The sequence below is a fragment of the Ambystoma mexicanum genome, chromosome 7q (genome assembly GCF_040938575.1).
Source record: "Ambystoma mexicanum isolate Mex_15411 chromosome 7q, UKY_AmexF1_1, whole genome shotgun sequence".
Taxonomy (NCBI): Eukaryota; Metazoa; Chordata; class Amphibia; order Caudata; family Ambystomatidae; genus Ambystoma; species Ambystoma mexicanum.
This window is the reverse complement of record NC_090941.1, coordinates 956,701,673-956,845,851: the sequence shown is the minus strand read 5'-3', so window position 1 is coordinate 956,845,851 and position 144,179 is coordinate 956,701,673. Positions and strand designations below refer to the sequence as shown.

Below are 144,179 nucleotides of genomic sequence, written 5' to 3'. Positions count from 1 at the left end.
CAGGCCTAATAATGGTTTTGTTTCTCTCTGCTTGTGTCTTCAAATGTGAAACTAGATTCCAAAGCCCATGTTGTCATGGGGATTTGGGCCTGGCTGAGTTCAAAGAGGAGGGTTTTCCCTTACATATACAAAGAATAGAAGGCTCTGAGATCAAATTCACAGTGTGGGCAAGATAAAGGTATTTTTCCTCTCATGTTTTATGACCCGAGGCCACTTAGGCCGCCATAAACCTTGAATTAGTTGCAATTAGCTCTTGGAATGTGCCAGCTAATCCCAACATAGGACCCCTCTTGACATCACAGCCAGGAACAGACACATGGCAGGGTTGCGGCCAGGTTTGAGGAGTGAGTTGACTTCCTGTTGTGTAAAAGGGGGAGAAATGGGTTTCATCATCTAAAATAAATAATAATTACCCCACACTAGTCATGGTAGGATTTCTGAAAAGCTGTCAGTGACCCGCTTCTCACCACCTAAACATCATGTTTGTGGGCCCAGCATATCAAAAGTTATTGATACAAAATGTAATGTGGCTTCCGTGTGAATGTGAGAACCATATAAATGTGATAAAACATGTGAGATATGATTCATATGCCGCTTGCCAAGGGACATATTTTTAACTGATATAATTATTGAGTAAATGCAGAAAAACTGTATCTTTGCACCAGAATGTCGCACAGACACCTGACGAAGCTGATGTGATTCACCGAAAAATATAGTGTTAAAAAATTCTGGCATATGTGTCAAAATATGGAGATTAAGGTCACTTGTCATGCAGTGAGATTTCTATGTCCCTGAACCAGCCCCCTGTCAGATGAAGATGATGGAGTGGTCTCCTCCCCTAGCCAGTCCAAAACACTCCTACATTTTCTGAACCTATCAGCACACAGATGGGAGTGGACTCCACCAATCCCTTCTGTGAGAACTCTGACACATCCGTGATGTCACTTGCCCTATAACTAGGTAACTCCACCTCAAATCAGGACTCGTGTCACTAACCCCAGAGGTGATCTACATGTCAAAAATCTGGAGAAACATCCAAGCAGTGAGGCCTAACCTTGCAGAGGAACCAGGAGACCTAGTAACTGCCTTGGGACCCCTTGGAGGAAAGAGGCAATCCTTGGCTGACCCCATTGGCTGTCCTTGCGGTGGTGCTCTGATGCTCCCTAATGTCCAGTCCAGCCCTCTGCTGTAACTAGCGATAACCCCAGGCCTACATACATAAGCCCTTTATTCTTGTAGCATTGCATTCCATATTCCCCCATTGCAAAACCCCAATTGCCAGTGCATTGTAGTCATCTCGCGTTTGAAGAATCCTATGTACTCCCGTGTATTTCAGTCATCTCCCCCTTGAAGAATCTCTTGTTTGCCTGTGTATGTTAGCAAATACCCATTGAAAACTTCCTAATATTTCTGTGTAAATCGTTAGAGTATTTCTGTAAGCAAATCAATTTCCTCCTTTATTTCACAGGATTTGTATGGTGGGAATTTCAAATCCACCATCTCATCCCAGTGCGTTGTGAATTGGCATAGTTATAACTTGATGCCCAAAGGAATTAATCCCATTGTGATCTGAGAAACAATGTTGTCCCTGTGTTTAAATTTTGCACTGCCAAACGAATTTCCATTTGCCACTGTAATTTCTCTTTGCATCTGTTATCCTAACCCCATAACCGATTTTCCTTTTGTGAGCTAACCCCTTTCCCAGAGCCTATCTGTCATTTGCAGCCTCAGTAAAAACAAATCCATTTGCATTTTCTTTTCCATTGAAATTGAGCTTAAAATCCTCAAAAAAGATTTTCCCCTTCTGTTCCTCTTTCCCTATAGTGAGGTCAAAACGAATTTGCATTTGCATTCCCTTTCCATTGCCCATGTGTTGCATATCCTAAAACCGATTTTCTCCTGGTGTGCTGGCTGGTATTCCCTAAAAGCTCTGCCTGTCTTTCTAAACATAAGCAAGCACGTTCTCTGTTTTCTATCTCTTGCCCATAGCAGTTGTGAGAAATAATTAAAAACCCAATTCTTCCCTTGTGCTCTGAAAAATGGATTTTCCCCTTCTTTGCTGGCTCCCCATCTTGTTTCTGTGGGCACCACACCAAAACCAATTTCCCCCAGTATTCTTACTCCCGGCCACTGCCTTCCATTCAAAGGAATCAAGTCCAATTAATGTTTGGGGGTTGATTGTTGCAGGGGGAGTGATTAACGTGTGTGTGCTATCATTGTGTGCTAAATTGTACTACTGTTTTGCCATTAAAAAAAGGAAGTAATTGTGACAGTATATCTTGACCTAGTTGTTTTATAGAGGTCATTGCATTTTGTGTTGCCACAACATTGGTGGCTGGTGTAATTGGTTGATTCACATTTGACAATAAATAATACATCAATAAATATCTTATTGATACACACAAGTCTGGTTCCTAGTCCATTGTGACCCGAGGTGTTTGTGAGGGTTGGGTGTGAGTCGGGTTAGAGACCTTCTTAAAAAAAGACTGCAAGGTAAACGAGTTAGATCCCTGACTTGCCTCTTCCGTTTGATATATTGCGACAAATTGGGGGCTCATGCCATGATTGATAAAAGCGTGTTCACCCGTGACAGAGCAGAATAGCCTTTGAAGGTATTGTGACATTTAGTGGATAGAAAGCTGGGTTGCATTGTGAAGGCGCCATCCAAAATTGCACCCAGAGTTCTGGGCTGTGTGTGTAAATAAAATATTGTGAATACAAATTGCAGAAACAGGGTTGAGATATTGTCCTTGCATAGAAATGAACATGGGTAGGAAGCACCTTCTATCCAAATTATTCATTAATGGTGAATGGGCAGAACAAGAACATGAAGCATGGCTATCTAGAATGATGCAAGACGGCACCTCTATAAATATGGATGTGTGGCAGGATAATGGCCTGTTACATCAAGCCCTGACAGATTTTTATATGATGCAGACCACCAGAGATTAGCACATTAAAATGCCCCCCCAGCTCACTGCATATATGTACTTCCATATGATGATCATGGAAGATCATGGAAGAAAGATACCAGAAGAGTGTAGCCTCTGTAAAAAAACAATCTGAGCTTTTGGATCTAGCACAGAGAGTGTTGAAGCAAGTGGAGGAGAAAGTGCAGCAGGGTCAAAATGCTGAATACAAATTAGAAAAAATGATTCAGCAGCTAACACATGAGTTGGTGGCACAGCAGAAAACGAATTTATAGAAAGAGTCCCAATTTGCTGCAAGAAGGGGTTGAGAACCCAAGAGAGAGTCAATTAAATGTGAGTCAACAAGTGGTCCACAATAGAGCTTGCTTGGAGGATATGTGCGCATTTCAAAATCAGATTAAGCAATTGAAAGAGGAGAATAACCAATGGATCATAAAGGTAGTCCATTCCCAAGCAGAATTTGACCAGGATCGCCAGAATTTGAGCGCTATGAAATGACAGAGAGATCACCTCAGCAAACAGAATAGCAAATTGAGTGAGGAGAAAAGTGCCCTGTGTCAGGAAGTGTGCCAGTTAAAGAAAGACCTGGAGAAAAGCGAGTCATGTTTCCAGGAACTGACTGACATGAGGTTAGAAAATGAAAAATTAATGGGACATGTGAGTCAAACAGAATTGGATCTAGAGCATACAACACAGACCAAAAGTGTGCAAAGTGAGGAGATTAGACTCCTGCAAAAGAAGAGGTCTAAGTATTCACAGATAATACAAGATTCACAGAAAGAAAATGAGGTCCTTTGTGAGGGGAAACAAGGGACTCCATGGCCAAGTAATGGCACAAAGCAAGGTAACAGCAGCTACTCAAGCCCTGGTAGCAGAACTCAAAGTGCAGGCCTCTATATACCACCAAGAGATAGGGGCTGAGAAAGATAAATCAGAGAGGTTAGAGAAGGAACTTGCTAGATTTAATCAGGCCTTGAGGAACCCCAAACAGTTAGGGTATGGAAGGGCAACCCCTGACAACGGTGGTATGTCCTCTTTACCAGGGGCCTCAAGCCAACTCACTACATTATATGTACAGGGTACTGCTAACTTCATGTCTACCAATTTACAAGAACAGGGAAATATGAGGAAGCTAGCAGGCCTAGTATAACTGAGCCGGAAGGCCAGTCCCTGTCAAATATTGATGGATGTTCATCTTTATTTAGGTTTAAAAATATCTTAGTAAATACATCTGACCAGGAGGGCTCCTATGTTGAGAAGATCAGGGAGTTAGACTGGCAGAAACACAGGTTACAAAGGGACCATCTGGTCCACTTTGCAGATGCAGATAAAGAAGACACAGAGTTCAGGCCTCAAAAGAGCACCTTGAAAACCACCACACATTCAGTGAGGTGGGGGGAGGGGTTCTCCACCACACCCGGAAGAAGGGAGGAGCAAGATGAGTACTCCCCTGTGCGAAAGGGGTAGTCCAAGGGAAATGACCCAGACAGCCAAACAAAAGAGAACTCTGGTAAAAGACCCAATTATGCAAATAAAAGCCATCAGAAGCTTTATGACTCCCCACCACAAAAATGCAGAGTACTCAGTATGGGAGCATCTGGAGCTGTCTGACCAGATGATGACATCATTTAGCATTAACAATGATCACAATTTAATGGAATTATCAAGTGGACATTCTCCCCGTAATACACCAGCTTCTTTGCTGGGCTGGAGGATCAAAATCATTCAAGATGGTATACCTATAAGGCACCCATCTTGAAACACTTCTCTGCACACAGGAACCCTCAGGAGGCTCGCAAGCTGGCCTACAACCTGCAGTGCAGAGAGGATCAGGCACCTAGAGAGTTTGTGCAGGAATTAAAGCAGCATTTGCCGAGACCTCTAGACGGGTGAGCACCAATAGTAAGGAGATTATTAATACGTATTTTCACACCCTCTCTAAGCATATTATGACCCAATTGGTAAGGGACTTCCATGACTAAAGGACCCAGATCTATGAGGTCCAAAAGCATGTTCAAAACAAAAATACTCACAAAAATCCTAAACCTTCCAACAGCCCCACTGCTGCCAAGGTGGCAGAGGTGAAGAATACCCCCATTTTGGACTTAGAAATGGGGGGCCTAAAAATACTCCTCCCTCTTATAAGCTAAATGGGAGGCAGAGGAGACCCTCTGAACAATCGCAAGCAGGTGGTAGCCAGGTAGAGTATCCAACAAATGCGTCACCTGACTCTGACACCTACATTAGCCTGAGGTACTAAGGTAACAGACCCATCTTGGGGTATGTATGGACTCACCCGGCACAAGGGGGGGGTCCAATCAGTTAAGTACGGACCCAGGAAAGATCCCTCTAACCTTCCCACAAAACATCCCATAAATCTTCCCTCAAAGCTTCCCTCAGGAGAGAAGAAATGTTCCATCCTCCAACTTAAGTTTCTTCCCCAGGTACCCGCCAAACCCCAACCTTCAGAACAATCCTCCTCTCTCCTCCCGCTTTCAGGACTCTACACCCCCAAATCAGGGAGAAGGGAGACCAAGGATGGAGGGCTACCAGGGAAACCCTCAATACCCAAGCTACTCCAGGAGAAGGGACAGGTACCCTTCCCGAGAGCAGCAAAGATATGACTCCAGACCCCCATAACAACCGGAGAGGATGTCGCAACTGGAGTGCCAGGTGCAAAGTCTGACCCAAGACATGGGTCGCATATACAGGGCTCAGCAGAACCCTCAAATGGACATAGCTGCCCATAACAACTCAAACAAAGGGTCTGGCAACCCAGAGCAATGATTGGGAGAGAACCCCTACAACCAACAGGTTCCAGAAGCAGAGGCCCTGGGGGAAGGGAGATGCAAAGCCTTAGAGGAAACTTCCTTCCTTACCTGAGAAAAACCACTAGAAACCTCTGAACCTGAACCCAAATCTCCTACCCCCGAAATGCTGCAACCTAGGGAACAGAGGGTAAGTAGGAGAAACCCAGGGACAAGGAAAATCCATTGTGTGGAGGACGTCTATGTAATCAAGTATGAAGGCGAAGAATCCCTGGAGGATTCAGGGAAGAAAATCTTCTCTTTCAGGGATGGGGGGATTCCTTCCAAGTAAAAATGGGTCCCAAAAGATTCTAACTTAGACTGGGTAAGTATGGTGACTGACCTAGAACCACCAACTCTAGACCCCAAAAATGTCACCTAGAGAACTCTGAAACCAATGAGGGATCCTCCCCCCAAACTGATTCAAATGACTGTATCCAGGAAAAGGGGGACAACAGAAAATCAGGGGAAAAAGGGGATTCCACAGTCCCACAAATATCTGGGTGCCAAGTTTTTTTTACAGATTCCCGGACTCCGACACAGAAAACCGGCCAAGATCACCCAGTGTCAGAGTTCAAAATAAAGAAATTAACTGAGAGGTTGGCACAAAATGCACATTTCCTTTGCCCCCTTTAAGAGACAGAAGGCAGATTTTATGCCTCCATCAAAGTCCAGATCCAAGGTGCATTTTCAGCACTGGTGGATGCAGGTTCCCAAGCCACCCTTCTGTCCAAAAAGGCAGTTGATCAAATTAATTCAGGAAGGGGGGAGAGTCACAACTTCCCCTCAGACCTCTTCCTGGACAACTCCAAAACTGACATAGGGTGAAACACCCGAAGATAGTCGTCACTCCAGAGGGCACCCTAGTCTCCTGCGGAATGAGCTCCTCGGGAGGTTGTCACCCCTGATCGACTGAACACAGACTAACCGGCCAATAAAACTGAGACAAAGCAAAAACTACATAAGTCTAAATGGCACATGCCACATGGTGGAGCAGCGATCTGACAAAATCGAATTCCACTTTAGGACATCACTGGCATCTCAGTAGGAGAGCAAACCGCTAATGGGAACCCTTCCCCATTTTTGAAAATCAAAATTCCTCCCAGTTTTAAGTGGCATTCCACATTGGAAGGAAATACCCTGAAATTTTATACCAATCCACAATTTGAAGAAACCCCAAATCCCCTGAAAAAACATGATGAAAAACCAGCTCAGAGTTTTGCTGACATCCAGAAAAAGGGTGAACAGCTGTTTTTCCCCCCATTTAGGTAAATGAGGGGGGGAGCCTGTTCTCGCCAGAATATGTCTGAATAATGGAAAAAGATTCATCAGCGAAGAGTTATTCAGGAAACTCCAAAATGATCAGACCATTCCCACATTTAAGTTGATTGATATGTGGGAAATGGGCCTGGAAACTCCAAATTGCAAACATCACCTGCCTAACAGTGAGTGCTAGAAATGTCTATAGGTGACAAAAGCATAGATCATAATTGCTCAGTTGTGAGAGTGTCCCCCTCACTTAGGGAGTGACAATCTCAATCAATTCACAATTAATTTGGACCTAATTAATTACAAAGTCTGGTCCCGACTGGGGGGTAACCCCATGGGCTTTGAAAACCTTGAGAACGCATTTTGGTCAGCTCAATTGCTGCCATAGGCAGGTGAAGTTCAAACTGGAGAAGAGGTCACCATCCCAGGACTGGTAAGACAGTTCACTATTCCCCTAAATATAAAGCGAGGACAGATCCTCCAAAACCTGTACGCGTATATACATTTAAATTATCACCTCTAACAGCAAGGCTTGTATTTGAACCTGACTCCACTAGTTGACCTAGAACACGAAACCATTCCAATATTGGTGGATAACAGCGACCCTAGGAGTATTACTCTGGAGGCAGACACCTTTATTGGAATGGCGGTTGATGCCCAACATTTCTACATTGACTTAGGGAATGAGATCATCGGACAAATTCCAAATGGCTGTTACCTCTGTGATGACGACATAAAAGATTTTCACCCGGCAAGGGGGGAATTTCTTGGTGTACTCTTCCTGCCCTTACGTGGGTGAAGAGGTAACCTGCGACATCAGGAAGGATGAGGTGGTATTTCAAGTCAACTGTGACTGCCTCCCCTCCTTGAAACCTCATGTCCAGGCCAACACCATAACAAGAGATCTCTCCATGCAACTGGAGGATACTGCGGAAATTGCAAAACCTGGGGTATTTCCAGACTTCAGGCAGATGGTTGAGGAATGAATCAACCTTGAGGATGCCTGTGAGACCAAGGAGCAAAAGCAGAAGCTGAAACAGGTGTTTCTGGATTTTTAAGAGATTTTTGCCATGGACTCGAACGACTGTGGTCGCACCGAGATACATTCCACCTCCATACCAACTGACCGTGGGATGGCTCCCGTAACCGTGGAGCAATATCGATTGCCCCTCGCGTATATAGAGTCATTCACAGAGATTATATAGAACTTAGAATCTCCTGGGATACTTTGTCCAGTCCATAGTACCTTTAATAACCCAGTGCTGGGGATACGAAAACCCATTGGCCAATGGAGACTTTGCGCAGACCTTAGGGAGTTAAACAAACGGGTCGACGTGTCCCAATGACCTCTTCCCTACATTGATCAGGGACTGGCCCAGAACCAAGGGTCAAAGGTGTATACCGCCATTGACCTGACTAAAGGTTACTGGACAGTACCCATGATTGGGGAAGATCAATACAAGCTGGCCTTTAACTTCGGAGGGCAGCATTGCACGTGGACCCGAACCCGGTTTGGCTATATAAACTCCGGCAACAAATTTAACATCTTTCTGCATAAGGCCATGCCTGATTTGGGAGAAAGGGGAAACCTGTTCTATGTAGATGATATTTTAATTAAAAGCTCAACTGTGGAGGAACACATAGCTGAAATCCAATACATTCTGACCCTGTTGAAGGAAGCCGGAGGGAAACTGTCCTTCCAGAAGGCACAGTGGTGTAAGACCCGCGTGAACTAGGGCATGAAATCACCCCTGAGAGTCTCAGTCCTCAGGTGAAAAAGGTGGAAGCCTTACTAAAATTAAAAGACCCCATGACTCTGCGTGAACTAAGAAGCCTTCTTGGACTTACTAATTATAGTAGAAAGCTCATAGAGGACTAGGCAGAGATCACGAGAACATTGGTCCATTTACTAAAGGCCATAGTCAAGTGGGAGTGGGGTCCAGAGCAAACCGAGGCAGTAGAACAGCTCAAGAGAAGCCTTTCACAAGCGCCTCGTTTGGACCTCATCAAAAACAAGCAATTCTTCTTGGAGACGTAGTTCTCAAATTCTTGCTTAACAGCAGTATTGTACCAGAAGCATGACAAGGTCAACAAAATCATCTTGTATGCGAGTAAAACTTTCTCCTCTGTAGAGGAACAATTCAATGATCGTGAAAAGGCACTCCTGGCAAAGGTGTGGGCATTGAAGAATTACCGCACGTTCATCTAGAGAGAGCAAATCATTGTCGAGACTCCTCAACAGCTCTTGCAATGCCTCCAAAGTGACCGAAACCGGGCAGGGAATGTGAGTAATTCTAGAATTACTTCCTGGATTCTGTCCAAGCAAGGCTTACCTGTGGAGGTCAGATATGGCCAAAACAAGAAGAGTCGACATTGCGCAAGGTTTGGTTGACTTGCATGACTGTGCTCAAGAAAACTGTCTCAAGGACGAAAGTCTTAAAATCCAAGACAACATGGAGGCGTACCTGACTTCCCTGCACAATGTCTATGAGGAAGACATGTGTCAGGAGATACCCACAGTTTATTTAGATGGGTGCTCCTACCATGTTGATAACAACGGGGAAAAAGGACTGGTGGCTGGTGTTGGGAATGCCTGGGTGAATGACGCCACGGAGCCCTCCACTGGGTACAAGATCGGTCCCCGAAGTAGTCAGGTGGGAGAGTTGATGGCGGTACATCAAGACATCCTCACTGCCATGCAACACCAACTCCGGCAACTAGTCATAATCACTGATTCAGATTATGTCAGGAATGGGTTCGTGGACCCCCTGATACATTGAAAAAACCGAGGCATGCTGTGTGCAAATAACAAACCACTCTACCAGCCCTCTTCCCGGCAGCCCCTACGCAAAGGGCGGCTCCATCAGAGGCGGCCCCAGCTTGTGTCTGCAGGTGTCAGCAGGGGAAGTCAGTGACCAGCTGTCCCTCCCTGCAGCTAGTTGTGAAGGTGTAGTGGCCCGTGTTAGGCCATGACCCTCCTCCACCCACAATCCTGTCCTAATAATTAACTCTCAAACTTAGGTGTTTATCCCCTGTTTGAAATTGAATTGTGTGAGTATTTAAAATTGCATAGTGAAACCTAGGCCTTTTCCCCACTATTCAGGACTCCCAAATTTAGGTGTGTTTCTCCCCTGTTTGAAATTACATTGTGTGATTATTTAAAATTGCATTGTGAAACCTGGGCCTTTTCCCCACTATTCAGGATTCTCAAAATTAGGTGTGCTTTCTCCTGTTTGGAATTGCATTGTGTAAGTACTCAAATCTTAGTGCCAGTTATCTTGATCATTGTCAACTTTCTCTTCTGTTCTGGCTGGCTCGTCTGCTTGCTCTTTGCCCTGTGTCCTTTCCTAGTGTTCTCCCCTTCTCACTCCCTTCCTCTTCTTTCTCTGCTCTCCCTACCTACTTCATGGTGCTCTCTGTCTCTCCCATCCTTTCCAACTGCTCCTCTATCAACTATCCTGCTCTACTCACTAAATCTGGTAGGAGGAAATGTAAAAAGGACATCCTGGTCTCCAACCCAGGCCTCCCTATCACTGACACCTATACCAGTGCCTCCTCCAGGCAAACTTTCACCAACATCCTCTTTGTTGTTCATTCACCAGACCTATGGACTCTTCATAGGGTCTCTCTGCTCTCTCCTTTCTCTTCCTCTCCCATTAATGGTGGCACCCGGTGGGAGGCCCTCCTGGCCTCCTTGCACTCCTCTAAGGTCATCATTAATGTTTAAGTGAATGGCACCATCTTGGTCCAAAGCCCTCAGGCCAACGTTCTCCTCTTCAATAGACGCTTCCCACGTTGCATCTATTTGCTTTCTTCTCCCGCTTTCCCCACTGCCCCATCCACACCTTCCACGCCTGCTCCCTCCTCCTTGGCTACCTTATCCACTCCTCCTTCCCTTTCTGCCCCCTCTTGGGCTCCCTCTACACCTCTGCAGGGCGTACCTCTGATTTCTACCCCTCCCCGGAAGTCTTTCAAGGAAGGCAACCTTCTCCCTATTGCCACTCTCAACTCTCGCTCAGCTGTCAAACACTCCTCTGACATCTGCCGCCTTATGGAGGAACTTGACCTTGATGTCCTCGGTCTCACCGAGACATGGTTCACGGCCAGCTCTGTCACAAGCTTTGACACTCTCCTCCCCGACGGTTACAAGATTCTCACCGCGCCCAGGTCCAACTGTTCCGGAGGGGGAGTAGCCCAGATGTTCCCCAAGTGGATACCTGCCTCTGTCATTACTATGCAGGCCTACTCCTCTTTTGAATGCCTCGTCTGCAGGCTCTATCCCTCTCCTAGCCATTCCCTTACTGTGGCTACTATCTATTGGCCACCTGGTCAGATCTCCTCCTTCCTCTCTGAGTGGCAGGACCTCTCCTCTTCCCGCCTGGTCTCGACCACTCAACTTGTCCTTCTTGGAGACTTCAACATCCACCTGGATGCTCTCTGTCCTTCCTCTGGACTCTTCCGCGACCTTTGCAACTCTCTCACTCACAATTCTCCCCTCTGGTCCGACTCACTCTGCAGGGAACACTCTGGATGCTCTGATCTCCTCAGATCTTCCCCTTTCTATCCCCCTCACCACTCCTCTCTCCTGGAGTGATCACTTTCTCCTTTCCTTCCATCTCATCCTCTCTACCCCTCAGGCCAATCCAATTCCCGCCTGCTCCCCACCTTCTCGGTCATCCGACCCATGAAGCGCGTGTCAGTGGAGGCTTTCACTGCCACTTTCTCACCCCTCCCTCCCCCTTTGGCTGACTCACACCCTGACACAGCCCTTTCCATGCTCCACTCTGCTATATCTGATACTCTCAATGTTCTTGCCCTTGTCATGAGGATCCGCCTGAAACCCAAAGCCAAGTCAACTCTTGGTACGACTCAGACCTTGTCAACCTTAAACGCTAGCGCAGGGTGACTGAGAGGAAATGGCGTACTTCTGGTACATCCTTTAATAAAATGGCCTGCCGTCTGCAATAGTGGCTCACTGTCCTCACCAAGAAAAGAGCCCACATCCAAGCCCGCGTCTCTGCGGCTTCCAACAACTTGGCTGAACTCTTTAAAATCTGCAAGGAACTGGCCAATCCTGCCACAGTCTCTGCCTCCCCTCTCTTTTCCCAGGCCCTCTGCACGGCTCTTGCTTCCCATTTCATCTCTAAAACTCAGGACATCCTGTCCTCTCTCTCCTCCTCTACCCTTCCTCCCTCTACTCCCTGCTCTTCCTCTGGTCCTTCTTCGGCCACCTCACCCCCCTCCTTCTCTGCCTTTCCCCTGTTCTCCTCTGAGGAGGTTTCCAGAAAAGTCTGATCTATGAAAGTCTTGTCAAAACAGGTTCACCGCTGCTCCTCCAAAACCATCAAGGACCACATTGACTCCCTGGCTCCTGCCCTGGCCAACTTCTTCAACCACTCCTTCACCACAGGAGTCTTCCCCTCTCCCTGAAGTACTCTCTTGTGCACTCTCTTCTCAAGAAACCCTCTGCCGACCCGTCTTGCCCAGCCAACTACCGTCCAATCTCCATCACTCCTTTCCTGGGCAGACTCCTGGAAAAGCTGGCCATCTCCCAGCTTAATCTTCACACTGAATCTGTTGGTTGTCTCCATGACCATCAGTCTGGCTTCTGAGCTGTCAGAAGCATGGAAACTGCTCTCCTGAGCATCCGTGAAGACCTGCTCTCCAACATTGACCCCTCATCGTACTTGATCTACCTTCTGCCTTTGATACGGTCAACCATGCCATCCTGCTCAATTGTCTCTGTGATAACCTGTGCATCACCAGTCAGGCCCTGGCGTGGCTGACTTCTTTCCCCTCCGACAAACCCTCCCAGGCCAACTGGGCTCCTTCCTCTCCTCTATCCCTGGCTGTTTAACCAATACCTGGCACGTATTGCCCACCGCATTCCAGCACTCTGTCACAACTTCCAGTGCTATGCAGATGGCACTCCGCTCATTTTCAGGCTACCCTCAGCCACCTCTTCTTCCTCTCTCATCTCTGACTGTCCACCATCCAGGAGTGGTGCGCTGCCAATGATCTCTGCCTTAATGCCAGTAAGACTGAGATTCTCATCATCGTCACAATCATCCTCCTTTCCTGTCTCTCTCTGGCCGGCCTCTCTTGGCCCTGTTCCTGCGCCCACCTGTGAGGCCAGAAACCTTGGGGTTATCTTTGACTCCAGACTCTCCTTCTCTCCTCACATCTCTGACATCCCTAAGAAGTCACACTACAAGCTCCAGCTCCTCAGAGATATTCTTCTTTTCCTCTCCTTCCCCCATAAGCTCACTGTCTCCAGAGCTCTGGTTCTCTCTAGGCTGGACTACTGCAACAGCTTCTTTCTAAATCTGCCTGCCTCTACTCTCCCCCCTCTACAACTTATTCAGAACAGGACTTGTTCTTGGCCTAAAACCCAGGGATCGTATCTCTCCAGGACTGAAATCCCTGCACTGGCTCCCAGTGGCTGAGGGGATTAAGTTCAAAACCATCTGCATTGTTCACAAGGCCTTCTGGGACCTGGGGCCTCAATACCTTCAACTCTCTCTTCCTAAATATCTTCCTTCTTGAGCTCTTTGCTCATCCGCCTCCAACTCCCTCGGGGTCAGTCGCTTCCCAAGCAACGAGTTGGCAGTAGATCTTTCTCTTCGGGTGGGGCCACTCTCTGGAACAGCCTCCCTGCCTCACTTGTGTATAGGCGCCTTATAAATGCCATATCATATCATACCATGGGAACTTAATACAAGCCATTGATGTTCTGGTCAGCTCTAATGAGATGACCATCGACTGGAAAAATATCAAAGTTCACTCCATAATAGAGGGACCAGACAAAACCGGAAATGACTTGGCTGACCAGTTGGCCAAAACCAGAGCCATCCACAGGGTTCTCGTATAGATCGAGTCCCTCTTGGGGGAAATCCAGGTCGCTGCTGTCACCAGGTGCCAAACACTTACCCAAAATTAACTCTCAACTGCGCAGTGGAGTAAGGAAACCCTAGATGCTGATTTGAATATGGCACAAAAAGGGGATCCGATTATTGGGAAATGTTATGTACACATTAAAGACCCCGTGAATTTTACTCTGACCAAATCTGATTACATTGGGAAAGAGGACCTCTGGGTGTTGATGAAGTTTTCCAAAATGTTCCCAATCCAAGACGGTTTGTTGATACGGAGATCCATCTCTGGATGTGACTAGTGGGTGGTACCTACCTCATTCCGAAGCCTGATGTTAAGTCATGCCTATGACGCGGCCATAGCCGGTCCACAGGGTTTTCATACAACTTTGGAAATCTTGCGAGAGGTCGCATACTGGCCACACACGGGTCAGAACCTCAACCAATACTTGAAGGGGTGTCTTGTGTGTGTGAAATTTCAGCCAAGTTCCCTCACACACAGAGCTCCCCTACAGAAAAGGGGGATGACACTGCCTTGGTCAGATTTGCAAGTAGATTTCATCGGGCCTGTGATTCGCTCCTCTAGAGGAAACAAGTACATGTTAACCGTGACATGCTTGTTTACCAAGTGGGTGGAATGTTCCCGGCCCCAAATTGCAAGGCAGAAACAGCAGCTGCCCTGATGATCAACCACATCCTCTCGCGTTTCTGTCTTCCCCAACAGATTTAGTCAGACCGAGGAAGTCCCTTTACCAGCAAGGTGATGAAAAAGATGTGGGAGATACTCGGGGTAAAGAGAAAACTCAATATTGCCTACTGCCTTGCCTCTAGTGGGGAAGTTGAGATGTACAATATAATGATTGTGAGCGTCCTAAAGAAGTTTGTGGCAGACTCTGGGCCTAGTTGGGACATCCGACTACCACTTGTCTTGATGGCCATCAGGTCTACACCATCTTCTGCAACAATAATGTCTCCATTCGAGCTAAGGACTGGACGAAAAAGGGTGCTACCGCAGCATCTCCTCTACAGAACTCAAGAGCAGACCTGATCAACATGTCCACGACGCATGAATACATTGAGAATATGCAAAAACACCTTCAGCATGCTTTTGCGTACGCCCAGCGAAATCTGGAAAAGTTGGCAAAGGGGATGAAAACCCACTACGATTTAAAGACCACTAAGAAAGAGTACCAAGTAGGAGGCAGGGTCTTCTTGTACAATTTTCAAAGGAACCAGACCAAAGAGCGGAAGTTCCTTCCCTCCTGGTGTGGCGCATTTGAAATTGTGGATACAATCTCACCTGTCATCTATGAGATCTGCATTGCTAAAGGAGAACAGACGGAAGAGAAATGGGTTCAATTCAATCAGTTGAAGTGTTGTCACCCCCGGCAGAACTTGCGACTGATTGAAGAACCGAGTGAGGGTAGAGCCCAGGAATCCTCCGAAGAGTAAAGGTAAAGAGTTGGAACCTGGATGAAGAAAATCATATATTTAAAGGGAGTAGTACAATTATTATTATTTTGAAACGGTTATGAAGGATTAAAATGTAAGAAGAAAAGTTTGAAATGTAAATCTGCTATGTGTCTCTTGTTCTTTTGTTGTCCATTTTCACGTCCCTACCTGGGAAAATGGTATTGTATGAAATACTTAATCTCTCCATTCTTCTTGGCAGATAAAATAACTCCTTACCTCTACAGGCCAAAGGGGAGCCGCCGGAACAGGAGAGGTCCAGGAAACACCCTAATGAAAAAAAATCTGAAAGAGTGGGGGACCGCCCAGAGCACCACTCCATCAGGACCAGGAGAAGAGCAGACGTGCTCTGAAGGAGAGTCTTGGAACAAACCCAGGAGCAGACATGCTCCCTAAAAGATCCCTGGGACGAACCCAGGCAATACAAAATGAACATGCCACTATCTCATAGCTCTTCTATCTGCATACACTCAACAAGGAGCTCAGAGAGGGGATTATATGGGGTGAAATGAGCCCTTGAAGTCAAAGAAAAGGCCGGTCAAAGTAAAAGGCCTGCTCCGGAATAATGTGGAAAATGATGCTATGAAATCAAAGTGATTTCCCCAAAGTAAAAGGCCTGCTCCGGAATAATGTGGAAAATGATGCTATGAAATCAAAGTGAGAAGGAGTGAAATTGAGCCTCAAAAAGTCATATCATTTAAAAATGCCAACTGCCTGGCATAAGAGAAAGACATGAGACAAGGGTTGCCAACATTTTGGAGAGCTGAAATAACAGTCTCAGAAACCGCAGTCCACAGAACCCTCAATGGGATGTCAGCATTGTGTGCTGCAGTTGCAGTGGAGCAGATTGTTTTCTGTCATGAACATTAAATAAAATGAATCATTCAATGTTTTCCCATTAAACTAAAGTACTGCTCATCAAAATGTGTGCAAGAGTTTTAAAATATGAACTCAGTGTTACGCTCACCTGGTATCCACGGGGACGCCACCCAGCTGCGGGGACTCTAATGCCCTTCTCAGCCGCTCCCTGGTATAATCAGTGGGGAGGTTCTGCCTGGAAAACAGGTGGGCAATGTTCAAGACTGGGCAACTGGGGTAAGAGCCTCCCAACACCCTGTATGCCCACAGCCCCTCCCCGGACCTTTCCTCACCTTGTTATGGATTTTGGCGTGCTCTCCATCCTGCCTTCTTAGCAGGGGCGCGTTGTCCTTTGTGGCCGAGTGCGATCTAGTTACTTCACTGATGCTGCCCTTTAGAGTCTTTCAGGTAGGTCTTATTACTGTTATACTGTAAGCCATTCTTCAATAATTTCTTTTCTCTCTCCTTAGGTGCGCGGAGGTTTGCCAAGGAACATTGGCTGAATTTGGACTCACCGGCAGGTGATGGTGTTTTGAGAGCGCCTTAATGCGGTACGTAGGCGCTATGCGCAGCGTTATGATGTCTTGCCTTTGCTAACCTGTTGTCTTTTGTTCCCGTAGGTTGCAGTGCTCACCCGGAGCCGGAGCAAGAAGCCCCAAGGCGGTGCTGGTCGATGGGCGACTTGAGAGGTAAGCTGCCGGCACAATTGTAAATGTCTAATATCTTGTTTCTCTCGTTTTGCAGATCTGACGGTCCAGGAGGCTCGCTGTTCCTTGGATGCTGTTTGCAGGAGCAGAGGGCAGCTAGCAGTGGAATCACAGGTAGGCTGCTGCTAATAACGATGTCCCTTTTGTTTTTCAGGTGCTGTTCTTCCGAGGTTCGCAGATGCTGCTGAACACGATGAGTGTCACGTTGTAGGATTGCAAAGTAACGTGAAGCGTGTTCTCCCAGTCGGGTGTGGTTTAAATAGCATCAAGAAAGTAGTCCAGGTAAAATAGTCCCTAGGCTACCACACTCAAAACACTATACCGCATAGCTTGGTTCCAAGGAGCCAAGCTATGTGGATGCCTCCATGTTGACTGACATTGAAATAAAGTAGTTCCCAAGCACAAGTCTTCATTAACTATGAGCCTGGTGCCAAAGGCACAGGGACTGGCCCCAAGAGGGCCTAGGCAAAGGATGCCTAAGCTTGTTGGGGCCCCGAGCCGAGAACCCTCCTGGCCCATGGGCCTGCCGCAGGGGTTTCAGGAAGTGGGTCATGACACTCAGTTTCTGTCCATCATGAGCCATCACAGAGGAACAACAGTGTACAGACTCCATTAGGTGATGCTGAACTGCAGTAGCAAAAGGCCTTTGCACGGCTGAAACTAACAATGACATTTCGATTTTTGCCTCTAAAGTGACACTATGCCCAGCCAGATGTGCACTAAATCTTCTAAAAATGTAATGCTGTTGCCCTTCTTTAACCACTTTGTGGAAGGAACTACTTTGCAAGGGTTCTACATGTTAAAATTCTGTGCATTTCCAAGAGTTCATTTTAAAGTGAAATGGAGTTAAAAGGCCACGTTGGCTAAGTGGGGGCAGGCCTAATCTTGGTTTTGTTTCTCCCTGATTGTGCCTTCAAATGTGAAACTAGATTCCACAGCCCATGTTGTCATGGGGATTTGGGCTTGGTTCACTTCAAACAGGAGGGATTTCCCTTAAAAATAGAAAGAATAGAAGGCTCTGAGATCAAACTCATGGTGTGGGCAAGATAAAGTTAATTCTGCTCTCCAGTTGTATGACAGGCCACTTAGGCTGCAATAAACCTTGCCTTAGCTGGCAATTAGCTCTTGGAATGTGCCAACTAATCTCAACACAGGACCCCTCTTGATGTCACAGCCAGGAACAGGCAAATGGCAACGGTGGGGGACATGTTTCAGGAGTTGTGCAAAAGGGGGAGAAATGGGTTTCGTTGTGTAAAATCAATAATATCTACCCCCACACTAGTCATGGTAGGATTTCTAATAATCTGTCAGCGAGCCGCTTCTCACCAACTAAAAACGATTTTTGTGGGCACAACAGATCAAATGTTATTGATTAAAAAACATAATGTGGCCTCTGTATGACTGAGAACCATAACAATTTGATAAAACATGTGAGATATGATTCATATGCTACCTGCCAAGGGACATAATTTTAACTAATATAAGTATCGAGTAAATGCAGAAAAATTGTGTCTTTGCACCAGTATAACACACAGACACCTGACCACGCTTATGTGATTCACCGAAAAATATAGTGTTAAAAAATGCCATAATATGTGTCAAAATATGGAGATTAAGGGCAGTTGTCATGCAGTGAGATTTTTATGTGCCTAAACCAGACCAAGCCTCCTGTCAGAGGAAGATGATGAAATGGTATCCTCCCCTAGCCAGTCCCAAACACTCCTACATTTTCTGAACCTATCAGCACACAGATTGGAGTGGACTAGTGACACTCCACCAATCCTTTCTGCGAGAACTCTGACACATCAGTGAGGTCACTTGCCCTATAACTAGGTAACTTTACCTCAAATCAGGATTCTTGCCACTAACCTCAGAGGTGATCTACATGCCACAAATCTGGAGAAACATCCAAGCAGCGAGGTCTAATTTTGAAGAGGAACCAGGAGCCCTAGTAGCTGCCTTGGGACCCCTTGGAGGAAAGAGGAAATCCTTTGCTGACCACATTGGCTGTCCCAGCACTGGTGCTGTGACGCTCAATGTTGTTCAGTCCAGCCCTCTCCTGTAAGTAGTAATAACCCCAGCCCTAAATTGCATAAACCCTTTATTCTTGTAGCATTGCATTCAATATTTCCCTCATTGAAAATTCCCCATTGCAAAACCGCAATTGCCAGTGCATTTTAATCATCTCCCCATTGGTTCAGCACCTGGATGCCCTAGGGCTTTGGCGCTTTATAAGAAAAATGAACATAACATAACATTGAAGAATCCTGTGTTTGCCCGTGTATTTCAGTCATCTCCCCATTGAAGAATCTCTTGTTTGCCTGTGTATGTTAGCAAATCCCCATTGAAAAACCCATATTTGTCTGTGTAAATCCTTAGTGTATTTTTGTAAGTAATTCAATTAATTTCCCCATTTATTTCACGGGATTTGTATGGTGGGATTTCAAAACCCACCATCTCATCCCAGTGCCTTGTGAATTGGTATAGTTACAAAGTGTTGCCCAAAGGAATTAATCCCATTGTGATCTAAGAAACAAATTTGTCGCTGTGTTTATATTGAGCACTGCTAAACGAATTTCCATTTGCCACTGTAATTTCTCTATGCATCTGTTATCCTAACCCAAAACTGGTTTTCCTTTTGTGAGCTAACCCCTTTCCCAAAGCCTACCTGTCATTTGCAGCCTCAGTAAAAACGAATTCCATTTGCATTTTCCTTTCCATAGAAACTGAGCTTAGCATCCCAAAAAATGATTTTCCCCTTCTGTTCCTGTTTTCCTATTTTGTGGTCAAAACTAATTTCCATTTGCATTCCCTTTCCATTGCCCTTGTGTTGCATATCCTAAAACTGTTCTCCTGGTGTGCTGGCTAGTTATCCCCTAAAAGCTCTGCCTGTCTTTCTAAACATAAGCAAGCAAGTTCTCTGTTTTCTATCTCTTTTTCATAGCAGTTGTGAAAAATAATAAAAACCCCATTCTTCCCTTGTGCTCTAAAAAATGTATTGCCCCTTCTTTGCTGGCTCCCCATCTTGTTTCTGTGGGCACCATACCAAAACAGATTCCCCCCCCCTCCATTCTTACTCCCTGCCACTGCCTTCTATTCAAAGGAATCAATTTCAATTGATGTTTTGGGGTTGATTGTTGCAGTGGGAGTGCTTAACACGTGTGCTATCATTGTGTGGTAAATTGTTCTTCTTATGTTTTGCCATTAAAAAAGGAAGTAATTGTGACAGTATATCTTAACCTGGTCGTTTTATAGCGGTCACTGCATTTTGTGTTGCCACAACATTGGTGGCTGTTCAAATTGGTTGATTCTCATTTAACATTTAATAATAAATTAATAAATATCGTATTGATACACACCAGTCTGGTTCCTAGTTCTTTGTGATACAGGGTGTTTGTGGGGGTTGGGTGTGATACGAGTTGGAGGCCTTCTTAAAAAAAGAATCTGAGGTAAAAGTTAAAGTGTTTTTATTGTGCGCCACATTCATTGTAGGGGAAGGAGATCCCTGACTTGCTTGTGCCGTGTAATATATCGTGACAGATGTTGGCTTCTCACTTAGATTCCATTTTAAGAGTAGTGTAGACTAGTCTCTCGATCTGTATTTGATACAGTGTTCGTACATGTTATTTTTAACTAACTTCTTTTTTTAAACATATTGGGCCTCATTATAAGGCTGGCGCTCCCGTAATGAAGGGGGCGCCGATTACGAGCTTCCCATCGTGGGACCCGGATCGCACACCTGGTAAAACCAGGCGTGCTTTCCAGGTTCCGCGAGGGGAAGAGGGAGGCAATAATGGGCCAGATGTAATCTGCCCATTATTACCTCCCTCCCCATTTAGCCCTATGCGGGCTCAAATGGGAATGGGGATGGGTTCCTGCAAGGAGGAATTACCGGGTCCTCCTATGTCGGAATAACCCGGTAAGCCCCCATTGCAGGAACCCAGTAATGGAGGTAGTAATGGAGCTTATAGCTCCATGGCTACCTCCATTCCCCTCATTACGACCCTGCCGCTCCCGTAATGAAGGGTGCTGGTATGGGATCGGCACCCTTCATTACGGGAGCGCCTACTACGAGGTTCCCTTTGCGGGACCCAGAATAGAAGTCTGGTAAAACCAGACGTCCTTTCCGGGTCCCGCGAGGGGAAGAGGGAGCTAATAACGGGCCATTTGTAATGTGACCGTTATTACCTCCCTCCCCATTCCCATTGAGCCCTATGGGGGCTCAAATGGGAATGGGGATGGGTTCCTGCAAGGAGGAATTACCGGGTCCTCCAATGTCGGAATGACCCGGTAATTCCTCATTGCAGGAACCCGGTATTGAAGCCCGGTATGGAGGCAGCCATGGCGCTAATAGCACCATGGCTACCTCCATACTCGTAATGAGGCACATAATCTGTTTTTACTTCAATTCACCTTTTAGGTGTTGCTGGCTGTTAGCTCCAGATTGGTAGCTTTTTTACTTGGATGTCAGAATGCAATATTTGTCATGTCTTAATGAGGTGTGTTTAGTTCACTCCATTTAGCTAGTTGCAATATGAAATAGTTGCATTTTTTTCATTCACAAATTCACCTATTTGATGTAGTTGGCTGTTAGCAGCAGATTATTTACTTAAAGCATTTAACGGAATAATCTGTCATGTTTTCACCTGTGAAGTGAACAATCTACGGTCTTTTAAATGGCTATTAATTATTCCGACAGCTTGTTGATTTTGGATGCTGCAGCAAAAAAAGCAGCACTGGCATTTTTAAATGGCTTTTGTTGTAAAATCAATTTCATAGGTTTAGGCTCTATTTTCAAGTTTACAATTTTGGGTGTGAATTACAAAAAAGTTTTGATTTTTGATCAAGTATGGACTTTCCAATGTACAGCACCTATTTATTGACATTTGTAATATTGGCTGACACACACTGTACTTTTTGCCCTGATGTGAGACCCGTTGTGTCATTGAGTGACATCTGCTTGATGTATTTTTTTGTTTTCTATCACCAATATACCCACGTGTACCTCTGCACTCTCTACATAGTGTGGTACTAGAGTGAAACCATTGTGGTCATTTTCAGAAATACAAGTCTACATTTAAATAGATATATCCAAACTAATTCTGATGATTTTGTTATCAAAACATCTTCATCATGCAGAATTACAATATAATTGAGGGAAGAGTAATTTAAGATATATGTTGATAGTATACATACTCTGGCTTCCCAAGCTAGAGTCAAGAATTTTGCAATCATTGTTGGTTGTACCGAGCGCTGCGCCTTTGCCTCTGGAGTTAAGACTCCAGTCACTTATGTCTCTATGGAAAATGGCTATTTGCAAGTTCTGGGCAGACAAAGTATAATGGGGGTTGGACAGACTCACTCCTGTATAGCCCGCAGGCCCATAGTGAGCGCTTAAAGATAAGTGTAAGTTTCAGGGACTTAGAAAGTACGTAAGTAGTCACTGCCATGATATTAATTTATTTTGCTCTGGTGAATCTAAAATACCTCTATTCCTGAGCATCTTGGGCCACAATTCACATATATTGGACAGCGTGACATCATTGTCTAGGTTGAAGGAAATTAGAAAATATGTTACGTATTCTCATCAGGGCCTCTTTAGTGACTGCCCAGGGAAATATCTAATCACGCTTCTCCTCCCTGCTTTCATACAGGTTCGGGAGGATAGCTCAGGGGCAACGTGCTCGCCTTGGAAGCAAGACGACATGGAGCAACGCAGGTTCAATCCCCGGGTCCGTGCTTAGAAACCTCTGGGTATTAAGCACGTTATAAATAACCTATCATATCATACATTTTATTTCATATTTGGGGTTTCATTTGCTTCACATGCTGGCCAATACAGGAGCCTGGAGGGACATAAGAAGACAAGATCGCATTTGCCATATTTGTGGGACTAAAGTTGAAACAGTATTACACGTGTTGACAGAATGCATGGCCCTTAGGGTCCTCTATGAAAAAGGGTATGCAAAATGTACAAGTTATGGGTCAGATCAGTTCTGGAGCACTTTTTATGGGGTGGAGCCACATGTCATCACAGCTTCTGCTTTTCATATCTGGCTTAAAGGAATGGTGCTGTTAGAAATATTATTGTGCCTATGGCTCGGCCATGTGTTTTTAACCATACGTTGATCAATCGTGCAAACATTTCCTATGCACCTTACCAGAGTTGTTGTCTTCTGTACACAATTGAAATCTGGCAGCAGGGCGCGGCCATCTTGTGATAATCCTATCAATTGACGCATCGCCCTGGGTGACCTGCCATTGCGGCACTAAATCATATCCCCGGACCCTGAGCCTGACATCACTAGACGCATACCGCCCATTTCACAACGCCAAAGCACGTCTCGTGTCAACATTCTCTGCGCTTCAGCTAATGACGTGTTGCCATGGAAATGGCAGGACGCCTCTTTCCTCAATAAGTATAAACAGACGGTTTCACAACACACATCAGATTTTCTATTCCATTCCTCTCACTGTATTTTTTTGAGTATTTTGTGACTTGTTTCTGTGCTCTGGTCAGCTACCTTCGTTGCTTGTAGCCCGTGCAAACAGATACCAGTACCATGGCTATGAATTATTTTCGTTTGTTTACCACACGATGGCAACAATAATGCCCTACCAGTACGAGCCTGAGTATTCCGAGAAGGAATTACTGGAAAGAGAAAGATGCGGAAATGATGGGGCTTCGGACGACAGTTGAGAGGACGATTCAACAGATCAAGAGCCTGAGCCTAGTCGCATGGGCGGCGTCTCCATCTGGTGTACCTGCAATCGGTGCGCGCTAATGCCAACCGAGGTGGATAACTGCTGCTGCCGAGAAAACTCTGGATGCTTGTCCTACATATCGCAGGACGAGCCTCGGCCCCAATGCCTTACCGAGTTGCCAGACTTCAGGGCAGCCTGCCTCACACGGTCCGTGTTGAGGATTTTGATGGGGCTAATGCACGAACTTCGCGCAACAGTTCACCTCGTAATCCAAGTAACGAGTAAGTATACTATGGTTGTGATGTCAGGTAGGCCACTACCATTTCATGGTTATCTCCTATATTGTCGTAACTTCAATATATCATTGTCATATCAATTTAGTCTTGCAATTCTCTAGTAATAGTCGTATAAAAGTCGTTTAATATTGTGTAGTGTCTAGGTAGCATTTGTCCTGGCAAAAATGCCATTGGATACAAGAATTGTCATTGACAAATAAGGTTTAATACACTTATCTTGGTCATATAAAAACAGTTTGTATCTTTCTCTTTCACAGGTGGTACAGGCTCGTGGCCTATCATTCTTTTACATAGTGGCTTCATGGGAGGCTTGGAACCGCGTTCAACGAGTAATACCCGCCTGTGTCGTTGGTGCCATTAGAGAAACTTTCCCCATTGACAGCGGTCACTACATGGGATTTTCCCTCACTGTCCTGCAACCGGAGCTTTACAATGTGTAGTAGTTTTGTGTCATCAAAATAAGAAACAAAATAAAACACAACATATTTTTTATCAATGGTTGTTTCAGTTTTTCAGTGACTCAAGTGTGTCTCCATTCAGCAGTGTTCTGGTGCCTTGTCTGCACGCCCCAGGCCCATCCATCCCCCCTCCATTATCAAAGGCAGTTGGCACTAGTGGATGTGCACTGCCAAGGGGTGCTGTCAGGGGCGCGAACGGTCAATGTGCCAAACACCATGTACACTTCAAAGGAATCTTTCGTGCAGGGGTCATTGTTTACATGCCCTCCTCAGAGCCCGTGTCTCCAGGCAGGCTCCCCTTGAAGCAGGCTGTGCCCCTGCAATCCACATAAGTGTGTCTCCATTCAGCAGTGTTCCGGTGCCTTATCTGCACGCCCCAGGCCCATCCATCCCCCCTCCATTAACAAAGGCAGTTGGCACCAGTGGATGTGCGCTGCCAAGGGGTGCTGTCAGGGGCATGAACGGCCAAGGTGCCAAACACCATATACACTTCAAAGGTATCTTTCGGACAGGGGTCATTGTTCACATGCCCTCCTCAGACCTATGTCTCCAGGCAAGCTCCCCTTGAAGCAGGCCATGCCCCTGCAATCCACATAAGTGTGTCTCCATTCAGCAGTGTTCCGGTGCCTTATCTGCACGCCCCAGGCCCATCCATCCCCCCTCCATTAACAAAGGCAGTTGGCACCAGTGGATGTGCGCTGCCAAGGGGTGCTGTCAGGGGCGCAAACAGCCAAGGTGCCAAACACCATGTACACTTCAAAGGTATCTTTCGCACAGGGGTCATTGTTCACATGCCCTCCTCAGACCCCTTGCCTCCAGGCAGGCTCCCCTTGAAGCAGGCCGCGCCCCTGCAATCCACATAATACCACAACATATACACGTCACTCATTCAAATACACACCCCTTTTTGTAATTCTTTATAAATCACTTGATATTTATCATGAGAACTTCTTTGAGCACTGCAAGTCAACTCGTGAACGTGCTAGCCGAGAACCGCGGTGACCGATGCTAATCTACTCGTCGTCGTGCTATCTGTGAACTTCTGTGACCGCTGCGAGTCAACTCGTCAGTGTGCTACCTGTGAACATCTCCCTGTTCTCCTGCCACTAACTACTCTGCTTGCTGAATCTAACTGTTTGTTGGTCAAGGTAAGGGCATGTATCCTAATCATATCTCCTTCATCTGTAAATTTCTATTTATTTCGAACTAACGTACTCAGTATTGCTATGTTCATTCCTCTCATTGCTATTGACTTGAGTTTCATTTGTTATGTTATCGATATATCAATTTTCATCATTGTCAATTGGCATCGAATTGCATCCTTCGCGGACAGTGTCTATAATATAAGCATGTTTCCTTTTCATGCACGATAGTACATTCAAGGGACAAGTAACATTTTCTGAATTTTGTCACATCAATAAATTGTTTATGAAAGTTATCCTATAATACAGCCACCCACGCTGCACTGGTTTTGCTGTGGTGACCAAAACAAAGCTTGCATTGAAGAATGTATGGTCTAATTCCTTCTTTCTCACATTCTTTTTTACAAAGTAAATTTTGAATAATTACCTTTTTTTTGTAGAATTTACAACAATGCCTGCATGTTCGATTTTCGGTTGCCCTTCGAAGACCCATGACAAATCTGAAGGCACTTCAATGCATGTATTCCCTAAAACTGTAGATCAAATTAGAGAATGGGTCAGGTATTGTGGATATGCACCGGCAGAGCTTGAAAGTAGAGTCAAAAAAGTCTTGGAGGACAAGAGGGGTGATCGATACTGCATCTGCAGTCTGCACTTTACCCCGAATATGTACGACACATCCTTGTACACAAAGAACAATCAACTGAGAACGACTCAAAAATTGCTCCCAAACGCTATTCCGACTTTATTCATTCACATGCCGCCACAGGTGAGTCACGCTTCCGGATTTAGCTTTAGGCCTTGCGGTAGTGTGCAGGTAACCAAATGGATTGATTGGTATATTAGGTGTAAATGTCACATATAATACTTTCGATATTTATATGATTGTATAGCTTTTTAAATAAAGACCATTTTGCTAAACATCAGTCCTTGTTTTTAGAACCCTCATAGAAAATTGATTTAAGGGGCACAGATAACTATGCTATATTATGCATTTACATAAGAATAATCTTCTCGTATTCAGTCTCCTTACATGCCAATTTTTAATGTTAGCATTTCTAAATCAAATAATACTTTCCCTCTACAACTCTGTGACTATCCACTGAATATGAAGCAACAAGATTCAACATCCATGTCTTGCCTGGAGTCATCAACCACTTCGAGCGCGTATCAGGTAATCTTACTTAGCTATTCTGTTCCAGACTTGTTTTATGCATAGAATTTGAGATAATGTGATCATATTTACGTATTGTGTCATTACTTTACACAATGTTTAATTTGTGGTTTGCTATTGATATGTACCTTTGACCGCGTCCCAATGTGTGTGTTCAATTTCCAATATTTTCATCCTTATTAATGCAAGTACTGTGTTTCAGGGAGATGCTGAAGTGTCCACTACAATTACAACATCCTTTGTAGTTGATCCAGAGCCAGAGGTATGGGTCTTGACAGTTCCATCGAATGAGATAATCTGATCATATTTACATATCGTGTAATTCTTTTACACAATGTTTCTTGTGGTTTGCTATTTATATGTACCTTTGTCATCGTCCCAAAGTGTGTGTTCAATTTCCAATATGTTCATCCTTATTAATGCAAGTACTGTGTTTCAGGGAGATGCTGAAGCGTCCACTACAATTACATCATCCCTTGTAGTCGATCCAGAGCCAGAGGTATGCGTACTGACAGTACCCTCTAATGAAAGAAAGACAGTCTAATTTTATTTGTAATACAAATGACTTATTTTAAATGGATACTCTTTTCTAGGGATGTATACAAGATCCGTATATTGAACGGAGGCACGTGGATCCGAGTCGGTGCACCAGCTTGCTGTTGGTGATGTTAGAGTAAAGAAGGTTTCAACGAAAAGAAAGAAAAATAAGGTTATTTATAAACAGTTTCTATTTTTAGCGATTGTTTTGTGCTGAGGCCTTCATTATATGCTTTTTTAAATGTAAATTGTACGATACTGTATGTTGGATTTACATTGAACATCCTTTTTCCTATCTGTCCTGTAGTTGCCCGATGGAGTACAGACTATGCAGACACAAACAGTGACACAAATAAGAGATGCTGCTTGACAAACTGTTTTCACCATGGAGGAACTATTAATTGAGGCGCGGCGCGTTCAGACTCAAGATCCCTTTGTCCGATGGCCAGAAAATGAATTTAATGTGACCGGCGAATCCAGCAAAGTGTTTTTGGACCATTGCTACAATTCGACTGCTCCACCAGATGAAGATGAAACTGAATGCATTGAAGATACTTTTGAATTAGTCGAAGAGCACTTGACACAATCAACACCCGCAAGAAAATGCCACCCAAAAAGCAGTCGACATTGATGTTTTCGCCTATTCACAGTCAAGTAACAGATGTTGAAATGTTAAAGACTCCAATCAAGCAGTCCCACTAAGTCAGTGCCTTGTCTGGGATTGCTCAAGGGAAGCCCTTATTTATATATTTTTATGTCCAGTTTGTGTACTCTGGATGACAACCCTTATATAACACCCCTCTCTTAGAATCCCCCTGACCCCACTGAGCCAAGAAGTAAGTTTGTTTTGCAGATTTAAAAGGTTTATTTGAGAATTAAACAATATATATATGTATATTGCACTTTTATAATAAATTAATAATTGATATCACACTTGTGAATATGAGCAGTAATCAGCAATAGGTAATCCTACAATAGCACAGTTCTGGTGACTTATGACTAGGAACAGGGAAATAAGGTATCAGAGAATGCTTTATGGTTTCAAGGAAATGCAAAGATGAATAAAAGGCAGTACAGAAATAAACTTGATATGATTTCAGCAAAAGATAATGTGATCACTTTTTCTTTGACAATTCACTCCCCCCTATGCAATGTAAGGAGATGGAAGTAACACACACAATTCTCAGGAATACACACAAATGCAATACAAAGTTCCAGTTCCCCCCAGCGAGTTTAGAGGAAAACAGGTATGATTTTAAACACAGGCAAAATCCTTTTAAATGTGGTGGCAATGAAGTGAAAAATATACTCAAATTGCTTTTAATTCCCTATAGGAAGTTCAGGGTGAGTGAGAGATACTTTAAATCAGTTCAAGCCAGCCCTATCAATGATTCAGGGATGGTTATCAAGTTGAAAACAGAATTCCGTGACGGAAGCAAAAGATAAATGTTTTTACACATGGCTGGAATGAAGCAAAATGTCAAATCGCTGCAATTTAGTCACGTGCATCGAGCGCAATTACGAAGGAAGTATAAGGAGTAGCAAGTCGGTTTAGAGCTTGTTGGAAAGCTTAGAATCTCAGCTTCAAAATAAAAGTAAATCTCGCTTTTATCACAAACAGTTCAAGAGATACGGACGATTTTGTGGAGGTAGATTTTCAGAAATTACATTTTAAAGTTTCAGAATGACAGATGACAGTTTTGCAGCTTTGAATCAAAAGAAGGGACACGATTTCTATGATGCATTTCTCAATAGGTTAAAAGAGTTTAAATTAGATTATATTAAACTAAGAGATTGGGTTTTGCACAGTTCTGTCTGAGTACTCACACTATATTTTGGACAGGAGTGCGACTTCGTCATGGATCGGGTCATGATTGGCTGGACTTCTCTCGCCACTGGGTACTGGTTCTCTGGTTCTGCTCTCAGCACTGCACAGTTCTGGTCTCCCTGGATCTCTGGTCTCTCTGGATCTCTGGTCTCTCTGGAGATTGATGGATTTGAAGTCTGGAGTCTCCCGGCAAAGCGTCCCGCAAGAAAGTGGAAAGTGAATGTCCCTACCTGTCCTGCACAGTCTCCTTTTATATGTTTAGAAAGTGGGTGGGTCGGCTCATTCTGCATGCCCAACCCTCTCAAGTTATCATTGGCCAGTTCCTCCTCTCTCCCTTGATTGGGGGAACTGGGTTGTGAGTCAGAGTGATGAGGTAGGTTTATGGTCAGAGGATCCCCCCCCTTGTCAAATTGCACACAAATCTATTTCTGATCCAAATACATATTTCCCAGATACACAAGTGGTTGACATTACATGTACATATTACAGATTACTTATGGTACATTCTGTTCCAACTCTGATGTTTCTCAGAGCTTGCATTCAAAAATGACAACTTATTTTCGTTTTTAGTTAGTTTACCAATATCGGACGTTTACCAAAAATGGCACACATGTACACCGCCTTTCTACACATAGTCCAGTAAATTTTCATTTTTCTAGCATGAACCCCGTGTCTGCAATCTCCATAATTCATGGGGTTTTGCCTCAGAACATGGTACAGAGTTCTAACACCTCTTAAAATGTGCACAGAAAATTCACAAGAATGATGATGTTATATATATAATTTTTACAAGTCCGCACTATGAATTATCCATCTTTTTAAAATTATGCTCTGGCCCCAAAGGGGTGTGGTTTTCCAAAGCACATGGTGGAATTTCTGGTTTATCCACTTCCCCCAAGCTCAGCTTGCTCACAGATGCAGTGCCCCTCCCCGTTTCCTTCCAAGAGGAAGCCATTTACGACCCCCCTAATTTAACATTTGCCTGGGCCAAGGACAGTGCTTTGTTTTGTTTCCCTCCAGTCCTAGGTGCTCCTCCCCTGATTCAATCAGGGAGGTGACATCTCCTTTTGGTGGGGGCAGCAGAATGCAGCCAGGCCTGGGAAGAGTGGCTGAGCAAGTTTCAACTCCTGTCGGGGGTAGTTGCCGGGCAGAATTCACTCTCTTCAAGCCAGGCTTCAGCTAAATGTCACTTTGGTTCCCAGTTTTCTACATTCAAACCAAACATGCAATTTTTACACATGCAGCTAGAATGCTGATTGTAAGTTCAAAACTATGACATTTAACAGTTGCAAACTATGTGACACTCAACAGTAGGTCACTCATTTATTTTAAACATTTAGATTTTTGTGGCTTTCAGTCCAATTTAACTTAGGCTGCTGACATCCACAGCTCAGCCAGTTTTGTTATAAACATTGTTTTGGGCTCTTTCTCTTTCCAGATTTTGTATGCACACAAGACTACATTCTGCCAAATGTCTGCTGGTGTTCATTGAGATTTTAGAATATCTTGCAATGTTTAAAATAGGCATTTTTAGCTTGCATTTCAGAGAAACAAAGGTGATTTCAACGCGCTTTTTTTAGCCAACAGGCCCTGCTGTTTTTCATTGGGCACCACCTTTTACCCATGGCGCTTCTGGTCCCTCACGCTCACACTGGTGGGTGGCAGGTCAGGCGACCATTTTGTTGTGCGCAAAGACTTCCCGGTTCTCCAGGATTGTGGCGCAAATGTGGGCTTTTCCGCCCTCTTGGATTTCCTAAACCCACAGCACCAAATGTTGCAGCATAATAGTCCAAATGTGGGTCATGACACCCAACAGAAATGACAGAGACTGAAGCATCAACACAATTGACCGACAAACTAGACAAAGATCTCAACTATAGTCCAGTTTGGCTGATATGTCCACAACGGTTCAGTCCAAAACAACATTAATGCAGGATGACAGTCTAATAAAGGAGGCCAAATACATAGTATTCGACAGCAGCTTGATGGAGATTATAAAGATGCTGAAATGTGTGCAATCAGTGAGCGGGGAAGTATGTGGGAAACCATTGGTGAATGCGACTCGTCTAACACAAGGCAGTAACCTCAAAATATATGCCAGCTGTGAAATGTTACATAAAACATTTTCATGGTCCGCTCAACCGATGCTGGGGAAACTGCCAGCTGGCAATCTTTTGTGTGCAGCAGCTTTACTTTTCAGTGGCTCTAGTTTCAGGAAGTTATCCAGTTTCTGTCAGTTTGTGGGACTCATTTCATTTCTAAAATGCAGTACTACAAATATCAACGTGATTATCTATTCCCTGCCATTCATGAAGCTTGGAAAATTGAACAATTTTCTATTCAAAGTACATTCTCCGACAAACAGTTCAGGCTAGTCGGCGATGGACAGTGTGACAGCCCCGGATTTTCTGCAAAGTACTGCACATACCACTTTCAGGACATGGAAAGTAAAAGAATTGTGAGTTTGGTGGTTGTGCAGGTGTCTGAATGTAAATCCTCAGTGGCCATGGAGAAACTTGGTTTTATAAAAATCACTGGAAGATCTACAATCGAGGGGAATGCAAATCGACCTCATAGCCATGGACAGACACATTTCAATAGCCAAGACAACGAGAGAGCAGTTTCCAAATATTAAACATCAATTTGATGTATGGCATGTTGCCAAAACAATCAATAAAAAAATCTCGGCTGCAGGGAAAAAAAAAAGGTTTGGAAAGTATTTCACAGTGGTCCCAGTCTTTCCGCAACCATCTTTGGTGGAGCTCCAAAACTTGTGATGGGTCTGTGGAAATTCTACTGGAAAAATGGCAGTCACTAATATACCTCTGTTCACACGTTCACCACTGGACAGAAAACCAACATTTCCACCAATGTGAACATGGCCCTTTGTCCCCGGAGCAGGCACGGAAGAAGTGGTTGATTCCATCTTCACCTCCACACAAAGCCCTTGAGAAGATTGTTTTTGATAAAACTCTATCAAGAGATCCGAAGGGACTCACAGAAATCTGTCACACAGGGGATTTGGAGGTGTTCCACAATATGTGCCTAAAGTACAGGGCAAAGAGATTGCATTTCAGCATCAGAGGGATGAAATATAGGACATTACTAGTGGTATTAGCGCATAACGAGAATGTTGGACGTGAACAATCTAGGACTGGAGGAAACTTAGGGATGCTTCGCTAAACTATGGCCTTTACGCAAAGAAGCAAAGAATGGGTGGTCAAACCAGTATATGAGGAGTGAGCAGCAGAGTGAGGTTGCAGACAGCGGCAGACCGGAGTCTTTCTGCTTTTTCTCCACTTTTTTCCCAGCGTGCCTGTCTACAAAGGGGCCTCCCACCCGCGGAGCGGCCGCGGAGTGAGCAGCAGAGTGAGGTTGCAGACAGCGGCAGACCGGAGTCTTTCTGCTGTTTCTCCACTTTTTTCCCAGCGTGCCTGTCTACAAAGGGGCCTCCCACCCACGGAGCGGCCGCGGAGTGAGCAGCAGAGTGAGGTTGCAGACAGCGGCAGACCGGAGTCTTTCTGCTGTTTCTCCACTTTTTTCCCAGCGTGCCTGTCTACAAAGGGGCCTCCCACCCGCGGAGCGGCCGCGGAGTGAGCAGCAGAGTGAGGTTGCAGACAGCGGCAGACCGGAGTCTTTCTGCTGTTTCTCCACTTTTTTACCAGCGTGCCTGTCTACAAAGGGGCCTCCCACCCGCGGAGCGGCCGCGGAGTGAGCAGCAGAGTGAGGTTGCAGACAGCGGCAGACCGGAGTCTTTCTGCTGTTTCTCCACTTTTTTACCAGCGTGCCTGTCTACAAAGGGGCCTCCCACCCGCGGAGCGGCCGCGGAGTGAGCAGCAGAGTGAGGTTGCAGACAGCGGCAGACCGGAGTCTTTCTGCTGTTTCTCCACTTTTTTACCAGCGTGCCTGTCTACAAAGGGGCCTCCCACCCGCGGAGCGGCCGCGGAGTGAGCAGCAGAGTGAGGTTGCAGACAGCGGCAGACCGGAGTCTTTCTGCTGTTTCTCCACTTTTTTACCAGCGTGCCTGTCTACAAAGGGGCCTCCCACCCGCGGAGCGGCCGCGGAGTGAGCAGCAGAGTGAGGTTGCAGACAGCGGCAGACCGCGGTCTGAGCGTGGACTAAGGGAAAAGCCACCGACATGGATATATATTCGTGTACAGGTGAGCCTGAGAGGACTACTCCTGCAATGCACCGTGTGAACGAACAGCCCGCTACAAGGGCGGAGCTACCTCAACCAGGTACGGCACCCCTTACCTATCACATGTGGGGAGCGGAGGGTCCCGCTGACTTTTCAGCCCTTCCAGCTGCCCGTCCGCTCTCTCCGCCTCTCATGCTGGAAAAGTCCCCCCTCCACGAAACCTGTTTTCCCGTTACCCTACCTACTCCCCTTATCCCTCCCCCGCCTTCCCCTCCCCTTACCTGTTCGATTTTGGAGGTGGAGACTGTAACAAATCAGCGGGTACTCAGGCCTTTGAAGGAGATTTGTCCGGGAAGAGGACCCCCTCGGAAGCGTGGAGAGAAGAGCACTGCTCTCAAGCGGGTGCCGAAGCGCACTATTTCGTCTGATCAAGCCGAGCCTTCTGAGACACCTAAACTCAAGACCGCGAGACTCCTGCTGGACACTCCCTGCAACGAAGTGTCCTGCCGCATACTGGAAATGGACCAAGGCAGGCCTTCGCTCTTGATGGACCTGAGAGACAATTCGCTAGCAGAGACTCAGCGGGGAAGAATTATAGTACCACCGATGTTGCCCCCTGGAGATGCACGTGTGTGCCAAGAGGGGGAGGAGAACCAGATTGCCAGAAATCGCATAGCTTGCGATCCATTGCTTACTGCTGAAGTGAATTGCAACACCCCCAAGAGAGAAAAAGATCAATCTGAGGCACATGTGGGACAACGTCCAAGGACGGTAGCGACCACCGACGATGAGTCTTCAGAACATCTAAACATCAAGGACAGTGACCAAGACGCCACGCCTAAGCTGTTGGGGCCTGCAATGAGAATTTTATGTGCTGCGCAAATTCATACTGCATCAGCACTAGAAAATCAAGAGTGCCATGCAAAGGAACCCTGGCTGATGATATCCGGGGCCAATGATAAATCTGGAGAAGCATCCAATTGTAAAATTGCCCATCGAAATCCGGCGGTTTTTGATCACTCAGAGGATGGAAGTACTGAGGATATCGAAACCGCTGTGGAACCGGGCACTGTAACTAAGACCCTGGTAAAACCGACCGTCGCATATTTCCAAATGAAAACCCAATCGAAAAAGAAACAAGAAAAAACGGGAACGGATAACGAGAGTCTGGATATTACATCCTTAACGACGATCTGCAAACCGCACCGTTATAATCATAACAAAGTGAGAAGCAGAACGACCCCAAGACCGAAAGCTCTATCAAAAAAGAAACTAGGGCCAAAAGCCGGTCCCATCAAAGGCTGCATAGTGGCAGCCATGAATGACTTTTTTAGAACGAAATTGGAGCCAAATCTAAATCAAGGTCATGAGCTGTCAGACAATGAAATTCTTGAGAGTCTGGGTGAAGCAGAAATAAATATATCAAGATCTGAGTGCCTTATAACAGAGGCCACTGCGAGTCCAGACTTAATGATCAGTCTATCAGATAAAGCACAAGGAGGGTCCTCTACTCCTCTAAGATGGCATTATTCTAACAATCACAAGAAGAGGACTGAACTTAGTGAGTCAACGGGAAAGACCACTGAAATAAGTTCCCAAGCTTCACTGGAGGCTGAACTAAGGACAGAAAAGGAGAGAATTGAAGAAGAGATCTTGACCCTAGAGCCCAATACATACTTACATGAAACTACAATTACAGAAGGTAGCTCTACCAAAGAACCACGAGATATGGACACAAAAAGTGCTAAGAACAAGAGCCCACAAGCAGACGAGAAGCTAGTGATGGACGTCGGAGCAGTGTTGCTTCCAGTCGAACAAGGCCCAATCGTTTCCCCAAAGGAACATGAGATCAACAGGGAAAAAACAAACCTACTGCATCGCGCACGATCCGTGACGCGGTGTTCTAAGGAAACTCAACGGTCTCCTTCACTAAACCTCGTGCAGCAAAATATGGACCAATCAACATTAATGTCGTCAGTGACGATAGCAATGGCACCATTCACAAAGATGTACGAGACTATAAACGACACGCTTCGGGACCAGATGTATATGCTTTCAGCAATGCAATCTAAACTGCAATACTTGGAAGGTTACATAATGGGGACCCAAAACCCTGAAATGGAAAGAATCACGCAAAAAAAAGGACAGGTTGCAACCTGCAGCTGCGTTATTGCCTATGGATTCCATCCTCCAGCTGAGGAATCAGAGAACAAACAATCACAAAATCCCAATACGGATCAGATAGCCCCCGTTATCAGACAGGACGAAACGGTTGGGCCATTGGCTCACGACGATAGAATCACCAACATCCCCAACATCGAACAAGGCGAAGAGCCACTGGACGCTATTATTGCTATTCTTGATGAAGGAGAGAATCACATGGTGACGGAAAACGAAGCAGTCACGATGGGGGCAAATCAAGAAACAGCTAATCCCTTTTCCTACATCCAGACCGGGGAAAAACTGGGGAACCCCAGTAAAGATAACATTGCAAAGCCAAAGAACTTTACATTTGGAATATTCTCGCAACAAAAATCAATTGTCAATCAAACTTCGAAGAAGGATGGGAACAGATCAACCACTTCTTTGGTCTCTCAAATACCTCTGAAGCAGTCAAAGGTTGTCGCTAGGAAAAATGGTCTTGCAAAGAGAGCAGCGAAGAAAACAGTTACTCGAACTACTGAGGAGAGTGAAAAGCGATCTAACCGCGCAAAGGAAAAAGAACCAGCCCTTATGGTTTTGGAGCAATCGGACGGGAGTATTGCTACTGGGGATGAGACAGGATCCGAAAATTATCCAACAAAATCGTCAAAGAGAAAGATACACAGAGCGATCATGGACTCTCCCAAAAATGAACCGCCGCATAAGGTCTTTATGTACGAAATTCCCGATTCTCCAATAGAAGTAACAGTGAAAACTCAAAGACTGCAAAAAGTTGACTCTATATCCACCCGGAGCTCAAGGCCTAACATCCAGAAAGAACAAAGACCAATCGAGAGACGTAGACACGACACAAACATATGGAAGGAAAACAAAACCCGGTCTATCCCGGCTTACACTCGAAGCCAGGTGGATATAGGAGAGCGGAAAAAGGCTCGTAAATCTAGCCTTGATAACAAAAAAAAGACCTCAGATTCTTACCTCCAATATATCACTGAGGTGAACCAGAAAAAAAAAGGAGAAAGCACATTAGAACAAGACCAAGAACGGAAAAAAGCAGCAAAGCAAATCCTAACCGCCCATATGTTAAGACTGAAAAACATCAACTCAAAGCAAGAGGATATAACTATGAACAGATCAAATATTCTAAAAATTCTGACTCAAATCACAAGTTTGAAGCAGATTGAAAATAAAGACCTGTGGATAGTAGAACCAAGCACCATCGGGAGAACTGACTATTCTTATATACACCTCTACTCGGAAAATACTAAACGATACATACTGAGAGAATCCGAAAATCTATTTTCCATGGGATTTGAACTAACGGATCCCAAACAGGTCAACGTAAAAAAGGACTTATCTACGCGAACTGAAAGAGTCAAGAGAAACACAAAGGTCACCCCGCAAATGAGCACTAGATACATCAGCAAAATGCCTCACGCACAACCTGGTCGGACGAATCGAAGTCCACCCAATCTAAGAAATGGAGTGGATAATCAGAAAGAGAGAAAAAGACCTGAGATAACTCCTCAAAAAGACATGCATCGGGAAAAAAACACCCATCGAAACAAACGACCCCTACATTCCAACTGTAACAACTGGTCTCCCAACAACGATGATAGGCTAAGTTCAAACGAAGTGGAATCTTGGACATGGCACAGAACCGAAGCTTCAAACCATAAAAATCACTAGCAACAATTGAGAAGAATGAAGACCTCTATGTGCTCGGGAAAGCCAAAAGAACGAAAAACACAAACTCCATCGCCACATCCATTAAGATTTGGCAGTTGGAATACGAGAGGCTTTGCACACTTAACAAGAGAAACCGATGTTAATCTGGGAATTTTCGAGGTGCAGAAGCAATAAATTCCATCAACACAGGCACGATGGGAAAATATTGCAATAAAAAAAAACACAAAAGGCAGGGATTGAGAGCTTTGAAACTGTGATGTTATTGCCTGGGAATTTATAACTTTAAAAGGCTATTCAAGCTCGCTATAAGTTATTGGTTACATGCACTAAGCAAGAGGCATTTATTGCATCGAATTAGGCCATAATCAAAGCTCTGGTGAGTAATATCAGTCTAGGTTTTTGGTCTACAATTAAATCCACCATTCAGGGGACGGCTAGGCTGATAAGCTGTGAGATATCAGAAGCCACTTGAGTGGTCTACTTGAGTGAAAAGTTTGCATGTCCGGTGGGGGAGGATGAATCCATCTTTAAACTGGGCCTTAAGGGTTGGGGCTCGGGACCCTGGGGGGAGGACGATACTCGGTGGGCCATTGGGAAAGCAAAAGCATCCAGAGCCCTGTGGCTGGATGGGATTCCTCCAATGCTCTTAAAGCAAGATCCAGAAGTCTGAGTGACCCCCCTCCAGACACTTTTTTAGAACATTTTCCAAACAGGCTCTTGACAGCAATCAATTATCATACCCATTTTAAACAGGGTCATAGAGCTGACCCAAGAAATGATATGCCCATTGCCCTACTAGATGCTTCATGTAAAATATTTGCCTTGCTAATATTGAGAGATCTCTTATATCAGGTTAAATCTTTAAATATTCTTTCCAGGTAACAAGTGGAGTTTTGGCTAGGAATGGGGACCTCCCTCAACGTTACAATAATTTCCCATCTATCTGCAGCGGTAAAAAGGGGGAGCTCTGTGCACATGGCTTCCATCGACACGTCCAGTGCCTTCGACACTGTCATCCGGCCTACCCTATCGAACAAAATACTGCAGGGTAATGTGCCTAGGGAAATGGTTGAGATCTTGGCCTTATTACATAGTGATTTCTCCCTTAAAGTAAGATTGACCAGGGAGGGGGTCACCTCTGCACCTGCCAGAACCTTTGTGGGGCTCAGACAGGGCTGTCTGGTGGCGGCCACTCTCTTTAATTTATGAATGGCAGATTTGGCTTTGTGTGGGGGCGTGCGTCACTAACCCAGTAAAAATGGACTCACTTGTCTTGGACTGGCTAGCCTTTGCTGACGACATTGTCTTATTTTATAAGACACCCGTTGGGTTATTCAGGAAGTTGACGCTTTTCCACCAGTATGCTGTTTCCAATAATCTAAAGATAAATGAGGGTAAATCTTTTTACTATTAGTAAGCGCCTTATCTCTTTTACTTGGAAGGTGGGTGTGACCGCCTTGGAAAGGGTGTCCTCCATGAGGTATCTTGGATACAATGCAACCAAAGCCCAATCCTTGGGAGCTTGGCAGTCCCTTTTCAGGGGTGGTTTCTCTCCTCTTTTAGCTAAAAAGAGGAGTGTATACACTCAATTATGCCGATATTCTCTCACGCTTCTCATCAGGTTCTACTTACAGAAGATCGAGCCAACAATCCTCTATTGTAGTTTTTGACCTGGGGGTACCCTTAAATATCCTACGGGGCAAGTTATGGAAAAAGACCTTGGGGTAAATAATCGGTGCCAAACTCAGTGATGAGGCACAAACTAGATCTTTCTTCCTTAGCTGCTAGGGCAGTGTGGAAAAAGCTGGTGGTACGCACAAAATCGGTAAACCTGCCTGCCAATTCCATATATCAATGTTTAGGGGAAAAATTGATTCTTCAGTCGGCAACCACAATGGATGAGTTTAAGCAGAATATGGTCTGCATCTTACACCGGATTGTGCCTCAATCGATGAACTAAGGGCTACTCCACAGCTGGTCAAGAAGAAAATGTTTGACGCTGATTGGGCCGAAAAGTCTGACTTGCTCACTACCTACTCCTTCTATACGGAATATGCAAAGTTTGGGGGGAAAGAATGGAGACATTGATGTATGTGTCGTTGTTTCCATGCCCTAACATTTGTGGTATCTACATGTGTTTTCGTTTAAACCAATGTTCTACTATAGAGAGGAGGAGCAAGTGGGATGAGTCGGTATTGAGTGCCAACTGTAAATTTTGTCAGGAGAAAACCGAAGAAACCTTAAAAGACATTGGGCCTCATTATAAGTAAGGGGGTTAGGCATCAACGGCGCTTGTATCGCTACCGGCACCGTTGCTACCGTACTGCCATACAACGAGTTGTGCTCGCGGGTCGCACTCTGCCTGCCAGGTCCTAACTGGCTGGCAGTGCGGCACCCGCGAGCACAACTCGTGGATGCACTGGCACAGTTATAAACGGTGCAGGTGCATCCGAGCTCCCCAATCCCATTCAGCCCTACGGGACCAAATGGGGATGTGGAGTCCCTGATTACCAGCAACCGTGAATGGGCAAAGCCCAGGTCCGCCGAACTCGGCATGACCGGGTAATTGCTAATTCGCGGGTGCTGGTAAAATCACAGGTCTGGCAGCAGCCGTGCCCGTTTTACAGGCACGGCTACCGCCAAACCCATAATGAGCCCAATTGTTTTACAATGTGCTGCTTTTGAGGATGCTAGATGCCGCTATTTAGGGGCCTTCAATTTGTCTGAAATTTGGATTAGATTGATGTGAGGAAATGGGGTTGCATTGATATTAGCTTTGTATGCGTTTTTACGTGTTGTCTTAAAGAAATTGGATGAATTTTAAACATACTAAAAATGTGATCATGTTGTTTTACTCTGTAAATTGTTGCTTTCTTGTGAAAGGCTTGTTGTTGCAAGCAATAACACAATAAAACAAAATTAAACAAATAAGCAAACGACCAGCCGAACCCATCCCTTGGTCAAACACATTGTATTTTTATAAGGAATTGCAAAAAGTCATACGATTAACAACTAGTTTTTAAAATATAACATCTCAGAAACAGTATCTCTACCTGCTGAGCTATCCTGGTAGCCTTCTATTGTAGAGCGTGTTTATGGATCCCTCAATGTATTAAAAATCCCTGCATTACCAACAGTATTTTGGGTGCACCACTGACATGAAAGTGATTTAAAGTGGAATTGAAGAACAGTGTGGAGTTTGGAAACAAGCCACGTGAAAGAAATTACATTGTTTGTAAACTATTATTTTGACCATTTTCTTTGAGCAGAGTTGAACTGCTAGCTCCGCCCCGTCGAAACTCCTCCCCCTCTTCCAAACTCCGCCCCCACCCCGGCCCTTGTAGGTTCCCCTTTACATTTTTTCCGTTTCCACCACTGTGTACAGGAGAAACACTGCACTACTTGGACTGCTTACACTTGCAGATCAACACTTTTGGACCCATGTACCAGTGAAGCGTTTTAATCTCACGTTGACGATCATTGCAGGCAGAGGGGTTGGCCCAGTTAAAACGTGGTTACTATTTTGAAGCCTCCTGGAAAGTTGATGAGAGAGACTAATTATGCAGTTTGGGCAATCTGGGATACAACAAACAAAACATGTTTTCGGTGATTTTCCCGGCTTGAATTCATTGGACCTTTCACAGTGTAAGCAGTGTTGTGTGCGGGTTCTGGCCCTTTAACAAACGCAAGCAGGGAACTGCAGCAGCCTTCAGCTGTGCTGTGCAGATGTGGCTGGCAGATGCGGACTTTCCTCGGATTTCCAAGTCTGGGGGGCGGTACCTTGGCAGGAAGCCGCGTGAGGCTGGCAGCGCTGCTCTTTGGAGACGCTCCCTGGAAGGATGCAGCAGGCAGTGGAGGAGTGAGGCGCAGGCGGGGCCCAGACAGAGCGGTGAGCAGTGCTGGGAATGAGGAGCAGGGGGAGGGACTGAGCCGGCCAGGGACTGGAGAAGAAGCTGCCAGTGACCACGAGGAGAGAGAGAGTGTGTGAGAGAGAGAGGGCGTGAGGAGGAGGAGGAGAACCCGGCACAAAGAGGCCAGGTGTGGAGGTGCCCCAGGCGGTGAGGCTCGCAGTGACCCCGGGAAGCTCCCACCACCGCCAGAGCCTGGAGAAGCATGCTAGAGAGCTTTCGGGGATCTGCTCTGGGACTGGACGGGCAGCCTGGCTCTCGACGATCGGAGGGGCTGCGGATAACTCTTCCTAGAGTAGGTAAGGCAGGCTGCCTGCGCGCGAGCAACCGGTGCGGCTGCCTGGAGAACCCCCCCCCGCCCCCCCCACACTCTCCCAGCTCCACACAGTTACCCCTTCCGTGCGCACCCACATTAGCTCATCGCACACCAACTTTCCTCTAACCAGCTGTCCACCCCTCCACACACACGTTGCAGACCCAACTCTTCTTCCCACAGTCCACCCCCCCTCCCCCCCACACACGTTGCAGACCCAACTCTTCTTCCCACAACCCTCCCCCCAACATTCCCTACCCAAGTCTCTGCCTCGCCTCTTAGTCCACCCCAGCCTCCGACTGGGGCATAACATTGTCTCGGGCACCAATTAAAACGTGGCCCACCATTGCAAAAGTCAGTTCATTCCTTTTGTGACCGAATGCTTCAATAGTACCCAAGGGGGAGTTTTTTTTAATAAAATGTAATGCAAAGTCTGTAATGTAAATAATATGTATTCAGCAACACTGGTCAAAACTACTAGGCACATAGTGAAGTAACTCATCAAACCGGCCAAAAGAAAGTGGCCCTCTTTGACCCCCGAAAAGGGCCCATGCTAGCATTTTGCGTGTTTGGTTCGGCCATTTCCCTATAGGCCAGTCCAAGCCTGGTCCACCCAAACTCTGGGTGTCCTTTTCTTTACCTCCTTTCTCTGTTCACCTCTGCTGTGCTGCCCCGTGTTACCCACAGTAACTTCTCCCCGTGCACGCATCTTACGGCTGCACACAGTACTGGCCCGTCACCAGTATCTTCTCACTCTGCCCATCCCAGCACTGCGGGGTTGCCCCTTCCCCCTGCCACAATTCCAACCTGCTCGGAGCTCCAGTCCCAAGTCCTTTGCTCCCCTCTGCTGTCCCCTTTCCGATGCGTACTCCATCTCTACGCGAATCAGCTCTGCTGTCAAATCCCCTTACCCGTCACCAGTACCCCTACCAGTGGCGCGGCCAGTAGTGTTTGCCCTGCAACCACCGCTGCTGTCTAACGCATGTGCGCAGTTCCGTTCGGTTTTCGGCATTGACTTCAATCTTCCTCCGGTGCAAACCCGTCATGACGCGTACCGTGGTGCCCATTTAGTTATTGAGATTGGCACCTCCTTATTCCAAGGCAGCTGTGCCTCTTTCAGTGGTCGATGACCCGGCCCCTGCGCAACAGCGACCCCTATTGGTAGCGTACCGCCTATGCTGCATCGCCGCTCTCCAACTAGTTCCGAGCATGGGAGCCAAATTTTGATGTTCGCTATCTGCCCCCTCCCTGAATATGACCAAGGGGCCATGCGAATCAAGAAAGCCCCAACCCTCCCAAGGCTGAAATAGTGCATTTTAGGAAGCGAGGTTGGGGGGCGGGAGGGGCAACAGAATCTAGAGGCAGCACTGAGCAAGTCTGATAACCAGCTCTGCTGCCTTTGCAGCTTTCTGGGGGGGGGGCACCTGTTGCTCAGCATTCAAAGAATTCATAGGAAGCGAGGCTCAGAATCACTGCATTGCCAACAGTGCAGTTCATATACAAGTGTTCAAAGCCAATAGTTTCTTCCCCAGCAGCACCGACACTGCACACAGTAAGAAACTAAAAACCGCAGACATCTCTACAGGTCACAGTGAGGTTCCTGCCCCTCTTGCTACCGAACTAGAGGGGCAGTTGGCCCCCTTTTACCCTGTACCTATGGTTCCGAGGGCCTCGTCTGCTGCCAGTAATCCTGCTGAACTTCTTGTGCAAACCCCGAGCCCCCTTGGTGTCCCCCGCGGAAGGACGTAGTGGGGAGAACGCGGTATGCGTTGCACCACGAGCAGATTTTTGGCACTGCACGCGACCAGCGAGCCAGGCAGGGCATAGATTGCCTCGTTTGGTAACTTATATAGGAGCCGGTGAAGGTTTAGGAACATTTGGCGGTTAAACTTTTTAGAATGTTTGTGTTTGTTTATTTTGGACATTTGTTCAGCGCACCACACCCGGGGGCATCTGGGCACTGGTTACATGCAAAGCGGTTACAGGCAAGGAAATCCAATGGGCACTTTGATTACATTGTGGACATTAGTTCATTACATTGACATTGGTAGCGTTAGTTACGGTAATGGTTGCAGGAGATGGTAAAGTTAAGTGGTGTATATATTTTGTCTACCACGACATATCTAGCTTGAGTTAAGTTAGATTTGGAGGTCTTGTGAAAACAGCCAGGATTTTAACGCCTTTGCGAAAAGACCAATAGGAAGCATCAGATCGTAAGGCTAGTGGGAGAGTGTTCCATCGCTTGGGAGCAATCACCGGGAAGCTGCTTCCCCCTGCCTTCTGCCGCTTGTATCTGGGGATGACCAGTGAGTGGGAGTTGGTGTCAAGGGTAGGTCTGGTGGACTGGGCCTTAGTGATTTTCCTGGACAAGTAGGTAGGTGCGGTGTTGGAAATAAATGTGCGGGTCAGTGCTAATGTTTTGATTATGATGCGTTCTCGGACCGGGAGCAAGTGTAGGCGACGTCTGGCTGTGGAGATGTGGGATTTTTTGGAAATGTACAGAGCTGCTCTTACGGCGTTATTTTGAATAATCTGCAGTTTTGCTATATATTACAGGTATTAGGACCTGCAGAAAGGGAATTGCAGTAGTCGATCCTGGATAGAATGGGGGCTCTGGCGAAGGTCTGCAGGCGTCGATTAGTTTAGCAGTGTATGCTGCTGCTGATGTGATGGAGTTAACCTGCCTGGTTAAAGAAAGAGTGGAGGCGTATTCCACATTAAAAGTGACATCACAGCCAACACTTGTTTCGACCTATGCATTTCTTTTTCAAGGCTGATGCTTAATGAAAATAAAACATGCATTATATAACAGAAATTTCAAATATATCATATATTTTGGGAGCGCACGTTGAGGAGGATATTAATTGGCGCGTCATAACTGTTTCTGGCAGTTGGATCTCGCCACACATGTCAAACCTGTGCTGGCCAACTAACAACCACTTTTTGCAAATCTTAAATTGTGAGACGGAGCTGCTCAAGCCTGCGTGAGCCCATTTGTTTTGTTTGTTCTTGCATCTGAAAGTCGACAGCCTAAGCCCCAACAATGAAACCGTCCAAAGCTGTGTGTATGTCTCGTGCTTTTACTGTGTGGGAAAGGGGGGGAAGAGTTCCCCCTTTTTTAATCGTGTCCATTTTCAGCACTGATTTCATTTCGCAGATTGCCTTTCCGAGCTGCCCTGCTCGCCCTCGCCCCCTGCCCAGACTCCTCCCCCACCCAGCCGAGATGGACAGAGTAGGTGCCGCCCCGTCCTCTGCTCCCTCTTCTTCTCACAAGGGTGCCTGCCCCTGTTGTCATGCAAGGATCTCCTCCCTCGCTAATACGCCTCCCAGGTTTTTCAGGAATTGCCGTGTAACGTGGTCCCCGTGTTCCGGTTTGAATGAGGGACTGGGTTCCGGTGTTGATTGCAGCGTCAGCGTCAACTAGCCGCCGAGACGCCGCATTCCACACAACACACACCCACACTAACGCACTATGCCCAGCCCACACAACACACACCCACACGAACGCACTATGCCCTGCGCTCCCCTCTGACGCTTTCCTAAACAATAACAGGCTGCCTGCCAACGGGTACACCACGGGTTATTGGAACTAAAATAAAGGCCCACGTGGAAGTGTTTTCCAAGTTAGTCTGATGTGTTTTAATTGGGGGTGGGGGATATGGTAGTATTGATTAATGTGTACCCCAGAAACGGCTCCCTGTGTTTAACTATCTAATAAAGTTAAGCGCTCACCTCGGATTCCTCTGTAAAATCCGCAGTCAGTTTCAAATCTCTAACTTTTCAGCTCAGCCCTTCATCCTCCTTAGTCTATGAATGACGCACCATCATATTGGGGGTAATAAACCTTAATACAGCGCTTAGAAGTGGAAGACGACCGCCGTGAAGCCCTGTTGATATTCTTAACTTAGGGAAGTCAATATCACTGGGCGAAGTATGGTTTAACTTTTTTTTTATATATTTGGATGCAAGTGGCACTTGTACTTTTGTTGAAAGCCTTGCGCCATTGCTAATCTGACAACTAGAAAACATTATTCCAAAAGGCTCGATTTCAGCATCGGCTGCGTTTCTCACTTTTGGTAATCCCCCCCCCCCCCTCTCCTCCCCCGCTGGTGGGGCAGAGTTCACATTGCTACGGTTGCAGAGTAATGAACAGCAGCTGGAGCGGGGCAGTACCCCTCCCGGAACTTTGATTTCAAAGAGCTCAGGCGCAACTTCCCAAGGACCAACCTATCTGTCTCCTCCCCGCTCCAGCCCGAGTGCGCCGAGCGTAAAACACGGCTTGCTTGCTGCGGCCGTCCATACCGGCCTCCCACGAGCGTTCGCGTTGCCCTCCGCTTCCTTCCTTCTGTGCACTGGGAGCTTCTCCGATCCTTGCAGGTGCTGATGGAGCCAAGTATCGTATTCATGGTCCACGCCACCCCCCCCTGCCTTCTTCCCTGTCCATCGGGTGTAAAGTATTCTATTATTTTCAGTTACCGCAGCCAGCACACACCCCAATTCCTTTAGTTAAGAAAAAGTTTTGGCGCTGAAAGCACTGCCTATAAGCCAAAACTATTAGTGAAGATATTTAACCCTGAACGTGGGATCACCCACCTTCCCCGAGCCTCCTGGGCGCCCCCTCTGGTCTCACTTTTTCTCTGCACCCCCCCCCCCCTTCCATGGGATCCCACACTCCCTACTTTTTTTTAATGTATTTCTTTTTTTAGAGCTCAAGCCAAGAGATTAGGCTCAAGCACAACACTCGGAGCCTATACCGTCAACAAATATTTGTATTTGCACTCCTGAGGGCTCCCCCAAACCCTCCCTGCCGCCCCGTTTGTGACTTGCAGTAGCCCTGAGTTCAGGGCCATAACGTGGCCTTAGAAGTTGGACCTACCACAGGCTCGCCCTGTACTCCAACCCCCACGCCCCCAGACAGTAGTTATCCCCATGAAGATGAGATGTGAGGATGGACACAGTCTGAGGCGGTTTCGTTGCTCACCCATGGATTGACCGCTTATGGCCGTACCATCCCAGTATCTGCCTCCCCTGCCCAAAACACATTACCCTGGCATCTAGTTGTCTAGCTCTGCTTTCTGAGCATTTCTTTCTTTCTGAAAGTGAATGGCTTAACTGCAGCTACACACCAGCCACTGGCGTCATACAACTGTCTTAAACAAATGTGCCTAGCCACTTCATTTATAAGCAGTACATGTATAATTTCATATGTCCTTGCACTACATTTTTGTTCAAATGCAAGCATTGGCAACACCAACAGTTTTGACTCTTGTATATGCATTGTCCAGGCTCTGCCCTCACATGCCCAGGTATTGGCACCATTTTCCCGCTGTTGCCAAGATAGCATCATTATGGCGGTGTCTGGAAAATGCAGATCCCATGTCTACTGAAAAGCTTAAACTCTGGCTTTGAAAGTTCTTGTTTTAGAAGTGCTTTCTCATTGGTTCTTTCGGGGAGGCGCACATAGCATACAGTTTGCTGCAAGCCCCGTGCCAGGGGCCTGCAAACCGTGGCTGTCCTGAGTTTTGGAGTATAACTTCCTTAAACACCATTCCAACTGTCTATGCTACCTAGGACTGATGGGAGTTGTACTCCATACCATCTTCTAAGCCAGAGGTTGCCAGCCCCTATGCTGAGCAAACGCAAGCAACGTTATGGTTGGTTTAACAGGCTTGCAGGATGCGTGGGGGAGGAGGGCGGGCTACCTGGAATGTGATAGTGGAATAGCCATTAAGCCAAGTCACACTGAGCACAGTGCCACCCAGTAGCTATTACTGGAAGCTCGTCTCCAGTTCTTTCTTTGCTCTAGGAAAATGCCTTCGACTATACTATTCTGATGAGGCCTAATAAGGGCTAAACATGTTTGCATTTGTCACAGTCCTTGAGAGATGTCTGACTTGGGTTGAAAAATACTATGTATAAAATAGCACTGCACTATAGACAGACATTCTCCTGGAACAAAGACGACATTTGATCCAAGTTGCCTATCCCACAATACATTGCTGGTCAGATAGCACAGCGAGTAGAGCGCTCGCTTTGACATTCCTGCAGAGCCTGCCGACACAGGTTCGTATCCGGGCAGGGCTGAACTTAGCCTTTCACCCTTCCGAGCTTGATAAATGAGCACACACACCGTGGGTAACAATAAGCAGCGCTCAGATACCAGAGGGTTTGTAGCGCTATATAAATGCTAAATTATTATTATTGCCAGTTTATCTCTGAACTGGAAGTAATTTTCCAGTAATGGCTATTGGGAGGGGGGGGGGGAGGGAGGGGGTGCTAATTGTCTATGTATAATGAAAACCTTCTACCAAATAGGTATTCTTTCTGGGAAGAAGCTGACATTGAAGTGTTATCCCGTATGAAAGGTTTGCTGTGTCGTCGGTGTAGTAGTGCCCCATACGTGCTGCACGCAAGACACTACATGCAACCTTCGCCCGCCCCAGCACCATATCTCTATGAACAGACCAGGGGCACCAATACCCACATGATCTGACTTAGTCCCCTGCACCCACATGCAGGGACTTCACCATTCCATTTCTCTATTGCATCTGGAACATGCAGCTAACCCCGGGTGCAGTGCCCCTAGCTGCGGTGCAGATCGGGCATGGAGCAGGGGCATGTGCTCTGGTTATTGCCCCTGTGGCTGTGCCACAGGCCCCCATCGTCCCCAGGGAATGGCCTGACCTGGTGCCCTATAGCAGTGCATCATTTGTGGGGGTGTTCCAGGACTCACTTTAATTATGAAGTTGTGATAGTTGGTGCAGCTTCACTGTAACCCCAAATATGTCGACACTGTGGAGAGCAGCTATGGGTGGTGGGGAACTGCCCACCCGCAGTGTCACAGCAGTGCTAGAAAATATTTGGGCCTTGGCATATTTGTTTACAAATTAACCACTGCCTAGAGGCATGACACGCCCCCTCCCGCCCCCCCAACCTAATACTACTATTTTACTACTTCACCATCAGACAATCAGACAAGTGCCAGCACCAGAGGGGGGTACTGCTATGTTGATGGAAGCAGTAACCTAAGCATGACCTGCGCACGTCCCCTGTTTGGGGTACCCCAATCTCATAGACATGGCAAACATCCATGCCAAATGTTAACATGTTTAGCCCTTATTAGGCCTCATCATGTTACGTCATTTGCAATGTTGGCCACGAGGCACGTGCTGTGTCTTGCCTGTAGGCCGCAGCCCTGTCTGCAGTGCGCGCTGGCCATCCCCTGTGCACATTGTGTCTAGGCTGTGACTTCTCTGTGAACAGCACCTGCAGGATATGGTCTGTAGGCCAGGATGTGACTTTTGGACCGGTCTCCTGCCTAGTGACCCTGGCAGCCACGCCTGTAGATACACCCAACAGACCCTGCCATGGCATGGCCTGCGGCCATGCAGAAGTGCATTTCCCCTACCCACGATTGCAGGCCTGCAGCTTTGCCATGCAGGCACTGTCTGGGGCATGTCTTCAAGGTTTTTGCTGCAGTGATGCTGCTTGTGTGCTCTGTAGCCAGGTTATGGCATATGTCTATGCCACCGGTTAGGTGCCGCTGCTTCAACGCGTTCAGGTCTCCTTTGGATTCTAAAGACACCATGTGACCGTAGACGCAAAGGGCTCCATACACCCTGCAGCTTCTATTTTTCAGTGTAACCATACACAGACCTACAAAACATGATACAGCAGAGCCCACTGGGCCCACCGATCCAGTTCCTTAATGTGGGGATTCAGGTTGATAATTGAGGGTGCAGTACACTCCCCTCTGTGGCATGGCCCGGGCCGCCATTGGGTGCGATTACGCAATGGGTGGCTGCGACATGCTCCTCATCAGACCTGGGCCACAGGATGCAAGATGGCTGCCCGGCTGGAACTTTTTAAGCCTGGCTTTCACCGATTCTGTTTCTTTCTTTATTTGCACATTTCGTTCCCCCAGTCTCCACGAACCAAACCAACAAACATAAAGAGGTGTTATGTTTACCTATTTTCTTTACTAAAACATAAACTGGTTACATTTTTATGAAACCAAAAAGGGATTTGCAATAGTTCCACGTGGCAATGTGAAGTCAAATATTGAAGTATATTGGGGAAAGGGATTTGGCGATTAAGGGCAAATCTGAACGGGAGACTCCACTTTCAGAAACTCCCCCCCCCCCCCCCTCCCTGCCACTGTTTTTCCTATTTGCGGAGCACCACAGAAACTTTAAGAAACAGTTGAGAGCTGTAGATGTAGATATTCTCCTTTTTAAATATAAAGCCCAACTAACCGTAAATACAAAGGAGCTACTGACCTCTCCAGTAAATTGTCCAGAGTTGAGGGCTTGTGTGTGCTCCTTTTTCCCCCCTGTGTGTTTTAGCATAATGTATGTTCTGCAATGTCTGTGTTCTCAATGTTGGCATATTCAGTATTAATGTATCCAGGCCATGGATGATAATGTTTCAAGTGCATGTAGCACTTCAAGCTGGATTCCACCTGCTTCTAAGTGCTAAAATGATCTAGCTTTTTATAGCGCAAGAGAGTGGCCGTTATCACGGGATGATGGATTATTTCCAAATTGTGGCTTGAAGTGTAACTGAGGGCCATACATTGGAAATCGTTTGTTATCGCAAGTAATAATGTTAAAGTGAATGTTTTTACTTTACAGAAGTGAAATCATTGTCCCATGCTTTAGCTTTCACTTTGTTCTGTTAAATTGATTGGGTTAGGGTGTCTTGTTGAAAGAAATCTTGCTGGGAAATAGGTGTGCTGTCTCTTGAACTCTGGGAAAGCTTTCTGTGGCTTTCCCGCCTGCATTGTAAGTCAGAATGCCCTGAAAACAGTCAATACCAGTAGTTATTGACTGCATTCTAAACCTTATGATTGGCTGAGAGGCAGCCAATAATGAATTCCATGTTCTAATAGATGTTATTACCCATTTTTAATGGTACTTATGTTTCATTGGAAGGATGAATTACTGAGGTTGACCTCTCGAAATGTGCACCTGTGGTTGCCGATCAGACTGTTATTGGGCAAGCACTTAACATGCTGAGCTATCAAACCAATGTCCACAAGCCCTCATGAAACCTTTAGTTTGTGATCTGTCACCCCGCCTGCGATGCCCACAACCACCTATTGCCCTATAGCCACTAGCATATTTGCGGTAAAGGACCCTGCGGCCAAGATAAGCAGAGGGCCCCCCGGGTAAGTGGGATGTGTATGTACAGCTCAGGGTGGGGCAGGGGGGAGTTGATCGCTGACATGGATGCAACTATGATTAACAATTTAAATGTTTCATGTTTTTCATTTGTTGTGAGACTAACACGTTCCTGCCATGTTTTGCTGGCATACAGTGATTTGCCCAGGATCTCTCAATTTGTTCAAATGGGAAAGCCACGCCTTCCAAAATCTTCTGCTCTCCACTTCCATCTGCTCCCTCTTCTCTTTCCATGACCACGCCCTTTTTTAACTTCCATAAAGCCCCACCCCTTCTCGCCATCCAAATGCTACTCTCTCCACCTTCCATCCCCTCTGCTTCCCTGTAAGAGGAATTGCTTTTTTTCTGCAGCACATGCCTGAGCCTGCAGTTAATCGGGACCCAGGAATAAAAGGTATCAAACTTTTATTCAACCTATTGTATGAGACACTGCCTTTGCTGCAGCACATGCCCGGGATTGATCCTGCTCGAAGAATAAAGGGTAGGAAACCTTTAGTCAAGCTTCATGCATACCACTGAGCTATTCTTTAAACAAAAAAAGTACAAATGCAGAGCAAAAGAGAAGCAAGACGAGTGGTGTTAAAACATCAATCTACCCCCACCCCGTTTCTATTCCTTCTGCCCCCTTTAGCCCCCAGTCATCATCTGCTCACCCTTACCATCATCGTTCTCACTTTCAAACACTCCCGTGCAGTACACGTGCCCCAACCATGTCTTCTTGGACTGGCTGGGGATACTCGAGGATAATGCCTCCCCCTACCCTGTGAGGGCACACAACGAGGCCCCTGGTTCTTCCTCCCTCACAGCTTCAGTGCGCTCGAGCAATGCCTCCCTGTACTGTGGCTACCCGCAGCAGGCCACCGGGGAGGGGCCGCCGGTCCCAGCATCATGGGGGTGAGGGGGGCGAGGGAAAGACAGACCCATTGAAGACTACAGCATGGAATGGGCCATGTTGTGGCTTAACAAATATTTTGCAGCACAACATTTTATATTGTGCATCTTTTTTGAGGGACATTTTTAATTGAATTGGGGGTGCAAGGGAAGGGGCTAAGATACAGGAGAGAGCCAAGGGGAACAGCAACTTTGATTGGAAATGCAACCACTTACACATTTGGAAAAATCATCCGCTACTTTGTATGGTGACTAGTCCATATCTATATGCATGGAGCATGGTGACTAGTCCATATCTGTATGCATGGAGCAAGGCTAGTCTAGTGAACATGAGTTGGGACTTTCAGGTGTGGAGCAAGGCTAGCCTAGTGAACATGAGTTGGGACTTTCAGGTGTGGCGCAAGGCTAGTCTAGTGAACATGAGTTGGGACTTTCAGGTGTGGAGCAAGGCTAGCCTAGTGAACATGAGTTGGGACTTTCAGGTGTGGCGCAAGGCTAGTCTAGTGAACATGAGTTGGGACTTTCAGGTGTGGAGCAAGGCTAGCCTAGTGAACATGAGTTGGGACTTTCAGGTGTGGAGCAAGGCTAGCGAACATGAGTTGGGACTTTCAGGTGTGGAGCAAGGCTAGCCTAGTGAACATGAGTTGGGACTTTCAGGTGTGGCGCAAGGCTAGTCTAGTGAACATGAGTTGGGACTTTCAGGTGTGGAGCAAGGCTAGCCTAGTGAACATGAGTTGGGACTTTCAGGTGTGGAGCAAGGCTAGCCTAGTGAACATGAGTTGGGACTTTCAGGTGTGGAGCAAGGCTAGTCTAGTGAACATGAGTTGGGACTTTCAGGTGTGGCGCAAGGCTAGTCTAGTGAACATGAGTTGGGACTTTCAGGTGTGGCGCAAGGCTAGTCTAGTGAACATGAGTTGGGACTTTCAGGTGTGGAGCAAGGCTAGCCTAGTGAACATGAGTTGGGACTTTCAGGTGTGGAGCAAGGCTAGCCTAGTGAACATGAGTTGGGACTTTCAGGTGTGGCGCAAGGCTAGTCCTTTCAGGTGTAACCTAGTGACGTTATTTTTCGAGAGGTTTCTTCATTTGAAAAATTAAGCACAGTGAGATTAAATGATGTGCCCAGGATCACGCCCTCTGGCTAAGTGGTGAATCCAGGATTTGGGCCTAAAGGAGTTGGTCCTGTATCTTTCCAGCTCAGGTGTGTACCTATATGCGTCAATGTTTGGGTTTGAAGACCGAAAATAATAATCCCTATTTAAAGATTTTGGTTTTAAAAAGACCCACGTCACACGAAACACGCAGCTGAGATCAAAATCATTGTAGAAACGTGTGTGTGTGTGTATGTGTATGTATATATATATATATATATATATATTTTTTTTTTTAATGGGGGGGGTCAGTTTGTTTTGAATCTAAAATTGCATGAAGTGGACTACTTCCATTTGCACTTTTGCACCAAATATCGTCTCCGTGCAATTGGAGTTCCCCCCCTGCCACCTTATAGTGGAAAAGTAACCCGAAAACGCAGACCATTGCCTTTACTCATTTCAAATTCCACAGAGTGTGGGGGGGGTGAGCATATAAAACATTGCCATGGTATCTCGCTGCTTTTACCAGGTATAAAGGTTCAAATCGTGGAAGGTGAACACTTTCAAGGTCCCTGTTTCACACAGTCTGTATGTGTCTCTGCACCCCTAGTGTTTATACAGCAGTAAGAAGGGAGGAACGTGCACGGATTCTCAGCTACCTGTTCCCATCACCTACCACTTCCTGTTGTAAATGCTCTGTCTGAGAGGTGTAAAGTAGAGGATTAAGGCCTCGGACGGTGGCCATGTGCAGCTGTGGCTGTTTGTCTTTTAGATTATAAAGGGGGTAAGGGAGGGGGTCTGAGAACCAAACGAGGCACTGTAAATGAAACGGGTTACCAAACAAGAGGACCCGGGTGCAGAGGCCTACCGGGAACTCTCCCGAGTTCCCTATAGGCCATTCCACTCCCTATGGGCCAGTAGCCTTTTGCTCGTGTACGACTGTTACATCCACATCTGGCTTTAACCTTTTCTTCCGTGTGTGGTTCGCGAGGGCCTGGGCGGTTTCCTTTCAGTCCCTGGACATCATTATTTCCCAAGATGTCATTCTGCCCCTCCCCCACAGCCCAGACGGCCCTGTCTTGTCTGCAGCCCTACACCGTCGCCCAGGCGGATGGTTTACTCACGGTGCCAGAGAGGCCGATTGCGTTCTGCCGGATAAGCTTGTCTCGGAGTGTGCGGCAGAGAGTCCCACGCGCTCCCCCCACCCCATGTTCCATTGTTCTCTGCTGTCCAGATTGAGGACGAGTTTTAGGGGGACACACCGTGCCCCGGATTATGCGTCTCGAAGCACCCCACCCACACACTTTGTGTGCGGACTTCTGCGGGGGCAGATGGGATTTCCAGTGGGGAGTGGTCATTGAAATCCCCCTCTGACTGGCCCATGGGGGAATGCAAGGCGGGGGGGGGGGGCAGAGGGGCTGTTCCGTGGGTCAGTGCCAACAGCGGATTGTTTTGAGCAGTGCCGCTTAAAATGTTTCACGTGTCACACATGTCCATAAGCTACACCTCCTTCCACCTATTACTCAAACCGTTTTCTAAAAAAAATAGCAAACTGTTAATTCAGAATTATGTATCCTTTTTGTCCATGTCAAACCCGATCGAAATTGGCCATGAGAGGATGAGTTGTAACCAGTGGCGCCCCCAGAAATGTTTTATAGGGGTGGCCTGATTGAGGCCACAGGAAATCTTGGGGTGGCACACCAAAACAAACACATACTGAATTTCAGGAAATCTATTATGCCGATGTAGTATGTAGTCCAGTTGAAAACTATGTATATATGAGAGTTAAGGAATTGCATATTGATATAGTTCCATTTATTATTTAACAGTTAACTAATTTATCTGATGCGCATAGACTAATACCAGTACAGTTAACATTTTGAGTTCCACAATCCTGTTTGTGTGAGACTTGTCCTTTACCTTGAGCCCTGGGATCATATCTCTCCGGTCTTGAAATCTCTTCATTGGCTCCCAGCGGCTGCAAGGATTAAATTCAAGACCACTTGCATTGTCCACAGGGCTTCCTAGGCCCGAGTCCAAAATACCTTCAACTCTTCCTCCGTAAATGCCTTCCCACTCGAGCTCTTCGCTCCGCCAACTCCAACTCTATCAGGGTCAGTCGCTTCTCCAAGCAACGAGTTGGTGGCAGATCTTTCTTCAGCAGGGGCCTCCTCTGGAACAGCCACCCTGCCACTCTGAAACGCGAAGAGAACCATCTCTGGTTCCGGAAGCATCTCAAGACCTTCCACTTTGCTTCTACATGCTCTCCCCCTCTCTCCTGCTGATCTGTCTGCTTTGGCACAGTGCACCTGGTTTTCCCACTGCTTTCGGGCCCAGGCCCAGTGGTACATTTTAGGCACTGGTCGCCATAAAAGAATCTTAGGGAAGTCAGGTTGATGTTAAGATAAGGCTCTACCAAAAGGCATATTTTTCAGTTTCTGAAATGGCAGCTCTTCTGCTATCCCCGATTAGTTTTCAGAATGTTACTTGTAAGTTTGAGCAACACCTTTCCTTTACTATTTTCTGTTTCACTGAGAACACCACCCAGGTAAAGTCACTACCTGCCAGTGTACATACAACATACCAGGCAGTTCAAAAGTTAGACTTTCTTAGGAATACTCTCACTCTTCAGGTAGTGGGTGGGATTGTCCATAGGATGGCCATGGTCTGTCAGTAGGCTGGTAAATAAAACACCCTTGAGTGTCCCTCCTCACAAGTCCTGTCCTTCCTAATTGTACTCCAGTTCAATAGTTTCAGCTTACAGCAAAAATTCAAAATGGAATAAAGTAAAAGTGAACCTCTCTGTTCAGTTGCCCGTCTAGTCCTGGGCTGCTCTGGTGAACTCTCCTGTGGTCCTTGGCTCCCTTTCAGGTGAACCTTTGGTACATCCCTCCTTTGGCCTTTGGCTCTCTGGGGAGTTGATGGCAAAAACAAGAAGCGAAACGCTTCAATTTTCTGTCAATCATACAAGCAAGTACCTTATCTACCTGAAAGGCACATAACCAGTGCTCCACACAGCTGACACAATATCTAAAATGCTCACCATACAGAGCAATATCTTTTAAGATCTGCAAACATCAATGTTGTAACAGAGCAATCTTGGCCTGATCCCTCTGCTACTGCATTTGCCCCCTACCCTATTACTTGCAGATTCTGAAGCTCCTAGAAAGTGTGAAAATGGCAGATGGTGTGCAATGAAAGGCTCGATATCCTAGCATAACAGGATATTGCAGAGTGTGGGGCAGTACTCTGGACGGCACAAGCAACTTCAGTGGCTGGGAGCAACAGGGGAGAAAATGTAATGTTGGTTCAACCACAGTTAGTACGCTGTACTAGAAACTCTGGTGCACTGACTGGCTGGAGAGACTGTCTGCCTGTCCAATCAAGTGATTGGAGACTAGAGGAGGGCCAGTGCAGCAATCGTGCAATGATATGTGACAGTATTGGAGCCACTAGCAGAGAAGCACCAGGGTACACTAATTTATCCAGACACTTATTAAAACTGTCCTATTGTAAGGGCGAAACATAATCGCTCCAATTTTTGCAGTTGCAGTCAGGGTGAGATTGCATTATTTGAAAAAACAGGTGTCCATACACTTATGGAACACTCCCGTCCCCTGCACACCCTTTTAATTGCAAATACAATCAATATTTATAACACTTGACTTAATTATTCGAAACAAAAAGATTTAGGAAACCAGTTTTTTGTAAAAAATTCTTTGTATATTTCTAATACATTGTTACTGTAATCCATCAACTGTTCATCTCATGCTGTTACAACAAAACATTAATTTCGGTATTAACAGCATACTGGAAAAAATGCACTTTCTGAAATTTTATGCAATTTCCTTTCTTAGAACCTCTTGGTACTCGTGGGTAAAAAATGTTCATGGCATTAGCTCGACGTGTTACGGGGTTAAGTTTGATCCCCTTCTTCAGGAGTTGTTCTCCCACTTTCACACTTTCTTTCTTTATCTTTTTTTCTCAATCAACTATAACATATAATGCTATAGTTAGATTCTATATTTTTAGTAATACATTCTGTCATATTGTCATAATCACTTATTGCAGTAATGATCGCCTAGATGGTCACCTCTCTCTAGGGGATCTGATTATGATGTGGTTCACTCAGAATGTCATTCACTTTGATTAGTAACGTTATAACTTTTAACCAATTCTAAAAAATCATTTGAAAACACCAGATAATTGTTTTTATCAAAAAGATAATGGAAGAAGGAATATATAAAAGTATAGATCTCATAGCAAAGTACCTCTGATTTATCATTTCTCGGTTTATCTGTCATTAGAACTGTTTCAACATTGTAATTACCTCGAGGTCTCGGGTCCATGCCCCAAACTTAGGTAGTTTAAACTTCCAATTGTAAGCAATTGGACTTGGTGCAGGAGCTCCACTCAGTGTCAAAGTGTAGGGTTTTAAATCCACTCAATGGGCAGTCCTTCTTAGGTGTATATCCCTAGTAGGAGTAGTCAAAAAAAATATAATGCATCAAACTATCTTTGTGATGTAAGGAAGTATCAAGGAGTCATTGCAATGGTGTCTAAAAATGAAACCAGTGCATCCCCGTAGGTCTATTATAACTCGTCTCTTAAAGGGTTCTATTTGTACCCGTAGAAAAAGCGCCAGTCCGCTTCACTCGGTGTTCGTGTTTACAAAATGGCCATCCATTTATATTGTGATGAAACCACGTCATGGTGTGATGACGTCACATTTAACACACGTCAGCGTGTGACGTGATGACTATCTGCGCATGACGGTGGCGTATAGCTCGATCTAAGCTAGATGTAATTAACGTGATAGGGAAACGTCTCGTGTGTGACTCTATGGAAGCGTATATGTTGTCAAGAAGCAATGAAAATAGATTCATTTTTGCAAGTACTTGTAGATGTCAATAAACAATGTCATTAGTACCTTGGCTTAAATGTTATGAGATTGCATTATTTGCCCAGGATCACATGCTTAGGCTAAACAGCGAAGCCGGGATTTTAACCCACTCTCCAATTTAGGCACAACCACCTTCTTCCACGCTTTACGTGAGCAGAAATAATAAAGTTTTGGGAATGAAGGCCTACAATAATACTGTCTTATCGAGTTTACTTGCAAAATACACAAATTGCATAATAAAGCATCATGACAACATAAATCCTTATAGCAGCATGTTGAGTTACAATAATATCAGAGTTCTTTTATTTTCCACATCCTGAATGGAAAACTATAAAATGCAAAAGGCAAACTATCTATTTACCCACTTTATTTTCAGTGCTTTAAGACGCACAATAAAAGAAGCTGTCTAGTAAACTCACTTAGGTTTGGATATTTGTCACAAACCTCCAGTGTGTTGCGTATGGTTTTAAGAAAATTCAATTAAGGACATTAACGCAAACTTTACTTTTTTAGCAAAATAAAGCTATTAGACATAATGGGTATGAGCAAATATTTCAAAGGGTGCTTTTTTTTTTTTTTCAACAACAATTTATTGATTTTTACAAGATAGTACATTACATGCAACAACGCAGTACAGGTCAATATCAGCGTTAATTAGTGCTTTTGTAGTCTATTTCGAGTCATATGGTGGAGGAGAGAGAGGGTGGATCCTGAATGCGGCGGTTGGGCGGGCGAGATCTGGGTGATTATTCTTCTAATTTCTGGATTGTTCGGGGACTGGACGGGGATCAGTAGAGAGGACTGCATTGGAGCCATCTGGTGAGTGGCGGCCTCCTGGTGAGGGTTGGGTATTTGGACGCATAGTCAAGGAAGGGGTCCCATATGTTTAGGGTTCTATTTAAGGAGTCGGAGCGTATTGCAGTGATTTTCTCCGATACAGCGATCTCCCAGCATTTGGCCCACCATAGGGCAATTGAGGGGCCCCCTTTGTCTTTCCATAAGCGAGCCATTGCGATCTTCGCGGCCAGTAGTAGATGGTTGCAGAGGCGGGCGATATGGCCTGTGATTGGGAATGCTCCGTCGCCGGATTCGCCCAGAAGGACGATGCCTGGGTCCCATGGGATTGAGAGGCCGGTTATTTCCTTTATGTGCTTCAGCACCTCTTTCCAATATATTTCTGCCTTTGGGCATGTCCATACTAAGTGGTAGAGGGAGCCGGGGGATTGGCAGCCTCGCCAGCATGCAGCGGGAAACTCCGGGTTGGCTTTATTGATTTGTGTGGGGGTGATGTAGTATCTGAAGCACAGCTTATAGCCTCCTTCTTTGTTCGTGACACATTGCGAGCTTTTATGTAGTCTGGACCAAATTTGCTCCCAACTCTCTACTGTTATTTCCCGGCCAATATCTTTTTCCCACTCCGTCATATATCTTTCTTTCTTTGCTGGGTCCGATCTGTCGAGGAGTCGGTATATGGTGGAGATTCTACCTTTGTTGGTCGGGGATGTTAGCGTGAGTTCCAGGGCTGTTGGCTCTCTCGAGCATTTGTCCCGAGTCCCTCTGTGGGACAACCAATGCTTGATTTGCGAGTATCGGAATCTTTCCCGTTCACCCACTCCGAATTTCGTTTTACACCTCTCGAAGGTGATGGGGGAGCCCTCTTCCATGAAGTCGCTGGTTTTTGCCAGGCCCCCTGCTATCCATGCGTGGAAGTCTCGAGGTGGGTTACCAGGGGAGAAGTCTGGGTTGTTCCAAATGGGAGACATGGGCCCCAGGTAGCTGCGAAGTCCCCATTTCCGCGCTGCGGTTTTCCAGCACAGGGTTGTTGTGGTCGTGGCCGACAATGGTCCTGAGTTGGGTTTTGCAAAGGGTGCTTTTTATTGTGTTGCTTGCTTTAGGTGTCACAGATTTGCAAGGTGACTGGCGATTAGCTCAATGACGTTGCGCATGTGGTGTCTTGTATAGTTTCACTTCAGACTGTATCTCTAGACACTTTGCGTACCTCTTAGCTCCTCTGAAGTGCTTGCTTGCCTGCCTGGTGGAATCTCTTGGCGCCTCAGCCCAGGTCTCCTTTGCGTGCAGTGCCACTGCCAATCCAAAAATATTGCGCATGGGCTGGCACAAGTTTGTCTGGGGTAGATGCTAGCCGCACCACGGTAGGGGCCCTCAGCCCTACTCCCAATTCGCCTCTGCAGGGACTCGCGGTTTTGGCATGTGCCGTGTCTTCTTCTATCCCCTTCTGGTGAATTATTCCTCAGCTCACCTCTTGTGCTTGCTTTGGGTCAGTTCGGCCTCTTTGATGCCTGTTACGGTCAGATCTCTGCTACCAGTGCTGACCCCACCCCAGAAAGTACCCAGGGTCACTGTCTGTAGACATAAAGCCAGTCTCAATGGAGGGGGGTGACCCACCTTTGCCGTGTCCACTCAGGACGTAGTTGATGTTGTATGGCTTCACCCTGACCACTGTTCCGATCTTTTGAGGTGATCAGTCCACTCTCCCAGAGCCACTCTGACTTTTGTGGTGTGCTGCTTCCCTCCTTGATTGTAAGCATCACCAGGTGGGTGTAGCTTTCTCGGATTCCATTCTATGGTGAGTGGGCTGCAGCCTTGTAGATGTCAGACAGGCAGGCAGCAAATAATGCACCCGCTAGAAGCTCCATAGGATTGGGTCATACCAGTTCCATCAATCCATTTTTTGAGGGTATTCTAGAGAGAGAGAGAGAGAGAGAGAGAGAGAGAGTAATATGCTGTAGCCTGAATGTTGTAGCACAATAGCACAATCCTGGAGAGCTGGACGCGGTTCCTGAATGGGTGTATTCTCGAAGTGCTGGATCCCATTCATACATTTGCCAACCTCTTTGTCAGGAGGACGCTCCTCTCAGTATGCATGGTAAATAGCCCCCGGGGAACGGGGGCCCTGCCCTGACTCCTCCCCCATCATACCGTACCACCCGTGGGTAGAATCTCACATACAGGACACGGCGTGCCGCTCTCCGGGTCAGTGGGCCCCCGCCATATGTTTTGCTCTCCGGCGGTAGATTCAGAGCCTGATGGCGGTCCCAGGACAGCCCGCTGCGTAACCTGTCACGGAGCTGGAGCTTCTAGTCTGTCCCCAGCGTCGGACGCCGGGAGCCGGCAGCAAGAACCTTTGCCTCTCCTTTCAGCGCGGGACAAAATTCTGCTCCCACCCTGGGGTCATGGAGCACTCTCCTCTCTGACCCTCCATGGATGCGGCGCTGCAGCTGTTGAGTGGGTCCTCAGCACCCAGCTGCCATTTTGTCGAGTACGGGCCAAAGCTTTTCGGTCGGCTGTTCTCGCCGCTCTGTCAACCAATCTGAACAAGATTTATAGGCCAGCCATATGTTTAGGCACAATTTCCTTACTTGTTAGCCGGAATTGGGCATTTTTCAGGGGGTTAGGGGCCATAGGGAATGGGCTACGATCCATGCACCCTGTGGAGGAAACCTGGAATAAACGCAGCATGGCTGGAAGCGCGAGCCAAAGCAGAAATGCGCGCATCCAGGCTCAGGCTGTGTTTATTTCCGGGTCCTCCTCTAACTCTGACTATAGACCATCGCGGGCGGAGGCCGCAGTAAAAAATACTTTTTTTCGCACTGAACTGGGCATGTTATTGTCCATGAACAGTTGAGTGCAAAAAAACCAAAACAAATGTTTTTTGCTTTATCGCAGGGTGGCCAATGGGGGGGGGGGCGGCATTTTTATAAGGGTGGCCATGGCCACCCCTTGGTGGTGCCCCTGGCTGTAACGCCTTATCGCCGAATGCCCCCTAGCCCCTTTCGTTGGCACAAAACATCGGTATTGGCCAAGCCTGGTTATGGTGATAGTTTTTCACATGTGTTAAGCATCACTTCTATGCCTAAGGGCAAAAGAACCGGTATACGTGAGAGTCCAAAAGAGCGCAGGGAAGTGCATTAAGACAACAACCGCGGAATGGCACTTTGTGCCTGGGAGCAGTGGTCGAAGTTGGGGCTGGGGGGAATAGTGGAACTCCTGTCCCCCATCCTTCTACTCCCTTACCCATGCACACCATGCCTTCCTTTTCTCCACTCCTTACTGCTGTGTTTATAACAGTACCAATAAAAAATGCAACAGACTGCAATGCATTGAACCGGGGCTTTGTTACTGCCATGCAATGGTGTTATGGTCCAGGCAGTCTATACAAATCAACCAGAACAGCCCAGCACCTGCAAGATAGCGCAGCATGGCATGACACTGGTGAGTTAGCAGCGCAGCCTGGCGCGTGTTCAAATCCCCACTAGAGGAGGAGTTAAATAAAGGTGTCCTTCACTGCCGTCCTGCAAAGGTGCTCCAAGTAAGGGAAGGATGACTGATTTCCCCACAAATTAAGGGAACGTCGTTCCCGTCAGTTCCCGCCCACTTTAACTTTTTCTTGGAAGTCCAGGAGCAACTTTGCAGAGCGCGAACCCCTACTATCCTTGCTTGGCATCCCCATGTCAGTCTACCGAAAATGCCTGCCCACTAACTCGCTCATTCGGCCTGTTCCCTGGTAGAGTCTAGTTCGGCAGACGACCCCACCCCCTTGTTATGCCTGCTCCATGCCAAGTTAGGAACTTGCAGGGGCCAGCCCGCACTTTCACTTTTTGGGCTTATTCCATGCCAGGCAACACGTTGGTAGCGGAGAGCCCATGCCCCCCTGCTTCTCATTTGGGCCCGGTGCCCTGACATGCCGTGGGACAGCCTGTATGGCTATGCGCCCTGGCATGCCCGGCTTAATCTTCCAGAGGACCAGTGCCCGCTGCGCCTCGGCTTTCAGCGGCTGCTGGTGAACGGATCCGGTGCCCGCGGAGATAATCGCGTGCCGCGCGGGATACCCCTGTCGCAGCCATTGTGTAAGGGTTTAGGAAGGTGGGGGGAGAGGGGGGTGAAGGCCGCCTCTCTGATTCCTGTGGGCGGGGGTGGCTGGGTGTTAAATCATTAACTTCCCGAGTTGATGAGAAACCAGCGACGGCTGCAGTATAAAAGGATTGTGATAAAAGTTGCCCGGCTTCCTGGCGGCCCAGCACATCCCCCAGATGGGCTCTCCAGGAATCCTACCTAGAAAATAACCCCTTTTTTGTGTTGGTGCGACAGGGCTGCCTCCTGCAAAAGCGGACCATTTGCCTGCGTACAGCTGCCGTGCACCACACGCTTTTCTGCCAATTTGATGCCAGGCTGCGAGTCCGAACACAAGACTGCGGATAGAGGTTAGTCCTTCACGCCGCTATACATGGTACCTTCTGTTATCTACACACGCTCTTTATGATTTTCTTTTCTTTTTTTTTATCACGCTTTTACCCAAAGCGCTTTAAGTAGAGCCTATATAGATACATTACCCAATCGAAATTCGTACTCACTTTATTGACCTCGAAAGGGTGAGTCGACCTTGGTGGGATTTGAACCTGCAGATCAATGCATTTCTTGTGATTTGGTTTACGAAACCTTACTTGCACATTACTCATACAAATTGGGGCTTGTTTCTGTGTGGGCAGTGTTGCTTGGAGCAGGCAACCTTTACAGCAGGAGTCCTATGTAACGGTATTGCAATGTTTTGCAAACCGACCTGACTTAGCGATGCCCCTATTCAAACCATTTTGGTGTTTATAACTCTGTAATTTGCTTAAAGGTGAACATTTTGTGACATTTAAAATTGACAGATGAGACTAATTGCAACGGAGAGTCTCGGATGTCCAAGGCTTGGCAGAACACTGTTTGATTTTTTTCCCCTACTTTATTTTGTCTTTGTGTGCGCCGTTTTGTGTAAAGTACTATACTAGTCTGTATGGTACCCGTGGGTGGTGGCGGGAGGGGGGGGCGTCAAGTGCAGGGGTTTGGAATGTGAGCGAAGGAGGGAGGGCTAATGATGGAGCACAAAAGGCTGCATTTAAAACGAGCATTGGCAATGCCAATAGTTTTGGTGTTTAACGTTCTTCTTTGAATTTATAGGCACCAGGGTACCCGTGTGTGGTGGGGGTCAAGTGCAGGCGTTTGGAATGTGGGCTAAGGAGGCAGAGCTAATGATGGAGCAAAAAGGCTGCATTTAAAAGAAGGGCATTTACTGGTCTTCTACTTTACATTTTTAGGCACCGGGGTGCAAAGAGGGGAGTGCAAAGTTTCAAATAAGGATGTGATGAGGGGTGCAGGTTTGAAACGAATTGCTTCCAATTCAGAAGAACGGTCTAATTCTACTGCCAGCATTCCAAGCTGCCAACTGCTGCAGGCCAAGATGATGGCTCGACCACAGATGCGTGTGTGGGGAAGGGTCTGCAACCTTTCTTCATTCTCTACATGTTTTGACCTCAACTCCAATGATCCTACACCATTGACTAGGATGGCCCTGTGCATATGGGAATTGCAGTTGAAAACATCTGGAGAGCCAAAGGTTGCAGAAAGACATGGCTGCATTTACTGAAAATGGAACAAGCCTTAGCAAAAAGGATATGCCTTCACTGCCTTAACTAAATACCGCGGCTACGGCATAGATGGGCCTATAAAGCGGTAGCGAGGCGTGGCTGGAGATCGGTGCCTGTGAGATTCGCTGTCCAGAAACCGCAAGAACCCATTCACGTCAATAACTTGGCCTTTTTATTTATTAGTGCTTGGTTTATACAAAACCGTTCACTTCACAAAATGAAAACAGTTAAAAAATCCACAAGCACAAATCATCCTTCACTTGACCAAAGTGAACATTTGATCCTCCAATCAGAAATGACACACTGATTATCGCGTTTAAACATCCAAAAAGAAAACATTCTAGAAACAGTTAATTCTTAAGAATCCTGATTATTCCTTCCGAATTGGTCGTGTTGTATAGCCGAGACATCTACCACCTTTGCCTGCACACCCATCATCTGTAGCCAGCTGCTAAGATGTGCACATTAGGGTGGCATCCGAAAAGGAAAGCAATAGTTTGATTCAGGTGTTCGCCCCTTATGAGCTTGAGCCACCAATCGTGGACAGATGCCCAAGTAAAGCTGTTAATTATTTCACCTAAATATAGGGTTCTGTTCTCTGTCAGCCGTTCACATAACATGAAATGGTCCACGGAGCAAGCACTTTCTGACTAGCGGAGGGAGTAAGTGCAACATGTGACAGCTTGCACTTTTCATTCCGATTTAACAAGACTCCCCAAGTTGCGCTCCTCTAAGCACCAGAAAGTAAGGAGTGTTAAAAAAGGGGCACATTTAAAATGTAAACCAGGCAGAAAAAGAGAAATTGCTCTTGCCACTAACCAACGGTGAGTACTAATTTACTCTTGGCAAGCATGGGACGGTGTGCAGTGTGGAGAACCGAGGAGGTCCATGACCGTGCCTGCCAATAGCTCACAGCTTCCCATTTTTTGACCCCCAACATAAACGATAAACTCATGCACAGCAAAAACCTTCTTTCACAGAAGATCTTATGGTACAATATGCAAATCGCAGCACAGTCTTATCATTTGCTTTTAGGTTTTCGGGCGGATGTTTCGATTAATAAAATTCAACTATTAAGCTCTACTGTCAAGTTGTCCGCTACGGGGTGGGAACGTCCATAAACAGCAAATATCCATAATTTAATCCTAGTCTAAGATGACTGGGTCCTATGATATCAACGCGGGCAATAAGAAAAGTAAAGGGCTTCCTTTATACTACATTAAAGACTGTCGCAAGCCTAGCATCTCAATGGAGAAGCACCGCATGGTCTACCCAATCAAATACAGGGTAAACGAAAACGCTGAACACTATTACAAGAAGTCCCTGGTGGCAGTGAACATTTACATCTTTCCAAAAGCTGGAGCTGAAGGCACACAGGGAAAGCGGTTCACCGCTTTATTTGCTACTGCATATTGCAACCTCACCTGCCAAGTTGCGGTAGATTTAATTTCCACATGGACACTTATCACAAAACGGTTTTTGCCAGTGTGTTCTAGGATAGGATCCATGTCATTTTTGCAGTAGCCTGGTTTCCCCTGGTGCGGTTTAGGCACTGCCGCTCTGCCCAGGCACCCTTTTCATATGCATGTAGACATCCCTGCAACCCTCAGTTACCCCCCCCCCCTCTAGCCCCCATTTCCCCCCCTTATCCATCTCCACAATCTCATGTGAGGGGAAACCCTGGTCTTCCAGGCCCTGCTTCTTTCTATCCAGTGACTCCCCTCCTGACTACCATCCCACTCACCCAACCTTTCCACCCAGCCGCGGTGACTCCTTACCGTGGTCATCCCACCACCACTTGCGGGCGTGCACTTATCCTCGCATGGGCAGATTCCCGAAAGGCTGTGGTTTGGTAAAGGCAGCCCGTCAGGAGTTTGGGATATTCCGCAAACATTTGCAGTCCTATAGTCTAGGATACGCTCTTCATTTCCGAGAAGCAGAGCATCCCTCAGAAAAATAGTCTAAACCGATGTGACCCTAATGTACCATGCCCCACTTAGCACACATGCACCCAGAGAAATGGATACACAAACGCTGCATTACCCCCGCGCCAAACCCACTGCACTATCCTCCCAGCTATTCATGCTACAAGATGGAATGCCTTGCACAGTCAAAATGCCTGCACATAATGTCGTATGACTTTTATAGCGTTTGTTAGACGCCCGAACCCGGAGGTATCGCGGCGTAGGTTACATGGTTACAAAGGCATACTTATCTGTGTACATGGGAGGTTAAGTACAGCATGGATTAGTGACATCATTTGTTATCATACAGTCAACGTACTTCATAGGAGAGGGTAGTTACTGTACCGTCCCAGGCATTTCTGGAAGCAATCCCACTGGTTAGAATTTATTGAGCAACCACGTTTTGACTTGAATCGGGACGGGGAGCGCTCAGTTCTGATGTGCAGGGTGATGGGAGTTCCAGAGTTTCGGTGCCGCTATTGGGAAACTGGCACCACCCGCCCTTGAACTTTTGAATCAAGGGATGAAGAGTCGAGAGGGTGGAGTCTGATCCGAGACACAACTCATTTCCTCTCACTAATCTCAACTGTGAACACAGCATACAACCGTTCACTCTGCTTCAATATGTTCCTACCTCACGAATATACTGGTCTTGATGCCCTTAACTTGAAGGGGCGGTAGGGGGGGCGATCAAATCGTCTTGGGAGGGGGAGATCAAATCATCTTGTGGGAATTGCTTATGCCTGGTGTAAGATTCTGCAGGGTTGTGCATGGCATAAATGACACGTGACTGACATGCATCAGCTGTGTCTGGTCCCAACATTACTGTCAAGGCGGCTAAAAAGCACATTTCTCAAAAATTATAGAGCGGTAAACTTGAATGATCCCTTGAATTTGTCTTTCAGTAGCATGGCAGGAGAAGAAACCCTGCGTGGAGCGCATATACTTAATCGGTCCTTGGCTCAGGTTGCGTCACTATTGTATGACGACCGCAGTCATTTTGTGGCCCTGGAAAGAATTTCATGTTTACATTTTCATTTCACTCCAATACAAAACAAGGTTACATTTAACATTGTTTACGGTGACATTTAACATTGTTTACGGCAGTTTAATATGAAGGCAGCGACTTGCACCACTAGTTCGCAAGTACAGAATGGCCTTTAGTGTTTAATGTGAGCTAATATGCAGCACCAGTTTTAAAATGACTAAGTACCAAGAATGCAATCGCAATTCTTCATACAGCAGCTTAAAAATAAAAAAGTGGCTAGTAACAGCCTATCTGCATAGCCTGGTAAAGTAAAAGTGTTAAGATGGCGCCATTCTGAGCTTTTGGGTGGGAGCTGATATGGTTCATAACTGGCCAACCAAACGCAAATGTCTTTACAGTTGAAACGACGGTTCACACAAAAATGGCTCATCGAAAACGAGCAACGGAAAACTTCAACACACGTCCATAGCCAATTAAAACAATAAGACGGACAATTAAATCAATGAATCATTAATACCCACAGCGTCTTTGGATGTTTGGACTGCAGGAATACTTGAAAAATGGAGGTTTAGCAGCATGGACCCAAAGCTAGGCAACACGTGCTGGAAAAAAAGTGCAAGAAATTGCGATTTCAATATTTTATTGTAATTAACATGGAAGGTCCTATCCTTCACCTCTTGGTAAGTCTGGCAGGAAGAAACTCGAGGACATACTGGCCTCCAACCCAGGTCTTCCCATTGCTGACACCTACGTCCGTGCTTCCGCCAGAGAGACTCTCACGACATATTCTGTCGTTCCCTCTCCCAACCTATGGACTCTCCATATGGCCACTATGCTCTTTCCCTACTCTTCCTCACACATAAATGGTGGCACCCGCTGGGAGGCCTTCCTTGCCTCCTTTTCCACCTCCAGGGCCATCATAAAGGTCTATCGGAATGCTACCATCCTGGTACAAGGGCCTCCACTCAACCTCTTATTTTTTGATAGGCTCCTTCCTCGTGTTATCAACGTTCCTCTTTCCTCCTCACACGTTCCCTTGTCACCTGCTTCTACTGCCAGCCAGGTTTCCTTGGCTACCTTGCCTCCTACCAACCTCGCCACCTCCCCCACAACTCCCCCTTGTTGCTCTCACTGTCTCCCTTGCCTACTCGCGCTACACCTCATCAGCCTCTTCCACCCTGCTGCCCTGGCCACCCATTGCCATCTCATCTGGTGCTCCCTTGCATCGTGTGGCCCCTCTCACACTGGCTCCCTTGCCTGCACCCTCCTCACTGACACCCTTGTCATCCCTTCCTCCCCCTACCTCTATCTCTCGGGCACTCTTGCCGCTTGGTGGGGGGGGGGGGCCTTCCTTGGTCCCCTGCACCACTCCCCATAAGACCCTCAAGAGTGGCAACCTGCTCTATGTTGCCACACTAAACTCTCACTCTGCTGTCAAGCACTGCTCTGATATCTGCCACCTCCTGGACCTTGATGTTCTTGCTCTGACTGAGATATGGTTTAAGGACAGCTCTGTCACAAGTTTTGACATACTTCTCCCTGAAGGCTACAAGATGCTCACCGTGCCCAGGCACAACAGGCCAGGAGGTTAAATAGACTTGGATCTTTCCTGAGTGGATCCTTGTTTCCATTATTCCCACTCAGGTCTACTCTTCCTTTGAATGCCTGGTCCGCAGGCATTCTCTCTTGCCTTTTTTTCTTTTTGGAAAACACTTATGTGGAATGCGCTTCAGGCAAAATAATAAATCCGTCACACCAGCAAGTTCACTTTTTAAGTAATATTTATTTTTTGCATTAGTAGCATGCAATATCCTTTTTTCCAAACATTAATTCACAAACTGATAATTATTTTGCCTCTCAACACATGTTTCGCCATGTCTTATGCTCGTGGTTCATCAGGAGAGATGCTAAATAAAGAAAGAATATGAAAGAAAGTAAGAAAAGAATGAATGAGTTATGTTTGAAATTATTTTAATAATTAAGTAGTGGTGGTGTGTTGGATGAGCAACTGTGATTACATTAGCCTATTAGTTGTACTCACCTAAGTTCCTTATTGAGTAAACATATCTCTGATTAATAATTCCTCTTTCGTTTTGTCTCTCTCATTTTTATGAGTTCTTTTATTAGTACATTTCTGTAAACAAAAAGAGAGGGTAACATCAGTTTAACCTGACTCTTTGTATCATTTTTCAAACTTCATTCAAATGCCCTTTTTGGAGCAGTCACATTTATTGTAAAGGTAGAGCTACTGTGAAGCTCTCCCCCAAAGTTCCAGAATACTAAAGTTTAAAATGCTGTTCACACCCAAAGTTATCTGAAAGAAATTAGATTAAATTGAATTACCTTTTATTTTTACTTGGTACGATTGCCTTTCCGCCATAGTCCGCGCTACCTTTCTGTGCTATTTTCTATCCTTTATAAAGGCAGCGATCGCGTAACTTATGATGTCCCTGCGTCTTGCCTGTCGCCTCTTACTCTGGCCACCTTGTATCGGCCGCAGGACAAGTATACCTTCTTCCTCGGAATGGGCAGACCTGGCCTCTTCTTGCCTCTCCTCCTCTTCCCAGCTCCTTCTGCTGGGGGACCTTAAGATCCATCTTGACTGAGTGCAGGTAGGATTGGAGAGCCCGCAGGTGCTGGGGTTGGTGAGGGCCCCTGGGCTAGGCGAGTGCTAAGGGGAGGCCAAATGGACAAGTGCCAGGGAATGCATAGAGTGCAGGGAATGAAGGGCCGCGTGCTGAGTATGAGGACTGGGCTGGATGGGCTCAATAGGGGTGCAGGCCTAGCCCGGCTTGTACTGTGGGGAGGGAGCACAGAAGGGCAAGTGCAGGTTAGGAGGAGTGTGGGGTCGGGGGAGACCGAGGTGCTAGGGTGGGCAGGGCATGGTGATTTTAATGTAAAATAATGTAATTCTTATGTTCCCAAAATGTTCTTTTCTTTTATGCAAATCTCAAGTACTCTGTCCCACCTGCAGACGCTCCCCAGCTGCACGTGAGTGCTTCCTTAAGATCAGGTAGACCTGGGTTGGGTATCTGCCCCTCCCACATTACTCCGCCCCCCGCAATTTCCAGTACGGCTTTTAAGTATACCTGAGAGAGTATGTCTTAATATTTTTACTTGATGCTGGGGTCACACCCTTAAATTCTTGAGAGCCACTACCTTGAAAATATCTTCACATTCAACGCATGTGCTGCTTTTTAGGTAGGAGTGACATTTCCACCGCAGAAGCGGTGGATTGCATTATTTACCCCCTTACTTTGTGGAACTCCCAGCCCAAATCACCCCTGAGCAAAGCCGTGAATATTTCCACCAAACGGGGGGGGGGGAGGTGGGGGCGATGAGGGGGGTTGGAATTTTCCGCACACTCTGACTGGCTAGAGCACTCGGCACTTGAGCAAATCGGAGTGTACTGAACATTTCGGCTCCAGGTTGGATGATGCGCTTGCATGTCCAGTGGCCACCTGCTTTTCTTGAACCGTAGGGAGGAGACTTTTAACTGGAATTCTCATGTCAGGTGGCGGATTATCCGCCTATTCTTCCATCCACTTCTTTCATGTCAGGTGGCGGATTATCCGCCTATTCTTCCATCCACTTCTTTCATGTCAGGTGGCGGATTATCCGCCTATTCTTCCATCCACTTCTTTCATGTCAGGTGGCGGATTATCCGCCTATCCATCCACTTCTTTCATGTCAGGTGGCGGATTATCCGCCTATCCATCCACTTCTTTCATGTCAGGTGGCGGATTATCCGCCTATCCATCCACTTCTTTCATGTCAGGTGGCGGATTATCCGCCTATTCTTCCATCCACTTCTTTCATGTCAGGTGGCGGATTATCCGCCTATCCATCCACTTCTTTCATGTCAGGTGGCGGATTATCCGCCTATTCTTCCATCCACTTCTAAAGCACTAGTTCTTTATCGGGCGATGTAGGTATTTAAAAGTGGATCAATTAGCGATTTGTGAGCTGCAATTATTTTTTTACATGGATTGGAGTAATTTTAGAATGCCCCTTTTTGTCTTGGCCTACGTTGTAAGCCCCAATACTTGCACCATTTCCCAAGTGTTTCCATGATATGCTCGCACATTTGCATCATTGCCTGCCATTGCTGTCCTATGCCAAGGTACTCGTACCAGATTTTCTCCAAATCCATGGCATTCCATCACATCAGCCACAAGGCACGTTGTGCATTGTCCACAAGGCTTTCTGGGGCTTGGGTCCGCTCTACCTCCAACTTTCTCTTCCAAAACATCTTCCTTCTCGAGCTCTCCACTCCTCCACCTCCAACTCTCTGAGGGTCAGACGCTTCTCGAAGCAGAGACTTTGTGGCAGATCTATCGCTTCGGCTGGGGCCTCCCTCTGGAACATCCTCCCTGCCTCTCTCAAAACTTGAGGAGAACCTCTTCTGGTTCCGGAAGCAACTCAAGACCTTCCTTTTCGCTTCCACTTTCTCTCTTCGTCTCCCGTGCTGATGCACCCGACTGCTCTGCGCACTGGTCACCCTCTGAACCCAGGCTCGGGCTCCTGCATGTCCAGTTGCCCTTGCACTGCCTCTGGGCTCCCCAGCACTTACGGGTCTGTATCTGCAACCCTGCAGTCCCTTCTCTCTGCACTTATGAGCCACCCGCTGGCTGCACTTGTGAGTTAACTGCACTTCTCCCTTCCCCTCATTTGTGCGATCTGAATGACACAAGGCGTAGTAAGCTAATTATTTTGTCCTTCCTTTGTTTCCCCCTCCTTGTCTTGTCGCGTCTAGAAAAACCTGTGTACAGGCACGTTATAAATGCCACATCATAGATCATACCACACGTCTGAGGCTTTGCGATTATATGCCAGCTATTGCCATGGTCTGCTTGGGTACTGGCAACATATACCAAGATACTCCCAGGGTTTGAAACTTCTCAGAGCTTTTTAGCTCTTGTTCCCATCCCAGGGGAGGCCGGTTCGCTTGACACCAACAGCTGCCAGGAGCTATTTTTGGCTCCGGAGGCAAACTGGTGCCATTAACTTTCTGTTACTGGGAATGTGTATAAAGAACCATTGGACATCTAGAGGACGTTTAAAACATGATATAATGGAGACAAAGTTAGTGTGTCATGTATTAGCTCCTGGTTCGCTAGGGGCATCCCTGCTTACTAGGTGATGCCTGATGCCCAGGAGCTAGTTTTAGATCCTGCTCTATGATAGCTTAATCTGACCCCTTATAAGTGTACTGATACAGGACACTTTCTGCAGTGCGCAGTTTGGTGCTGCAGGAATTGCAATAAACATTTGGTGAGTGGGAGCTAAAAGCAGCTCCTGGTTATCCAGCATCACCCGGTAGATGGGAACAATCTGTTGGGACAAAGATCCTTTACATAGCTTGCAACAAATATAACTCCCGCATGGGATGCAACTTTGTCTATTGAATCTAATAATATGTATTCTCTTCCTTGATGACAGATTCTGCCATCTTCTAAGCGTTGAAATTACTGGTGGTTTTGTTGACTTCGCCCAACCCCATTTCAGGGTTTCCATTTTATCGACCAGTTTATTTGATTGTTTTGCTTGTACAACCTATGAGGCAGGGGTCTGCAACCTGTGCCTTTTCAGATGTTTTGGACTACAACTCCCATGATCCCCCACCGTTGACTAGGATTGTTGGGGCTTATGGGAGCTGTAGTCATAAACACCTGGAGAGCCAAAGGTTGCAGACCCCTGCAAGGCTCAGTTTGATCTGGAACCTTGTGATATCAAGCTCACCAGGCTCTCCTGGGATAAAAGCAAGAGCAAAATATATCCCAAAGATTTCAAATCCTGGATGTGGCCCGAGTAATTACCCAATTCTTAAGGCTGGGTGATACAGATCCCAAGTTTGTGTTGTCTTTTATTGGACTTATTGAAAATTGTAATGCTGAGATGGCAAATTCATTAGCTTTCAAAGCTCCCTAACTCCCCATCTAACCTGAGACTGGGCGATCTGCCCCTTCCCGTTTCCTCCCCGGTTGCCCGTAGACCCCTCTATGCCAGATTTAATCACTGCCCCCCCCCCCTTATCTCCCTGTTCTTGCCTTCCTGCTCTCTTGTATTGATCCGTTTGCGATCTGCTTTCCTCGCTGTGTGCTTCTCCCACACCCTCAATAACTTAACATTCACTTAGTCCAATAAAAGGTATCCAAACTCGGATTGTGTAGTATTGTGAAGCTTTACTACAATCTTCATTAAACCGTTTTCGCTTATCCCAGGGTGGAAATGAAGTATAAGCAAAGGAGACTGTTTATGAATGAAGATTTGTAAGCAGTGACGATACAAACATGAAGGAAAAAAAGAATTGATGAATTACAATCTTGACAGAAGTCCTGCAATATAAGGGGGGGGGGGGGTAATAACCACTAATATAAATCTAATATAATGACGGTTGTTATATAACGGCGAGGGAGTGTGCCAGCGCCACCAGCGTGCTCTTTGTGTTCTTATGCATAGCGCTTCATGCTGCATTCCTTAGTTCTAAGCCATGTCTTGATTCTGTACTAGCCCTGCGGTGGCGGCTTATTTCTTACTGTGCGCTTGAAAGCGCGCCCACGTGTACGGTACCGTGCAGGCCCTCTGGGCTCACGTCCACCTCCCTGGTTTCCAGGGCCCGGCCAAGTCTCTATTAGCATAACTAGACTGTTAGAGGGACAGATGGTCCGCTGCTGCTGAGTGCCATCACGACTTCCCAGATGCAGGAGCAGCCTGCTCCGGAATGCCCCACCTCCTGCCCCGCAGCAGGTGTCCAGACATCTGCTCTGCCACAACACGTAGAAATACTTGGCCTTTTCACCCTAAATACCCAAATCACGCAAGTCGTCTCTTTCTGCAGAATGGCCCTGCCTTCCCGTTTCATTTCTGTGTTTGATATGGTGTGATATTTTATTTGTATCGCGCTCGTACACAAGTGTTTCGGAGCGCGACAAGGCAAGGGAGGGGAACAAGGGAGAACAAAAAACGATCTTACTAGGCCCAGTGACATTGAGAACCTGCAAGTGCAGGGGATAGGGAAAGGGGAAAAGAGCCTGGAAGGGGGAGAGTGGAAATTGCGGAGCAGAAGAGAACAGATACATAATAAATAAATACAAATAAATAGATAATGGAGGCAGTAAACGGTGGTAGTAAAGCCAGCAAGTGGTAAGTGCTATGTTACCGGCAGCAGAACTGGGTAAGTCTGATAGGTGCAGAAGAAAATGTGCGGGGGGACTGTATGGGTACAGATACAGTCCCCAAGTGCAAGGGTGGCCAGGAGGCAGTGCAGGAGGGTGGCAGGGTGAGCAGGTACCTGGGCCCAGGAGAACAGAGGTTGCCCAGGTGCACCGTGCCAAGAGAGTGCAGATCAGCAGGAGAGAGGGGGAGCGAAGGCAGAAGCAAAGAGGAAGGTCTTGAGGTGCTTCCAGAACCGGAGGTCGTTCTCAATTTTTAGAGTGGCAGGGAGGCTGTTCCAAACGATTAATTTATTGTATTCCCTTTATTTATTTTGACATTTATAGAGCGCCTTAAACCCATGGGCATCAAGGCACTAGTTCAAGGTTAAAGGATAGACGTTAGGTCCTTAGAGTCAAGCTATATGATATGGTATTTATAACGCGCCTCTACATAAGTGTCTGTAGGCGTGAAGTGACACAGGTCAACAACCTAGGGTGGGTAAATGACCAACCCTCCTTTTTAATCCTCCCTTACCCCACCACAAACTATGCCTACTTACTCAGATCCCTTCTTTCTCCTAGCAGTAAACCAATTGAGGGGGTACTTCAGCTTCCCCTAACAGTATACACTAAAAAGAGGTGAGCCATTGAGTGGGTTGGGCTGATGCTGTTTATTGGGGGACAGAAGTGTAAATGCTTAAGAGAACCAAAGTTCTCGCAAACCCCTCACGTGTTATATTGCATGCAGGAGAAAAAAGCTCAGTGGGCTAACGTACATGCTGCAGACGACTATGACTCGATCATGGAGCGCATAGAACACACACTGTGACTGGCTCTGCCTTTTTATCCCTTTGAACACTATAGTAGTGCCGGATGATGTAGACCACGTTCTCTGCTCAACTACCCTTCAAAAGTTGGGGGTGTGTGTTGGCCAGACAAAAATGAAGTAGCCGGTCCTATAGATGACACGTTTTCATCTGGTAACTGGTATTCTTGCCTGCTTGACTCGTTAACTGGTATTCTTGCCTGCTTGACTCATTGAGTCTGTTTTTGGTTATTCCTGAATGGTACAGTCCTCTGGTTCCCCTGCTGTGCAAGATCAAAGAGTGGGCCCAGAGTCGTCAGTAGTCTGCTGCAGGAGATTACCCACCCACCTGCCTCATCGTTTTCCCCTCTGTAGGCTGTCCACATCCCTGTGAAGAAAGCACGATGCGCCGAAATCTTCCACTGCAAAAAAAAAACGTGCGCCAAAAAACAGCGGCCCAGCAGCAGCCGCAGTTCTATCCGGTGCCACACGGAGTCGCTGTTCTGGCCTTTCCTCTTGCAGTAGTGGAGAAAATAAGCACTAAAACCCTGCTCTACTCAAGAAGCATGTGGCGTGTGCTTCACCTTCTCTCCCACCCCCTTTTTCCCACTCCCTTACTAATGTAGGGTAGTAACCTGTAGGGTGATGATGTCGCTGTGAAAATGGCCGCCATGTGGTGACTTTTCCCTAAAAATATACCCTCCAGACAATGGACCACTTTCCCCGAATAGTCTAGGATTGGGGGTCATATCTAATTATACCACTCCTAGAATATTTTGGGAAAGTATTTTAGGGGTCCGGAGGAAAAAGTTGCCTACCTGGTGACTTTTTCACAGCGACAATATCGCATGGAACTTAAGAACGCACCCAACACACAGATGCCTCTGCAGTCTGCACGCACACAAAACCCTTGATTTGTACGCAGAGCCGAACAGAAAATGGGCATGGCCACGAATAACCAGTGCAGAAACTAAATTGAGACAAATTTTGTGGGTAATGCCTAAACCAGGGGGTCTGCAACCTGTGGCTCTGTTTGGGATTGCAGCTCACGTGATCCAGCCCCACTGCCACTACCATTTACCATGGTATTGTATATTTATATAGCGCCTATAGACGGGCAAGTGTTTCAAAGCACTCATGGAGGGTGGGAAGAAACAGCCGCTCAGAGCCCTTGAAATTCTGAGATGATAATAGTCTGCACAGGCAGAGTAAGTGCGTAAAGTACATTTAACAGTTTGGGATACAGCAACCAGGCCTGACAGTGGTTCAGCAGTTTTACAGTGAAATTAAGGGATGAAGAAAAGGGAGAGCAGAGGATCTTCAGGCACGGTGTGTACAGACGCGCAAGTGCACAGAGGGTCTCGGGAAGGATCAAGTGCAACTGGTCGGTTGAGACTGGGGTAAGTGCAGAGTGCTGATGGGAGTGGAGTCCTAAAAGCCTGGTGAGTCTAAGGTTGCAGACTGCTGTAATGTGGCAACTGCACAATGCCCTCCTACCTCAAAGTAGCCCCCTCTAGTATGTTCGACTGGCCCGAGTCTGCCTGCTGACCTGCATGCACAAGCTGTGGCCCCCCAGGATGGGACCATAGGAACTGCAGACTGCGCATGAGATGTATTCCTACAGGGTGACCGTGTGCAGCTGGTGATTCTAAAAGGTAGCATTCATTGCCTTGGCTCCGTTTCCAAACTCCCAGAATGCCCGAGGAAACAGGACTAGCTAATGTGCTCACTGGAGGCAGGGGGGGAGCCTGAGAGCTCACCGCGGACCACACTGCGGCCGTTACTCCGTTACCTGGGGAGCGTTTTGCCAGAACCACCCGGCCTCTAGCGTTTTTATCGGGTGCTTGCTGCGCCGTGACTACAAATAACACATTAATCTGGTAGCTGCGTGCAGTTTAGCTAACCAAACGGGCTGCATTGTTGGCATTTTCAGATGGTTAAACATTGAACAGCAAAGCTTGATATGTTTTCATCTCTGACTTTTTCACGTAACATATGCCTGAGGTACTTCAATGTTATGTTAATTTTTAACCTGTGGAGACTGGCGGCAGAGTGCACATTTGCACCTGGGTAAATTCGAAGACGCTCTTGCCCGGATGTGCTCGGGTGCAGTGTTTTGCCAGGAGCCCCCCACCCCCCCGCTTCAGTTCCGGAGCCTGCCTGTCCTCTGCTAACGCTCACTGGAAAGTTTTCAGCCGATTGTAAATCTTTGTTTTTGGAAAATGCCTTTGAAACCAACATCCTGTTCGGCCATGACCTAAGCCCCCAGATTACACGAATGCCCCCGTTCTGCCTTCTATATAGTGAGTCCATGTATCCCCTGCCCTAAAATTCCACTCTTCCCCCTTTGACCTTTCAATTTCTTTAATAATGCCCATATTTTGTGTTCTTGGCTCGTGGATTCCATTATTGACTGCCTTTCAGCCAATCGGAATAAGAAGCCTTTGAGACCTACAATTGTGGACCTCATTCTAAACCTTCTGAATTGAGAAAGTGGCAGATAACCGTTGACTTTATCGTCTTTTCCAAGATATCCCAAGCATATCTTCTGAAGCCAATCCCTTTAACCCATCTGGAAATGTCTTTCCTAGAATGGGCCACGTAGTGTTTGGGTGCTTTTTCCTGGCGCGGCACTATCTGCTTGCACCAAACTAAACCTCCCAGGAGGTCCAAATTCTGTGCAAGCCCCACCACGCCACGGATGCACGTACACGATCAGTTTGGAACATGCAACAGTACCTGTGTCTGAAACTAATATTGCCGAGGAGATTCTCTTGCTCGACAATGCAGGTTGGTGTCCCACTGCTTCCGTTTTCTGGGTCCCGCATTGACCCCGGCTCTTGTTACGGACTGCTTTCGTCTGCTCCTTTTGGGGTAGCCTTTGGGTGGTTTTCGGTCTTCAGCTCGGATGCTGCCCCTGGAATGCTTCCCGTTATGCCCCCATGCTGCTATGTTGCCTCCGTTCCTTTTAACTCTATCCTGGGCCACCAAGTCCTGTAGGACTAGCCGTACTGGGACTTTTTCTGGGATTTATGTGCACACCCTCTGTTTCGACTTTACTGGAACTACTCTTCCTACTTAATCTTGTGTTATTCTCTCTATATACTGATTTTATTTTTTGTTTTGTTTGCTTGTTGAGTTTGTATTTATTTATTTATTAGCATTTCTTGTTCTGTAAGGGGCAAGATCTCTGGTCTATGGGCTATTGCTTCCGGCACCTCCCCCATAGTTGGGTAGTGCGGTAATGGAGCAGTATACAGTAATACTGCCACATTTAACCCACACCGCCCAACTTGTAATGAGCCCCAATGACACTGCCGCACTCGAGAAGGGTTAACACATATCCTGTTAAGGTAGACATTTAAATGCCAGCCACCCCCCCACCCCCATTTCCATGCATCCACTATTTCTTCTATAAACCCTGCCACCGACACATCTTTCCCTATCCGTTTTGAGGCTTTTGTTTGTTGATTACATGCTCCAAAACCACCTTCGTTTTCGGCCACATCCATCTGCTGGAAGAATTCTATTTGCCCGTTGCTTGGCGTCGGTATTGTACCATGCCCGTTTCCGCCTCTCTAAAGCTTCCATTGTTTCCAGCATTGCCAAGGCTCTCTTGCACCCCCCCCCTTGTAAGCTTTTGAAACTTTCCATGCTGACCAATGCAATTTTTATTTTTTTTTGTTTCTTTTTTTTTCCACGTTTCCACACACGAAAATGGAACTTCAAATTCTGCTCCTTGCCCAAGACAGACGAATTCTACTCGTGTTCTTGTAAACCGAATCATCATGGTTTTCAAAGATGTTAGACATCTTGAGTTCATCGTGAGTTGCTGAACTATTGCAATACGCTGCTAACGATAGACTGGCCGCCTGACAATAGAAGCTGGCTTTCGGGTTGAGGAGGAAGGAGTTTGTTTTGTTTTTCATGGCCTAGCCATAGAGAGAACTAAAAGTGACGCATTGGTCGCCGTATAACTCAAGGACTGCATGCTCCCCTTGGTGTGATGGGCTTGCCCGTGCCTCGGGCCGCCCCGTACTAACACACACACACACGTATGCACACAATCACTGAGCCGACGGCACGTACGTCTGTGCTTTCCAAGGTCCCGGCGGCAACTGCAGCACGGACCGTCTTTATTACAACTGCGCATGCGCGGGCCACAACGAGGCTCACGCATGCGTGTCTACAACTCCAGACGTCACATCTGGGAACAGGTGGTTGCTGTGTGTCCCTGGTCGGGCCAACTTTGCCCTTCATCCTTCTGAGGTCGCTAAATCGAGTACTGCCGATTGGCAGGTCATCTGTAAGAAGCACTTTATAAATCGTGCTATTATTTTGGCTCGAGTCTTTCTAGGTTCTAGTCCATTGCTCGCTTTTTTTACCCTATCATTCTAGAAGGGAAAAAACCTTCTACCTTCAACCACCCCCAAGGCAAGAAGTGTTGTCCAATGCGTAAGTAGCCTGTGCCCCCCAGGCCCCGCACAGGAACACGGTCTCTCCCCCCCCCCCCCCCAGTCCTGACCCAGCATACCCATCCAGTACCAACCTTGACTCTTCCTTCCCTGTTGCCGAACATGACCAACATTGTCTGCTTCCAGAACGCCCTGTAGCTTTCTTGAGTAGAGGAAGAGTCACAAAGCTAGTCCCCTCTTTCTCCCAGCTTTTCTCCATTTCCGGTTTGTGGAACATGGACTATGCCGGCGCGGGCAATGACCTGCGAGCTGCCGTTCATACCGTGCTTTTCTTTGCTTCTGAAAAGCATTGCCTTTGCTTACCTTGATTGGGCTTAGTCGCGTGGGCCACGCTCCCGTTCCGGCGCAAGACACGGGAGCGTCTCTGCCGTGCTGTACGTGCCTCCTCGCGCTGCTCGCTCAGCACAGCTTCGAGGTGAAGGGATCCAGTGTTGTAGCTGTGATGGTACACAGCCAGAGAGTACACGATGGGGCTCAGCCCTGCCATACTCCTGAAGGGAACATCTGCCTCCATTGCCTGTTCAGTCACGCTCTAAGCATTCTTCAAAGTAGAATGTAGGGCATTTTATTACACGAATTGCTACCTTTTTATGTGCTGAGGGAAACATTGGCTATTATATGGTGTCTTTCATGTGTGTCTGCTTCAAGATTTAAAGTCCTCCAATGTATGTATTTTTTATAACTGTGCCCATGTCTTGCATTGCCTTTTGGTGCTTTGCAATACCAAATCCTTTTTTTAAATAACTATCCTATGTTGAAACATGTTGTAATCAAATGCTAGTGTGCACAGGTTGGCACGGCTGACTATGAATTAAAATAACTGACTGAGCATTGTTTTACTTTTAGCTACAAGGTGAGCGCCACCTTTAATCTGTATTGGAGTGCAGCTAAGGGGAGGTGGCATATGAGAGGTGACCCAATTCTTGTAGGTGGTGCTTGGTTATTTACCCACCCACTCTCCATGCTGAACCCTATGGCCATTCCCACCCACTTTCTACCCCTCCCTGCCTAAAACACATCCTCCTGGGATCCCTTTGAGGTAGCTTAAAAGCCCTTCACATCAAACGTTCAGTATGGAGTGCCTGCCAGTCAGGTGTGGACTGGCCTATAGAGAACTCTGGAGATTTCCCAGTGGGCCTCTGCACCCTGGGCCTCTTTTGTGTGGTATTTCCAAATGTTCTCATGTGAAAAGCATTGGGCTTGAGGAAAATGTGTCATATGGGGACACTTTGAACATTATTTCCAGGGCCTCCTTTGGTCCCAAGTAACTATTTCCAGGGCCTCTTTTAGTTCCCAGTCCACCCCCGCTTCCAGTGTTTCTTTGAAGCGGGCTTCTATGATTTCATTGCTTAGTTGGAGTTGTAGAGCACTAGTGTGATCCAGAGTGGGCCATTGTACGTCACTGTAATGGAGAGGGAGGGCTCAGAAGTGTGTCTCAACTTCAGATACTCCAGAATACTATGGCCAGGGTTGTCGCCAAAAGATCTGCTTACGTTTCCTCTGTGCTTCGTAGACTTCATTGGTGCGTGCGACCCTCTCTGGCTTGGCTCACTTTATTTAAAACATTGTTACAGGTGGACTCTGCCCGCCAGGCCTCCATGCTCTTCTACACACTTCACCATGCTCTTACCAGTTTAAGCATTCCAGGGCTTTTGGCAGATCCAGAGTGGCACTGGTGACCAGGCTTTGGAACCGCTTACCTCAACCGCTTACCTCAAGGCATCCGTAAGACGGACCGTTTATCCTTGTTCCACCATAAATTGAAAGCCTACTTGTTCCAACCCTTCGACGTATTGATTGCTTTGATATGATGCTGGGTTCGAGCAATTGGAAGCCTGTTGGGGGGGTGCCTGGATACCATACAACAATGAGCTAGGTATGGAATGCAGCATGGTCTAGGTTTAGCAAATACTAGCCAAAGGTAAGGTCACAAAAGGAGGATTATGAATCCGTAGAGAAAATTAATATTGGACAGACATCTAAAAAATGTAGGTCTATAACTCAACATGAGGCCTTAAAAACCTAAACCAAGAGGAAAAAGGTACAGTTACACAATTAGCTACACATTCTTGTGAGGGTTAGTAGCAGGATCATTTGTGCATTTTCATGTACTACTCAGCAGTAGTTGTACGCAATTGTTGTCGACACAATAAACAATGGGTGTTTCTGGTTCAGAACAAGAGTAGCTGACAGATGTTGCTGGTTGAAAGCCAGTTGTCTGACGGCCCGAACTGTCATCAGGACAGGGTTGATGTGATGTAACTTGGAGGTGCCATTTCATTAAATGGATTGAATGAAGAAACACAGTCCAGTGGACTGGTAAACTTGATAGGTGATCCTGCTGTAGCTGGGACCTTAAAGGGAAGGTTCATGAAACCAGGTTAGGTTGGTACTGGTTTTTTGACAAAGTAGAGGATTAAATCACTGCGTGCGCTATTTGACCAAACGCGGGTGCTGAGGCAGCATTTTGGTGGCCACTGGTACCTGGTTAGAGGGGCATAGAGCTGTAGCTGTAGCAGCTCGCGAGCAGTGTTCTGTCTTCGCGCAGAACACAGCTCTGTATTCCACCAGTTACTCGATTCATAGGCTGCCTGTAACTGTTGTAACTAACCACCTCTTCATATGACCTTTAATGATGATGCTGCAATTTACAATCTGCTACCTATCTGACCCTCATATGTAATAACTAACCTGTGTATCTACAGGTACCTTCTGTAACTGAATTCTTAAGCAGAAAGTGCCTAGATGCCTCCAGGCGCTATATAAATGCCCGCGTGCGCATACACACAAATGTGGAACCCCCAAAAAGCATTCATGTGTGGCACCAGCAGGAGAAAAACCACCTAACTGTATTGGCACCATCAAACCTTTCTATTTCTCCCATTAGGTAGCAGTGAACCCCTTCGCCCCCGATGAGGTGATTGCAGTAAAGGGGGCTGCAAGAGATCAATGGTTTGGATCCCCTGCAGCCTGTTTTGCGCTAGCGCGTCACCGAAACATCCCCAATTAAATACTACAATTCTGACAACGAGCAGAAGAAAAAGCGGATTCCCTGCGAGAATAATAATCTTTAGCCGATACCAGGCAGAGGTGTGTGTGCACGGTGGTGTGCAGGGCCTTTGAAGAATGTTAGCAGACGGGGTTTTACACATCGGGGCGTCTGATGTTCAAAAATGGTTGGAAATGAAGTCGCCTTCAATTTAAAGTGCACACGCAGATAGATACTTGAGCGCAGCATTGAAGCCTGTTCAAAGCCTTGTCTTCAACCCAACACCTTTTTGAAAGCGGGCCACTTGCAGTGAATGATGGGGGCATCGGGGCATTGCCTTTCCACAGGGAGCAGTTAGTATGTGTGTCTTTTCTGTTCCAGCTGCTCAGCCCTTCACCCACCCCGCCTCGCTTATGCAGAAGGCAGGTTGACTTGTTTCTTTGATATCACTTTGCGAATGCAAGAAACATGGGTACTCGACACTTGTCACCCCAAGCCTCTGCTAAACACACCATCGCAGCTTGCTTGTGCCAATTCAAAAGGGCTTTACTTTGCACTATTGGCCCCTTACATGGAAAGCTATGCCACCTGGAGGGGAGGGGGGAGAGGGAATGAACCAGGCACACATTCATTTCTACTTCCAGGAACCCCCTTGCACTAGGCAGCAGAAGTGGTGGCTTCCTGGGTCCCAGGGGGTCAAGTCCTAAACATTAAAGTGGAGGGACTTGTCAACAAACACAATGGGATGTGACGTTGCCCGAAATTAGCATATCAAGGTGAAATATGCACATTTCATTAAATTAGGTTTGCATAACCACTCAAATTGCACAGGACATGGCATTAGCCTTTGATAAAAACAGCACACACACAAAACCAAGAGAGGATATTTAATTCTGATAGTGTTTTTCCAAACATTAAAATGTGTGCGTTTTAAACTCCAAGAACCAATGCACATTTTTTCCCTGGGACTTGCAGGACCAAAATGGGACATTACACCATCGGTTGTTTGTCATTTTTCATCAGGTTAGAAGGCAGTGGTGAAGTGTCCAGCCTACAAACCTGATGACTGTGATTTGATCCCCGAGGTTGGCTTTAATTCATAAATTCAAAGAAGACATTCAATGTTTCTCATTTTAGCTGGGGGGACTGAGTCCACCCTCTGAATAAAGTGAGTGGACTCCGTCACCCGTGTGTACTCTCCACTTGAGCCCTGGTCCTGATCGAATGTCCAGATACTGTTCTCTAGGGGCTTCCTATAGCATCGCATTTACCTCGATTGCCCAAAACGCCGCTACTTTCTCCATGATCCATGCTGGCCTGTTAACTGTCGGGCATGAAGTTCTGAATGAAGAAACTTTCTAATCCTTTGTCCCCAGGCGTTGGGAAGCAACACTTCCAGGAAAGCAAGAGTTACACGGCAGGCCAGTTTAACAAGTTCCATCTCAACACAAGGGCGGTGGCCAGAAAAAGCACTGTTTTGATAAGGTGCGTCCCATTTCTGCAGAACGTGCAATCTTGCTGGATCCAGACTGTGAAAACCGGGCTTCACGATCCTTCCGACATTTTGGGGTTCACAGAAGAGTAACAACAGCAGTGACCATTCATGACAAGACAGCTTTGTCATGCGTGTGTTGGCTCTTCCTATGAAACAAAATTCACCAAGTCTTGGAATATTTACCCACCAATAGGAAGCAAGACCTCTTCAGCCCTGCTTTCTCCCACCCTTCCTGGGACCAGGTCTTCCCCCTCCCGTGCCCCCACCCTTCCTCAGCCATGCTCTTTCAGACGCCCACCAACCCATACTCAGCCCTGCCCCTCCAAACCCACCCTTCCTTGGCCCTTCCCCCCCCCACCGCCCTTCCTCGGCTCTGCTCTCCCCCTTCTGCCCCCACCCACTTGCCCTGCCACGGCTCTGCATACCCCCACCCACCCTTCCTCTGCCCTGCTCTACTTCCACCCGCTGCCCTGATCTACCCCCCCACCAGCCCTTCCTTGGCACTTCTCTACTCCCACCCGCCTATCCTTCCTTTGCCTCCTCTAAACCCTTTTCCGCCCATCTACCCTTCCTCTGTCCTTCTCTAACCCCACCCTACAGCATCCCTCCCTATCCCCACCCGTATCCCCTCTACCCCGTCCTCCAGCCTGCCCTTTCACATCCCCCATCAACCACCCTCCTGCCTTCCCTTTCCCATCCATCTCAACTCCTGCCCACCCTTTCATATCCCTCTTCCCTTCCCACATTCCTCTATACCATTGCCCTCCCTTTCACACTCTAACCCCAGCTTTCCTTTCGCATCCCACTACTCCAACAATAATCTCTAAACCAACCACCGTCCACCAATTCTCTCTAACCTTTCTTCTGCAACCCACTCTCCTCCCTCTCTCATCTATACAATAACCCTCTGTACCCCACGCAACTCCACTTCACCCAACTTTACATGGCACACCCCATTTTACCACCACTTATCCTAGCTCCTACATGCCTGCCTACTGCGTCCCACCTTAGTTTACCCCTTCCCTCTTTCAGTTTAGCTCATCCCTACCCCAGCCACCCTTAAAATCACCATGTTTGCATTAACATTTCAAATCTAGTGTGTGCTGATATGTAACTTTAGCAATGCACATCGTCGAATGACCTTCGTACACTGCGGTAATGAGAAGTCTTTATTCTTTGTTTTGACTAATGTAGCAAATACCCCCGAGTGACCAATAGCGGCTCGCTAGCCCGTGCTCAGGCCTCTGCAACGGTTGTGAGTAGTTGGCGCCCATGTACGCCCTGAGTAGGTGGTGATCGCTATTTGCACCTTGTGTGCCATTTAAAAAAAAAACAAAACAAAAAAAACAAATGGGTTCTGCATGTATTGCGCAAGCCCAATTTCCCGTTACAACCAAAAAGCATCATGGCTTCCACCATTGTGGCAGCCGCGGATGGGAAGATCGGTAGGACTGGTGCACAAAGCTGTGGTCCAGTGGGGAGGGGCCGAGAGAGGGGGGGGGGTGTATTTGAGGGTGTAGAGGGGGGGCATGGGGAGGCAACAAGGTGAGGCTCCTATTGCCTCCACACAGTCAAGATGGTGCCACCCGGGTAAGGGCCTCGGGCAGCTGGAAAAAGCAGTGCGATACAGTGTTGTCTTGCCTGCTTTTTCAGCCACCTGATTGGCTGAGCGCCCTTCCCTGGTGAGAATATTTGTCTGCAGGCACTAGTTTGGGATTACTGGGCAAGTAGAGTCCAAGCATTTACTGCATTCTTACTCCTAAACGTAAAATGCAATAAATGTAAACTCAAGGCAAAAGCTTTAACTTTTTTGTTTTTGTTTCCTTGTCCCAGGAATGAAGGGACATCTCTTCTACCCTTCCATGCTGACCGCTTTGAGTTCCACTAGCCTTATTTGACACACCTGTCTCTTAAATGCTCTTTTGGCATCTTGGCCTCTCTGCCACATACCTCCCCCCCGCTCCACGGCGCCAGGTTTGCACTTTGGATCTTTGTGGCGCGGGGATGTGCGGTACCTTAATTACATGGCTGATCTCTCTTCTCCGGCTCTTCCAGTTCAGAACAAGAACAACCTGTACATCATTAGGCGTAAAATATAAAACTTGGCGTTCAGGCTGATCCCAACACGTTTCAGTGCCTGTTCCTGGCTACCCTTAAATGTTCATTATGGGACAGTTCTTGGATCGCCTTCTTAAAGGAGACAGAGGGGACCAACTGTCCCAAGCAGCGCCATCGGCTTTCCTTGGAGACCGATGGTGCGCCGCCTATCCACAATAGTGGATAGAAAAAGAAGGTATGCTGACATGGAATCTTCTCATAGTCAGCTTAGATTCTAAATGTGTCAATCTTTTTAGATGTTCACCAAACAATAAAAAAAATGCACACCACTTCTCACGAGACCAATATGTGCAACACAAATCTTAAAACCAGAGAGCACACTCTTGTGGGACTGCTTCTTTATTTACCCCAGATTCTGGATCTCTGTCGGGATCTACAATTACCCCGCTTTCGAAGACGCTAATGATCGATAAGAGTTGCCTAATCTTTTTGGATTTAGAGAATTCCTAAATATGGGTCGACCGGTTTCAGCGACACTTAAGATAGGGGTTGCCTTCTTCAGGACCGTCTTCTTGAGCTTACGATGCTAAGTGTTATGCCTTCATACAGTCATTTGAGGGCATAGCCAGTGTTTTAATCATGTTATAGCAAACTTTACATTTCCATGGATCATTCCGTAAAGTACCCAACACCAAGCGCGTTTCTGCTCTGCAGATCCCAACTAATTGATTGCTTGGGGAATAACTTTAAACTGCCCAGCCTTTACCTGGGAGGCGTGGTTACAAGGCAAAAACAGTTGTCTGCTGGCGCTTTGATTCACCAGTCATTAGCTTGCTCGCAAGCCACCCCGGGCACAGATGCACATTATTAATGGTCTACAAGTTTTGTCACAAGAGTACTCGGCCTATGCTCAAGTCTAAAAATATTGGTGCAATTTAGAATGTAAGCTGGTTGCGATAAGAACCCACGTCCGAATACCTTTTTTCTATCCTCTGGTGGTGCGCCGTCTATCCCTAATAGTCTCCAAGGAACGAAGGTGGTGTCACAAGGGTTCGTTCTCTGCTTCCTTTAAGAAGGCAACCAACGCATGTGTCTCCTAAATGGGTTCTTTCTGTGGGAGTCTACTGTGGTATATGTGTCTTGCCCATTTCTTGTGTGATATATAGAGACTTGGGCAGGCCCTGTTGAGCTCTATATGCGGCCCTTTTTGTGTTAGTTGCTCTCAATTTCTGGTATGGACTCGACCAAAGTACACCCGTTAATATGGATTCACAGCTTTGATTTCTGGTATCTGGGTCTTGCCGAGTGGGTGGGTTTCTCTGATTCCAGCATTTTAAGAGCAGTTAAAATTGGTTGGTCCTGGCCTGCTGTAAGAGTCGCCCCCTTTCACCCAGGGGCGTCATTTCACCAAAATGCCAGGGGTAGCCGAAGTGACATCACATGACCCTTGACCCCTGATGACATCACAAGAAGTGATGTCATTTGACCCCACCCCAAAGTGATATCGCGGGAAGCGATGGAACACGACCTTTCACCTGTTGTCAAAACAGGAAGTGGCATCACATAGCATTGTACACTACGTATAACTGCCTCCTTACTCCCTCACTTGTTTACTCCTGATGTATCTCTTAGCTTCTGCGTACCCATTTGATTGTTTTTTTTTTCTCAATTCAGGTAACTGTCATGTACTAAATATCATATCTGTATCCATGTGCACCTAAGAGACCATTGTTGGTCACCTGTAAACATTCTCAATTACAATTTCTTGCAAGATTTCATATAACAGCGCCTCGATGCCCCAGGGCTGTAAGTGCGATATACAAATGCAAATAAATAAATAATGTGATGTACATTTCATACAATAATTGATCGCCATATGTATCGTTAAGATCAGTGTGTATAGGCCCATATTACCAAATTACTGTGAATGCAAGCAGACATCCATGACCAAATGATAATGATGTGTTATTATATAGTACTTACGCTTAAGCGCTTTACATAGAAGAAATATACACCCAATATCACCCAACCTGTGTTGGTACCCATTTATCGACCTCAGAAGGATGAAAGGCTGAGTTGAGACGTTTAAGAACGGACTAAAGCAGTGATTTACCCCCTGAAGTGTGCCTGAAATAAACCTTTAATGTGTCTAGCAATTATTGCATAGAATTCCAGAAAGACACATTATTTGGTATTCCTATTCTTTCTTATTTAGGGTCAGTGCTGAAAGTGTTAGACTTGTGGCACTCCTGTTCTTATTTTTCTTCTTTTTTTAAGGGGCCTGAACAAGAAAGCCAGCCACTCCTGAATTAAAGAGCCACATTGTGCTGGCCACAGCCCAGGAGCTTGCATTACATTTTATTTTTAGAGAGGTCGCAAGGGAGACCACAGAGGTCACACTTGCGACCTCTGGCGACCCCCCAAGGTCGTCCCTGCTTTCACCCCAAAATATGTTCGTCCTGTTTTTTGTAATAATTCATAGTAGCTCCGTAGAAAACACTTTAGAAAAGGCCGCATACAATGTTGAACTTGGGGATCAGCCGGGTTCAGTATGTGGGGAAAGGCAGTTGGGAAGGCTATCCGAATTTAGCCGATTGCCACAAAACCACGCAGCTACGCGAAGGGATTTCCCCCAAATCACGCCGGGTTAGGCTAGTAGTTAAGGCGGATTGTAACAGTTCTCAAAGTCTTCAGTTTTTAGTATGTTTAGATCTTCTGTTTAAGAGGAAAGTTAGTTCTATTTCATAGCTGGGTCCTTCGGGCAGGCTCCCCCCTCCCCTCGCCCCAATCCGTCCGCCTTAATTACAGGGGTCTAAGTAAAATAAATAGGCCTGGGTCCACCATAAACACGGCTGCGTTGATATTACCCCCACGCGCGCCTCCTGAATCAACAAGGGGCCAGCTGGCTCCTGGACCAATCCCCTTGCCTCTGCAGGGCGCCCCCGTGGAGACTGTCGTCCAATGCGAGTTGGTGTTGCTTCAGCGTACAACTTGCTTTCAGGAAAAGACGCTGCTGGGGGACCAACCAGGTGTTTATCGCATTGTTAAAGCCGTACAGCCCACCTTGTGAAGATGCACGTCGCTCTTCCACGTTCTAATATTTGCTTTGTTTGTTTGTTCGTTCACTCTGAGAAAGAAACGTGTTTCTGTTTGTTCAGTCCTGCCTGAGGTGCAATGGGGAAGGAGAGGTTGGGGAGGTGAGGTCCCAATCCACTGGTGAAAATGGGGGAAGCTGTCTTCACTACTGCTCAACATCAATTTTCGTGATGCCAACTTTGAGGGAGCCAGCTAGAAGTTGTGCGGTGCCTGGCTATCCTTCTGCTCTGGTTGACCCAGGGAGGTGGGAAGGGTTGGCAAATACTGATGCTACTCTTTGCCATGGTAAGGTTACGCATGCATGTAGGTTCATTGCGTAGCGTACTGTACTGCCTCAGGAGTCTTCATAGTGCTGTGATGGTGAAGAGCGAGTAGAGCTTCAAAGGCAAGTGCAGAGCCTATGAGCAGGCGTGACTTTACTGCGGGCCAGAACTGGCAGGGGTGTTTTTGTCTGAACCAGACTAGTGGAATGAAGAGGCTTCTCTTGCTATGGTTCTTCACCACTACAATCCATCAATCTCACTGCCACAAACTACCCAATGGAGGTGGCCATATTTTTTCAGAGCGCAATGTCTCAAGACGAAGATGGGCCTTCCATGTGGGTGTCTTGCAGTCGCCTGCTTCCTACACTGTCGCCCCTTATATGAAGCTACTTTTTAAGGAAGGCTTCTGCAACCTGCGCCTCTCCAGGTGTTTTGGACTACAACTCCCATGACCCCTCAACATTGACTGTTGTTTGGGGCTGATGTGATTTTTAGTCCAAAACTTCTTGACTGCCAAAGGTTACTGACACGCTCGCATGACACCTATTCACCCAGAAAGAGTAACCTTGGTTCTCCTGAAGGCACTCTGTATCAATGTAGCCCAGTAATTAAAAAAAACTCCCAAAACAATGCACTCGATCTCTGCTCTTGGAACCCTAGGATCTTGAAAACCCGTCTGGGTCCTTTCACCAAATCCTCTGGCATCACCACACAGTGCCGACTGCTCATTCCCAATCCACTCCTGTCCTGGTGTACTTAACAACCCTCCATCCAGACTTCACTTCCCCTGCAAAAAGTGTATTGTTTGTTGTTGCCGGTTTTATTTATGTGCTACAATACGCCTCTTAAAGTGTCTTTAAAGATGTGGGCATTGGTACGTGTACAGCTGTTATTTAAATATATGTACTGTTAGCTTCGGGGAACTATTGCCTGCACTTGTGGCACATAGCCATTGCTTCGGACATGGCGTATGTGTAGCCCAATGCTTCAAGATGAGCCAATTGTGTCTCCTCCCATGCAGTGTGATCTTGGGCAGGCCAGGCAGCAGGGGCGTTGCTAGGGGGGGGGCTAATGGGGTTATGGCCCCTGATCTTTTGGTTGTAGCCCCGGATAGAATCTCAGGAGCTACAGCCAAAAGACTAGCTAGCCCCCAGTCCCAACAGATCCGACTTCAGCGTAGCCCCGGGTCTTTTCCAGACCTAGCAACTCCCCTGCCAGGCAGTAGGCACTGACCCTGCTAGACACCTTGTAGATCTGGCAGGCTTGCTGGGCCTAAAAGTCCTGACCTGCTTTCATCTTTAGGTGTTCTCACTTGCTTTGCTCTCTCGGATTTAATGTCGTCTATCTGTGCATGTCTGTGGTCCCTTCTACTTGAGCGGTGGGAGTGCTGCGTGCTGTGTAACTCTAGAGCGAGGATGTATGTCAACCACCCCTCCACCCCCACAAAGCTAGATGGAAATGTGCCCACAATGCTTGGTTATTGCAGACAGACCCACATCCGTTGGCATGGCCTCCTTTATTGTGGTTGCACGTATTCTCTTTGGAGAGGATGTGGTGAGCCTGTAATGACCAAAGTAGGTTACTGGACTGGGTTATTTGGTATCCGGTGATAGTCGCTTGGCGAAAAGGTCGCAAGGGGGCGACATTTCCCAACTTTGAACTCACAAGGGAATAAATCACTTTTTGGCTTGCTGCACAAAAACCCAGACTCATTTAAAAGTGGAAAAGGTTGCTTTAATGTGACAGGCCAAAGCTTACAATTAAACGCTTACCTGGCTCCATGGCCTTACAAACTAAAGAAATATTTAAACAACCAATTAACTAATTAAACATTTTAATTTTTCCCTAACAATTAAATAATTAAATCCATTCCCTAACTGTCCCTTGGACCCTAACGTCTCCTTACCCCTTTTCCAGGCGTCCCGCTTTCTCCCTAGGGCCATGCCCCTCCAGGCTCAATACCTGTTCCCCCGGGGTGGCCCGCTTGTGCAAACAGCGCCACCCCATCCTTTCCAGTGTCATTCCCCCATTGTGCTTCCCTCCCCCCACATCAAAAGGGGCCATGCCCCCGGAGCCCAGAACCACTTTACCCCTCATACTCCCCTCTACACCAATCTTCCCCCATTCCTATGACCTGCAGCCAGTCTGACCTGCCACATCAGCAACAGAAATTTTACATTACAACTTCACTAATGCCCCAACCTGTCACACAAAACTACCAGCCAATAGCTCCTTAACAGACACCAAAAAAAAAAAACTAAAAACTTGTTATGGGACATATAAAACCCCGCATAACCAAAATATAATGGTCCCTCCCCCCTTTAATAATCCAGACACCAGACCTAAACCAAAATGAAGGGGTGGGAGGGCGGGACAATCGCCAAGTCCAACCGTCGCCTGCCTCCCGAACCTTCCCTGGACCCTTAAATACTCCGGGGAGGCGCTCTGCCCCCCACGGCCACTCGCTGGCCGTGTGCAGCGCCAAAAACCTCCCCGGGGGGAAACGCTTTGCGTTCCCCCCGGGCTCCCCCTTTTGGCTTACTGCACAAAAACCCAGACTCATTTAAAAGTGGAAAAGGTCGCTTTAATGTGACAGGCCAAAGCTTACAATTAAACGCTTACTTGGCTCCATGGCCTTACAAACTAAAGAAATATTTAAACAACCAATTAACTAATTAAACATTTTCATTTTCCCCAACAATTAAATAATTAAGCCATTTCCTCCCTAACTGTCCCTTGGACCCTACCGTCTCCTTACCCCTTTCCAGGCGTCCCGCTTTCTCCCCGGGGCCATGCCCCTCCAGGCTCAATACCTGTTCCCCCGGGGTGGCCCCCTTGTGCAAACAGCACCACCCCATCCTTTCCCGTGTCATTCCCCCATTGTGCTTCCCTCCCCCCACATCAAAAGGGGCCATGCCCCCGGCACCAGAAAAACCCTCCCCCGAGGTGTTCTTTCTGCCCCCTCCACCACTTTCCTTTACCTCCAACTCTTTAACCAATCTCCCAGCCAAGAGCCCAGGTCCGCCAGATAATGATTATTCCCATAAATTGACAAGTGTACACCATCCTCTCTAAAGATCATGAAACCTTCATACACTATTTCCTTATGTTCCATAACCTGTACCGCCACCGAGGCACAAAACTTAACCATCTCTCTGTTGATCCCTTTCCTAGCCCGCTCTATCGCTCCCTCACTTCTCGCTCCCCTCCACACTCTCCGTGGCAACAACTTAGTCCACACTACAGCTGCTTGAGGCCACATTTCACGCACCCAGACTAAATACCTTTTCATTTTCCTTAGCAGAGCCACCCCCGTATCCCTTAAGATCATTCTCTCCAGCATGAATAATCAACACCTCTGGAGCCCCATAGTGTTCCCTCAACCCAGCCAACATAGGAAGCAACTGGTCCCAGCGCAGACCCCCTAGCCCGTGCCATTTTACCACCACATTCTTATAGCTACACCCCAGTTGCCTACCAAGAACCCTTTTCTCCGCTTCTTTCCCAGCCCACTTAACAATTGAATGGCCGACAATCCACACTTGCGCCAACTCCCCCTCCTTTCGCACAGCATCTGAAAAAGAAATTACAAAAAATTACTACAAATCAATACGTTCTACCAAACGCTGTTGTCAACCAGGTCCTCTGCCACCTTCCTTCAAAATTCCCCTTTATCAAACTCCCTGACATACCCCTTGTATCTCCCGGACCTCCAACGCCCCAAACTTTTCACCTTATCCTCCGAAAAACCCAGCCTATGCTGCGCCCATCCTAAATGAATGTGTACCAAAATCCCCTACCTTTTCTCCCACCGCTACCAGAGCCTTACGCAATACCCCCAAGACTTGTGCCGCTGAAACCGGCGTCCCATCCTCATACTTAACACTAAGCCTGTCTTACCCCCACAACGCTCCTTCCACAACCTGCCTGTCTGAACTGGGCATAAATCCTTGCTCCCCTGACCCAACAAAACCCAAGAACCCTTTCCCTTTTGGTCCGTCTTAGACCTATTAATCTTGATGTCCAAACCTAATTCTGTAATTTGCACATCCTCCCACTGCAGTGCCCCAAACTCCCCTTTTCCCCCCACCAACTCCGAAACCCGAAAAGCCCCAAAGAATAACCAAGTAGAACAAGTCGCAAACAGCTCCCCTTCCCATACCGACCAGCAAACTTCCCCCACCGCCTTAATCTACCTCTGCAGCAATTCCGCCGATATCGGCCTCCTCTTACCCTTGTCCCTCTTACTCTCCCTTGCCCATCCTTCCAACATCCTACTCGCCATTTCCCCCCCACTCGGCTGAAAACCCCAAAACCATTTCCCGTAGAAAGCAATCCCGGCTAACTTCCCTGCTATAGTTGCTCTTGACCAGCCCCTGTCCATGCACCTCAGGAGGAAGTTCATGACATCGTCCCTCCTCCGCTCTTCCGCATCCTGCTCTTCCGCATCCCATCTACCCTTCCAACTACAAGCTCCCCCTCCAATAAAATCCTCCCAGGCCCTCCTGTATGACTACTTAGAAGCCCCGCCCAATGAACCCTCCACCAAAGCAAGTGCTCTCAGCTTCCTATCTTCCACAGCTCCTCCGGAATCTGCTGCCCCTCCTGATCCGCATCTGGAGCCAATCCACGGAATCTCTGCCATTGAAAACGAGATAATGCATCAGCGATGCCATTATCCTTCCCCGGCACATGTTGCCTTAAACACCACATTCCATTCCATGCAGCGCAGAACAAACTCATCAGTCTTGCCACCCTCTGATCCCTTGCCGACTGCCTGTTCACTACATGGACCACGCATTCATTGTCAACATTGAAATTCACTTTCGTATTCCGCAAATCCTTCCCCCCACAACTCCAATGCCACCAGCAAGGGGAAAAATTCAAGGAATGCTATACTCCTTCCCTCTTTCAACCACAGAGCTGGCCACTTCTCCGCACACCACTTTCCGCCCCAAAAAACTCCGAAACCTCCTGCTCCTGCTGCATCAGAAAATATCTGTACTTCCCATGTCACCGGATCTCCCTGCAACCACATTGACACCCTGTTGAAACTCTCCAAAAAGCGCAGCCAAATTCTGCAATCCTCCCTCACTGCCCCCGATACTCTTATCTGATGATGTGGGCACTTTGCTCCCGCCATAGCCCTCGCCATGTTCCTACAAAACGTCCGCCCTGGGGCCACCACCTTGCATGCAAAATTCAAATGCCCTACCAATCTCTGCATTTCAACCAGCATAATTTTCTTGGCCCCTACCGCTTTCTCCAGCAGTACTACCAGTTTGCTCACCTTGTCGTGCGGCAAGCGTGAGGTCATGGCCACTAAATCCAGTTCAATTCCTAGAAATGTCAACACCACTGCCGGCCCTTCTGTTTTGTCTTCTGCTAAAGGCACACCCAACTCCTCCATCAGCTCCTGAAACAACTTTAGCATTTCCTTGCACTCCCCCTCTCTTTCTGCCCCGCTAATGAACAGAAAATCATCCAGATAGTGCAGCACGCTCTCCCAACCTGAGTTGAATGAAAAAACCCACTGCAAGAAAGAGCTGAACCGTTCAAACAAAGCACAGGAAATTGCGCACCCCATTGGCAAGGCTTTGTCTATGTATATGCGGTCCTCGAACTGCAAACCTAACAACCAAAAATCCTCCCGGTGCACCGGAAATAACCTGAAAGCAGCCTTAATGTCACACTTGGCCATGAAGGCCCCTCGCCCTTCTTTCCTTACCAGCTCCACCGCCTGGTCCACACTTGCATACACAACCCCACATTCTTCCGGGGCAATGAAATCATTGACTGACATGCCCTCCGGCCATGACAAATGGTGTATCAATCTGAACTCCCCCGGAGCTTTCTTGGGCACCACCCCCAGTGGGGATATAACTAAGTCACCAGGCAGGTCATCAAATGGCCCTACTATCCTTCCCGCCGCTATTTCTTTTCTCAATTTTTGTCTTACCACCTCAACATTTTCTTTGGCTGACTTCAAATTTTTAGCTCACCGACGCACCCTTGGGCCCTGGTACTCCAATCTGAAACGCTGACAAAACCCCTCATTCAAGATCTTAGCCCCTTCCCTGGCCAGATAGAATTGCAACCATTTTTTCAGCACCCCCACTTTAATTGGAGTAAAAGCTTTTCCGCACAACCCCTCTACCTGAACCTCTCCCCCTCCCCGTGTCTCCCTGTTGGAAACACTCGTGCCTGAACCTACACAGGGTCCTTGGGCAGCCGTCTTCATTAAACGCCCAGCACGCTGCTGAGGACTGCCCTCTGCCTCCTCCCCCCACCCCCTCATGGGCGGGGCGACCAAGAAAGGGCCGGAAAGGCACAGGCAGCCCACTTGCTGTGTGCAATGTTGGGGCAGGCCTCGTTGGAACCATCCATTGCAGCTAAAGATCCATGTCTATCTCCCCCCAGACCGCCTGACTGTCCTCCGCCATTCTCGCTCTGAATTCCTCATCATACCTTACCCAGGCAAAGCCCCCAAAACTCGTGAAAGCCTTCCTAATTACGTCCATATATTTAAGCAGGGCCACGCAACGCTCTGGGAACTTTTCACAATAAACACTGGCATAAATGATAAATGCCCACGTCCAATTCTCAATAGTCACCGGGACCCTTGGGCGCGAAGCCAGTTCCCTCTCTTCTTCTTTAGACCCCTCCTTTGCTCTCACTTCCCTATGGAGCAATTTAAAAACATCTACAAATTCCCCCGCCTGAATCTTCTCCCTGGTCGCTGCCATCAAGTGCGCCCCCAACTGTTTTGTTATACCCATGTATGGCAGTTTTGTCTCCTTGCCTTTCCATTCAACCTCCTTTTCTTTCCCAAATTGTACCTCGAGCACCAATGGCTCCACCACCTTGTTCGTTTGAACCTCCACTGAGCAAATGCTCTTCTCAACCCCCCAAGGCTCCAATGGCCTGTACACCAACTTCTTTCCTTACCCCTTGCAGTCCAGACCCCTCATTTCCCGTCCCCCTTCTCGAGTCCCCCCTCTGCCATGCAGATGACCATTCCCTTTCCCGCTCACCTCTTTTCACGCAGGCCGTCTGCGGTCTGGCGTCCACACCGATGCTCCTCATCTCTTTTCTTAGAGGGCTCCTACTGCGGGGACAAAACATGTCAGCAGATTCCCCCAGCCAATGGGTCCCCTGACCTCTTGCCCCCCAACCACCCTGCACCTGCCTTTCCAGATCCCAACTCAAACTCCTTCTCTCCTCCCCCCTTTCCCTTACCGCCCTATAACCTTCAACCTCCCATTGCCCCCAATCCTCTAAACCAACATTATCACCCCTTAAATACCATTGAGGATGCAAGCTCATGCCCGCATTGAGTTGATCTTCCTCTTGCGAGCCCGGCGCGTCCGCCCCGCCACTCCTTGGACATCTTCTCGGCGGGGCCGTGGAAACCCCTGCCTGGTCCTCTTCTTTCGGGTGAGGCATTCCATCCTCCACCCTGGAATCCTCATCGCTAGGGGCCGTGCTGCACCCTCTAGGCTCTCCTTGCGCTGACCGACGAGGGGCCGTTCTAAAACCCTCTACCTCCACTTGACCAGCGGGGGCTGCGCAGCACCCTCCGCCCTCACTCCTCCTACCCAGGGGGGCCGTTCTGCACCCCACTCTAACCTCCTCAATTGATGGGACCTCACCCTCCAGCTCCCACCTGCACTCTTCTGCAGGTATTTACCCCCTCTTCCCCGTCACCCCCTTCTGCGCCCCCTCACTGGCCCCACTGTGGTTCCCTTGAGCCAACTCCATTTGAGCACTCCCAGCTTCTTTAGGGCTATCATTCCCTCCCTCCCTCCCTCACTGGCTGCCCACCCAAAATCATTTCTCCCCAGGATGCCCTCCTATCTATCTCCCTCCTCATCTTCCTGCCCCTGGATTCCCAAACCTCCCCTCTCCCCGCCGAAAGGGGTGCAAGCCACCACTGCCGCGAGAGCCCCATCCGCCGCCGCTCTCTGCTGCGACCTGCCCCCACCTACCTCTCCCTCTCCCGTTACTTCCCCTACCGCCCCTTCCAATTGGGCCTTAGATGCCCTGCTAATTATTTCCAGGGCCTCCTCAGAGCCCTAGCATCGACCAAACCCCTCTTGCTGGCTCCCTGTCCCACCACAGTGCACCAAATGTCTGGATGTGCGCTAAAATATGCCCCCTGAATATTAAGCTAGCTGCCCTAAGCTCCCGAGCCAAAATCTACCCGTGGACCTATACCCCACACGACAAGCTACCAGCTTTGCACCAATTTAACCGAGCACTTGCTATCACCAACAGGTAATATAAACTACCAAAACTGTTCCCAAATGTATTCTTATTTATTTATTTTTTATTACCCCCCTAAATCCTGCCCTATCCCTTAAAACCCCCTACGCTGGCAAATTAACAGCCACGGGAAAAGGAAAACCCCAAAAACCAGCAGCCCAACTAGAAATGGGGCAGAGGAGTGACCGTGTCACACTGCCCCCTGGTGGATCGCGAGATGCACCGCACTATAAGTAACCAGAAAAATAGAACTGTCCCTTTTAAGGAACCACACTGCCCCCTCTGGCGCTAGCCTGCTACCGTGTATCCAGCAGCGTAGACTCCAATACACAGTCTACCAATTAACGGGTGGCCGCCCACACTCTCAGAGGACCCAGGAAGACGGCACGGTCGCTGTGTTCAGACGCACTGCTTCTACCCGAAAACACCCCGCCTGCAAGTGCACATCGGAAGGCTGTGCCTTACTTCCCACGGCACACCAGAGCCCTCGATTTTCTCCCCCCCCCCCCCCCAATTACTTGGCTTTCCCACCGATCTGCACCCGCAAACACGGGACCCACCGGTAAGAAGCCAAGGGGTGTCTTATCTACGGCACCCCTTCTACCCGTCACACAAAATTATAAAATATATATACATATTTTTTTTTTTTAAACTAAACAAACTACCTACCCGCCCACTCTAGCAACACTCCCCTGCCTCACCTGACTGACTCGCACACCTCTAGGCCCAACTAATACCAGGGAAGGCTCGGGAGCAGGCAACAGGTCTTGACAATCACCAAGTCCAACCGTCGCCTGCCTCCCGAACCTTCCCTGGACCCTTAAATACCCCGGGGAAGCGCTCTGCCCCCCACGGCCACTCTCTGGCCGTGTGCAGCGCCAAATACCTCCCGGGGGAAACGCTTTGCGTTTCCCCCCCCGGGACCCCCCTTCCCCAAATATTCTAGGACTGGATTTAGAATAGTAAGTAATACCTGTCTTAAAATAGGTGGGGGACAGGTTTTAGGGGTGCATGAAAAAAAATAATCGCCTGCCTGGTGACTTTTTTCCAGGGACCTTATCACATGTCCACAATATGTATTTAACCTGCTGTGAAACCTTTTGCTGGAATGCTTCTTCCACGTGCCTGCACGGTGGGACCGCTCTAGTGCTTGAGTGACACCTCCTGCGACTCCAAACAAACCACAAACATGCAGGTCTACTATCTAGATCTACGTCGTCAAGAGTGACTTTCCTATGATCGCCAAGTTTCATCCTGGCTTTTGTCTCGGGGTCTCTTTTCTTGGCTAACACCCTACTATATCCAATGCAATCCATCGACCGATTCTCGGGCGGGTTCAGTGATCTTCATTCAGTTCTTAATCCAACAAGATTTAACAGGTGGTCACATTCTGCGGCTGAAGGACCGCGCCCAAATGAGAAAACCTTCCGACATTGCAGAATATTCTTTTGACTGTTGTCTGCAGTGCCGGTTCTAGAGCTAGCGGTACAAGTTGGCTTTTAAGTGCGTCCCAAGCCAAGGGGGTGGGTGGTGGCAGATTGCCCCTGCAGAATGCAAAGGTTGCTGCTGTGCTGGGTCACAAAATGTCAGTGCTCCAATGGTGGCTAAAAAATCATAAGCAAAATCACAGCATACAAAACAACCAATCGGTGATATTTTCAGGTAGAATCTCTATCGACCTAGGTGTGTGTGTCTGGATTCAGTTATCTGTACGAAAAGTCAAATTTCCACTTGCAATCTTGCAGCCCTTCACCATGTTGTATGGCATTTGTAAAGCTCCTAATGCTATTGTTATGGTCTCAAAGCACTGTGGATGAACACCCTAGGGGGACTGAGGTATGGGAATTGATTTTAGAATGTGTGTGTGTGCATTTCAGCCAGTACGAAGGTAATGTAGATAGGGGCGGCTAAGTCCCTGGTAGCGATCCATGGAGATTTGGCTAGTCAATGGGTGCTGTGATGTGGGTATCATATGGATCGTCTCAAGTCTTTTCTGTGCGTGCTAGGTACTGTCTTGTCTCTTCGTGACTAGTCTGTACCTCCACCTACCTGTCTGGGGGCTGATAGTTCACCAAGGAGGTGGACTAGGTCCGTCAAGATGCAGAAGGCAAGGTGTTCTTCTATGCGGCGGATGCTAGAAGGGATGAAGTTCTAGATGGTAGGAACTTAAACGGAGAAAGAGGATCCCCCTATTCTGGTCGATTTTTTAGTGACCAGGATGAAATGAGAGCTGTGGCTGATCTCTGGTTTCTAGTGAGCCTATAGGGTATGAGTTTGTGCTGTAGATATTCTGGACCGGTGTTGTGTAGAGCACAGTGGGTGATGCACACAGCCTTTAGGGTGGAATGATGCCAAATTGGCAGCTAGTGAAGGGAAAGGACTGCAGAGTGTGATGTGGCCCAGGGCAACAAGGAGACTTGCGCCAGTGTTTTGGACCTGTTGGAGTTTCCTAAATTGTGATGCAGGGGCGCCCAGGTACAGGGTTTTAGCATAGTCTAGGCGGGAAAGGACGATGGCAGTGATCGCAGCGACTATGTGTGGGAAGGTCGGAAAGGGGAAGATTCATCAGAGAATGCATAGGTGTAGATAGCAGGAGTTGATGTGATAGTGTCATCATATCGGATTCCATGGTGCGTCCAAGGTTCTTTATTACTGTGTTGGGGGGGGGGGGCAAGAGAGGGCAGCCAAGGGGTGGGTTGGGGGAAGAGGGCAGTCTTCTTGCAGAACGTGATTTCAGATTTTTCTGTTGGCAGGGCCCTGTGGGATCTTGAAGATTATTTGGGTGTCATCTGCATAGTTATAGCAAGGCAGGCAGTGAAGATGGTGGGGAGGGGGCTCAGGTAGAGGTTAAAGGGCAGGAGAGAGAGCGAGGTGCTCTGTGGTACCCCGTGACTAACAAAGTGGGGAGTCGAGAAGGGAGTCTGAGGTGCCTTTGAGATCTTCCCAGATGGTAGACTAGGCACAATTCAGTTACTTGTAGGGGTCTGAAGCTGGGTTGGGTGGGGTCAAGGAGGAAGTTGGTTTCTGGAAAAAGGCCTGGCTGGGTGTCTGTCAATTAGTTTGGCTATGAAATGCTTGAGAGAGGTCTGTAGTTGGCCAGCAGAAGTGGTGCATTTCGTGAGCAGGGGTTTGAAGGACAAGGTCTTGAAATCGGTTGGAAAGGTGCCTGAAGTTAGGAATGAGTTCATAATCAATCTTGTGCTGTTGATGGCACAGGTAGAGGATAGGATTTCCTTGAGGTGAAGGAGGGCAGTGATTCCCAAAGGATCCTTAGGGACGACTATTAGCTAGTAGCTTTAGAAATTCTGGGTGCGAGATGGAGGAGGAGGAGGTGGGGAGCAAACGGGTAGAGGGTGGGCCTGAGTGCCCGGATGTGGATTCAGGGGGGTAGGGTGGGAGGGAAGCTATTTTAGTCCAAATGGTGAAGTTTCTTTCCAGGGCTATGTTGTGGAAGTGGTCAGAGAGAGTCTGAGTGCTTGTGTGTGGAATGGGGAGGAGGAGGTGCAAAGAGGGGCCTTGAATTTGGGGATAGTCGTGTGGCGTTCCCTACAGGTGTTTGGGGCATTGGTCATTCTGAAAGATTTTTTGGTCTTGCATATTTCTGCCATGTAGGCTTTGAGCTGCTGGGTGTAAGACCTTCTATTCTGCGGCAAATGGGTCTACTCGCTATTGCGTTCAAGGATATGGTTGTGGGTTTTGAGAGATGAGCGCTGAGGTGAACCATTTGGTGGGGAGGCTCTGCTGTTTGAGATGGGTCTTATAGGGGTCAGAGGGCTGAGAGATTCAGAGAGCCATTGGTCAAACTGGCTGATGGAGAGTTGACCTGGCTGGATTGGAAGGGAGAGTAGTTGATTGGCCAGGTCCAGGGTGACTTTGACCTTGTTCCAGAGCGGGGATCATGGGGCTATCGGGAAGGAAGGAGGGTCTACTGTCTAGAGAGGGAACATGGCTGCATGGTCCGTCCAGACTAGTGGCTGAGGCGGGAGCTTGGTGATTGGCTCCGGAGAGCTGAAGATTGCACCTAGTTTGTGGGGGCCTGATACTTGTTCTTGGCCTCAAGCCCTGGGATCGCATCTCTCCCGCTCTGAAATCTCTCCATTGGCTACCAGTGGATGCAAGGATTAAATTCAAAACCCTCAGCATTGTCCACAAGGCTTTCTGGGGACTGAGTCCAAAATGCCTTCAGCTATCCCTTTGCAAATACCTCCCCTCTCAAGCTCTTCGCTCCTCTACCTCTTACTCCCTCAGGGTCAGTTGTTTTTCAAAGAAACGAGCTGGGGGTAGATCTGTCTTCGGCTGGGGCCTCCCTCTGGAACAGCCTCCCTGCCACTCTAAAACTTGAGGAGAACCATCTCCGGTTCTGGAAGCACCCCAGGATCTTCCTCTTTGCTTCTGCCTTCGCTCCCCCGCGGATCTGTTTTCTGTTGGCGCAATGCACCTGGCCACCCTCTGTCCTCTGGGCCCAGGTACCTGCTCACCCTGCCACCCTCCCGCACTGCCTCTGGGCCATCCCTTGCGTTGGGATCTGTATCTGTATCTGTACCCATACAGTCCCCCCACCCTGTTTTTTTCTTCCTGCACTTATCGGACCTACTTTGTCTGCTGCCTTAAACCCTGCACTTGCCAATTGCTGGCAGCACTGCCACTGTTTGTTGCCTTTATTATTTATTATTTATATATTTCTCCTTTGCTCCGCACTCTCCACTTCTCCCGCCTTTCCATGCACTTTTCCTCTCCCCCTCTCCCATGCACTTGTGTGTTCTCAATGTCACGAGGCCTAGTAAGATCGTTGTTTTGTTCTCCCCTGTTCCCCTCCCTTGTCGCGCTCTGAAACACTTGTGTACGAGCGTGATAGAAATAAAATATCAATATTCATTATTACAATAGTCCATCTGTAATGGGTTGCCCGCCATTATGAATAGTAATCATACGTGTTGAAGTAACTTTCAAAAACAGTATAACTTGTGATTAGGCTATTTAGAACCTGGGAATTATATTTAAAACGTGATGATGCACACGACCCCTGTAGGCCCTTGTGGGTGCTGATTGTGAAGCCAATCTGCTGAGGCCACAAACGTGAGCCGTGTGCCTTCAGATGTGTATGGTTGCGGTAGGCAAAACTCTCAGCATAGCCTCTCGGAACTGACGCAAACCAGCTGCCACCACCCTACCCTGTCAGACTACAGGACCCGTAATCTCTTATACTGGCTCAGCAAGTCCCCTATAAATCAGATTCAAACCGCAACAAAAAAATTACCCCTGCACCTTTTGCAATTGCTTAGTCCTCCGAAAGGTACGAATGTATAACGTTGTTGTGTATTTTTAATAATTCGTTTTTTATTGCTTGTCGGTGCAACTGGCGTTCCTGCTCAATCATTCTCTTGAGGGACGGAAGCCACGGACGAAGATAAAGTTTATCTTTAAAATAGATCATCATTGTATACCAGTCAGCCTTGCCCCGGTCTTTTGCACAAAGTGTTTGTAAAAATGGCGACCACACAGTGAAAGATGATTTATAAAATTAATGACATTTACCCTTTTACTTATCGGATAGCAGGTGCAGGGAGAAATTCCGCGCCGAGCCGGCTCCCGCACGAAACGTCTGCGCCAAAAATGTTCTAATAGGCTCCAATGCAATAGTTTCTGCGTACAGGTGGCGTTTTAGCACCACCTAATAGTCCGAACTAAAAATGAAAGTCCAACCAGACCTGTAAACCCCTAGTACAACTGTAGGTAGTAGTGTATTGCCAGTTACTTTCAGATCAAGCTTAACCGTTTCACAGTCTAGGTGTGCATCAAGTTCTGTCCATATTTTGTCGCGTCCCTACCAATACTGATGAATTTGACACTGCTGCCCCATTTCTGGCTATTTAGGGATGAATTGGTTTATTTAGAAATATACTTCCAAAATATGTTTACAGGTTGTACAAGTTAGAGGAGCACTCTGTTATACCTGCAAACTTCTCATTCAGCTACCAGCAGGAGTCCATATGTATACAAAATGCACAGCTTTGTTTACAGGGAAGTTGCAAGATTTCAATTGCTGTTCATGCAGGCGTTGAGACAAGGCACACGTCCCCTTGCTCCAGCGGGCACTCTGCATGCATCCCATTCACCCAGCATTCTCTGAGCTGTCATTCATTAGAACTCCTCCGCATTCTACGGCTGTGCAAGGTGGGACCGGACTCGAGCGCATCGGCACACAAGATGCACACTTGGCCGGCTCCATCGGGGTTTTATCCTTTCCTTCATGTGCATCAGTTGGATCTCGAGTCTACTTCGCCTAACGTGCTCGTGATAAGGGCATCTCTGAACTGTTATCTGAAAGGAAATGGTGCTGTGTCACAAGAGGGCTAATCAGGAGCTGCACATTTTTCAAACGGTTAACGCGGACCACAGTGTAACATCATTACTGATATTATCACCCGCTCTCACAAATGTATACCTTGCAAATATAGCGCGACTACATGTTCCAGCTCCTTGCAGAAGTGGGTCAGACGAGGATGCTGTAACGTGGCAGTGGTCAAAAAATGCGCACTTGGATGCATTTTGCCAGGACACTCTTCACTAGTGCTATCCATGCAGGAATTTAGTCCATCGCATTTTAGAGAGGCTATGTGAAGTGGGTTCCATGTCATTTCGGTGCCCCCCCCCCTTTTTTCCGACGTGTTTTGTAGCGGGAGTTTTGCTGAAAAAGTTAACCATTTTTTTTTTTTAACACATTATTTTTTAGGGGGGGGGGCGGGGGTTCCACTCAGCAAAAGGATGCAATACCATGAAGTGAGTTAAAAAGTAGAAGAATTAAATGTTTGGCACAGCTTGAGGTCACACTTCAAGTTTCCAAATTGCTGGGAGCTATTTCGCTCCTGCTTCTACCCCAGGAGAGCTTATTTGGCTTAAAACAAACGGTTTCCAGGAGCTACTTTTGGTTTCCCCTGCCCACCTGCTGCCTTACAAACATGCATATGTGACATTCTATTAAAGTGTTTGAGAATGCAAATAAAAGTTATTGGGACACAGCTAGGACACATTCAAATATAATGGATCATACATAATGGGTGGAAGTTAGATTTGCAGTGCGCTGGGTACTCGCTCCTGGTTCCCTAGGGGTAGCTCCTGCCTACTGGGTGATGCCCGACACCCAGAAGCTGTTTTTAGCTCCTGCTCATCAAATCTTCATTTCGACCCCTGTATTTGGCTAATTTTTCAGCATTTAGGGCTCAGGAAGGAGCTGTTTATTCCTTAAGTTTTTTTGGGGTTTTGGTCTAGGTGAGGTTTGTAATGAAAAGGCTTCCTTTCCGTTAGAGTGGGGGAAATTGGGGTGGGGGTGGAGTCAGAACAATGTGTATTTGTACAAAGTACACCTCATGGTACGTCTGTACATTGGGCCCAAGTAGAATTTGTAGCAATAAACCCAGAGACAATGGGGCAAGCACTTTGTACACTGGCTACGGGCTGTAACCATGCCGGACAGTTGGCCGTCTTGGGGATTACCTTTATCGGCAGGCTAGGGTAGTCCTTAGTGGTGACCTGCCACGGCTGTGCTTTTTCTCACTCCAGAGAATGTTTTCATCTAAGACCACCCAGTCCAGCACTGAAAATGGAAAGGTGTCTCAAAAGAAGAGCCCTCTTTCTAATTCAGCACCGCGCGACTAGTGGAAGAGGAGGCGGCAAGAGGGCATTGGAGGTGAGGATGCAACTGAAAGAAAAAAGAAAAGGGAGGTTTTTCAGTATTTATTTATTTATTTATTTATTTTTTAAAGCATGATAGGCATGCAGTGTGTGTGTGTGTGTGTTTGGTACATGAAGCGCATTATCTGAGTGTGATCACATTTTGCAGATCCATAATGGTACTGCCTGGCCATAAGATGGTGACGGCTGGACAATGGTGAAAGTACCTGCTCAATGTGTGTGCATAAGCCAAAACTGGAATTCAGCACAAAGAATAGATGCAAGGGCACACATTCTGCTTATAAATCATGTGGCCGAAAGCACACTCGGTCAGGATATTTTTTATCCCACCGGAAGTATAGTTACAGCTACAATAAAGCCATTAACTCAAAGAATACTGCATTGAAATGACACTTGCAGGCTTTTTAGAGCAAAAGTTACAGAGGTGTAAAGGAAGACCAGAAATGAGACTGTAGCTTAGCAATGATCTGTGGTGTTCAAGCTCAGGCAGCTCAAGAAGGGTTAAGAAGAACATTCTAGCTTTAAGCAAGTTAGCCACTGGATGACCATGTGGAGACCAGAACAATGTCTGGAATACATCCTTAGCCGATGGTACGAGCATGGTCCTTGGACACACTTTTTTTTTTAGACTTACCCTCATAGCTTAGCATGTAACTGTTGCATGATACTCCTGTTAACCCCATAGAATTATCTAGTTTATACCTTGGACAAGGAACAGTTTGACCCCCATCACGAGCCTTAAATGCAGCAATAACGCTATTACAGGGGTTGGGCGGCAAGTCAGTTTGCCCTTTTGTCAGCACTAGTAGCGCGACGCTAATTGTGGGTATTTACAGCCATTCTGCTACTCGTGATTAGGTGCAATTAGCGCTGGGATGCCGGCCAACTTGTTTCTTTTGCAGTCCCCCTCAACCACTCCCATCTGTTGTGTTCTACACATGTGCTCGACTTCAAAGGTTTGCACACACCTGACCTCTTTCATACACCGCGCGCAGTTATTGGTTAACACATTTGGGCCGGTTGCTTACCTCACTTGCTCAGTACCTTTTCGAATTGGTACAGTTTCAACAAACCATACTTTTCATATCCACCACCAACCGTTCGGTTTCAAAAAAAGATTTAAAAAAAAAAAACACTGTGGCCTTTCGCTATCGAGCGTTTGCTTTTTGAGGCAGCTGCGTCCTTGGACCACATGGGCGTCCGGCACTTGAGAGGTTAACGCAAGTGTTCTGGAGAGCTTGGCCTGTCGTGGTTACACCGGCATCCTGCAGAAACCCGATCTGTGCGCTCCTTCGTTTTTCTGGAAAACCGGCCAATCTTTCCCAGCGGTCTCGAAAAGGAAACCGAACCGCCCCTCTCCCCCTCCTTTGGCCATGACTACATATTTGGAAATGTGTCCACAAGCAAGTCATGCGAGTCGGAAAGGGGAAGTGTTGTCATCTCAGCGCCTGTATTCTGGTTCTTCTTGTGTTCGAGCACGCATAGCACACGGTGTGCATTTAATGGCACACCATGTGGCGGGTGTCCTGTTCAAACACTGATCTTTCTGACACCAATCCCCGCGGAGAAAGCCACAATCCTCCCTTTTAATGAAGGGAGGATTGTGGAATAACTGCGCAAAGAGGGGATACCCCGCTTTGTCTCCAGGGACAGATTTGAACCATTGCCTTTTGCACATCATACTTTAAGAAACTTTGAGGTTTTCTCCTACACAATTATACAAATCCTCAAAGGCAAACCTTTAACGTCACTGGGATATCGAGCCTAACTTTTCACAGGGGGCTCGTGGCTCACTTGTCCGTTGTGCCACTGCCATGGGCGGACTCCAAAATTCCATAGCCACGCCCACCTGACGAGGCAGCAAGGCTGTATTTTATTAGTTTTTTTATTCAGGTTTGAGAAATCTGCCTATGAGGTCAAAGCTCAGTGATTGGTTGGCAGAAGCAGACCTCGCACAGCCATTGCAAATGAAAGGCTCGCTTTGCATCTGAATTTACTGATGCGATGGCCTTGTTTCTCTCCCTGCTCTGCTAGAGTTCCCCCAAAACCTTTCCTTTACAGCCTTGATGGTTTTGTGCTTTTATTGCAGGTCAAACCCAGGAGGTGGTGCTCCGTTGGCAGCCATGTGGGTATATTTGTATGGCACCGGGCCTGGGATGTCCAAAGTAACTCATGTTGGATGTTTGTGTCACCGTCCGGCTAAGCAGGCTCTTCAGCTCAGGCGGATAGTTCAGGGGCAACGCGCTCGCCTTGGAAGAAAGACACGGAGCACCACAGGTTTGATCCCCGGGTCCGTGCTCAGAAACCTCTGGATATTAAGCACGTTATAAATAACCTATCATATTAACAGGGGCCAAATGCCCCCCTGCAATATCCATACCTGATGTGTTGTGCCGGCTTTCAAAAAGATTTTGTGCCTTCATTTTGAAAACGTCCTTTATGGCCCAAGTCGCTCCTTCTCCATTCAATCTGAAACTGCTAGAACCAAGTTCATTTCAAAATGCTATTTTAGCATGATATGAGGCTGGGCACGTGTTCCCGCTCATATCTCTCCTCTCGTCTAGCTCTTTGAAGCAAAACCTAATCATTGGAGGCGGGGTGGGAGGGAGGGTGGTGTATCTATCTATGTATGTATGTATGTATGTATGTATGTATGTACTGGGTATGTGCTTTCTCTGACCGACCATGCATATACTACACAGGGGTCAATATGAAGATTTGGTGAGCAGCAGTTAAATGTAGCTCCTAGTTACTGTTCGTATCAAACTAGCCAGGCTCTTAGGAAAGATCAGCTATCTCAAGGTGTACTCTACTATAGCTTAAGAAGTCCTGAAGACTCGACCTGCTTAATCAAATATAATTAAAACAATTGTGAGACTTATTAAACAACCTACATATGTGCTGGACAAAAACGGTTAAAAAGAACAGTACTGTAGGAAACACCACATCTTCTTGATGGATGTAAATAATATTGACAAGAGGATGTCATTGTATGTTCATCACTTGTTCAGCTGTTGATCAAATCAATCCAATTGTATGTATTCACGCTCTGAACCTGGCCACAAGACATAACTCGCATGTTCCTGGATCTAATACAGTTCTATTCTATTCCAGTAACGGTATTCTTTATAGCCCTACATGTTTCTGTCCCAACAACGCCACACAATGCTATACATTCCTCAGGGACTAGCACACCATGGGAATGGTGCAACAATAGGCTCCTAACCATGTTTTGGGAATTGGAGTTTCGTTGCAATCTTCGTCTTCACTGAATTCTCAAGACAGTCCTGTTCTATCCCACACGCATGTCCTCTAAAACCCAGCATGATACCTACTTAGTCTCCATCAATAATCTATGCAAATGCATATAACTCGATACACAACAACCAAATAAATGTATAACCAGTACTTGGAAAAATAGTCCATGATGACTCGCAGAGCAACGATGAAGGATGCCCAATGTGAGAAAGGGCCTTGTAGGATGTAGGTAAACGGGAATGTGTTTTTCCTAGTAGACGCCGGAAGCAACAAACCAGTGGTTCTTTTTCGCCCTTACTTAAGGCAGCGTATCATTCAAACATGTGATACTGGATTTGGGCACCTAATCTTTTTGTTTTTGTTTGTACTGCATAACTCGGGCAGGTGTACTGGAATGCTATAATTCTGCCTGGCTGATAGTTGGCCGGACTGACTGCTGCTTTTTTGGTGTTGACCAATACACCACTAAAAGTGGCAGTTAATGACAGGGTGGAAGTAGTTCATCCTTGCCGCAGGCTAAACCTTTTGCTCGCTTAGCAGCCGGACTGGAGATGTGATATGCCAGTGCAGTTCACACGCCTGCAAATCAGTTCTCCTTTTCTTGCCACAGTCGGTTTGACCAGGAGAGCTGATCGGAAATCGTTGCTTAAATATTCCCCACTGTGTTCATATCCACAAGATTGTTTTTTTGTTTGGCTTTCCTTTTCCTGTGTTTTTCCTCTGCCTCCAACTACTGTCAATGCCACCCCTGCTGGTCCCAGAACAAGCCTCCACCCCATCTGCCCATACACTTGCATTCAATTTTACCAACTTAATCGCAGTCTCTCCACCCAAATATCTCATGCCTTTTTATTAACACCTCCTTGGAATCTCTTCCTGTTGCAATAATGTAATGCTTCCTCTTTCTGAAGCCAGTGAAGGCCATTAATGGTCACTCATCTACTAGTTCGGTTCCATGGGAATTTCTTAGTTTTTTGGTGGGATTGATTTTTTTACAGGAGCATTTTACCCTGCAGCCTATCCCCCGTACATTAATTATCCTCCCAAATTCACCCGAGATATATTTGCAGAACAAATCTGATACAAAATTTGACAATCTACTTCAACTCTACTGCGTAAAAAACTCACGCTGGGACAGTTCCATGATGCCATCTCTTTTTCATTCATGTCCTTTTCTCTGCCACCCTCCGTCGCTTCCCATGTCTCCTAATCCTCGCCGTCTTGTGCTATTCTTGGTTTGCATCTCAACATGCCCTGGCGATAACGATTAATGGGGATTTCTTAGAGAGCCCCTATTCCGCCTTCCTTTATTCTGCTGAGGTGCAGGACTTGGGCCTTCGTTTCATAGACACCTGGTGCTGGCAGTGTTTTGGGTCTTCTCGAATGTCCTTCTCTGTATGTCCTTCTCTGGGTTCGGCTATAGCCTGTGTTGCTTAGGCAAATAACAATTTACAAAGAGTTTACATAGTGTGATACAGTGGTATGGCATTCAAACAGTGGTGAGATACATTGGTAAAGAGAACATTTGTTTCCCTAATTTAAGAAGGGTGCGCACATGTGACGGTGGCTAGTGGAAGAGTTGGGTTTTCAGTGCCTTGCGGAACATGAGTGTGGGTGGTAGTGCGTTCCAGTTCTTCAGTGCTAGGAAGGCAAAGCTTGGCCCTCCTGCTTTTGATCTTTTAAAGGTTGGGACTGTGAGCAAGTTGCAGTGCTGGCACGCTTTGGTCTGTCTGATGTGGCAGTGAATGGTTTCCGAAAGGTAGGTAGGTGCTGTGTGTGTTAGGCAGGAGTGTGTGATGGAGAGGGTTTTAAAGAGAATGCTCTTTAACTGGGAGCTAATCGGGGTCCCGCCTGGCTTGGGATATGTGCTCCCTCTTGGGATGCTGAGGGCTGCTCTGAGGGAGTTGTTTTGTGTGGTTTGCAGTTGTTTTTGGATGATGTGCCTAGGACCAGGACGTTGTTTTAGTCCAACCTTGCGCCCACGGTGGCTCTGGCTATGGACAGGCAGTTCTTGGGGGAGAGATAGGGTTTGACAGTGTTTATGATCTTCAATGTTAGTGCGGTGGATGAGGTGATAGTGCTAACTTGCCAGTGACTTAGAGAGAGTTGAGTCTGTGTATACTCCTAGAGTTTTGGCTGTGACTGAGGTGGTGATGGTGGAATTGTCAATGTTGAATGATGTGTATTTACTATCCTGTTTGTTTAGGACTGGTTTTGGGACCTACTAGTAGTACTTTGGTCTGGTCTCCATTGAGACATAGACCATTAGCATAAGTCTTGAGTGTGGCTGCATCTTGTTCGTAAGAGCCGGTGAGTGGGAGCAGGATTTGTTTGTCATCAGCATAGTTCATATATGCTCTGCCGCGATCGTCCAGGTCAATGAAAAGTGCAAGATTAAAAATGTTGTAGAGGGTGGTTGAGGTGCAGGATCCCTGAGGGACTCCGCAATGGATGGGGCTGGGGGTTGTGCACGCCTGGTCAGAGAACACACTCATTAGTCTACCTTCGGAGATCCGGGACGTGGCTTGCTGGGAAAAGTGGGCTGCATCCTTGAGGTGTCAGCAGAGGATCTTGTGATCTACAAGATCGAAGACTGCAGAAAGATCAAGGAGCAGGAGCAGTGCTGGTTTCCCTTTATCCATGGTTTGGTCTCTATCTGAATTTTTCGATCCAGTAGGGCAGTCTCGGTACCGTGGCATAGCCGGAAACCCGATTACCTCTTACCCAGGATGATGATGTCTTCCAAGAATTGTTGAATCTGGAGTTATGCCGTCTTGTGGTTATGGGTGTCTAGTTGTTTGGTATGTCTGGATCGAGCGAGGGTTTTTATTTTTTAGAAGCAGGCGAACCCAAGATTTGAGGGAGGAGGCGGCGATGCCCGAGGAGAGTGACGCATTGATGAAGGCTATGACAAGCGGGTCTAGTGGTGCATCGCAGTTTTTGGTGAGTGCTGCAGGCCGATATCCCCCTTGCAGGAGCAGGGTTTAATGTGTTTCATGATGGCTAGGACTTCTGTTTCAGTAGAAGGAGAAGTATTTTGAGTTTTTGTCTGGGCGAGGGGCTGAGGCATGGGGTGTGTTGGCTTTGGGCAGTGTGTTGAGGTGGGCTTTTTATTTTTGGTAAAATAGCCGTTTGTATGTTGTTGCACATGTATCATCTTTCACAGTTTCCTGGCTGTTGGTTGGTGGGGATGCAAGCTATTTGTAGATTGCAAACCGCTCCCTTGACTCAGATTTTGCATTAGAGATTCTAGAATTGTAGGAAGCGGATTTCTCTAGGGTGATTTAAAAAAAAAAAAAAAAAAAAAAAATTGTAGTGTGAGGCAAGTGTTTTGTAGGCCTCTAGAGTGGTGTGTAAGGGGCAGGCCTTCCATGTATTTAGTGCCATTTCGCTTCAGGGATCTTAGGTCTAGTAGCTCTTGTGTAAACCATGAGTTAGTGTTTCTAGTTTCAGCTTTTTTTTTCCATTAGTGGTGCGATGGCGTCTATGGCTGCTTTGATGGTAGTTTGGTTTGTCTACCAGTGCAACAGGGTCAGTGGAGAAGGGGGGCCTCAGGGCTACGGATGCCTTTAGGAGGGGGAGGATTCTTTCGAGAAGCCTGGATGATCTGGTCAGAGCTAAGGGTACAGGTTTGTTAGGCTTGGATATGGTTTTGGTGGGGATATGGAAGTGTATTGGGTGGTGGTCTGTCCATGGGCACGGGGTGATGGAGCTGATATCCACAGCACAGTTGTGGTCTGCTATCCTGTCTGATATACGACCTTTGATATGGGTTAGATCAGTGACTCTTTGGATGAAGCCCAGGTCAAAGAGCGCTTTATCAGGGGCTTCGCTTAGTTTGTCCCGAGAATGAGGCCTGCAATCTTTCAACCATATAGGAACAGGTGTTGGGTGTCATCAATCTGCCACTAGCTTCCTAATCGCAAATTGGACAACCTCGTTTTAGGTCCTCAGAAGTGGTCTGAGCGTGGAACTGAACATGGCATTATGAATGAGCACCTGTGTTGGTCTGTCTATAGGAGTGATTTTGTCTCTGTTTTATATCATGTTCATCGGCATCAGTCCCCGAAAATAGTACCAAGCACTAAATGCAGCATTGTGATTCAATTGGGTGGATACTATAAATTTAGCTAAATGAGTTTTATAATCTCGGGAGAGTTTCCATTGGCATTTATGCTGTGGTTTTCAAATGTATTTAAACTGAGCCCTCTCCCCACCCCCGAGTACAAATATGGTTTCCCCACACCCCATCGCAAGCTAGAAATGCTTCTATCTTATATTAAAAGCAGTCACTGTAACCCCTTTTTAAATAAACGAGCGCACCACCCCTGGACATCCTTCATGCCCCCACACCACAGTTTGACCACTGCACTGCGTTAATGTAATCTCTTCAGTTCATATTTCGACCAACTTTGCAAAATCTGAACTGTCTAAAATAACAAGGTAGTAAATTTGAGGATTGTGGATAAATTTGAGGATTGTCGATCGAATTCTGTGCCTGGATCAAATCATTGGAAGTGCGGTGCCTGCATCTTTTAAGGCATAACAAGTGAGAATTAATTCAACAAAAAAGTAATTTTGCCAAGGTAGGCCAGTTCAGGGAAAATGCTAATTGTTATGGTTAGGGTGACAAAACCGTCTGAACTGGTGAGCCAAGCACGGTGGAACACATGCAAATCTCAGGAAGGGACAGAAACGGGAGGATTTGGGGGGGGGGGGGGTTTGACTGGAGGGTCCATAAGGGTGGCCTTCAAGGAAGCAGTCGAGGAAAAGACCTGGGGACCAAATGTTAGGGGGTGGGGCGATTCAAGGATGTTGGAAGAACTTGAGGGAACAATAAATGAATAGAGACCGTGTACAGAAGAAGCTAGCAGTGGTGTTAGGGTTGTCCTCCATTGTGTATGCTTTGTCAGTAAGGCAGGACTTTCATTTCTTGCAGTACGCCCTACACCGAGAGAAATGCTAGATTCACATTTCTCAAGATTTTATCAAGTAGCTGGAATGTTTTTTTTAATAAATTCCCATGCAGTGATCAGTGTTTCTTTTCTGTAAGCAATTAATGTATTCTCGAAAATTGAGTAAACCACGTACAAAATGTTGACGCGCTTTTTATTTAGCTAATATACAGTTTTCTTCCCTTTTTTATTCATGTTTGGGTAGGGTTTAGTCGTTGCTTACATTCTGTATTTTGGAAGCAGTTTGCTTGCTTAGTCAATGTTTCAGAAATGCCTTTCATTTTGTCGAAGGTGTCCAAATGTATTAACCATTAAATAACCAAAATTAATACAATAAGAACCGTGAAGCCAATCCAACATTCCTGTTTAACCAGTCCATTGTCTTAACAGTTTTCCTCTTTCTTTGGCAGATATAAAAATGGCGTCCGTCCTGGTGCAGCTTTTGCTTCTGACTCCCTTGATTGGGGCAACCAAAACCTGTTTCCCCGAATGTCACTGTGAAGTGGAGACTTTTGGCCTTTTTGACAGCTTTAGTTTGACCAAAGTGGATTGCAGTGGAGTTGGGCCCCACATTCTTCCTGTGTCTATTCCGTTGGATACCTCCTACCTGGATTTATCTTCAAACAGGCTGAGTACGATTAATGAAAGCATGCTTTCTGGCCGTGGCTACACGACTTTGGTCAACTTGGACCTCAGCTACAACCAGATAACAAAAATCTCCTCAACGACTTTTTCAAGGCTCCGGTATCTGGAGTCTTTGGATATGAGTCACAACTCTTTGGAGCTCCTGCCCGACGAAAGCTTTTCCAATTCCGCCTTGGGGGACGTAGACTTGAGCAACAACAAGCTGGTGGAGATAAAGATGGAAGTGTTTACATCAAGGGGGCAGAGAAAACAGATGAATGTAGACCTTTCAAATAACCACATTTCTAGTGTGTTGAAAAGCAATGAGCGAAAACTTCCCAATATCCAGACCTTGACGCTGGCTGGAAATCGACTGCATTCTGTGCCCAATCTTCAAGGAATTCCACTCCGGTATCTTTGCCTAGATGCAAACCCAATTGCCAAAATTGAGAAGCAGGCTTTCATGGGCCTGAAGGGGCTAATCCATCTGTCGCTCAGCAATCTACATAAATTAACTGAGATCACACCTTTTAGCTTCAAAGAGCTGCCCACTCTCCAGGTTCTGGACCTGTCGAACAATCCCAACTTGAAATCTTTGAACGCTGAAGTTTTCTTTGGTTTGAACTCTTTGCAAGAGCTGAATTTGTCCAGCACAAATGTCATGTCCTTGCCGAAGGATACTCTGAAATACCTGCCTTCCATCAAAAGCATTGCTTGGGGTAAGAATGTGCATTGCCTGAAGACTATAAAGGGTGGCCAGTTTCACAGACAAGGAGGCCTTACCAAAAAAGAGATCCTTCACTGCCGTGATGACCATGGTTCCGTCACCGCCCATAATTTATTATGAACAAAAAACGGGGAGACAGAATTCTGCCTAATGCGAAATAGACTTCCATGGCCTGTGTTGTGCCTTTTTTTTTTTTGTGTGTAAAATTGTTAATAATTTATTTGTACATGCAGTACCTAACGATTGTGAATGCCTGCGGTCTACTGATCATGGGCGTTTTTTCTGCACCTTTTCTGAAATCTCTGCAGGCTTCATATCGTAAGGCCATCATTTACCATATTTTCTGACCAGCTGCCCATAGCACGTGGGTGCTGAAGGCTTGCTGACCGTAGAAGCAAATTGACCAAATGCTAACTCGTCAGTTTGGGTCTTTTTACTTTCTTTTTTTATTTTTATTTTTTACTTTTTTTTTGAGGGACTCACTTTTATGGCTGTTTGTGTAGGAGGAGCATCTGTAGAAATTGAATGGCTTACATTTAGTAATTGCAATGCTCTCCCCAACAGTTGAGTAATGACTTCATCACTTGCATGGATTAGAATAGTAGGTTGGCAGCCATTTGCTCACCCACCCTGCTCCAGTACACACAACTGAGTTTTTGACTATGTGCAATGTCAAAGTGCCTTTTAAACATGTTGCCTTTTTTTGTGAAGATCGCTGCTCGTTGCCTGCACTTTGGATCAGAAAAACCGTTTACTAGATGTTTTGCTTTTTTGGAAGCGTTGCTGCCATTTGCATAAATGCGCACTGAACACTTTCTGCCTGGGGACCAATTTGATCACCTTTCCCTTTAAGTTTGTATATCACTTAGGTCACCCACTGAAACCGTCTGTATCCCTGGAGCGTGGTGATGGGCTTAGTCATTGCATTGCATTTGTGCATTTGATGTTGCCAAATTTATCTCTAGGAAGTAAGGGCTGACGGGCGGCGCAACGCCCAATGGACCTGTTCCACAGGCCATTTTTTTTTCTTTAGCCAATTGATAGGAAACCCAGATCAGCAAATTCTTTTCAGAAGAGGACTATTAATCTTTATAGTTCCATTTTTGTGTTTTTATAAATGCAGTATTAACGTGTTTTTGTATGAAATGTGATTTTATTTTATTTTTTTTAATATCATTGTTGGTCAACATGGAACCATACATTTCTTTTAGAACGTTAGGGCAATACAAAATGTTTCCCTGGTTTAGCAATCCTTAAAATATGAACAGAAGAGCGTTTAGACCAAAAAAAGGGACCAAACATGGAAGGTGAAACCCTGAAATGCAAGAAAACCCCAAATCTTCACTACTTTCTTTTGGGAACTGGAATGACCCGTTTTCACATCTGAACCCACCTCCTGTGGTCACCATTTCTTTTTAATTATGAACTGATGAAGTATTGCTTTATTCCAGGTAGTCCCACCTAGCGGAGCATGGGTCCTTGGCCTCGAAAGGTTACCCACTGTGACTTCTGTTATCTTGCAACTGGCAGAAGTTGATTGGTCTGGCTCCATGCTGTTTCTATCCATGACATCTGCAGCGACTGCCAAGAACTGTATTTGGTGCTGCCTGTGAATTAGATGTTAGGAAAGGTATCTCCCTTTTCACACCGAGAGCACCACTGCAGCCATGTTGCACATCGTCCACCATCCTGAAACTAGGTGCTAACGAAGCATTAGAACCTATGCCCTGAACTGTTTGATTCCAGAGCCAATGGAGGTCTCCATACCACATGCCAAACCATACAACTAACCAACCAGCCTCTGCATGCTGCAGTGCGATCAGTTGCAAAATTGCCTTATTGGCACAATTCCAGTGCATAGTGCTTTTGTGTAGTAGCGAGCACTGTTGCAGATTCGCTCATGATCATCATTGCTGCCCCAGGTGTGGGCTCCCAAATTGACTTCCCGCTTGGTAGTTTATGCAGAGTAAAAATGTTGTGCCTGCGAAGTGCGAAATTGGGAACTGGTGGTGAAATTCCTTCACAGCAGCCTGCCCTTTCCCCCGCTTCTCACCAGCGCCCTTCAGGGAGTTCAGACTGTCCTCGGCAACCCCTTGTCATCACTACAATCTGTTTGAGCAGTGGGAGCTTCATGCCAATTTCAATGATGGTTCTATGGATACAATAATCAGTGCTATTACTTCCAAAACAGAAGGAATTGACCAACTTCTGCTTTAAATAAAGGGGCAAGAAGGGCCGACATATTCTTCACTCTGCCCAACCATTTTGAGTTTTGGCCTCTCCCCAGACTGTGCATCAAGAAGTTGTACGTTTTCTGCACAGAAGAGTTTTCTCTTGTACTTGCAGACCCCTTGACTGATCCATCTTCTTTCTGGACCAGTGCCTTGGACTCAAAGCTCTAGCTACTCCTGTCAAGGACACCGGTTTAGAGTTCTTTCTCCGTCGTGAGATGCACATTATTATTCTAATAATTTGCACTTTTGACCATTTCTCTGTAGAGAAGAATGAGAAGTATGCAATGAATGACCCAAGTACACGGAAACGTAGGAAAGGGTGAATTATCCAATGATGGCCTCCAAAGTCTAAAAATAAGGGCTCCTACTTGGGAACACCCATGCTTTGGCGATCATTTATTGACGACTATGGGTGTTGTCGGTCTATTTGCCTGTTGATGTTTCTGTCTTGCCTCACAATGAACACCTTTTGCCAAACATGCCATCATTGTTATTGCCAGAGCTGCAATCACAAGTGGTCCCACTCATAGAAAAATGTCACTATTTTTAGCCTGGGTGGTGATTGATGGGCAGTTAATTGTCAGTGACCGGCACACCCTTTGGAGACGTCACGTACATTTTGGATTGTGTTCCCACCTTAAGGAAGTTCTGGCACATTATGCTTTTTAAATTACACAAAACTTTGTTTTACATAGTTGATACACTTCCAAATGTCAACAACTAAAACATAGTTTTGGTCCGATCAGTAGGATTTAAAGTTAGATCATTCTAACGTGTCCTAAATGTTGTGCAATAGAAAAACCACAAAGTGCCACACAACCTTTTAACTACCTATGGCAGGTACATAGAAATGTGACACTGGACTTTATTAGATCTTGTGGTACAGGAAGTACATATAACTGTGACCCAGGAAGTTGACTGTGCCACAGGAAGTAATGTGACTCTGCATAAGATCTCCAGCATTCCTCATTAGAATAGGATTGAAACCCGCGAACATCTCATTCCCAATTGTGTACAAATTGCAGTTTTCCACGCCGTAAATGGCTTATTTGTGCGTTTTAGGAATCTGAGCTGATTTGATTTCTGATTGTGGTCTAAGGTGTAATATATGTAGATGTTATATTTTTTTTGTAACAATTTTAACAAATGGGATCTTGCCCTTCATATAAAATAAGGTATTGCCTTTGTGCTGCTTTCTGCTGGCAGAATCAGAACTAATTGTTTTTATAAAGCCAAAAACAAGATAGTTGAATGTTTCTTACAAAACTTCATTCGGATGTATGTGTGAAGGTGTGAAAGAAATTCCGGCTTCTCCGACTCCTGCCTTTGCACCTCTGTGGTAAAATGGCTGCCCCGTGTGTTTAATCCACGTCATGACTGCAATGTTTACTTACTTTTGTAACACATGTGTTCCTGGTTAAATAAGTCTTAACAAAATCTGACAATCTCTATATATTTCTTTTTGTTTGTGCTTCATTGTAATGGTTTGTGATTATGCAATAATTGGAATAAAGTGTTTTGAGTTGTTTTTTCTATATTCTTTCCAGTTTCCTAATTTTCATCCATTTCCATTTATCTGATCACAAAGGTCAGCCTTGTCCCCCTCATCAGTGGGTTTTTCTCCGGGTTCACTTGTGTTCAATAAGTTGCTACAGTTGGTTTTCCCTTTGCCTGTAAAAGTCCATCGCCACATCATTAGGAAAGTAGCTTTAGGTTGTGATCATACAATCTGATGGATTAGTTCATGGATTGGTACAAGAAGGAAATGATTGATCGGTGGGTAGATTCACGTTTGGGCCAGGGTAATCCAGTTTAAGGCTGTCTGTATAGGGCACGTGATATACTCTAATCCAAGAAAGGTTTCTTAGAGGAATTGTGTAGCATCTAGTGCCTCCCCATGCTGATAGGCTTTTCCAGAAACATGACCAATTGCTCCCACCTGCTGAGGTAAGTCTGTATATGTAGTATCTTGGCCCGCCCCGCAAGAGACCCGTGGGCGCAATGGTTGCTGCACACTGGGATATGCAAGGCGATAAAGTGATGTAGACATTAGACATCCATTCGTCTGAACACGTGGGGGGGGGGGGTATCACTACTAACTAACCCTGGTAATGACCTACACCATTGCACAGAAAATAGATGTGGGAATTGTAGCACACCACAATGTCTGACTTTGGAAGGGATATGTGCCACACGCGTCCAAAATTGAGGAGGTACTTTAAAATATCACCACTAACCAACCCCACAAAAAAGCTCATCCCTCTGCATATACATCTCAAACTCTACTACTACAAACCGCACAACTTCACTACACCGCAAAAATGAAACAAACCATGCATAGCGTAGCACAACGGCTACCGAATGAACATTCACCGAACAGTATAAACCAAACTGAAGCTGCCAACAGCACATCACCGCTCTCTTCCTCTTTTGTCCCACTCTGTCCAACTAACGCACCCCCGTCCCCCCTCCCGATACCCAATCCTCTTCCTTTACAGATCCGTCAGAGCGCCAAAGGAGCACGCAGGTGGTGATAGTGCACGGTATAAAAATCCTTTAACATTACAATTGCCTTACCAAGATCTTGGCATAGACGTTGGAGTCATGGTTAAGACAAGCTGGTTGGCTTTACCAAGACCACAATCGTGGCATTGATGATTGTTTCTCGAAGAGGACCTTTCCGGATACAACACTCAAAGGGAGACAAACACCTGGCCCTTTTTAAATTTTGGTAGCATATCTTTGTCTTCTTGAAGCCAAAAGGGGCTGTCCTCGCCTGACTCGAGACTTTGGCCTCATTAGAACGTTTGCATACTTCTGAAACCCCAGGCACCTTGGCAGCAGTGCCATTTAGTTGGTACTATAATTATTTACAATTATCAGCGTAAATGCATCCTACACAAGAAGACGTTTTGTATGTGGAAACTGGGTTTGAGGTTTATTTCTATGAGACCGTAGATCTTGCAATTTTGAAAGCGCCTTTTATTTGCACTAAAAACTGTTTTTATTTGGGGAATTTCTGTTATTGTGGGGGCAAAAACTAACTCGAGCCACTAAAGGGCTTTGAATGCACCAGTCAAGATGTGGATACCAGCAGAGGTGTAACCAGGATTTTTCTAAGTGAGTCCTGAAGGTAATGTAGTTGGGGCCCACCCCAGTGACTTTAACATCTGTAATGCCCACACAGTGCTGCTGAGTGGACATTTACAGATTTGGGGTGGGCCTTGCCCACTTAGGCTCTACCCTGTCAATGCCTCTGGACACCAGTATCAGCAGTTGTGATTTTTCAAGCATGTCTCTATTGACTTTGTGTAATTGCTGGACTGCGGAAACAATGAAAATTGGTAAGTCAATGTTTTGGAAGACGGCCACCCTGGCATCTTGCAAATGGATGCATGCTTAGAGACTTATTCAATGGTGCAATCAAATCAATTGGAGGGCATTTGCAACCCATAGATGGTCTATTGTAGGGAATCGAAGATGTATTTCCTGCACTTTGGGTTGTGTACCATCTCTACCTAGATGCTTAAGCAAGCATCTTGCACCTTCATCCAAATGAATAGAAATGTGGAGCAGTGTGTGTGCCATGCTGAAGTCGCCACCGAGAACGAAACGATTCCCACATGGGTGCATGAGCCAGAAGCATTTCACAATTCCTGCTACATGGGCATTTAGAGCCAAGACCGTACTGGTGAAACTTGTGAGACATGCACCCTCTGTTCTTTATGATCATATATTCACGGAAAACAGGCTGTGCTACTAGAATTGTTTACATATTTTAAGGGCAACCAAAGGCCTGGTCCAAGACATGAACATGTTTTTTGTCTTTTGTAGAAAGGTATGACGCGCAAAAACATCACACTTAAGCTGAATAGAATAAAAATGCTATGATCACCATTTTTGTGAATGGGTTATCTTCTCATTTATATTGAATGAGCAGGTATTATCAAAGAATGGGATTACCAAGGAGGAGAACCTGAAAGCTTGCAATAATTTACCATCTTCCAGAGAAAAATATAATGACCACGCAGAAAGAATATGGGCCCGTATCTACTGCCTGCTCTTCCCCCTGGCCAAATTCATGATTGCCTGCCAACTGATGGCATCCCGCCCCCCGTGATTACCACCCGTTAATAAATAAATCCCATTGACCCCTAGGTTTTGTCTAATTCCAGACTCAACTTAATGCAGGATCTCTCCGTCGGTAATAACCTATGTACACCTCTTCCTGAAGCATTGCAGTGTCCAATTCGTTGTGTCCAGCTAAAAGCGGAGCATTTGACCATTGTGAAGCAATGTAAAGTGGAAATGCTCTACTTTTGTCAGGTAATTATACTGCACGGATCACCCCAGTAGTGGTTTTATAGCGCCTAAACCTTGTCTGTACGGGTGAACTGTGACCCCCACCCAGGCTGTAAACCAGACCGTGGTCCATGGGGTGGAAAAGGGAAGCGGAGAAAGACTGAGAAATTGGATTCTGCAACATATTTTGCTACATTGATTATTTCATCCAATTCTGGATACAATAGTGAATTGACACTGATAACAGACAACAGAGCGCGAGCCACCCCACCCCTTTTAGATTCATATCTATTATTACATGAAAACCCTAGGTGGTGGGTTTTATGGGAGGGTGCACGCTGCCTGTTCAAGAGTGTGATTATAGCCGGGAGTGGTCACTAGCGCACAGATATACTTTCGAACCCATTAACGCTATTTCTTCCATAATGGAGAAGTCGATTTATCTTGTCAGTTAGCAATGCAATGGTTGTTGGTATCGTTTACGTTTTTTAGCATTTGATGTGTGATGGCTTTGACATACGATTTAAGAGTTCCTGTGAGTTGTGCAGGCTTTAAAAACAGGTATTCATAATGAGGTCGCTTTTATGAGGAGTACTCCAGAGGCCTGGTAAAGCTGATCCCACAGACATGGGTATTGGAGACATGGGTATTGGCTGTGTGCTGAATGTACATTTAAGGGAACAAAAGGGCAATAAGACAAAAAATCTCCCCATCCTGAGCTGTACTAGGATAGCGTCCAGTGAAGGGGCGAGGATGGAAATTACATAGTGAAATGGAATGACCTTTTCCTAAATTAGGGGACCTTAGGGTATTATAATTAACATGTCACATTACTGTATAGTGTTCTGGCGGGATGAATTGGCTGATTACCTGAGAAAATGCTGTGACACTATATCTGCCTGTCAAACCAAGTGGCATTGCACCAACGCAACTCCAGGTGACAGCAGCGGGGCCACCAACAAAGGTTCAGGAGGGTACTTAATTGTGTTCCTAAATCTGCCCCATTGTTAAGCCGGTCCTCCTCCTTCATATATCACTCCCAAGGCCTCCAATACATGCAGCCAAGTCTGAGCAAGATCAAACCATGTGCCCAGGATCGCACACCACAGCCAGACAACAATGCAGGGGTTGCAACCCACTCCGCAAACCCAGGCACTCGACCACACACTACCTGGCACTCGACCACACACACACTACCTGGCACAAACATCCATGGTCTGAACCTTAAGGCCCACAACACTGCTGCAATGTGTGCGTTTTGCAACTGGGCTCTGTGGGTCAACCTGACCAACATGCAAACCCCTACCGAAACATACGAAGACAAAATAACACCACTGTAGCTTCATTGCACATCCTGAAAGGATAACAAAAAGTCCCAGAATGCAAAACGCAAGACTGTAACATCTCAACACAGCAGCACCTTCACCACCTCAGGTACACACCAAAATAAGCTGTTTAAGAAACTCAGCCACAGAGACCTCCAGCTCGCAGCCACGCACCATGTCAAGAACATTCAACCACCAACGTGTCAGCTTACCCTAAAATCGATTTTAGGCATTGTGTCAGCTTACTTTAAAAAACTGATTTTAGGTATTGTGTTAGCCTACTTTGTACTCCAATTCTAGGCATTGTCAGCTTACGTTGTACCCCAAATCTAGGCATTGTGTCAGCTTACTTTAAAAAGCCTTCCGTGTACATCCCAGCCACATATGCAGCATCTGCTGATTGCCAACCACCTACCAGGCCACCCACCACCAACAAAATGTTCCTACCAGGCATCTTCACAATGCTGTTGAGAACTATTCTCCACCTTATTAATTCCTCATGCCTGCCTAGTTCAACCCTGAGCTTGGCCACCGTAGGCACCACTCCACCACCCTCCGTAGAGCCCCACGCCACAACCATGCCGTTCCAATTCTCCCTACCATGCAATCTCTCAGAAAGAAATACCAGATCACGGTCCAGACTACCTAAGCAACTCAACCACTGGTTCTCCAATCACCTTAAAACCCTTAGATTAGCAAAACGCAAAATGGAACAAGCTTGGAGATACTCTCCCACAGACCATAACAAAAAATTGCTCAATAAAATAACGTCCAATTACAAAAAAGAAATCATAGCTGCCAAACAACCTGAGAATCGCACAATCCAACTCCAGCATCAAAGAGTTGTTTACAATCATTAAAGAACTGGAAACACCTGTGCTAAACCCAGACACCTGTGTGAAGGACAAACAATGGTGCACCAGTGTCCAAAATGCCCTTAACAACAAAGTCACAAGCCTTCAAACTAAAAATCAAAAATAAGGACGACTCCTTAGCAATACCAACCAACCCCACTAACATGACCCCATGCCCCAACACCCTCTGTTCAACCCCACCCGCTTTAGCTTCTCCAAAGTCTCCACTTTTGAAGTGGAAAAAATCATTCTCGGCTTTAAACCATCTAACTGTCAGGGCGACATTTGCCCCCCACAAATTATTAAAGATGTGGCAAGAGACCTCTCGTCATTCATCACAAGCCTCATCAACACTGCTTTCATCCTCAGGTACTGTCCCAGCAACCTCAGAGTCCTGGGTCCTCCCCCTTCTCAAAAAGCCTTCTCTGGACCCATCCACTCCCACCAACTACAGACCTATTACCACCATCCCCTTCCTGCTCAAGATACTAGACAAGACAGCCTACCAACAAATTCAAAAATACCTTGAACTAAACCATCTCCTTGGTATCGGGCAATCAGGCTTTAGACCCCAACACGGGACAGAAACAGCCCTCATCGACCTGAAGGGTCAAATTGACACTCTTAGAGACAACAGGAAAACGGCTTTATTGGTTCTCCTTGACCTCTCTGCGGTATTTGATCTAGTTGATCACAAAATCTTATGCAATCACCTGGATTCAGCTGCCCACTTTTCCCAAGAAGCCATCGGTTGGATCGAGTCATTCCTCAGCAACAGATCCATGCGTGTCTTCTCTACCACAGCTGCCGCCGACCCCATCCCGATCGCATGCAGAGTCCCCCAGGGCTCATGTGTCTCCCCCAAACTGTACAACGTGTTAACGAAGCCCCCGTTTGATGATCTAGATGGTCTGGGTATCACATATACTAATTATGCCGATGATACCCAGATCCTCATCCCGTTGACGGGAGATTACAACCATGATTTGGCCTTGGTGAACAGGGTGTACCTCATCATCCAGGCATGGATGGCATCTCAGTCTATGCCTGAATGATGGCAAGACTGAACTCATTATACTTTGTTCCACCACAAACATAACCAAATTGGACCACAACTACACCAGCTTCATTATAGATGGGAACTCGATCAAAGTAGCTAAGGAAGTGAAAACCCTAGGAATATACATCGAGTCCTCCCTCTCCTTCCACAAACAGGTTAGCTCTATGGCATCCTCTACGGCCTACACATGTAAGCTTATAAGAGCAGCCAAACCCTTCTTATCCTCCCAGAGCTGCATTACACCAGCCAAAGCCCTCGCATTATCAAAACTGGACTATTGTAATTCCCTCTACGTAGGAGCTAGCAAACGGGTTACTAACAAAATACAGACACTACAAAATAACGCTTTCAGAGCAGCGCTCAGCATCCCCAAGCGAGAACATATCTCCAACATTAGGAGAGCCCATAACTGGCTCAACACAACAGATAAAATCCTGCTCAAAGTAGCCTCACTAACACACAAATGCCGCAATAACGCTGCCCCCCACTACCTCGTCGATAAACACACCCCCAACAGACCTACCAGAACCTCCAACGCTAATCTTCTCATAGTTCCCAGATTCAAACGCACCAAAATGGGTGGAAACAGCTTCCAGGTGAAAGCAGCCCAACACTGGAACTCCCTACCACCTCCTCTAAGGACACCCCAAACCTACACACACTTTAGATGCAACTACATACACTGGATAAAGAACAATGACCGCTAACTCCATCCATCCCACCTCACCACTGTCCACCTTGTAAATAGGTATATTTGTAAATCCGTAAACTTTTACCTTGTGCATGACTGCTTCAACCAACTATTATCCATTGTATTTACTGTATTGTATCTATAAAACCATTGTAATTACTGTATTGCACTATAACGTAACCAAGCAGCGAATAACCTTGTTGCTCCTGCGCCCTCATACCCTCGGGTCCGGTGAGCAAAACAAATGAATAAACTAAACTAAGCGCAAAGCAAACATTTTTTGCATATCAAGCTAGCAGACTGGTTACAAACACATCCTCCAGTCCTCGGATATTTCACCAATTGCCAACCGATTGTAGTAAAATCATTTTAAATGAAAGTTTGAAATTAGTTCTTAGTAAGATGCAATTCTAGATATGTCAAACAGGTGTCCTTAGTTTAAATGTAAACAATCAGCAAGCAAGTAGAGAATAACCACGGAGTAAGGCAAACTAATGAATCTACTGTGTGCTGAGTTGTTTACTCTACAAATAAAGGTTAAATATTAATATCTCGCGTGGTTGAATGGATTAATCCATGCTGAAGTTTCAACAGTTATTTACAAAAGAAAAAACAAGAGCAAAGGAATCCTTTTTGGACCCCTGCACCCTCATCAACGCCAGGACAGTTTCCAAAAATAAATTCCTCATCTCTGACCTCATCATAGATGACAACCCAGACATAATTTTCATTACTGAGACCTGGTTTTCAGATGACTACAAACCCATCGTGCACAAGACCATCCTACCTGGCTACAACCTCATTGTCCTGGTAGGGGAGCTCGCGATACTACACCAACTAATAATCAAGAACACCACAACCAACACCACTGACTACGAATCTCTCCTGGTAAAACTGAAACTCTCACCCTTCACCTCCCACAGTTTCCTACTCCTCTACAGACCTCACACCCCAGACTTTGCAGACACACTCTGGTAAGCACTGGCCACTGACCTTCTCATACACCCAACCATTACCATCTTGGATGATTTCAACATATGGTTCGACTCGCCCTCAAACCCTATGTCCCGATCACTCAGACATTCAACCTGTCACAATACATCTCCACACCCACCCACATGAGATTCCACTCCCTCGATGCGATTTTCAGGACCACAACTATATCGACCGAGCTCCCCCACACCCTACCATGGACTGATCACTCAGCAATTAATTTTACCATACCGCTAAGCACAGTGGCTGGCGCTCAAGACCACATCGGTCCTCAACCTACCACCCCCATACCACTAAACTATGGAACAAAGTCATAATCTCCCCAGATCTAGCACACTCGCTCGTCAATTCGCTACATACATATAGCCTCCAGGAAGGTCCACCAGCAATCAAATCCTTTGACATCTGGCTTAAAAACACCCTTGCACCCCTCATTCCTTCAAAACTCACCTCTCCAAGATCCGAACCAACACCCAAGTGGTTCACAGCCAATCTCAAAATACTGAAAACTTTCAAGCACCCTCTGGAACTGACCTGGAGAGCTGACCCTTCAGCCCATAACAAAACCGCCCTGGCGAGAACAACCAGAACATAATTGGAAATCAAAAAAAGTAAGAAAATATTAATTGGGAACAGGATCCTGAATGCTCAAAACCAGAGCAAGAAACTACATAGAATCCTAGCCGAATTCAAATCTCCTGCATGCTCGAGCCAGCCCTCACTAATCTCCCAAGCCCTATCTGACACCTTTAGCACTGCATTTCCACAATGCCGCCAATGACGGAGCCATCATCGCTAAATTAAAACTGCCCCCACCACCCACCCCGCCCAATGACCTGCATTCAAACCCCTGATACAAATCTTTGACTCTTTCTCTCCTATCACACACCAAGAATTACTATTACTCTCGATCGTAGCAGATAACTGCCCTTCAGGCTCCCCTGAGCACCCTTGCCCACCCTCACTCCTCAAAACCCCCGTAGCCTCCAAAAGTGCAGGTAGTGCCAAACGCACAATCCACAACCACTCGCTCACATCTGGATCATTCCCGAAAGCCCTAAAAACATCCTACATCAAACCCATCCACAAAAAACCATCACTCGACCCACTCCTTCCCCAGAACTAGAACTACTGCTCTATCTCCAACACACGTTTCATCAACAACCTCGGGGACGGCGCGGCTTACAAACAGCTTGCCCATTTTTCCGAAGCAACAGCCTCCTAGACCCTGCACAATTAGGCTTCAGGCCACTCAAGGAACTGACTCTTACCTAGTCTCCATCTGGGGTGACCTCAAAAGAACAGCCGACGCAGAAGGCTGCACTGTACTCCTCCTGCTGGACCTCTCCGCACCCTTCGACACCATCGATCACACCATCCTACTAGACAGGCTTCAAACACTAGGAATCAGAAATGCAACCCTCTCATAAATCTCCTCTTTTATCCAATTGATTACAAATCATGCACCTCCATCATTTCACAACCACATTATGACCAGTAAAGAAAGGTGTCCCACAAGGAGCATCCCTATTCTCCCTAATTTTGAACTACTACCTAAAACCCATGCCTGCAATCATCCCCTCAAACAATCTTACCTGCTACAACTATGCAGACGAGACCCAGATCATTCTCAAAATTTCAAACCACGTGCAGTCTGGACCTGTCATCATGCCTCTCGGATATTGACCATTGGATGATGACCAACCACCTCATCCTCAACCCTAGGAAAACTGAAATCCTAGTTTGCGGGAAAACAGCCCTTCCCCCACCCTTCTCTCTCCCCAACCGATTCCATGGCCTCAACCCCTAGGACAAGCACTGGCAAAATCTAACGTGGTAAAAAACCTAGGATGCAAACTGGACTCGGACCTATCCCTCAATCAACACACCACCACCGTATCTGAAACTTGCTTCTTCCATCTACAGGTTCTTAGGCGTATCTTCCCTTGCCTCACCTATCCACACTGCTTTTCTGCAATCAACTCCATCATCCTGTCCGGCCTAGATTGTGCAAACTGCTTCTACCTAGGTGCTCTGGCATCTCAACTAAAGAATGTCCAAATAATCCAAAACGCTGCATCACGCCTGCTCATTAACATACCCGCCAGAGAACACATCATCCCCACACTAAAAGTCCTCCATCGGCTCCCGATTGGTCGATACACTACCTTCAAAGCCATGTGCACCATCCATCGCGCTGTCCACAACATTGTGCCGGAATTCCTTCGAGACAAAATTGTTCCCTACTAGCTCTCAAGGAATCTCAAGGTCCTGTATAGCATCTTGCCTAGTGGTCCCACCTCACTACTCCTCCAGGCTGGGCGGATCCTCCTTCTCAGTCTAGGCACTAATCATCTGGAACTTTCTAACGCTACATATTCGCAACACTGAAAACTACGTGAAATTCAGAAAAGCCCTAAAATCCTGTACCTTCCCATAACATCGCAGTGAACCCCTCCCCCCTGAAACTACATTGCCGAACTCCACATTCCCCTACCCCAATTACAACACAGAGGCCTGCAGCATTCGCAGTGGCTCACCTGACGCACAACAACCTTCCTTACCGAATCGCATGCACCAGGAAAGCCAGCAGCCTTCGGTTTGGCACACTGCTGCAATCTCACTTGCCCTCTCCACCTTGATCCTCGCACCAGAGACCACAATTAACAAAAACATCCCATCCTCTCTGCTGCACTGGACAAAGATTGCTCCAGTGGAGCAATTCGAAGCTTACAGTATGTATATCTCACACCACTTCTGTGGACAGAGGCCGCAGGCACAGCCAAGCATCCATGCACTGTAGAAAGCTTCTATGGCTAAGCTCTTCTGCTCTAGCATCACATTTAGCCGTCCAGACTGAAACACCTGACGTACCTCAACACCTCTGCCTCTAGTATACATCAACTTCCATCCGAATGGAACTCGCTATAGCTGGCCACACATCGACACACTCAACAATAGCCGTCTATTGCAAACCATCCACAGAACCCATCCATGGGCCTGACCTTTTTGGACTGCTTAGTCGAGCCTACCCAGCCTCCTAAGTCCTAGTCCGGCGAAAATGCACACATGCATTTTCCAATCTAAAACTCTTAAAACCTCCAACACATTGACTATGGTCAAAGCGCATTGAGGCCATACAAATGGGGGAAGAGTGCTGTATAAATAACCCAATACAATACAATGCACTACACAAACTGCCAAAATAACATTGAATTAAGAAAGACAATGCGCATGTAAGTCACAAATTGGCAAACTGCCATGTAATGGAAGCCAAGCAAAGTGGGAAATACATGTCACAAGCAGCACACCTTTGCCTAACTATCCCTAATTAGTTTCAGTGCAGATATAAGGCCTTTTTTGCAAACCTCTCCTTAAGGTTATTAGTAGTCATCGTCCCCAAAGCCTCAGGAAACTTCACATGTTTTGGAGCTCCAACACGCTAAACTATTGTCTAAGAGGTCTACTGGAATTGTAGGGCCTCCACTTAGTTCAACCGTCATAGCAAAGGTGGCCCTGATATAGCTCCATCTTGTGGTACGTCTGTTGTCTTGGGATGGCAAGGAACCTCAAGAAGCAAGACCTGTAACAGAGCAGGCACAATAGGTCACATGTCTGCGCCAGGGGCCTACTGCAGCAAACTATATTCAGACCACCTCACTGCTTCCAGTGGGGCTTCCTCTGCTTTAGGAATGTCTTCAATGCCTTCCTCTCACCACAGATCACCTTTTTTGAGTTTGTGACTTTTAACGCCTTGACAATCGGGTAGTCTGAGGCTGTGACAAGGAGTTGAGGAAGTGATCCATGGCCTGAATTAGATCTGGTTCCAGACCTCTGCCAATCGGGGCATGCCTTTTAACAGGGTATATCCCTTCAGTCAAGCGTAGTCTTCAGATCTATGTATAGCAGCCCTTTTTGTAGTAGCATCTGGGGGCGGTGGGCACAATTCACATTGCTTTATGGTGCCTCCTTGCCAGTCCTGCCTGAGCAATTCTATGGCACATCCCCATCTGGTCCTCCTACAGAATGTGGCTGGAATGTGATCTACTGCCAGAGATGACAAAGTATGTTGAGGGTATGTGGATCAGGTCCTTACTAGTGGACTGAAGGCAATGAGTACCCTAGTCTGCACTACTCTTAGAGCTAACATCTTTGAAGATATTTTAGTAGGTAAATGAAGAACATTTGGTACAAGAGCATGCTCATTTCTAATTCTTTTGTCTTTGTCTCAAGGTACCCATGTCTGATTCTGGTGCTGGCATTGTTGTTTAGATGGATTTCTAAACTCTGACCTGGTGGGATGAAGTTTAGGAGGCCACCCTAGTTTAGTGGAACAGGGGAACCTTCTAGACAAGTCAGACCAGTCACGTAATCTTGGCAGGTGGTCAAGACTAAGTCTCAGGAAGGGTGAGAATGATCAGAAGCCCACAATGAGCACACACAGTAGAACGCTTAGACACGTGAATATAAAAATACATATGCATTTATTATAGGCCTTATACACAAACCACAATAATATAAAAGTTACCACACACGCCTTTCGCTATTTTAACATGTATACAGTTATGTTTGCTTAATGCAGTAAAGGGGAAAACACAGTGACAACCTGCAACGGAAGGGTAGGTTAACACAAATATAGCATTAGGCAGTTCTTCAAAATCGATCCCTAACTTAATCAGTCCAACCCTACGAAGTGGGGAGCCTTGTGCTCAAAAGTATAGTGCTTTGAAAATGAGCGGTTGTGCGTATGAGAAAGCGGGTCCGCTTAAGGGAGCTGTAGCAGTTCAGGAAGGGTTTGAGGTGATAAAGAACAGTGTCCTATTATTCGAGGAGGGTCTGCCCTTGCAGGCACAGTGACCTTCGAGTTTCAGGAATAGCTAGGGAGCGCAGGCTAGCCCAGCTAAGGTGAGTATCTTTTTTAGGGATTCTCGTGAGTAAAGAACAATTGCTGTATCAGGGGGCCCACCGGTAAGTGATGCAAATACTCGCCGACCCTCCACACAGTCCGGGCAAAACTTTGCCAGTCTAGGTCAAGTCGCTTGTAAGTTCAAACCCTGCAGTTGTACATCACTCTGGCTCTCAGCGGCTACGGGACGATCGTCCATGGCGGGATAGTAGCGCTTTTCTCGGCTCTCGAAGAAAAGAAGACAGATTAGTGCAGCACATCTCAGGGGGGCAGGCAAGGCTCCTACAACGACCATCACCACAGCAGGGTGACATAGGGACCTCAAATGATTGTGGTGTGGTGCACTCTCTTAAATCGCAACCCAGAGGAGCAAGGACTACGAAATTCAGCGGGAGAGGGCCAGGGACCACAAGATGGTGATTCCTTGAGTATCGAGTGTCAACTCGGGATGCCAGCGCTCCTATGCGATACCGCGGGTTTGAACTGGTCTGTTTGCTGGGTGGCCCGGGAGCACTTCCGATGAGGATCTTTGGGAGGGTAATCGGGAGGTGACGACAGTAGTTGTTCCCACTACTCTAAAGGGTTGAGGCTCCCTTGCAGGCCTTCAGTGATTGATGCAAAGACAAGGCACAACAGTGGGCTTAGGGTGGCAAACCTTCCAGCCTGTCTGCGGCAGATTCATGGGTCTGCTTTAGCGTTTCAGGATACTAAAATCTGGGATAACCAATTGAAAATCTGCTCTTGTGCACGAACACCAGACGTGGGCTAATCACAGTCCACAGTGGTCAGTCATTCAGGCATACCAGATACACTGGCACCAGTAGTGTGGATTGGGACCAGTCAGTCTTTGTGGGCACTAGCGCATGTGACATGCAGGAGCCTGCGAAAGTTGCGGTTGTTTGCGGGAGGCTGCATCCCCAAATAAGGAATTCCTGGGTCTGCTTGACCTTTTTGTCCCTTTGCCTTCCCCCAGGTCAAAGGACAGAACAAACTTTATGGCATGGTTTTTTTTTGGCACTGGCCACAGTCTTGTGCCAAACGCAGGTAGTGCAATGTGGTTCATAAAAAGGTAAATGGCTGCCTCCCAGTTCGTCCTAGGCACACTTGTACAATCACCAACAAATCCATAGAGGGTGTTTAGGACCATAGCACAAAAGGACCCCTATGCGCAGCACTGTAAGGTACTTTACACGTAGATAAAAAGTTACCAAGAAATGGCACCATAGTCCAAAGCTAAGGGAAATAAAGTTATTGACCGTCTGAAGGACGTGTCAGTGTACACTTCAAAAGCCCAGAGGAGCGCAGCTGGAGGCTGGAATAAGTCAGGCTAGGTTAGCCAAACAAAAGCAAAACGTTTGGGGGGAGGTGGGTACTCCCTTTCCCTCCTCCCCTCGCTCCCTCCTCCATCCCCACTTGATTGGGCAAGAGGCTGGTCTGTTTGCTGAAACTACTGGTGTTACATTGTGGGCCTGCGCACAGCATGCTAGTAGGCTGCAGGATCCTGCTTGCAGGTGAGCACCATCTGGGTATCTTTGCCCCATATGACCCTTAAAATCGTCTTGGTCTGCGCTGGGTTTTCCATTTTTGTATCTGTCACCTCGTGGCCTGCTTAGAATCCTTTTTCCAGACTCCCTCTCTCTCCTTGCTCCCTCCTCCATCCCCACCCACCTGCACCTGATTGGGCGAGAGGCTCTATTTGATGAAAACTGTTAGGTCAGCCCCCTGCCCGTGCAGTGCTTTTGGCTAAGGCCCCAAGGTAAAGGGTGGCTCCTACATTGACGGATCCAAACTGTGTCTGCAGGTGTCAGCAGCGGAGGCCAGCGGCCAGCCGTCAACCAGCAGCAACCATCAAGGTAGGTGTGGCCTGGGTGGGGGAGTAGAGCAATCACTCTACTCCAGAAGCCCTGCCACTCAACCTACACTCAGAAAATAGCAGACCACTATATTGACACTCGCCAGCTTAACAACTTGGTAGAATTGTGTTAATTAGCCTGTGCCACATCTAGACAGGATTGTGAATAATAGCCTGCGCCACATATAGTCAGGACTGTGAATAATAGCCACTGCCACATCAAGACAGGATTGTGAATATTAGCCACTGCCATATACAGTCAGGATTGTGAATATTAGCCACTGCCACATATAGTCAGGATTGTGAATATTAGCCACTGCCACATCAAGACAGATTGGTGAATATTAGCCTGCATCACATCTAGATAGAAATGTGGAGATCTCCACGTGCCACGAGCCACATCCAAAGAACTTGGAAATTAGCACGCATCACATCTAGAGAGCGAGGGCATATAACCCACTAACCCAATGCTCAAATCTCTGCAAACCTAACTCACACAAAAATTCACACAACCACCTTCTTCCTCAGCTAACCTCATGCACTTCACCACACTGCAACAACAAACAAACAACACATAAACCGCACCACAAGATCTTGCATCAATCCGATATTCATACCAAAGCTCAGTGCACGGTGAAAACCGAACTGAAGCTGCAGAGAGCAAACCACTTTTCTCACTTTCCAATTCCCTCTTCAACTGAATAACGCACCATCCCGCCTTCTTGTTTGCAGATCCGCCTGAGCGCCTGGGGACCAATTCCGTGTGTGGTACAAATGCCTTTAACATAAAAAAAATGGAGAGAAAATTGCACCAAATGGAAATCTTTCCTAATAATCGTTTCAACTCAGGTTGCATAGACGAACTGGACAATGCAGCGCAGCATGCACAGTCATCCAAGTGGAAGGTTCTTGGGCCTTGGTTTCTCCTTAAGCAAAGATGATGTGTGTTCATAAAAGACGTTACGAAAATCACTTGTAATTGAGGAGTGTCAACATATTAATATGGATATCTTTTACACGTGCCTGTTTACAGACTAAATTCCACCACAATGGTGTGCTGAGTGATCACAATAAATGTTTGGTAGATACCATCCGTGCCTCAACTACCTCTGCTTAGTCTTTTTGTGGAGTTGTAATGTCCTACTTCTATTGTTGTCATTATGTTTAGAGGAACAGTCCTCTGTTTACTGCAGTTTGTTTAGTGGGCTGCGAGCCACGTGGGTGAGGAGGCGGGGCTACTGCCAACAGTTCAGTTCGCACTTAAAGAGCTGTCAAGACGCAACATCCTCGGCTCCTGATTTATTGCCTCATTCTGACAATATTTACACGCCTGTTGTAGCGCGTTGCGCTACACCCCTCTCGCAAGTGAATATATACCAATGGCGACGAGGTCTGCTTAAAGCGGCACGGGTGTCCGTAGACCAGCCCAGCCACTCCGACCCAGCACAAGAACAGTTTCGCCTGGATTGATGCACCGGAGCCGCTCAGAACACACGCAACATCATTACTTACCTCAAGTAAGGAAATCCCTGGCGCACGTCCGCAATGCTCGTTTATGAAGTAGGAAGCTGCCAGCACACGTACTACGCGTGGCGAGTAGTACACAAGGAGACCCGGCATATCCCTACGCGTGTGCTCAGAACGAAGATCAGAGACAAGTTGAGAGTGAAAGCATCGGTAGCATTCCAGCACACTCCACATAAAGCATGTATTGCAACATTGAGACGGCGCATTTGCACGCGTGCACTCCGAATTAAACGCAGAGACATTTCAAGAGTGAAACGTTTGCTCAGCCTCCTCAAACGCTCCCTACAAAGGGTGTACTGCAATACCTAATCCAGCAACATCTCACAGGACCGGAGGGTCCCAACAGACGAGCGGAGCATTGCCACCATCAGCAAGAGTTCAATTATGTCTGATGACAACGCAGATAGTGGGATACTGAGCCCCTCCTCCAGCTCCACACCTTGTGTCACACACAAAAGAAGACACTGGCTCAGAATCTCTACAACTACAAGCCCTGCAACCATTTGACATGGCTGACACCAGCAGCCGCGCCCCCAGATGGGCTAGATGGCTCAAAGAATTGCACATCAACATAGGTGTAAGGGAGGAGCGCCGACTAAGAGGAATCCTGCTACAGTCATTGGGCCCAGTGGTACGTGACATTGTCTTTAAAATGCCTGAGTCCAACACAGACACTTTCCAAGGCATTATTGATGCATTAAATGCCTACTTCAAACCACTGCAAAATGTTGACTATGAACGACACATTTTCCACCCATCCACACAAGAGAGTGGTGTAAATATGGACAATTTTGTAATGCGGCTAAGGAAAAGAGCGAAATATGGTGACTTTGACAGATGTTCAACAGATGAAGCGTTAAAATCCCAAACCATAGCCGACTGTGCTTCACATGAATTCAGAAAGAAACTACTCCAAAAGAGCAGAATACTCGAAGAAATATTACAACTCGCACGGTCTGACTCTGCTCTCATGCTACAGACGGAATCATTAGGCAACATCAAAATTACACAGTCAGCTTCCACTGCATCGGTATGCCCCATCAGAACAACAAGAGACTCTCATCCGGCAGAACAAAAAAAATGCGGCAAGTGTGGTTTCAAATGTCCACATGTTGGCCTGCCATCAGATACAACTGTGACAAATACGGCGGTGAAAACCACTTCCCGTCCGTGTGCAGAAACATCAATTTCCTCCAACCGACTGAAGTGAACAGGGACACACGGAGGCAAGACCGCAACTCAGGACGGGAAAGCTGAAGATCCCGCAGGAGACATTGGCCCGCAGTCTCCAGACATCAATCTCTAAGCTCATCACGCGATACACCCTGATAGGAGAGAAAGCGGGAAGAAAGAAGAGATTACTCGAGCCACACCAGCACCAGACATGAATCGCAAAGGGTAATTCCAGGCAAAAGATTAGATATTTAGAGGTTTCGCCTCGCAGAAGACGTGAGTCGCATTCATCCTCATCTAGTGGAGACCGGAAAAGGGGATATGTACATGCCATCGGAAACCGCAAAGCTGCGGAATACAGTCCCACCCTGCTACTACAAGTGAACTGACAAAATAAAGAGTTTCTAATTGACACGGGAGCAACAGTTAACGTCATAAATGATGAGACATATAAATTACTCACCTACAAAAAAGCACTGAAAGAAGCAGACACATTGATATATCCATATGGCTCCAATAAGCCACTCAATTGCCAAGGGATGTTTACGACACACTGTCAAAACAAGGACAAGAGTCAAAAGATTAAAATATGTCATAAAAGGGGATGTGCCAGATGGCAGCATCCTAAACTTCAAGTCTGCGATTCAAATGGGACTCATTCGAATAATGTACCAAATGATGTCGGCATACACTACTAGCCCAAAGTACATGATCCAGAAAATGCTCCCCTCTCTATTCACAGGCCTGGGAAAACTAAAGGATAAACAAGTCAAACAACACATCAATCCACAAATTCCTCCAACGGCGCAACACTACAGAGGCATACCCCTCAACATACAGAAACACATGGAGGACGAAATTCAGTCACTATTACAGTAGGACATCATAGAACCAGCATCGGGACCAACTCCGTGGGTGTCTCCTATCATACCCGTACCTAAGGAGGACAACGGGGATAGCATTCGCATATGTGTTGACATGAGGGCCCCAAGCGTGGCCATAGAGCGAGAACAACACCTTTCCCCAAGAATGACTGATATGATGCATCTACTTCACGGATCTAAGGTGTTTCCAAAGTTAGATTTAAACAAGGGATACCACCAGCTGGAGTTACACCCTGCATCAAGATATATCACCACCTTTTCAACACACCTTGGCCTGTTCAGTTATAAAAGACTCAGCTTCGGGGTATCTTCAGCTGCAGAAATCTTTCAGAACGAAATACACCAGATAATAAAACACATCCCCAACTGCCTAAACTACTCCAATGACGTGTTAATTTTTGGCACCACGCAAGACAGCCATGACGATACTCTGAGGAGAGTCTGCATGGCGCTGGAAAACGCCCACCTCACACTCAACCCGGACAAATGTGAGATTAACAAATCCACTCACAAATTCTTCAGACATATTTTCTCAAAAGACAGCCTGAAACCAGAAAGGTTCAAGCGCTGGTAGAAACCCCCACACCCACGTCAGTCTCAGAAGCACGCTCATTCCTTGGCATGGCGAGCTACTGCACACGATATATTCAAGATTTTGCGTCCGTGAGCACGCCTCTTCGACTGCTCACAGGGAAGCATCAGGAATTCCAATGGTCCAGCGCATGCGAAGAAGCATTTCAAGAAATTAAAAAACGGATTGCCACAGTCTCATGCATGGCATACTATGACCCCGACCTTGACACGGAACTTACAGTTGACGCCAGCCCAGTAGGGTTAGGAGCAATTCTAGCGCAATCCAAGCACGGAGCATCACCAGACTCCCCGAGGAGAATCGTAGCATACGCAAGCCGCAGTCTGTCCACCACAGAATGTGCATATTCTCAACCTGAAAAGGAGAGCCTGGCAGTAGTATGGGCGTGTGGTAAAACAAGAATTGAGTCAAAGCTACCCTGACCAAGAGAGTGACATAGGGTAACCGAGGTTTGCAGTGGAGCTAGATCGCTGCTAGCTCAAATAGGCAAAAAAACACCTGAAGAGGTGATAGTAACAAAAACAGGGTTTTTTATTTTTATTTTACACTAACAAAGAAAATGCAACCAACATTTTTACAGCCTGCGCCGTGGCGCTGAAGGTATGCATATTTGTGGGTTAGTATGCAAGTTGAAACAAACACAGTTTTAAAACCTTGCACAGTTTTAAAACTGTTTGTGTTTCACCTTGCATACTAACCCACAAATATGCATACCTTCAGTGCCACGGCACAGTCTGTAAACATTTTGGTTTCGTTTTCTTTGTTAGTGTAAAATAGTAACAAAAACAGGGTTTTTTATTTTGATCACCTCTTCAGGTATTTTTTTGTCTATTTGAGATAGCAGCGATTTAGCTCCACTGCAAACCTCAGTGACCCTATGTCACGCTCTTGGTCAGGGTAGCTTTGACTCAATTCTCGTTTTACTGTACCCATTACCCTCCCGAGTCAAGCCCCCACACAAAAAAGAGGGTTTGCCCACCTTTCTCTCATCAGTAGTGTGGGCGTGTAAACATTACCACTTATTTCTGTATGGGCGACCATTCACCATAATCACAGATCACCAGGCTCTCACCACCATCTAGGGCTAAACCAACAGCCAAAATGCCACCACGCATTGCCAGGTAGGGTTTGAGGCTACAAGAGTACTCGTTTAAAATAATGCATCACTCGGACAAGGACAATAATCCCGCAGACTTCCTCTCGCGATATCCACTTCCAGCTCAAGATGAATGGCAATCACACAAAGCAAATCAATACCTACGATACCTGATCAGCAGTGCATTACCCAAGTCCATTAACACAGCTCAGCTACTGGAGGCGACACAAAAGGACCAACTACTTCAGACAGTACAAACATGTTTGAGATCAAATCAGTGGACAAGCAAACCGAGAGGAGTACCGCTCATGTCTGCGGAGGAGGAACAACGCTTTCGCACTTTCAAGCTCGTTCGCAATACCCTGTCCACATCGCCAGAGGGCCTGTTACTGAAAGAAAATAGAATAGTAATTCCTAGAGCCCTGCAAGACCAGATATTCGACATCGCGCACGCAGGACACAGAGGCATTGTGTCAACCAAACGACAATTGAGGTGCAAGGTGTGGTTCCCATCCATAGACGAACGGGTGGAACTACTACTACGGAAATGTCTACCCTTCCAGGCAGTGGCACTTCGCACATTCCCCGAGCCAATCCAACCAACTGAAATGCCTCTACAGGTGTGGGACGAGGTAGCGGTAGACATGTTTGGGCCTTTGGCAAACAGCAAATATGTTCTAGTGATTATGGACGAGATGTCACGATTCCCAGAAGTCCATCTGATCCACTCCATCACTGCTCAGGCATTCATACCTGCTTTGGACAAGACCTTTTGCGATTACGGCATCCCTTCCAGAGTTAAATCGGACAATGGGCCTCCTTTCACCAGGCACAACTTTGCAATGTTTGCAGAACACTTAGGTTTCCAGCACCACAAGATTGCACCACTTTGGCCACAAGCGAATGGAATCGTGGAACGGTTCATGGGAAATCTCAAGCGTACTCTTCAGAGAGGTTCCATCGCAAATGGGCCTTTCATGCAAGCCATTTGCACATTGCTAAGAACATACCTGAACACACCCCACAGCTCAACCTGTGAATGACCATCAATGCTAATGTTTGGGCGTGTCATCAAAACAAGGCTCCCACACTACCCACGAGCCAAGGCTGAAGCCACTCACGTAGAGGATGTCAGAAGCAAAGATCGAGAGAGCAAGGCCAAGATGAAAGAATATGCAGACACAAAGAGACAAGTAAGACCAAGCTCAGTTCGAGTCGGAGACCAAGTCCTGGTACGGCAAAATCAAATCAGGAAGGACACGCCCGCTTTCAAGCTGAATCCCATGACAGTAACTCACATTCAGGGTTTGTTGGTAACGGCCGCAAGCCCACAGGGCACAATCACCAGGAATTCTTCCTTCAGGACATTTAGAGGCACTGACACCAATGTCAGCATTTCAAAGACACTGACAGATGACTCCTCAGATGTAGACTCTGAATACCATGAAGAGGAAGGAGATGCTGATGACAGTGACAGTGGTGGTGACGGAACACTTTCGAAACTGTCCCCACCTGTGCGCAGTCCATCCAAGAGGGTCATCCGGAGGCCCACAAGATGGATTGAAGAACTTAATTAAATAAGTTGAAGTGTTTGTTAAAGTGAAGGGGAGATGCAATGTCCTACTTCGATTGTTGTCATTATGTTTAGAGGAACAGTCCTCTGTTTACTGCAGTTTGTTTAGTGGGCTGCGACCCACGTGGGTGAGGAGGCGGGGCTACCGCCAACAGTTCAGTTTGCGCATAATTAAAGAGCTGTCAAGACGCAACATCCTCAGCTCCTGATTTATTGCCTCATTTGCCTTCTGACAATATTTACACGCCTGTTGTAGCGCGGCGCGCTACACCCCCCTTGCCAGTGAATATATAACCGGAGTGAAAACTACTATGAATTTATATATCTGATACCCATTTAGTGTCGCATAGCCCCTGAATGAGCCGGGTAATGAACCCCATAGACCAGACCTGTGGGTAGGGTAACGTGTGGCACAGACTATTTGTGAGTATTGGCAGCGCTTTTGTTTACATTATTCTTTAGTCTCCTGATGGGAGTTATGTAACTCCTCTGTGCTCAATACGACTTTATATCAGTTCCTTAGGAAAGTGTCTTAAACGCAACACAATAAAAGAAGAAAGCCATGGCTTTGCATCTATATCATGCAACCTGTTCCTGGGCTCAGCTGATGACACACCATCATCAGAGATGTTATCACACTTTCTCAATTTTAAGTCGTGTAGACTATTAATCTTCGTACATCACCCTTTCTCCATTAAATGTGTACAACCAATGATCCAATCGAAGTAATATGCTGACTTAAATCTGTAAAAGAAGTCTTTTTGGGGTGTGACCAATCTGGGGTGTTCGTAACTACTCCTCATGGTGGAGCCTTCTCCTGTGAGGCTAGCGAGGTGAGCCTGCTGAGCGAGACCATCCCTAGGGGTCTGGGCAAGTGGGACCTCACTGTGAGCGACTCCCATCTAGCGGACAAGGACCCCCATTCCCACAAGGATCTCCCTACAGACTGTCTGCATTTATGGGATTACCTTTAAATACCAATTACAAGGTTTACCTTCTGTTGGCTTCAGGACAGAGTACGACACCTGAAGAAAAACGTAACGTTGCTTGGAAAGCAATCAACCTGTAAAAAGAACAAGCATATCATGGAGGTGGAGAAAGAAGCATACGCATGGAAATCCCTCTGCAATAAGCACAGTCTGGAGACCCAGAGCATGGTTGATCCGCACAGCAAGTGGCAACCCATGCGAAGGGGAAAACCGGAGCAAGATGCTGGAGGCCTGGCGTGACATACATCGGAGCAACTGCTGTGCAGATGGGGTTCAGGAGACCGTCCCGAAGGGTGGCATGACCAGGAGCAGATGGTGGTGGTTTGGGACCCCACCTAACAATGCTGATGCCCATACCAGCTAGAGGGATGAATCCTCCCATCGGCCAAAGTGTATCAACCACTGCAAGTTAACGGAAAAAGCAGGAAGAGCCTGGGAGAGAGGTGAGAAACCAGAGGTGAAATGCAGGCAAGTCCCATCCCAGAGCCTGCGGAATCCACCCAGGCTGACTGAAGGTACCAGGGTGATTCTAATAAGGGGGTAATGTTACAGAAGAGACGGCAATATTAAGGTGTAATGCCTAAGAGAGTGGAGTGGGAAGGCCTGTATTCGAAGAAGGCTAGATAGTTATGTTATATAATTTATGATTACTGCCATTCTTGGATGAAAGACTGTGATAGTAACTGAGTTAAGTCCAAACCACTGTGATAAGTCAAAGACATAGCAAAAGAAAACAAGAGGAAAGACCCCAGGAGGTGGGTTATCAAACAGAGGAAAGGGGTATAACATACCCCATCAGAGAGGAAGAGACAACCTCAGAAATAAAAGGGTTCAAATTGCTAAGGAAGAAAGGAAAGGGCCACAGCTTTAAAGAATACATGAGAGAGAGTAGAGACTCTCAAGAGCTATCAGAGACCAAACATGTTAACATAGATCTAGAACTACAAAAACCCCAGCATTGAGGGTTACCCAACCCAGAAAAATAAGAAATACAGACTTCATATTACTTAAGAGAACTGCTGTACCTTGGAAGCCCTGAAATAAAGTCAAGAGAGCCAGCTAAAGGAAAGCTACCTTATTTAGTTATTAGTTCCAATTGGTAGGTCAGGTACGATTAAGTTGTTCGACAGAGGAGGTTTTGGACTTCTGATGACTGACGAGCACCCTTAGTTAGTTTGGGTAGGTAAGGAAAAACCCCATAGTCATAGGGCAAGATAAGCATTTTATAATTTTGGTTAAATAATTTTGGTGAAATAGAAATGTCCAACTTGTAACCGAATCCTCCTCCTGGTTAACCACAGAGGTTACAAGAGCATCTTTCATTCCATCCCTCAATCTCTTATTTAAATAAAAAAAAGAGGACAATTTTTCTGGCTAATTGGATTAAATCAGAAGCTGGTGTAAGTCTTAAATACAACAAAATAGCCATATTACATTGGAGGCTGGGAGCAGTATCAATAGTTCATGGTCCACTGCCGTTTTAGTAGTTCACCAATCAAAATTCTATACAATGTCCTCTTGAAGACCTTGCAATCCTACATCAAATGATCAGGTCTCTACACTAGAGCGCCCTTGGATGTTTTGACCCTCACTCTTGCACCACTCCGACCACCACCGCAGTTAGGAAATATAGAAAGCAGCTGTTATCCATGTACCTGAAATAGAAATATTCGGACATGGTTTTTGGTCCCCATAATAACGTTTGGGTGAGGTCGAGCAAAAGACAGTGATGTTGCCTGCACAGGGTAGACCTGTGGTGACATTTGTGTAATTTCTGGTCGTGTAGTTGGGAGAAGCTACTTGTTTGTAAGAAAATATTTGGGTCACGTAATGGTAATAGTCATTCGACCTAGTCTGATCTTTGTTGTCGCAGTCCTTATACCATGAGAGTTTGATTGCTTGGATACATGCTCCCATGTAGCCCAACTGAAAGAATTCACTCACAAGCGCCTCCTGAATGTCATAAGGGCTTGGCCAAATCCCTGTCTTCTGTGAGCTTTTTTTAAAATCATCTCAATAGAGTCTGCCTGCACTCACCAAAAAATGATAGTCGCCTCCACAACTGCCCACCAACTAACTATGTGTGAGTATCATACAAATTCCTTCCATCTGCCAATGTCAACCTGCCCTCCCTAAAGCAAGGCTGTGGCCAAGTCCTTGGGTACATAGGTGGAGGCCTATGGCCTCCGCCCATGCACCCAATTGTCTAGTCCTACTACACACCCACTGGAAGGCAATACAGGCATGCATGCTAACATTTCCAGTGTTGCTTGCCTGCCTACACATACATAAACCTACAGTAAAGGAGTGAACCAAAACGCCATTCGCACACCTACTTCCAACCAGTGGCCACACTTTTACGGCACTGTTACACAAGGCAGTAGGGCCTTTGGAGGCACAACACAACATAGTACTCAGACTGCTAATATCCTCATATTATCTCCAAGGCACTCCCCATCCCCTAAACAGTCTGCGTACAGTGACCAACATATCATACTTCCCTGTGCAACTACCCCCCAATCCGGTGTATGTCAATAGCTGCAGGATTAGTGCATATCGTGACAGTGTGCTGCCAAACTATCCTTTTCTCTGTGTCGTTATGCACTCCCTTGCAGCAACTGTGTAAGCAAACTCGTCCGCCTACCTAATCGCTAAGTGCCTCATTGCTCTCCCATACATTTAACCCTTACATTTGGGGGTTGTACCCAAGCCGTACACTCTTTCTACATGGCATGGCCATGCAGTGAAAAGCCTATGCCTTACCCAGACCCACAGCAAGCCAAGTAAAAGAAGCAGGTTAATATTTCCTCACAAACCCACTGCAACAAAATAACTCAAACGCACGACCTCAACATAGCAACTGGCAGCCGTAGCCTACAGCACAAAACATTGGCAATATCTTTGCTTCCCCCTCTTTCACCCAGCCAATCCTGCAAAGCAATATTTCCAACGCCTTTCGGCGCACCACTATCCTCTGATACACCATGGCGGCGTCTCCCAAAAACTTTGACGCACAGCACGTATCCCTTCAGCCAACTACCGGCCGCGTCCACTGTTCACCGATAGCATGGCATAGCGCGACCCAATCGGACATCGGTCCGCGGAGCGAACAGGGTCATGGGACCCAGATATCATTAATTTTTTGGGACATACATTTCAGTGTTTTACAAAGAATTTACTGGTCCGATTTCCACTGAACACACAAAGGCACTCTTTCTGGCCCAAGTCCCCGCTTCTGGGGCAAATCTGGTGAAAATTCGTCCAGCCGTTCGACCTGGAGCCATGCGCAAAGTTTTTCCCCATTCAGTCTATGGGAAAAGACCATTTTTGGGACTCCCCTATAACTAACACCCTCCCACCAACCCCCCGCACCAACTTGGCGAATAAATTCAGAGCTGCCCATATACTTTTTTTTTTTGCAAAGTATATGGGCAGTATTATTAGCAGGATATGCCGAAAAAAAGTGCTCTTCCTATGAATTTAGCAACTTAACCATAACTATATATATATATAAACACACTAGCAGGTTACTGTTCCGATTCACTTATCGCTTGATGTGTT

The 144,179-nt window shown here is 46.7% G+C and overlaps 1 protein-coding gene across 4 annotated transcripts; it reads left to right on the top strand.

Annotated features, from left to right (window-relative positions):
* Positions 1-40,443: 40,443 nt before the first annotated feature.
* Positions 40,444-118,336, top strand: TSKU (tsukushi, small leucine rich proteoglycan). Of its 4 annotated transcripts, none has more exons than XM_069640022.1 (2): positions 40,444-40,932; positions 113,627-118,336. In XM_069640022.1, the coding sequence occupies exons 1-2, from the start codon at positions 40,770-40,772 to the stop codon at positions 114,685-114,687; spliced, it is 1,224 nt and encodes a 407-aa protein (XP_069496123.1). In that variant the 5' UTR covers positions 40,444-40,769; the 3' UTR covers positions 114,688-118,336. The 4 variants fall into 4 exon arrangements, with proteins under 4 accessions (XP_069496123.1, XP_069496127.1, XP_069496124.1 ...); XM_069640026.1 differs by lacking the exon at positions 40,444-40,932 and adding an exon at positions 40,944-41,246; XM_069640023.1 differs by lacking the exon at positions 40,444-40,932 and adding an exon at positions 40,944-41,250.
* The last annotated feature ends 25,843 nt before the right edge of the window (positions 118,337-144,179 follow it).

Coding starts and splice junctions, on each gene's coding strand:
- TSKU (XM_069640022.1), top strand. CDS start 40,770: ATGTGGCTGGCAGATGCGGACTTTCCTCGGATTTCCAAGTCTGGGGGG. Junction 40,933..113,626: donor GGCGGGGCCCAGACAGAGCG/GTGAGCAGTGCT, acceptor TTTCTTTGGCAG/ATATAAAAATGGCGTCCGTC.